The sequence below is a fragment of the Hippocampus bargibanti genome, linkage group LG10, assembly GCF_051943395.1.
Source record: "Hippocampus bargibanti isolate YZ-2025 linkage group LG10, ASM5194339v1, whole genome shotgun sequence".
NCBI classification, from domain to species: domain Eukaryota; kingdom Metazoa; phylum Chordata; class Actinopteri; order Syngnathiformes; family Syngnathidae; genus Hippocampus; species Hippocampus bargibanti.
The window spans coordinates 14,024,286-14,130,495 of NC_142743.1; the positions used below are offsets into that span (position 1 = coordinate 14,024,286).

Genomic DNA, 106,210 nt, shown 5'->3' on the forward strand with positions numbered 1-106,210 from the left:
CCTTTATTGCACGCCATGATTGGCAATTTTCCATTTTAGCTAGTAGTTTGAATTAATCCATGAGCAAGCGGCTAATTAGGACATGGGCATAGAGGAAAATAAACACACTAGCAAATGATTACATTGTGAAAACAAGTTATTAGATGTGTGAAATGTAGAGGTGGTAAAAGCACCTACTCTGTACTTCAATTAGAAAAGTGCGAGCCATTATTTACAAGAATCGCATTTGCCTTTAAAACATTGTAACATATTATTTTTTTTGAGCCAGCCTTTAAATGCGACCTGAACTGTACCGCATGATCATCAGTCAGACAGCCGCCTGTCAAAAAATGTAAAAACATGTTGCAAAAAGCAGCCAGGTGATGGTGAAAAGTGTCCAATATGAGACTGCACAGTGAGAAACAGAGTACAGTTAACTAAAAACACCAACCTTATTAAAGTGGTTAGATAAAGTAGCATCCAAAAAAAAAATTCAGATGAAAGACCCCCCCACTGATGAGGTCTGTCAAATTGTCTTTGCCCAGTCACCCTCCAACATCGCCATGGCAATGAAGATGAGGTTGCGGGCGAGACAAATGAAGCAATCAACGACATCCTTGGCCCCGATTGAAATCGCTAGGCCTTAATCAGGACTAATTGAACGTATCGACAGGCTCAAGAAGTGTCGAACGGACTTAATGGCAACGTTTTTGCACTTTTTGATGACACGTTGACAATCCGGGTTTATGTTTCACATAGAAACAATTAATTTCACTTTCTTACATTTCTTGACTGAAAACCTGAAAATTTGAACCTGTAATTGTATCACAATGGCTTGATGATGATGAGGCCGAGGGAAAGCATGACTCCAGGGTGTCTGGTGTATAAACTCCAATTTTGCGGAAAGACTTTTGACCCATGAAAGGTGTAAATTAAGGATTAAAAATGTGGACGATAATTACAGATTAAAGCGATTTTAGCGTTACATTTAGAATTATATTTAGTATTAGTGGTTCAGGATGTGAGGTGGGTTTGTTCAATTAAAATCTTGCTGTTCAAATTGTTGTTAGCTTTTTACTCAATCTGTCCATTGGTTAGATTAGATTAGATTAGATTAACCTTTATTTGTCTCATAGTGGAGAAATTCACAATTTACCGCAGCAAAGTGATGAAAAGAAGTGGAAAGGAAAAAGAAGAAATAGGAGAACAAAATATAGGAGCTGCTGTAAAGGCAGCCACTTTTCCGGCGCCATCTTGAAGTCAAAACAACATCAAACAAAATAAATAATATGACACAACACTAAAGACACAATTTTAATCACTATAAACTCAACATGTAGAAACTTCTATTAGACAAAATGTAAATAAAATAACTATACAAAAAGCCATTTGGACTCTGAAGAATCAGGGAACTAATTAGATAGATGACACAGTTGACTGTAGTCTTTATAATATCATTTGCTATCTCAGCGCGTTACTGTCAATAAGACACAGGCGCTGAATCCAAAAAGATTGAAAAGATATTGTGGAAGGGGTGAAAATAATGACATTGAATCATTCATTCTCGTTAGTGGGGGGCCTTTAAGGCATCACAAGCGAGTGATCAATAGCGCAATAGTGGACAAGGACACAAACAAGCGCCAAAGCTCTTGGTCTGCTCGCGGCGGGAATAGATTAGCAGCATAATCAGAGGCTAAACCTGTCACACTGCACCGGATTAGCCGTAAATCACGCTAATCGCTACGTCGGCGATACCTCTCGCTTAGCTTTTACAGCGCTGTGTATTCAAAAAAGTGCACCGTCTGCTGAAGAACCTTAAAAAGAGGTGCTCAGGGGGGGGGCTATATCCGCACCGGAGTGTCAGAGCCCTGCGATAAAACCACAGATTAGCATCGGAGAAAACCAGAATGATGGACATTCTATTAGCACTCCCAATGTCTCGGTCCGGCCGGCCACACGTGGAGCCGTATCTTCGGTTACGTGATAAATTGAATTTGTGACAGAAAAAGACAGGAAGTGGAAAATGTATGAAGTTGCTTTGGCTACGTTTGGTAGCTGTGCATCTACAAATCCGTAGCTCTCATTTGACAATGACCATGACCATTTCATGGTATCATGGGATCCAGATTGGGGTTTCCGGCTTTAGACGCTATATACAGTAAAGTCTCGTTATATCGATATTCAAGGGAGTCCGAAAAAATATCGATATAACCGGGACTATCGATATATCCGACCCTGTTTGCATGTAATTTTCTCCGCGCGTGCATAGAAATAGTATCGATATAACCGGGACTATTGATATATCCGATATCGATATAACGAGACTTTACTGTAAATCAATATGGATTGGATTGTATAGAAACTAGTGTTTCAGTTGGACTATTTACTTTTCTGGTCCTTTGATTAGATTTTTTCTTTGATTTATTTATTTTTTGCTAAGGTTTGGGGCTACTTTAGTTTTGTGTTAACTCATTCACTGCCAGACATGTGCAAAAATGTGTCCACTGCCGTGTTTTAGTAATTTTCACTCAAATTGCAGGGCCCACAGAATAATAGTACATTACATTTTAAGCGCCTTTCAAAGCTCTCAAGGACACTTTACAGTCACAGACAAGCATAGGTACTATAATAAATAAAATACAATCACAAGTAGAATCCAATAAAAAAATACAATTATAAATAGAAACAAGAGAGAGAGCTACGCAGAAAAAGCAATTTTAAATGCATAAACATTCAATTCAGCGTAAGAGACTTTAGACTTTCTTTTTTCATCAGAATAAACGAGTTAATTCTTAAGTTATATGGGTCTGAAGCTATCTGAGCTTGAAATAGGGGCGGATGTACAAAATACAATACATACATTGATTTAGCGCTTTAACAACAGCTGAAGCTGTAACAAAGCGCTAAATGGACAAAAGGCAAATGCTGCTCCCTTGTGCAAGTGAAAGAACATTGCCAGAGGTCTGACCAGCGCAAACAAAACGCGAATAAATTCAGTTATGGCAGCGAATGAGTTCATGTGAGTGTTAGGGTGTGAGTTAGAATTTGATTTTTAGGTCCAGTAATGCGTCTACTTAGGAAATGAACATGTTCTGGAAGAAATATCTTAACTTGAAAATGTGAGTCGAGACGCGTTTTTCATGTCAACATTCTAATTCGTTCCAAGCTCCTCAAAATTCTCAAAATTCTATTTCATAAAAATGCGCCAACATATGCAACATGACAAATAAATTACTGCACAATAAGTGAAAGCTGTGCATAATGTAAAAATCAAAGAATAAAAATGCATCCTCATGTTTTTTCCGCCTTTTTTGTAATGACATTGCACGTAACAATCATTAAAAACAAGGGCGTATTATCAAGCCCGAACGTCCACTCCTTCCCAGCCTCACCCGCAGTGTTTGACAAATGACCAATTAGCATCGTTTGAGACATAATTGCCTTTGCTTGCGCGCCGTGATGATGACTCAGGGACATTAAAGACAACCAAGGCTTTAATCTAATTTCCCTGACAAATGCTCGGGGGTTTTATTTTACGATGAATTAAATGGCGACGCGGTGCTGAGCTACAGCCGGCGTAAGGCAGCGCACCATCAAAGTGCAATTTCACCCCGGATTAAGCGTTGCTACGCTCGTGGAACGGGACGAAGTAATGAAATGGCGTAATCGCGACACTTCATGAGCGGACGCATAAATTATAAGCGGATGCAAAGTTTTCAAAAATATCAAGTTTCTTTGACAGCGCTACTGCGCTCATATTCTGGAGTGGTCGACTAGTGGCCACCGCCATAGTAGCTGGTGTGCTGCTGTTAGCATTTTGAAATCACTCCAGCGACCAGTCTCCTCTCGGAGGCACCATCTTAGGTCAACACTTCGCCATGTATACGGACGCTCCCCACCTTACAAACGATACGTTCCGAGTGGTCGTTCGTAAGGTGAATTTGTTCGTGAGTTGCTTCAGTCCTCTATTTTGTATGGAACGTATGTTTAAGTCAAACACTGAATGGGGAAATATAAAACACAGACGACCTTGACAGTCGTAAAATAAATTCACACCGACTGTAGTACCACGGCATATATCCTTGGGTCTCCAGTTAGCCATTACTGGCACGGAATTACTGAATTACGTGCCGGCAGCCATTACTTTTTGTTATGCATTGCGTCATCCTGGAACGTCCACTGGGAAGAGGATTTTTTTCCCCGCCCACATACTCTACGCAGCCAATCGCAAGCGAGCTCGGCCGGAAAAAGGCGCGCAATAAAAAAATCTAATTTACAGCATCTCTGTCCAAAAATTTTTCGACATACTGTACCGGTAAAATGTTCGTATGTACCGTTATTCATAACTGGAATGTCCGTAAATTAGGGAGCGTCTGTACACGAACAATCTTGAATCTAGTTGTATTAAGTTCATCCTGTCTATTTGATATCTCATTTAAAACAGATTCTTATCCTACAGACAGTGTATTGTCGGTGTTCAAATACCTTACATGTTTCAGTGTCTACTTCCGCCTTCGTCAGAGTAGCAATTTAAATTAGATCTTGAATCTAGTTTGTCTTGCATCAAAGGATAAACACTGCTTTTTCTTTGCTGCATGCATGACACAATATGCCACAGAATAATGTCAATGTCTGGAAAACAACCTAAAAAAATACAAATATACCTCGGGCGTTGATTCTGGCCCAAATAAAGTTTTCGAAATATTCTTCATCGGAATGTTTGCATTTCAGTTCTCAAGAAAGACTTTTAGGCAGCGCTCCCCTTTAATAAATCCTCACGGGGATGCGATTTCAGAGTTATATTTGGACGGCAACCCTCGACCGGAGCATCTGCTCCTTCGATGCCCCATCGCGAACCTACTTCCACGCCTTGTCGGCAAATGAAGAGTTGCCAGGAAGCTTTTGGGGCCACACGCGTGCCCGTCCGTCTTTGCGACCGTCCCGCTGTGTTACCTTCACGCTCCGTGGCATACGGTGCTGTTTTTGTTTCTGACAAGTATCCGCCTGCGGTCAACGTGTGGTTGGCTTTGAGCTACAGTGGGGAAAAAAATGGCAACGGCCATACTGTTCGAGGGTGGTGTGGAGGGGTTAAATAAAAGTCATAGAAATTGGGAGAATTTTGGGTTTCTTTTGACCTTTCCTCCTCACAAAATCTAAATACGAACATTTTTCGCCATTGCTATTATGTAATGCGGTGAGGGGAAAAAGAAAAGAATGTTCAGCAGAACGCAAGGTCGCTTGGAGGGGAGACAAAAGGCAGTTGAGAGATTTCCAACAAAAAAAAGCCACTCGGGAGGAACACGAGAAACTTGAAGGTGGCGTGACTGAGTTGAAAGAAAGTTTTCCAAAGAACATACAAAAAAAAATGGGAGAAATTGGACATGGAGAGAAACACACTCTAGTGAAGAGGAACTAAAATAAATACATCAAAAAAGATGGTCAAAAGCTCGCTCAGAGTCGAGCCGCAGATGTACTGGCTGGAACATCTGATTAGGATACCTCCTGGACGCCTCCCTGCTAAGGTGTTCTGGGCATGCCCCACTGGCAGAGGACAACCCAGGACACGCTGCAGAAACTATATGTCCCAGCTGACCCGGGAACACCTCGGGATCCGCTAGTACGAGCTGGAAGAAGTGGCTGGGGAGAGGGAAGTTTGGGCTTCCTTACTGAAGCTGCTGCCCCTGTGTCCTGACCCCTGATAAGCTGCAGAAGATGGATCGATGGATACATAAAAAAAGCGCTTTCAGCACTAATTGTCCCTTGTTTTGTCCCCCCTCCACCAAAAAAGTAACATTCTGTCATCAAACGTTACAAAGTTGCCACGCCATTAGCAACCTTCCGCATTGGAGCGTTAGCTTGGGAATTTTTCGATCGGATTTCCCCCCCCCAAAACGCTGCGAAGGGACGTCACGTTTAATTGAATATGCTAATAATGTTGCCGAAACATAATGAGAAAAGGGGAGGTGGGGGGTACGAGCGCAGCCCTAACGCGTGTCAAGTGGGTGAAGGGAATGATTCTTCCTCCTTCGTTTGGATTATCGCTGTATTTCATTAGCACGCAAATGGCGTATTGATCGGCGTCGACAAAGAGCTCGGTTAACGGCGGAATGCAAATGGAGGGCGAGGTGGGGGGGGGGCACAATAGTTGCCTCGCCGAGTTAATCAGCCTCCGTTTCAAAACCACGCCGGTTGGAAAACTGATTTTTTTTAATCGCTTGTTTACAAATACAGTGAGACCTCAACTTACAAACACCTCAACTTACAAACTTTTTGTCTTACAAACGTCAAATTTATGAAAATTAAACCTTATAATAAGCACTATTTTCATAATACACACTCACCACGGCTGGCGGAGTGATCTTCGGCGGAAGCACACGACCGAACAGCACCAGAGGTTAAGTTACCAATAGTCCCTATGGAAGGTGACTCTCCTTCCATAAGCCATCAATGACCATCAAAAAGGTAAATAAAACTTTATTTTACAGCACAGTTTATTTCTTTAATTATAGTCCTCGTGTACTGCACCTCTTTCCAAACAGCAATTCCCTTTGACCTTTGACCTCCAACGCCATTCCATCAAGCCATAAATGACCATCACAAATTTAAATAAAGTGACTATGATACAATGCAGTGTATTTCTTTCATTACAATACAATAGCACATTTATTATACATAGAATAAGGTATGCTGTGTGTAGTTTTAAGGCTTATTTAGTTGAAAAGTATATTTTATGGAAACCCGGGAACGGATTTTTCCCATTTTAATGGTTTCCTATGGGAATTTTTTTTTGAGATACACACTTACACACTCTGTCTGGGAACCAATTAAGTTCGTAAATTGAGGTCTCACTGTAGTTGGCCGGGTAATGTGCTTTCCCGCCTATCAAGTTGGGAAGGGATGAAAGGCGGGTATGGGGCGTTGCAAATCTCCAAAAGCATATTTTAAATCGATTAGATTATATGAGATTATTAGATTAGATTAGATTAGATTAGATTAGATTAGATTAGATTAGATTAGATCATTCACTACCATTCAAAAATCTGAAAACCTTTAATCGTCACACAATGGGGAAATTTGCAGTCCCCAGCAGCAATTTGAAAGGGGGAATGGATAAAAAAAACCAAGATATTCGAAGCATAGTAAAAATGTCAGAAGACTGAGATGTATACTGTAAATATGTTTCGTAAAAATGTATGTAATGTAAAAAATGTATTCGTGAATTGGAAATACAGTGATACCATGTCTTATGAACTTAATTGGTTCCCAGACAGAGTGTGTCAGGTGAAAAGTGTGTATCCCAAAAATTAATTTCCCATAGGAAACCATTAAAATGAGAATAATCCGTTCCCAGGTACCCATAAAACATACTTTTCTACTTTCTAAGTTTCTAAACCTTAAAACTACACGAAATATAACTTATTTTATGTATAATAAATGTGCTAAGGTATTATAATTAAAGAAATAAACTGTACTGTATAATAAAGTCGTTTTATTTACCTTTGTGATGGTCGTTGATGGCTTGATGGAATGGAGTGGCTGGTTTCATCAGCATTAAACACATGATGAGTAAGCTTCTTTCACCATCTTGAGGAATGATCCCTTGTAGGTGCTTTCTCTGTGATAATTGTATCGAGTTCCTCATAAATTGTGTTCTGTTTTGGGTAGATAGCTTTTTGCATGAAGTGTACAGATGGCTTGTGTGGGTTGTTTGTGGAGCCTGATTGATGGGATATTTTAACCTTGCAGTCTACACGCTGCCGAAGACTGGGGGCCAGGAATAGAGGACAAAAACAGTTGGCCGCCATTTTGTTGTTAGAAGAACGGGCTTGATCGCGAATGACACATCACTCATTGAGGCAGCTCCGTTTACGAAAAAGGATCATATGCCAAGGTAAAATTGACAGTAATGTAACATTCGTAAACCGAAAAGTTCGTAAGCCAAGAGGTTCGTAAACCAAGGTATCACTGTACATCAACCAAAATGTATGTATTGCATTGTATTTTGGACAGCCACCCCTATTTCAAGCTTGTACAACTCCAGACCCATATGACTGAAGTATTAGCTCTTTTTTCTGATGAAAGAAGAGACTGTAAGGGTTCTAATGCTGTATTGAATGTGTATGTAGTCCTAAAATGCAATATTCTGGCTGTGGCTCCAGATAAATTTTCGCGAGCTCAGTTGCTGCACTCGATGCATTTTCAAGCGTAAAATTGTCAAAATGTGTGAAAAAAATCTAAACTGGAGCGGTGACCTAACTTGATGACAGTCGCATTAGGTCAAGGTCGGGTCCGTGTAAAGCGCTTGATCCATTTGGAGGCGGTCGTCCCGCCTGACCCTTCCCTAATTCCGTTCAATTGGAGCCGCTACGTTTTCCGGGCGGCCGGACCGATAAAGTGGACGGAATACTTTTATTAGCGACAGCCACGGTGAGAGAGAGGGAGTACCGAATAGAAGCGACGACTTTGGTGGCGGCGGCGTTTTGATTGGATACACTTGCTTTGCGCTCTGTGGTATCTCTTCAACGCAGCGCTCGGATGGATGGAAATGAGCGGCGGGACTGCTCGCCGATGCGATTACATTTTCACCAGCTTCTTAAGATATTGTCGCTATTCTGTTATGCTCACCCGTCGCTCAAATAACAAAATTGGAACTATTGACTGGGGCTAAATTTTTAGTCTCCCAACATCATCACGTTAAATAAGAACTTTTCTCGTGAAATATTATTTCTGCGAAAATTAATTACAAAATATTTTTAGGGGTGAAATGACAAAAAACTGCAAAAAATTGAAACAATTGTTGCCGCAAAACAATATTTTGGAATGATTGACTTTTTTGAACTCCAAACTTGTTTTGTTTTTTGTTTTTGACTTCAAGATGGCGCCGCGGGAATGGCTGTCTTTACAGCAGCTTCTGTATTTTGTTTGTACTGCTGTGAAATGTAAATGTCTCCACTGTGAGCCAAATAACGGCTCATCTTGTCTCATTTGACTCATCGATTCTCGTAAACATTTCTTGTCATATTTCAACTAGTGAGTGTATTACACAAGTGTTGTATTACAAACTACAATGGTTTATTTATTGTAAAATTGGCAATTTAATCATGTTTAATTGCAACATATCAATTTGTGGTATTTTTATAAAATAGCAATATATTATATATATATATATATATATATATATATATATATATATATATATATATATATATATATATATATATATATATATATATATAGGGCCAGAGCTACCAGCAAAAAAATTAGTTAGCTGACGAAGCCGCATGTACAGTAAAGTCTCGTTATATCGATAGTCCCGGTTATATCGATACTATTTCTATGCACGCACGGAGAAAATTACATGCAAACAGGGTCGGATATATCGATAGTCCCGGTTATATCGATATTTTTTCGGACTCCCTTGAATATCGATATAACGAGACTTTACTGTATATATGTGTATATATATATATATATATATATATATATATATATATATATATATATATATATATATATATATATATACACACACACACATATATACAGTAAAGTCTCGTTATATCGATATTCTCGGGAGTCGGAAAAAATATCGATATAACCGGACTATCGATATATCCGATCCTGCGGCATGTAAATTTTCTCCTTGCGTTCATAGAAATAGTATCGTAATAAGCAGTACTATCGATATAACCGATATCGATATAACGAGACTGTATATATATATATATATATATATATATATATATATATATGGCCAGAGCTACCAGCAAAAAAAATTAGTTAGCTGACGAAGCCTCTTGAATGAGAAGCGAAACGTCCAGCACCTTCAAGGAAGTACAGATGACGGCTGAAGAAAGAAAAAAGAAATATCAAAAACCGAAAACTGGAAAGTTGTAAATTGCAAATTCATGGCCACAGTAGCATGACTTTATTTTCATTTTTTTTAAAGTTTTCTCTTTGTCACATGACAAAAGATGCACGCAATTGGCTACTTCTGTCTGGCGACCCATACCGAGGAAATTCTTCCAAAAAGAGACTTTGATGGTCGAAAACGTGGACAGACAGTAAAATTGCTTCTTCTATCCTAAAATGCGTCCCGGGATCCGCGTCGCTTTGAGCTTTCCGTTGATGTTTTTAGCTAATTGTCGACTGGATGGCTCAATTAACGCTGTAATCAATTGACTTTGGATGCTCTCCCTCGGCAGGACAGTAAGAAAAATGACAATGGGCAGGAAGAAAATCTACAAGCTTTGATTGAACACGTTTGGCCACCGCTTTCTAAATCATTGCTTCTGCGAGTGATGTGATGGAGGCGTTGAGTTGTGGAAATCGTACAGTGGCTGGAATGCAAATGCTTGCTCTCCATCTTACCCCGCCAACCCCCACTGCCCTCTCTGACCAATCAATTCTCATTCCACAGCGCCGGGGAAAGAGATTAGGGCGCTTAAAATAATCACAGTCTTGTTGTGGATCAATAAAATTGTGAGAGCCAATTTTGTGTGACTGCTCAGTCGTCCAAACCCGTGTTGAAGGGGCCGAAAAGTCCCTCAAAAATGAAAAAACAGCAACATTCAAATGTCAATGGACCGTCGATAACCGTGATGACACAGTTTGCAAATACTGATTTTATTTTGGGCAATCAATTGATGTCAATTTTTAATTGATTTCCCTTTTGTCTTTCTACATGAAGTATCAAATAAAAGCTCATACTATTGTTCGTTCATAGCGAACCCCCACCCCACCCCGTGCGCAGCTGCCTCTACAGCAGCTCCTAAGTCCCTTTCCGTCTTCCTGTTTTGTTTATGTATTTGTCCAATCGTGTTTTGTGTCATATAATTTGTTTTATCTTTGACCTCCCCACCCCTCTGAATTTTGCTGCTGTAAATTGCTAATTTTCCCATTGTGGGACTGTTCAAGGCTTTCCGTTTCGAATTCTGGAATAAAAATTAACTCATTCACTGCCATTCCCAAATGTATTCGGAAATTGAAAATATGCCGTAGAGTGCCATTCGCGAATTAATTCGGGTTTTTGTTTTCCTTGCACAGGATGCCGATAAAGCGCTGGCCAGGCCTCTGGCAATGTTTTTTTTTCCATTCCACGAAGGGGGCAGCATTTACCTTTTTTTCCATGCTAATGCTTTGTTACAGCTTCAGCTGTTGTTAAAGCGCTATATAAACCAATATGTATGTATTGCATTTTATGTTGGATAGCTGCCCTGATTTCAAGCTCATATAATTCCATATAATTTATCGATGAGAAGGTTTCTTCAGCCGTCATCTGTACAAAAGTGAAGGTTTCGGACGTTTCGCCTCCTATCCAAGAGGCTTCGTCAGCGAACTAAAGTCTGACTGGTCGTATCGGCCCCATTTATATATCCCTAATGTCCAGACCTGGTGGCGCCGGACACAGCTATGATAGGTCCCTACTCTCAGGTTGGGGGGGTCCCGCGCGTCCGAAACCTTCACTTTTGTACAGATGACGGCTGAAGAAACCTTCTCATCGATGGACCACTCCTGTACGACTGAAAGCTTACACAGATCCATATAATTTAGGAATTAACATTTTTTTCTGATGTAAGTAGAGAGTATAAAGTTTCTTACGCTGCATTGAATGTTTATGTAGTCCTAAAACTCAATATTCTGTGGGTCCTGGAGTTCGAGTGACAATGACAAAAACCCTGGCACTGGCATGGACACATTTTTCCACGTCTGGCAGTGAATGAGTTAATTTAAGACCACCAAAAGACAACCTTGTGGCTTGGTAACTTAGTTCGTTGATTTTCTTTGTTGCATTACGTAAGTACATCGCTTTAGCTCCACATCACCTTGGCCCCGGGTTACTTGCGATTTCTGACGGATTGACACGGACTATGGAGCCGTGACGTTACCTGGATGCTTGCATTCACGCAGGTTAGCTTTTGCGTTTCGGCTGAAAAAACAGGCAAACGATGGAGGGCGGGTGCTAACAATGCTATTGTCATGAATGAAATGTGTGCAGCACAGTCGGCTGAGTTTTAACACAACACGAGACACGTGACAGATGATCCCTGCATTTGACGGCCGCGCGGCTTTGAGCAGCGGCCCGAGTCACATTTCACGGACGCCCGCCTTTTTCGCAGATTAGCACGTTTGCTAAACTACGCGCTCGTGACTCAAACGCCGTCCGTCTGTTCCACCGCTGAATCTTGTCAGCAAGCTTTTTTGTCAATTTGACAATTAAAAGTAATCATAAAAAAGGAACCCCCCCCCCCTTACCCACTCCCCTCACGGATTAATGAAATGTTTTATTTTTTACAAAGCTTTGTAGTTGATAAAAGTCCAACAAGAGCGACGTTAATTGAATTGCTATGATTAAAATATCATATCCCAAGTTTATTTCATACCGCAGTTTAAATTTTCATTAAAAGTGCTTGTTCCGCCCATGTTTTTTTTTTTTTTTTTTTTTTTTTTTTTTTTTTTTTGCTATTGAGTCAAAACTGCAGTCATGTATTATCAATTTATTAACAATTTTTTTAACAAAAGGGCTGAAGAAGCAACAACGATGCGATTGACTTCTAAAGTGTTATTAAACAGTTTCCAAGGCTCTTTGTTTATTGAAGAATTGTTCAATATTTACAGAAGGACATTTTATTGTGAAGTGAGTTTACCGTATCTCGAAAACTTTGTAAGTCAGGTCACTTGTATCTCAAAGCAACACTACTTTTCAAGGAAAAATGAAAACAGATCGTAATCAATACTCTGACTCTGACTCTGACGAAGGCGGAAGTAGTCGCCGAAACATGTCAGCTAATTGAACACCTACACTGTCTGTAAGTAAAGAATCTGCTTAATATTACATAATCAATACAATTTATCTTTGCGCTAAATGCAATTGTGGTGAGTGGTAGCCTCGTGACAACACAAATGCATACGGATGAAGCATTTTTGACAAACAGACATGGTAGTGTGTCACGGCATAATAATATCGCGATACCAGTGATATTTTTTCAGAATCTAAACATGGCAATTGTTTTTCAACTTGTATTAGGATACTGAAATAATTTACCGTGGCAATCGTTTGACATTTTTTTTTCCCAATGCAGCAATATCTTTACAATATGGTCATTGCACTGCGATAATTTGAGATATCATTGATATCTGTACATGGTAATGTTTTTCTAATTCTATCAAGATATGGTGATTATTTGATAAATGTACGACAGCCAAAATTGTGTTGGGTCATATCACAATATGGCAATACAGTATGTAATTTCACAAAACGGCGACAGTTTTATAAAGACTAGAATTGAATCAAGATACCGAGATCGTATCATAATACGAAAAAGGGAGTAACATTATACTGGCTGTCATATTGCAAATGGATAGATGGATGGCTGCAATGACCCCCCCCCCACCCCATAATTTAACATTCCAACTTTTTTTGTCATCTTGTTGAGTGTACAGACATTCCCCTACTTACGGTCATTCGAGTTACGAAAACAATACATACTAACATTTTTGTATTTTCTCCAGTGGGACATGTATATATATTTATCGAGCATATATTTTATGAGATGTTTATTTTTCAGTATAAACCAATACAGGTTACTTATACAAGCCTTAAAGGACAACCAACACCATTTTTTTGTTTCCTAACTGACATCAGAAAACCGTTTTATAGCATCTAAAATACACAAAACACACAGTTTTTATTCAAATGCAAAACACCAATAAAATTAGTTAAAGTGTCTCAAAACTACAGTAAAGTCTCGTTATATCGATATTCAAGGGAGTCCGAAAAAATATCGATATAACCGGGACTATCGATATATCCGACCCTGTTTGCATGTAATTTTCTCCGTGCGTGCATAGAAATAGTATCGATATAACCGGGACTATCGATATCGATAGAAGTCATTTGAAGTGATTTTACAAATTATGGACACAACTTGTCCGGAGGCATCAGTTGTCCTTTAAACATACTTAAACAAGTCTTAAACACACATTCCATCCAAAACATAGCACGGAAGCAACTCATGAATGAATTCACCTTACAAATGACTGTTCGGAACGTATCTCGTTCATAAGTTGGGGAGCGTCTGTATCCTCAAAAACACGAGGCTGCATGCAGGTCAGTAAAAACTGCCATTGCCAACACAATAGCCACTTTTTTTTAAGTCTGTCTTCCAGTACGAGCCGTACTTTGTGATTTATGGTCCCTTTGTGCGGTTCGCATATACACGTACACACACACATTGGAGAGGAGAAAATGACATCATTTGGGAAACATGCCGGCCAGCCACCATGATGATGGATTTCCACCGGGGATTATCCTCTTAGGCTTCATTGGACTCGTTTAAGGCAATAAGCGTATTGACCCCAGTTTCTTTGCTCGCTCGCGCTTTCTCCCGACTTTGATCCATTTCCATGTGCTGCGCCGAGTCTGTCGTTGTGCATTGAATGCAAAAATAAAACATATGCCCGAGACCTGTTTCAACTGACCGATGATAGAAGGACAACATGGCACTGGGTGATAAAAGCTCTTACATTTGTTTTGCCAAGAAATGAGAAATTTAAATAAACAAAATCAATCAATCAATAAATAGGTAAATAAACTAATGAATAAATAAATGAATAGACAAATAAATAAAGGTGTGAAGGAATAAATAAACAAAAAAATGAATGAATAAATAAATAAATGACCCAACGCCGAATGGTCGTGCCGGGAGTGCTTTTGACTGCCACTGATTGCAACGACCAGCACCTGCAAGGCTGCAGGCAGGGCTGACAGCACTACCCGTTGGTCGCCAATCCGAACGTGGCAGTCTGCCACTGATCGGGATGACCAGCACCTGTGCAAGGTGCAGGCGGGGCCGACAGTGCCACCCGTTGGTCACCAACCAGATCATGCCAGAATGAATGAATCAATCAATCAATCAATCAATCAATCAATCAATATGCTGGAAACCCAGAAGTCAGAAATTTATATTTAGTCACACACTTTTATTTCCCCCCAGGTAAAGACAGTTTCACTGAATCACAAGAAAAGAGTCTCGAGTTGCCTCACCCGCAAAAGCAACAGGAAGTGTGGAATTTGCGCGTTAACTGACCTGGTCGTGCCCTCCAGAATTTAAGATATACTTCTCAGTAGAGCGGTAGTATTCACTGTTCTTTGCAGGTGATAAAGACAATATGCACGAGTATTGTGTTTTCTGTCGACATGTTACATAATTTGTGTTCAGATATCCATTGGTTAAGGCACCACGACAACACCCTATCGATACAAATTGTTAGCCTGCATGCCATTGGATGTTGGCAGAGTCGACGTTTTGTATGTGGATGGCGCCGTCGCAGATGACAAGTGCGACATCATTGTCTGGCACAAACACGTGCATTAGCGACATGGTCGCTCGGTTGTCATGCGGTGAGGGGATTATTCGCGGATGAATGGAAATGTTGAAGGATACATGCCATTTCCCAGATTAAGATTGACCCGCTTTGGAGTATAATGCTGATTTGTCTTCATCCCATCAAAGCTGCCACATGACCCACATTGTTTTGACTTCCTTCCCATTAATTGTTGCAAGAGTTAAAAGAAACAACACAGTGGAATAATCACATGGAGACCTTTGGTTATACTACCGTAAATTGTACAGTATTATCAATTGGAACGGAAAATGGAATGACAACTCAATTACACGAGACAAAGTCGTAATTTGAGTTGAAGTCAATTGCAAAATTACAAATTACGGGAAAAAATGCAAAAGACGCATTTTGTCACGGTTTGCGAGGTGGTGATGGTTGTGGATCCCAAATAAGCAGGCAGGATTGTATTTGACAAATTGTATTAAAATGAAGTCAGCAGGAACAAAATCTAAAACATCAAAGTCATTGGAAGAGAAAAGTACGACGTATCAAAGAAAACCATGAAACAAACCTGACAGGGGGAAGCAAACACGTTCACAGTACAATGACCCGACACGGAATGGTCGTGCCGGGAGTCCTTTTAACTGCCACTGATGAGGACGACCAACACCTGTGCAACTGAGGGCGGGGCTGTCAGCGCTATCCGTTGGTCGCCAACCAGAATGTGACAGTCTGTCACGGATTGGAACGACCAACACCTGTGCAGGTGCCTGCGCAGCCAACAGCGCCACCCGTTGGTCAGCAACCAGATCGTGACAGATTTTTACTGGAAAATAATTTATGGCATGAGAAAATAAGTGACAATAAATTAGAATTGTAATTGAATTGTAGAAAAAGAATTGTAAGGAGCGGGAGGGGAGGTCAACCAACACATTATTCAAGATAACCAGGACTCAAATAGTCATTCTTTAAAAAAAAATCTACAGCCAATCTTAAAAAATAGTCGTAATATCACAATAATTTTGCCAAACTAAAATTCCCAAAAATCAGGATTAAAATAAAGTAGTTGTGAAAATTGGAAGAAAAAGTTGCTCACAATGGAATGCGACCACTAAAGTTTTTTTTTTTTGCCCACCCTGTGGATGAGCCACGTCACCCATTTTGTCAGTCTCCCCTTCAAATTGCATCTGAAATCTCCAATCTGTTGCTTTGTGATTAGCTTCTTCTGAGCGCTGGTGTGGGATCATCCCTTCATCTCTCCTTGCTTATTTTGAGAGGCTTATACTGAATGTGTTTTCATATTGTGACCAAACCAACCCCCCCCCCCCCCACACACACACACACACACTTTTTTTTTGCATTTGTCTTAATCTCACCGCCTCTGCATCTGTTCCTTCCTTCACAAGCACACGCAACCTCCTCACCGTTCATATAACGCATGCCTTCGCTGCTTAACATCTTCCTGTTCTTGTGTGGCTGGGATATTCCAAATTATTTGAATAAATGTTAAAATGTGACTGAATTTGATTTAAATAGTGTATGTGACTTTGGTCATGTTTATTGGTCGTGAATTTCTTTTCAACTTGCGCCGCAGTGAATAATGTTACAATTATTCCAGGCGCTACTGAACCGCACGCTGCAAAACCAGCAGACGTTCAAACGGATTCTTTCCCCTCGCCATTAAATCCCAAAATAGTAACTTAACTCAAAAGTGTTCAGACATAATTGGCCAATGTTTTGTTTCGAAGCAAATAATTAATTGATGCATTAGTAAAATGAACAGGGAGTCGCTTAATTAATTTATTTCTGGACTCATTTGTGTTGTTTTGGAGAAATGAAGTGGTTTTACTCTTTCGCGCTTTGTCCTCAACTGGCAGTTGAAAGACGACTTCACAAGCAGCGCATGACACCTTTGACCCTGGAGGATTCACATGCCCTCACTTGACATGACCTCCCGTTGCAACATTTATTTTGAAAGGACAACATGTACGCGGCGTCTCATAAATAAGAAAGTGCGGTCTCACGGAGGCTGATTGTGGTAAAATGTGCGCGGCCCGTCTTCTAATTTAGCAGAAAAGTGACGCACGCGGACGGCAAAGTGACGCACGTGGGCTGGTATAAATTGCGATTAAACACGGACAGATTTTCTTGCTTCGTTTGCCTTTTCCGTGTCACCATCCGATCGACCAATCAATGCGCTGCACGGCCGCATTGATTCTTTGGCGTTCGCACAAAGTAAACAGCCAAATGGATTCCGGCCCGTTGATGGAACACACTCGGCGAATAATAATGCTCCGTTATAGCCGTTATCGACGAGGAAATGACTAATAAAAAAAAATATGGCTTGTGTTGCTCGACTCAGCGTGCGATAATCGAAGCGATTTAGTTTATATAGCAATGAAACAAAAAAAAGCAGTAATAGGGCCACACTACAAGGAGAACAAAAAAAAACAAAAGCAATATATACATTTTAACCCCAAAAAATGTTAGAATAGAAAAAAGTTGTGAAATTGCCAGAAGCATGTCGAAAATGTTCTGGTCATGTTTAATCCTGCGTCAAAATGACGCCATACTTGGCTTGGCTTGTATGTGTGTATAATATGTTTATATAATCTATGTGTGTACAGAAAATAGATAGCTACATCGATACATAGCTGGCTAGCTAGATGGATAGCTAGATAGCTCGATAGGTAGGTAGGTAGGTAGGTAGGTAGGTAGGTAGGTAGGTAGGTAGGTAGGTAGGTAGGTAGGTAGGTAGATAGATAGATAGATAGATAGATAGATGGATAGCTAGATAGCTCGATAGATAGCAAGCTCGCTGGATAGCTAGATAGATAGCTAGATAGATAGATAGATAGATAGATAGATAGACAGACAGACAGACAGACATATACAATATTTATTTTTCTCCATCGATTAATTGTGCTGCTTTACTTGAAGTTTGTCCTATGCTTGAGTACCTGGAGTAGCGTCTTAATATTTGTACCTGGGATAGAAGATAAATCCATGTTCGGGGTGGGGGGCAAATGAATAACATATGTCCGTGAATAAGTGGCGCTGGAAATTCACAGAGAAAAAGGTGCATCTCCTCCCGACGGTTGGAAAAGTCCGATTATTATCCATGAAATAGCAAAGATGTCTGTTTCGTTTGGAAGTCACATGGCCACAAGTCATGATTGATAGCTAGACAAAACATTCAAACCGACGACGTTTCGCACTACGTCGACTTTTATTTTTCTTGAAAAAAAGAAACACTTGAGAGGGATTTTTTTGTGTCTTCCACTTTTTCCGCACCTTTTCTTTCTCCTTTGCTCCGCATGTGCCACCCACATCGCCAGGCCATAATACGGGATGTGGACTTCCCGGGAAAGGAAATGTGGTCTGTACTCGTCTTGGCTAATAAACTTTGACTTGGTTTATTTTCCCTGCATATTTTATGTGGTCTTGAAATGATGATGTCATCCCCCTTCTTTTGGGGTGGGTTCTTCCACACCAAAACTTCTTCTGACACAAAAAAAGGAGAACTTCTGCAGGACAGTCGCATGCAGTCCAGTCATGACAATCATACATTTCTTTAGTCTGAATGATAAATTTGACCAACGAGCCACATGCTGCTTCACCAGGTGGCACCACCGCTGACATACAAAGGCGAGACATGGAGAATCACAGACCTACAATGTTTTTACGATCGCCTGTCACGTTGCGTGCAATAATCTAGGTTATTGTAGTTTATGACAACTCGATAAATAACTCAAACAATAGTTTCAATTTTTTTTTTGTAGATATTGGTTTTTCAGAAATTTGCGTTGCTTTTCAACACACTTTTTTTTGGACCGAATATCTTGCGCAGGATATCCTGGATGTCGATAAGCGCTAGCCAGTTAGCTTAGCGAGAGTCTTATGGCATGTAAGTAATTATTTCTGCCATGAGCTGTAATCAGCAGCCTGTAATCATGCAACCCCTTTTTTTCCGCTATGCGCTCAAAATGCTTTTGAAATGAGCAACAACTCGATTGTGATGACTTGGAAAAAGTGATGAATGTGTCGCACACTTCCAAGGAGAACTTTTTGGATCTTAATAGGAAGGAAGAATGAGGAATCAAAATAATATGGGATTCTATTTGGAGCTAAGATCCACCATGAAAAAAAATGGTGTTCACTGTGAGGTTAAGTCAGATTGCTTTGACTTTTGAAGTAGCTTTCTCTACACACACACACACACACACACACACACACACACACACACACACACACACACACATATTTTAAGTGGATGTAATTTGACTGGATAATTTTTTCCCCGGCAGCTTCCCGATAAGGAATTGCGCTATCATCAATAGGAATGAAAGTCGACGGAGCGGGAATTTAGTGCTTTGGGGATGGAGTCCATCAGTGGAGCTTTTTTACAGAAGCCCTTCTCATAATTTCTCTATTGTGATTCCGGTGTAGGGACTCCCTGTCCTGAGTTCTCCCCGGGCCTGCGTGGGTTGTCTCTTCCGGTTTCCTCCCACATTCCCAAAACATGCGTGGCAGGCTGATTGAACACTCAGAAATTGTCCCTAGGTCTGAGTGTGAGCGCAAATGGTTGTTTGTCTCGGTGTGCCCTGCGATTGGCTGGTAACCAGTTCAGGGTGTCCCCTGCCCAGTGCCCGAAGCCGCCAGGGATAGGCTCCAGCACCCAAGACCCCAATGAGGACACAGTGGTCTGTAAAATGGATGCATGGATGGATTCCGGTGTGGACTTTGTTTTCCTCTGTGGCCACGTGGCTTTTCTCCGGGCATTCTGTTTTCCTCCCACATTCTAAAAAACATGCATTCCATGCTAACGGAGGACTGCAAATTGTACGACTGTGAACGTGAATGATTCTCCGTTTATGTGTTTCATGCAATTGACTGGCGAGTGGTTCAGGGTGTACCCCTCATACTACTTAGATTCATTAAGAAAGTGAATGATAAAAAATGAATGATGTGGATGAGAAATTTGTCGTTGGAATTTGACCACGAAACTACCAAGTTTCGCTTAGCCACATGAAATTTGGTCAAAACGTATCTCATCAATAGGCGCACAAAAAACAATTGATCCCTTTTCAGGGTCCGTCCAAGTAAAACACGTTGCACCAATTTTGTCGCCCTACTAAGATCTGAACCGTCGGTTTTGTTTTGGTCATTCGTTTTCCTTTTTCTCCAAACTCCTACGGAAGGGAGTGTGTTGATGGAGTCGGCAAACCCGAAGAACCCGAGTGAAATTGCAGCTTATCTTGCCCCCCTCGCCCCCTTCCCCTACAGATAAACCGTGTGTCTCGAGACCACCTGGAGTCTGCCATCGTGTCTCTCATCATTTCATTCTTATATTCGGCTTCCATCCTTTCGCTTCTTCTTCTTGTTGTTCTTCTACTTGACTCCTGATGAACTAATAAAACATTCAGAGCACTTGAAAATGCTTGACGCTCACTGTAACAGTCCCCGATGACCCTACTTTCCCCGGCACCCTACTTTTTATTTTTTTTAACTCCCATTGACGTGGATGAAACTCCCAAGATTCACTTGGCATGTCCAATCGGTTCTATTCGCCATTGAGGCAGCAGGTTTTCAATTGATTGCTTCTTTCAAAGTTCCAAACTTGTTTACCCCCCCCAAAGACCCCATACCCCAGTATCTACATTCATATCTCTCAGGCTCGGAGATGAAATCAGTTTTAGCTGCAACAATGCAGACGGATTATTTCCCAAACATTCCGGAATCGTTTTAATTTCAAACGTGAGATCAGTCGGAAAGATATGGCGACACAATATCTCAAAAACATGTGACTCAACATACTGTATACACCACTTCCAAATATTCCGGCCACGTCTCCCCAACTTCAAAAGAACAACCTTTTCGGGCTTTACAGCATATTGAAGCCAAAATACGGATTGAAAACAAGATGATACATTGTGATTGTTTTCCAAAACAAAGTGCTTTGTTTCACTGAAGTCATGTAAAATAATCTTTAGAACGCACTTTTCCCAACAGTATTCCGATAAAGCAAGAGAAAAGTATCTCTTAACATTAGAGACGTTACACTGCAGTGGCCCACGAGTGGAATACAAACCATCCCAGTTAAATGTCAAGTTCCTGGTCCTGAATGTCGGAGGCCGGGGTGGTTGCAGGTGGGTGCGGTAGTATGTTCACCGCAATAATATACAATACAAAGAGTAACCTCCAAGTGGTGATTACCTGGAGGAATAATGGGCTCAAATTTCACGGATCTCTCAGGGAGCCGGTTATAATTCATCAGTGGGGGCATTCCACTATCATCCCGGTGGGATCAGTCAAGTAGCATCACGGTTGAGAGTAAGATAATAGCCACGAAAGCTAATTATGTATGACTTTAAAATGGTGGCGGTGGGCATTACTGTTACGCTCTGGCCCTGTAGGTGGTGGTATTTTATTGTCAACTTAGTAGGCAGTTCAGTCTGATATAGGTCGCGTCCGGAAGTTGCCACCGGACCTCCAGGAGTTGCTAACAGGGGGCTCGTGGAGTTGCTGATTGACTACTAAATTATGCTAGCGGACCACCGGGAGTTGCTAGCGGATCTAAAAGACATTTTAGTGGACCATTGCAAGTTGTGTTTGGATATTTTTTTTTTATTCTGGATGTACAAGGGGCCCTTCAGGACACAGATGAAGTCACGTTTTATAAAAGCTTACAGTTGATAACGTACCTGCAAGAGTTACTCGCACAATATTGGAGGTGCTCTCAGACTATGCCGGTTGCTTGTGGACCCATAGAAGTTGCTAGTAGGACTCGGTGACGGACGATGAGGATTACTAGCAAACTATCAAAAATTGCAAGCGGAAGATCGAGAGTTTCGAGAGGACGACTAAAAATCGCGAGCAGGCTAACAGGAGTTGCTAGCGGACCTAAAAAACTCGCAAGCAGACAACAAGCAATTGTTGCAATTATGGATATATAGAATAGTTAGTAGCAAACCAACCGCCGGTGGCCCGCCAAGAGTTGCTAGCAGACTCTTCGAGTCGCTAGCGACAACAAGCATTTGATTGTGTAATAGTTAGCAGACAATTGGAGTTGCGAACCAACCACTGGTGACCTGCCAAGAGCTCCTAGCAGACTCTTCGAGTTGCTAGTGACAACAAGAAATTGATTATGGAATAGTTTGTTGCAAACAAACCACCAGTGGGCCACCAAGTGCTGCAAGCAGACTCTTCCGAGTCGCTAGCGACAACAAGCAGTTGATTGTGGAATAATTAGCAAACAATTAGAGTTGCGAACCAACCACCTTTGGCCCGCCAAGAACTGCTATCAGACTGTTTGAGTCGCTAGTAACAACAAGCAGTTGATTATGGAATAGTTAGTTGCAAACAAACCACAAGTGGACTGCCAAGAACTGCTAGCAGACTCTTCGAGTATATACCGACGACAAGCAGTTGATTTATGGAATAATTAGCAGATAATTAGAGTTGCGAACCAACCACCGGTGGCCTGCCAAGAGCTGCTAGCAGATCATTTGAGTCACTGCGTGATCAAAGTCTCCTCCCTGTGCCCTTTGCCTCCTGGGTGCTGTACTGCTCGGGCAGAGCCGCCCAAGACATGATGTTCAAGGTTCAGGCCGAAGAGGAGCCAGACCTGCGAGTGCTCAATTACGCTCCAGGTCCTCTGGACACAGACATGCAGACGTTGCATGGCCACAATGGAAACAGGGGAAGCGTGCTTGAAGAAAGACTTCTCCGAGATCTTTGACCAAGCCCCTGCTTCTCACGTGCGAGGCCTCATGCGCCAAGATGGTGAAGTTCCTCCTGGAAGACAAATACAAATCGGGAGATCACATTGACTTCTACGACGTTTAGAACCGGTAGCCGAGCACCCGTTCGTTCCTTCGTTTTGGGTGTTTGACTTTTCACATGTCTTAAAAGATGCGTTTTATTTGGTATTATCTATTAGTTATCTATTAGCTAGCTAACTTGATCTATTTGAGTTATTCCCGGTTGAGTGAACGCTGGCGCATGTGGCTGCCGCTGCTCATCCACAGAAAAACTGATCCTGAAAAGTTGCTAGCTGGTCCTCTAGTTTCTACTCCACTCTTGTATGATCAGTATGATCAGATTGGACCCGATTTTGATTTGTGCCACTTTCTCGTTTATTTTATAATCGGCACTTAAGGCTTTAATCTTGTTTTTATCCCCGGTGAGACGTTCTTTAAGACGGTGAGTGTTTATTTTCTATCCAAGCTTCGCTAGTCTCTGAATATCACCACGCGTCTGCTGCATTTGCCTTATTTTTTTTTATTTTTTTTTTAGTTTTCCTGTGAAACTGCCATGAAATAGACAAGTGGTCTCTGTCCAGAAAAGGTGGAAGCACGACTGCGGGAAAATGATGGAAAGTGTCAAGTGTGAAATGATTTTATTTTATTTGATTTTATTTCCTGTTATGGTACTCGTCATCAACGTTGATGTTCTTGCTGACATTTTAAGCCATCGTAAAATGCCAGGGCGTTTCAGGGAGCGCCGCTTACATTACTTCATTTCAATTGTTTTCTTAATAACTAAATCAAAAAGGTATAGATTTTTTTTACCACCCCGCCCCCTCGCACAACCCCCCTCCAACCCGTTTTTTTATACATGCAGCTCTTGCAGTCCGAGCCGACAAATCATTTAAGAGCCACGATAGCAAGTAAACAATTTGTCATCAGGACGTTGGGTATTCTGAGTGCACGGAGCAGCTTGGTGAAGCAGCATCTGGCTCGACATCGTCCATTCTATGAAACGTCCTATACAGCTGATAGAGATTAGACAGAATAAGAAGTTATCATATTTAAAAGTTTCTTGCTGTTATATGCTTGGTCAACATGCGTGGCTCGAATACACAATTGAAGCACAGACAACCTGGGGTCAATCAGGTCAACAGACACAGCATATTAAACTGTCAGCTTCATCTAGGAAATCTGGTCTTGCACAGAATTTAGGACTTGGGATACTCCTTTATCACCGAAGTTATTTACGACTTGAACATCCTGCACAGGAAGAGCTCATTAGCCAGGTTACAAATTTATCAGCTCATGGAAAAGACAATGTTTTATTGCTTACAGCTGTTGGGGCTCAGAACGTTCCAGGGGCGTGGTATTCTAATCAAGAAAACTATGTTTTACTAATGTATCACTTAAATTTGCATATACTCTGAATAAATAGCTTGGCAGAGGGCTGCAGAATTTAGACATCTGTCATGAATGGCTGTGTCTCCTGCCGGCAGTAAAAGACAATCTTTCTGGGTACGAACTTTTGTCCACAGTGTCCAAATGAACATCTCCGACAACAGCATGAAATATAGTGATGGCCACAACTGTTTGTGTTTTGTTGCCGTCCCTCGCCTGTTGGTTTAGGTCACCAACTACACTAACTAACAAAGCTACTTTTTTCCACGTTTCTTTTTTTTCTTTTCTTTTTTTTTTTTTTACTGGTTCAGCCCTTGCGAGGTCGGCACGCTACTTAATGACAATCCAGCTCAGCCGGCGTCTTTTGCCACACGTGAATAGTTTCTAATTGGATTGGATTGGATTGGATATGCCTTTATTAGTCCCACAGTGGAGAAATTTACATTTCACAGCAGCAAAGTGATGAAAGGAATGAAAGTAGAAAAACGAAATACATGAGCTGCTGGAAAGGCAGCCACTCTCGCGGCGCCGTCTTGAAGTCAAAAGAACAAAAAAAAACTAAATAACAAATAATATGACAGCATAGAGACAATATGACAAAACAAAGACACAGAGAGACATTCATTCTTCAGGACTTGCTGTACCCTCTTTGTGATGACATGAAGCAGTTATAGATGAAAGAGGAGAGGATCAAAGCGTCTTTCCACCAGTGGATCAGGGACATCAGAATCAGAATCAGAATCATCTTTATTGCCAAGTATGTAGAACACACAAGGAATTTGTTTCCGGTAGAACACGCTGCACTAAATCATGTGCATGTCAACTACAAGCTAAATGTTGAAAGCAAACACGCAGCTGTAGCATCCATTGACGAAAAGAGATTGTCTCACATCTCCTGTTCCACATAAATCTGCTTCAATTCCAAGCCGCAACAGTTCCACATACGCATCGGCGCTCTGCGCTGACGCTCCTTTCTTCTTATTGCGAATGATAATAATGAAGCCTGGTTTCTTCTCGATTGTTCCTTGAGTCAAACTGAGGGCAAAGGCAAAAAAAAAATATTTGAGAAAATGTAGTTCTGCCGCTGCTAATTGGCCATATAGTCTTTAAACGCCGCCACGCAGCGCTTTGTTCTTTTGACACTTGATTTTCATCGTCTCTTTCCCGCCGGGTTGTTCGCAAATTCCGTCTAAAAAGTCGAGTGCATAAGCTTTAATTAGCGAGGCAACGAGGTGAGATGCCACTTGTCACACTCCAAATGGCGAGGTCCTCCGGAGGATGCGGCAAAGCAATTTTTTTGTCACTGTTAGCAGATGAAAAACTGAACGGGGATCTTTTTGTGCTTCCTGGTCTGTATGTGTGTGGGACGTGTGTGTGGTATGTCATGCTGTGGGCTGTTTGGAATAAACAGATGCCACCGCCATGTTTGTCTTTCACCTTGCAAATGGCAAGAATATGTGTCAAGCTCACACTGCTAGAATGGCGCAAGGGAAGTAGTAACACCCTTGTGTGTGTGTGTGTGTGCGTGTGTCTGTGTGTCTTGTGTTTAGGAGGGGGTGTGTTTAATTCCTGACTTTTTGGCCTTGATGGGGACCTCAATGACTTTTTCCCATTTGTGATAAACGGACCCAAGTACATTTTGCGAAGTCGCTAAATCCAATCAGTGAAGCGAGACAACAGAATCATTCCAAGTCTGCTCCAGTCAGAGAACCGCTACAATGAAATCAACTGAGTTTAGGATGAATCCACAAACGTGAGTCAATGAATCGGGCAAACTAATCCAAACAGTTTGTACAAGGTTTGAATCGTATGTTTTCAAAGAGGCCGTTAGCCATCCCTCCATCTGTTTCCTGAACATGCAAACCCCACACAAATGAGGTCGAAGCTGAATTGAACCCGTTACCTGTGCACTGTAAGGTTCAGGGTGTCCCTAGATAGCTTGGATGGGCTCCCTGCGACCCCAATGAGGATAAAGCGGGTCGCAAAATGGATCCCTATAAACTTTTGTTTTTGCGACCAGTCTTCGATTCAGTCCAATCCACTCACCGAAGCCTGTCAATCGTCTTTCCATTGAATGATCAAAGTCTACTCAATTTGCATCAATAAACCAGGACAATGGAATCAGGTCGAGGTCAGTGACCCCGTCCATCCAGTCAACCTATGCGACCAGTCCCAATTGCCAAAGAGTCAATTGCTCATCCGAGTCGGCGGCATTTCCAGTAACTTCACTAATTGGAGTCGGTGAAGTAGTAAGGCCAAATTATCAGTCCCTGCTTCCATTTTTCCTTAGTGTTATATTAAATACTTGAATCTAGTGTTCAATAAAGCGGCGCTCCCTCGCTGAGCCCAAGAATGAACAGCCCCCTCCCTTGCGGTGGCTCTCAAGGTCAAATGGGTCGCAGGCGGCTCTTGGAAAGATGGCAATCGAGCTTGCGGAAAAGGCGCTTATATAAAAAAAATACCCAGTTTTTGAAAAATCTGTTGAAGGTGTCTCGCCTGAGAGAAGAAGCTTAAAATGAAGATGGAATATCATAGCCGTGGGAGACCCCAATCTGCTTTAGTCATTCCATGACCCACATTTGCACACCGGGATTGGTTTTATTTTTAGCTTAAAAAAAGCTATGCGTGTGTTTGAGCAAAAAGTTGAGGTGTACTCGTCAATCCAAAAAAATTTTGATTTCCGCTCTAGGAAACATTTATGTCAGTTTTTTTGGCGTTCTTTGGAACGGATTAGTGCGTTAACATGGAAATTGCGTTTATATTTGTTTTTATTCTAGTCATCTATTAGCTAGCTAGCTAACTTGATCTATTCCCGGTCGAACGGGGTCACCGTTACTGGCTACCTAGCTAGCTATCTATTAGCTGTCTAACTAGCTAGCTACCTAGCTAGCTATTAGTTATCTATTAGCTAGCTAACTTGATCTATTTGAGTTATAGCATGCTTGCATGCTAGGTCCGAGTGAAACAAAATTAGCATCAAAATAAAGGCTGCGTTTTAGAAAGAATTGGACAGCATCTTTCTCTCCACTGGCTTTACTGGTAAAAACTGTAATTTCATCTGTGCTGTATGTCATGCATATTAGGATATTTGACAATAAAGCTGACTTTGACTTATACCCGGTTGAGTGAACACTCAACTATGTGAACGCTGGCACATGTGGCTGCCGCTGCTCACCCACAGAAAAACTGATCCTGTGATTGTAAAGTGACCGTGAGAGTTTTGAAAGGCGCGATAAATGAAATGTATGATTATGATGATTATGATCATTATTATTATTATTATTATTATTATTATTTATACTTACAAACATTTCTCCTTTTTTCATAAGTGGTTCATTTTGGTTGCTATTTTGGCTTTGCATGCATACCGACAAGGCAGGAAAGCATTTTTTTTGGGAGCGCCGCTAAGGTTTTCAGGAGCTTTTGTATGCGTAATCAGCAGCCGGCTAATGTTGATGACCAAAGAGAACCGGGGAGATAAACATCTGGCTCCTTTTAACTGTTTGTTCATGCTGGCGTTTTATTATCAAGGCCTATTATAGTGACGAGACTGATTTGCTGTTATATCCCGCCGTTGCTGATTATGAACGGGTACTTAGCAAAATTAGCATCAAAATAAAGGCTGCGTTTTAGAAAGAATTGGACGCCATCTTTCTCTCCACTGGCTTTACTGGTAAAAACTCATAGAAATCAGTGCACACTCATGTAATCACAAAAAAAGGAATAAATGCGTCATTTGCAGTATTTTAGCCCAAAAGTAATTGCTGTAACTTTTCTGTGTGACCAAAAAAAAGTACACTTGTCTGTATCTGAAGAAAAAATGTTTTCAAGATGCCGTTTCAATTTAAAAGAGAATAAAACATGACACGGATGCTTCTTTAAATCTTAAAATATAGCTCGGCAAACAAACCGAAGACACACACGGAGGGAGAGACCTAAAATACACAGCAAATAAATAAATGAATAAACAAAAACAACCCACACAAAGGCAGCATTGTGTTGCTTGACGTGCAGCAAAAAGACGACTTCCTTGGGAGCTTCATGGAGTCCCGGGTGAGACTGTCAAGACGCAAATACAAACGGCCAAAACCGAGACGCTGCCTTGTTACGTCGGCGCTACGTACACGCGAGTAACAACGAATTTGTCAGCAGGCAGCAACGCTCTCTCCCGAGGAAGAGCACAATCAGCTCAGAAATCTTTCCGGCGCATCAGAGGAGCCTCGTTTTGGAGCTTGCTAAACTTTCTTTGAGGGAGAAGGTTACCAGAAAGTACCCTAGCCGAGCGTAGCCTAGCCTAGCTAAGACCAAAGAAGCCGATCTATAATGTATGTGTGTTTATCATAAAACGGACACAAGAGGGCTATCGGTTGCCCTCCCGTGGCTGTTTTACGATACGGAGGTGAAGGCGCACATGCCTGAGAGACACCTATTATGATGCAATTTCTGAAAGTAGACTGGATGGAATAGAAATGGAAAGGGATCATGATACCTTCGCCGTTCATTTCACGCAATTTTTGAGAGAAACCACATTGGGATACAGTATGTAGGTCTTTAAATTTGTCAGGTTTTTTTGGGGGGCGGGGGACATTTTTTTAATCAAGGTTAGGAGTGGTATCGGTACTTGATATCTGTGACCACGTTGGTTTGAAAAAAAATATACAGAGATACCTCGGTTTACGGACCCCTTGTTGTACAAACTTTTCGGTTTAATTTATGAAAATTTTACCTTGGCATACGAACTATTTTTCGGGATACATACGGAGCTGCCACAATGAGTGATGTGTTGTTCGCGAACGAGCCCGTTCTCCTAAAAGAAAATGGCAGCCGGCTTGTTGTGGTCCTCTATTCCCCGCCCATAGTCATCGGTTAAAGCCACGTGATTGGTCAAAAACGCAGCATTGAGGTGGGGGGTGGTTCACAGACAGAGAGTGAAGCCATTCTTCAAAAAATAAAATGGCTGCCGACATTTTTTTGTCCTCTATTCCACGCCCCCAATCTTCGGTTAAAGCCATGTGATTGGTCAAGAACGCAGGAGTGAGGGGAGGTGGTTTAAACATTAAAGAGACAGGCAGTCGACAGAGAGAGAGTGAGAAAATGGATTTTAACTTTGATAGTTCAAAGGCAGAGTGTAGACTACAAGGTTAAAATATCCCGTCAATCAGGCTCCACTAACAACCCGCACAAGCCATCTGTACACTTGATGCAAAAAGCTATCAACCCAGCTAAACAGAACACAATTGATGAGGAACTAGATACAGTTATCACAGAGAAAGCACCTACAAGGGATCATTCCTCAAGATGGTGAAAGAAGAAGGCTACATTCCTCATCAAGTGTTTAATGCTGATGAAACCGGCCACTCCATTCCATCAAACCATCAACGACCATCACAAAGGTAAATAAAACGACTTTATTATACTGTACAGTTTATTTCTTTAATTATAATACCATAGCACTTTTATTATACATAAAATAAGGTATATTTTGTGTAGTTTTAAGGCTTAGACAATTAGAAAGTAGAAAATTGTGTTTTATGGGGACCTGGGAACGGATTATTCTCATTTTAATGGTTTCCTATGGGAAATAAAGTTTTGGGATACACACTTTTCGCCTTACACACTCTGTCTGGGAACCAATTAAGTTCATCAGCTAAGGTTTCACTGTAAATATGTATGTGTGTGTATATATATATATATATATATATATATATATATATATATATATATATATATATATATATATATATATATATATATATATATGTATATATATATATATATATATATATATATATATATATATATATATATATATATATATATATATATACACACACACACACACAGTAAAGTCTCGTTATATCAATATCGGTTATATCGATAGTACTGCTTATTATGATACTACAGTAAAGTCTCGTTATATCGATATCGGATATATCGATAGTCCCGGTTATATCGATATTATTTCTATGCACGCACGGAGAAAATTAAATGCAAACAGGGTCGGATATATCGACAGTCCCGGTTATATCGATATTTTTTCGGACTCCCTTGAATATCGATATAACGAGACTTTACTGTATTTCTATGAACGCAAGGAAAAAATTTACATGCCGCAGGATTGGATATATCGATAGTCCGGTTATATCGATATTTTTTCCGACTCCCGAGAATATCGATATAACGAGACTTTACTGTGTATATATATATTTGCTTGCGAAGTTTCTTGGATAAGAAGCAAAACATCCGACACCTTCAAAGAAGTACAGATGACGGCTGAAGAAACCTTTTCATCTACTAATTTGTGCTTGGTTTTGACTTGAGTGGAGATGGTCAGCAAGCACTGAAGAAATTAACAAACGAAAAAAAAAAAAAAGAAGAAACTTGCCATTTCCCCCGCGTTTGTGTACGTGGCGTCGTCCTTTCAGAGTTCGGTGAATCAGCATTTCCCAAAACTGTCAAGGAGGATCAACCCTCTTGAAGGCTGTTGCAGGTATGAAGTGAGGATTTCTACACACAATTGACGTTTTTCATCCCTTTTCTGAGCTCAGCGCGGAAGCAGGCGGCACATCGTGATTAAAAAAATACCAAAAACAATTTCGTCCTGTGACGGCGGCACAACACGTGTTCTGCTTTGTGGATTTGTGTACTGCTTGTTTTATATCTATTTTTTCTCTCCATACTGAGGTATCATAGCAAACAGAATGTCATTTTCTTTCCGTCGTTTGCTCTTATGCCGACAGATTTTGTCTGTTTTTTTTTTTTCAAGGAAAAAAACAGCGACATACCTCTGTCGTTGTGTGTTTTGATTTTTTCTTCAGGATGTGCCCGATGTGAGAACTCAAAGTCTGTTGTCATGTGTTGTGCCTCTGCGGAAATTCTGCGGGTGTCGTCGGCGGTGACAAGCGCGTGAGTCTTTTGTGTCTCCACAAAGCAGTCGTGCGAGGCCGGCGAGCGGCGGAGCACGTCGCGTTTGTCAAGTCTTGCCTTTTGCGCTATTGTTCTTTACCAGGATGCAGCCGAACGTATCCGATGGGCTCCCTTTTGTGTGTGTGTGGGGGGGGGCAACAGAATCTCATCAAATCAATAATTTGGGAAGGGGGTGGCATGAAGAGGAACACCATGATCCCCTTTTACACAAATAAATTGAATTTATTGTGACTTTTCTCAGCAGGGTGATGAAAAAGGAAACGAGATTTATTTCCCGGTGCTGTCAAAAGCTCAGCTGTGCAAATACGAGTGAAAGACGCCAAAAGTCAAATTATTTTGACGGATCGGACGTAGATGAGCGGAATAAAATGAATCCGAGATCTCAAAATATCAAGTGTAAGTCCAAAAAAAAACCCCAAAACCTGAAATTGATTCACGTGACTTTTGTTTTGCTTCTTGCAAATTGATTCAGGCTCATTACACGACACCATAAATCCTTCCAAACATTTTAATTGTGGCTTTTATGCTAATTTTTGTCTCATTACTTTTATTCACAGCCTCCATTAGAGTTGTTTCCTGTGATTACTTTCACCGCCCACCCACCTCCGCCCCACTCCATCCTCATGCAGCCCTTTCTGCTCTCAATTTGCCCCCCCCGCCCCCTTCCAACAAAAAATTATTTAGTGCTTTAAAGGGCCAGCTTTCATCTGGGCAGGATTAAGGAGCTTTTAGGACAATTTAGAAGGGGAGAGTTGAAAAGTTGAAGCATCAAAGTATCAAAAACAAAAGACAGACTGTCCGCGATAATGCTCATTTGGCGACCGCACGTTTTAATCTTTGGGCAGGATGTGATTTCTGTCATTTCTGGACATTGCTTTATTTATTTATTTAGTTGTTTTTTTAGGCGGGTGAAATTACATGAAAGGCAACCATGCTCACTAAAAACAAACAGGATAAATTGCTCCCTTTTTGAACGTGATGTCTATATTATATGTCAGAAAAATTAACTCATTCACTTCCATTCACAAATGTATTCGAGAATTAAAAATATGACGTAGGGCGCCATTGCTGAATTTGTTCAATTTTGTTTTTTTTCTTGCTTGGGTGCCGATAAAGCGCTGGCCATGACCTCTGGCAATGTTTTTTCCCTTTCACAAGGAGGCCAACATTTCACTTTTTTCCATGTTAACGATTTGTTATAGTTTCAGCTGTTGTTAAAGCGCTCTATAAAATATGTATGGATTGCATTGTATTTTGGACAGCCACCCTCATTTGCAGCTCAAATAAGTCCAGATTCATATCATTTAGGAATTAACTTTTTTTTGGATAAAAGTAAAGAGTCTGAGGTTTCTTAGGCTGCATTCAATATTTATGTCGTCCAAAAATTAAATATTTTGTGGGTCCTAGAATTAGAGTGACAATGACAATAACCCTGGCACTGGAGTGGACACACTTTTGCACATTGTCTGGCAGTGAATGAGTTAATTGCATATCAGACTTAATAAACAAATAAATAAACAAACAGTCGGCCCGGTCGAGTGCTAAGCATGTCAGCTTCACAGTTCAGAAGTCATAAATAAATAAATGCATAAAAATACATAAATAAATAATGGAAATATTTGTTGACCAGAATAATGTTAATTCGAGTCAAAACTTATTCATTGAATCCTCAAAATTGTCTTTGATGTCGATTGGAGTTATATTTTTTGCATCTAAAAAAACATCTATTTGTCCAAATTGTCCTCTGAAAATAGGAGTGCTATCTCCTGTTTTAAATTGGTCATGGGGATTATTTTGCCACAAATAAAAGGCCAATTTTCCGTTAATGAATGAGATTCTTTTTTTGTTTGTTTGCAATCTCGTTGCCGCTAAATGTTTTGGCACCCCTCCCAAAAAAATATAGTTACAGCAGTTTTTTTCCACCTGAGTATAAATTGAGTTTTTGTTTTTAGCGTGATGATGAATGAGTGATTTCTCACCGGGGTTTGTTCTTTGTTTTCTTCTCACTTTTGTCCAAATATGGCACACCTGCAGACAATGTTGAATATCCTCATTTTCCAGCAATAAATCTAAAAAACACAACATTTGTTGCTTTCAAAAACACATTTTTTGTTTGACTTCAAACTGTGCCACTCAGCGATACGATAATAATGAGTGTGTGTGATAAAACAACATACCATTTGTTAGCTTAATGCTCACATAAACTGAGAAACACCATAGTCACATGAGCTAACAGCTAGCACCTACGAGGCGGTTTTGTTAACCTTGAAGCGATGGTTAGCCGAACACCAACGGTGAGCAACACATATAGACAAATCATCTCACACTCTTCTCATATTGTCTTTATCCACTGCATAGTATCTGTGTCTAAAAAATCAATGCCGTACTGAGAAGCTGGGAGAGGAGCTTAAAGGACAACCGACACCATTTTTTTGTTTCCTAACTGACATCAGAAAAATGTTTTATAGCATATAAAATACCCAAAACATGCAGGCTGATATTTTTAGTCAAATGCAAAACACCAATAAAAATGAGTTAAAGTGTCCCAAAACTACTTCAAAATGACCCCGGAGATTACGAGTTTCAGAAGGCCCCGCCCCCTTGTTGGTGACATCACGCCAGGACGTCTTCGCCTTGCTCTAGAATCAAAACAATGGCTTCAGATTTGGAGAAGATGTTACTCATCCAGTTATGAATATGATTCAAAGAGTTCTGAAGAGGAAAGCATAAATGTTTGCAATCGATTAAAGAAGTCCTTCTGTATCAATTCGAGCCGTCAAGACTCCAATGTAGCGTGCCAGAAAATGCACAAGATGGCGCCCAAGTTCTGTAGCAAATGGCTTGATTTGTCTGCTAGGAATTTGTGTCAACTAGTATCAAATAGTAGTCTTGGTGCAACACACAACGATTCACCATTGCCTTATTTATGTTTTCCTTCTAATTTCGCCATCAACACGGATCAGCACGATGTTTTCAGACCAAAAAAAGTACCCAAAATGTGTCGCTTTCTCGGTCAGGGGCGTTCCAGACGTGACGTGAGGGTCAGGCATCGTCATCAACTCGAAAACAAGACTTCCTGAATATTCAGCGTGAATCTTAAAACGTAAATTATAGCTATATGCGGGGGAATCTTTGTAAAATACGCTCAGTAGAAGTCATTTCAAGTGATTTTACAAATTATGGACACAACTTGTCCGGAGGCGTCGGTTGTCCTTTCAGTGGCTCTTGGCCAGTCTGGTCGTTTGTTGCGTCTTCTAAACATTTTTGCTGACGTCCTCATTAGGCAGTTAGGATTGCACTTCTCGTTTATATCACGGTTATGAAATTGGTCGACGTAATGACAGGTTGTCATCCAGTTCTGAAACTGATCGGACATGCCACATCCTCCACGTGGTTAAAATTGGTCTGGCAAAATAGGTCATGCCGAGCGCCGATAGAACGGTGCAATTTGCCCTGTTTCAAAATGCAAAGAAATATGCAGATGAGAAGAACCATCATTGGAAATCACGGGAGGCAATAACACTGCTCACGCTCTTTCTTCTTTAATCAAAATAAAATGTAGAATTTCCAAGAAATGGGGATAAGTGATGTCATACAGCGTTTGGGAGCAACAATCACACAGCGTGCGTTCCCAATGGCTACAAATGGCAAAATCCAATTTCGATATGTCTGTCTGTCGATCAGAGGCCACATTTTTCAATCAGTGAATCGACAACGTCTGGGATACCTTCTGGCAAACACAGCTAGCGGCGTTGATAGGAGGATTTCTTTTTCTTAAGATTACACAAAAGGTAAGATCAAATATTTTTTGGGGGGATTAAGAGATTTTTTTCTTTGGATGTGTGTATTTTTCCAAGGCCAACATGAATGATAAGTGATAAGGTTCAAGCTAGCCTCTAGCGCTAACCATATCTTGTAAGCTCGGCCTGTATTCCTACAACCGAAAATCAAGGACACCTGTAACAAACCCCTTTCCTTTTACAATCCTGCGGTATCAAACTACAAGTTGAGGAGTTGGGAGCTAGCAGCTAACAAACAACGCGGCAAATTGCTGAATCCCTGTCTTGTTGTTTGCCCCATTTTTTTTCTCCTGCCGAGTCATCCTAGCATCAGTTAGCCAAAGGTTATCTTTCTGCCTCATTCCACTGAGCCTCTAGTGATGTCTGACAAATGGAAAGCAGTAGAGAAGGCCCCAAAGATGCCTCAAACGTTTTCCCTGCTTGCGAGAAAATCAATCTTGTCAAAAAAAAAAAAAAAAAAAAAGACGGGATTGTTTGGCCGAATTAACAGCCGCACTACTGGGTGAACATTGACACCGTAGTTATTACACGTGTGGCAGTATCGAACGTGCGACCTCCCATCCGGCCTGCCGGACCACACTGTCACTTACTGTGCTCAAATAACAGTATGTGTCGTTCCGGGGGAAAGAGCTTCGACGGGAGATGTCGCCGTGTTGTTCTCTTCGCCCTACCTTCGTTTCTTTTTCTCCTGAAACAGGTAGCTTGTTACGGTATCCAATTTTGCTTTTCTTTTTCTTTTCTTCACGGTTGAAAATCTTAGCTAGGTAGGTCTGTGTAAGCTCTCAGTCGTACAGGAGTGGTCCATCGATGAGAAGGTTTCTTCAGCCGTCATCTGTACAAAAGTGAAGGTTTCGGACGTTTCGCCTCCTATCCAAGAGGCTTCGTCAGCGAACTAAAGTCTGACTGGTCGTATCGGCCCCATATATATAACCCTAATGTCCAGACCTGGTGGCGCCGGACACAGCTATGATAGGTCCCTACTCTCAGGTTGGGGGGGGCGCGAGACCCCCCCCCTGTGGCCCCACTGATTAGCTAGGTAGCTAAGTAGCTAGGTAGGTAGCTAGATAGAGAGATAGCTAGATAGAGAGCTAACTAGATAGCTAGATAGAGAGCGAACTAGATAGAGAGATAGATAGATGTAAAAAAGTAATAAATATATAATTCATTAAATTAAAATAAATAATATTAATTAATGGAAATGTCGGTCATTTGAGTCTTACCACTCAAGTCAATGAACTCTCAGATCACTAACAAGCTTCCCATCTTATCATCAAATTCTTAAATCAAAAATAACTAATAAATATTGGGAATTATAGTTACAAGTCTTACAGACCAACTCGCTGTTCGATCAAAACAAAGAAAATAATAAATTTGCATTGCTGTTAGCATAGAAAGTCAATTTGGTAACCCACAAGTGGCTAATTAGCAAGCTTCCAGTTCCCTTAATTTAAGGTTTTCTGAATTTGAACGTAACCTTTTCCGATCCTGTGAAGTCTTCCTTCAAGGCAAAGAAATAACATCTTTTATCTTCCTGTCAGACTCCCTTTTCATGATATCAAATTTTGGCATTGAATTATTACACTAACCTGCTGCATACCTTCATTGGAGGGAAGAAAAGACAACGTTACTTCTAACGAAACCCGTTCAAACGTCATCCCGTCCTACGCTGTCACTTCCACTTTTCTGCACTGTCACAGTCCCTTTTTCAACATTCCGACATCATTACATCTGTCTTATTATCCTTGCTCGAGCAAATCAGCCACCGTAAAACTTCAAGTTCATCTGACACGTTTCCATTGCAACTTTGGTCGAGCGGATTCATATTTTAATCATGTCTCGGTGCCCAACCCTCCTCCCAAATGTCGGAGCTGAGATGTCAGCTTCACCGTTCGAGGAGCTGGCAGATGTCAACTTGCGAGCGACTGGTTGCTGCCAAATAAACCGCATGCTTAAGGCATCCGCTCAAGACCAAACAATCCCTGGCGATGCTCCCCTCAGTGACTTGTCTCCAGCCACATCCACCATCCACGTCTCTCTGCAGACATGCCAAGGACTCTCAGAATTCCACGGACACTTGCCCGTGACCTTCAGCAGACACCTGACAGGAGGTCCCTGGAAACCTCATTTGTGTGTGCTCCCAGGAAACAACCCACAAAGTAGCAGGAAGATAGAATGAGAGGGTATTAAAACCTTGAAGGAAGATGTCAAGTGATTTCCCATAGTAGGTAGCAAGCCAGGCCGTTGTCTGGTTAGCAAGGGACTTTAAACAACAACATGAATTGGTCTCCCGTAATTAAAAAATGAGTTAATTAATATGAAAACTGATGTGCCTTTAATCTGGAAGGTAGATGAGAGCCAATTCACAGGGTAGGTTTGCTAATCTATCAAGATAGCTATTAGCGAGAGAGAGAGAGAGAGAGAGAGAGAGAGAGAGAGAGAGAGAGAGAGAGAGAGAGAGAGAGAGAGAGAGAGATGGATTGATATCCAGATAGATAGATAGCTAGATAGCTATCCAGATGGATAGCTAGCTAGATAGATAAAAAGAGAGAGAGAGACCGACAGGCAGACAGACCGACAGACAGACAGACAGACAAATATTAGCTAAATTAATGTCTAATGGGAAGACACAAATATGTGTACTTTCACTACAAAGAAATAAATGGTACAGTAGTTAGCTTGTTCGTTAGCCATTCACTGGTTAGCAGAGCAACCTTTCTTTGAGGACTAACAACTGGAATGAAGAATGTGTATTGCCTTTTTTCCTAGATAGATGTGAGTCAAAAAATTAGATACCAGGATTTGTGTGATTTTGCTTTTGAACTATGACTGGATTAGCATTTTTGAGTACTTCTAACTCATGTGTTTAGAAAGTTGTAGGATCCGTAATCTTTGGTGTCAGACTTTGTACAGGAATGAACATGTTCTTTTTTACGGAAAAAATAAACATATTTTCAGTATTAATTCACTAAGTCCAAGTTGATGCGCATTTATAATTTAAGGATATATTAACTCCACGCAAGGCATTTGCCATTTCTCTGCATTGAACTGCTGAACAGTTGGACGTTTCACCAGTCGAGTGCATTTTTAGTTACATCTTGAAATGTGACTTGAAAGCCCAGTGTTGCGAAGTTTTTGTGACTAATGTACGTAGTAGGCAGCAAGACGGTAAAGTCAAACCACCACGAGTGACTTCATCCACCATTCGTCAAATCCGTGGAGAAATGTGACTAGACTGGTCCCTCGCGTTAATGACAGTCATGGCTGACAAATTCACATCGTGCTCCCCCTCGGCATCTGCGGCTTCTTCCTTTTAGGGCAGCAAATTTGTCACGGTTGATTGCTTTGGTAGTGCCATTTAGCAGCTATCTCTAGCCTCCCTGCCCCTTTTACACACAAATCCATTTCCAGACCCTTTACCGACACATCATCGAAAATTGCGAGGGTTTCCCAGGAGAGGCTTCGAGAGGAAGGGTCTCGTTTGACTTTTTTTTCCCCTCTTCCGGCAAGATTCATGATGTTTTTGTACTGTGTGTTACTCACTGTGCACCCATCACAGTGGGAGGTGTGATATGTGAGAGAGAGTGAGAAAATGCTTCAGCAAACCTTGTAATCCTAAATCCTTTTGGAAGAGAAAAATAGTCTCTCAAAGGCGACAGCCGCTGTCTGCTTAATAAAATAAATAAATAAATAAATAGGAAGATATGGTACAGGGAGAAAAAAAATCACGTTGGCACGTCTAAGAAAGTGTGACGCTTGCTAAGAGGAAAAAAAAACAAAGGTGGGAATGGGCTTTGGATGTCGAGAGACGGAAGCGTCGTGATCGCGACAGCCGTTGATTGTTTTCGCCGTTGAAAATCATGACAAGAGCTGACACAGAAATGTCATCACGCATTTGAAACCGCTGACAATCTATAAGCGACACTGTGACGATTTCAGTACCACGGGAAAAGCCTTGGGAGACAAATATATCCAAATGGTCTAACTCAGACCTAATTGCGTGTTCCAGATCATGCGAAGACACGATGCGAACTGTGACGGCAACTGTTCTAGTCTTGAAGCGACTCAGGGACGGAGCCGTAGCTTATTCAGAGGCCAGCGACCAAACGGAGTGCCATATCGTGACGGCCAAGTAACAACAAGAAAATAATATCAAGAGGTTTTGTAGAGAGTGCCGGTTAGCTTAGTTGAACAGGCTACAATAGTAGTATAATGTTAGCCTTCGGTGAATGACCTCACAATAGCACCGTGAAACGCTGCGATTTGCCTTGTGGCTCAGTCTTTCAAACTGTACAATCTCAAAAAGACGGTGCAGTTTACCGCTAACGGAAAAAAGAAAATGGTGGCACAAAGTAGTCTGCTATTTTTCTGTATGCAAGAGGCTATAGCTAGCCCTGTTAGCTCACCATCGGTAATAACTTGACCTTAGCAACAAAATGTTAGCATTTAGCGATGTGTGTTAACGAATGAGCATTATTTTATTGAACTCATTACATCATTGAAATATTTTACGGCTACGGCATCTTGAACTGTGAAACGTTGCACTTTGCCTTGTGACTCAGTCTATCAAACTGTACAGTCTCGAAAAGACGGCGTAGCTTTCGGAAAAATAAAATGGTGGCAACAAAGTAACCTGTTATTTTTCTGAATGCAAGATGCTATACCTAGCCCTGTTAGCTCACCATGGGTAATAACTTGATGTTAGCTACAAAATGTTAGCCTTTAGCACTATGTGCTAACGAATGAGCATTATTTTATTTTGACCCTGGAAGAGAAAAAGCTCTGGCTGGTTTCTGGATGTGGAAGATTTGCTTTGACGGTTCTGGCTGATAGAAAACGCTCTCCCACCCTTTTTAATGTATTTTCTTACACATCACAGTGCTTGCAACCTCGTCCTTATCAATGAGATGCAGCTTCAGTAAACAGTGTGTATAATTCCGTGGCAATCCGCGTCGGGGCTGCGACGGCGATAAGCGGATGTTTGTGGCTAACTTTGTAGGATTCACTTTCGCCGGAAGACGGCTAACTCGATACGTCTCAGTGAGTGGCTTTCCAAACGCGTTTGGAAGCGCATAAATTAACCGCTCACTTATCCTCGCGTCTCTCATTTGCATACGCCGTTGTAAATACTGCCTGACTGCCATTAGCTTTCGCGTTTCAGGGGCCAGGTGGAGACGCTAATGCACCATTAAAAACGTAAGCGATCTCGCCCGCGCCGATTTTCATTCTGATTGAAAAGCTGGTGAGACTCTTTTAGGATGCACTGCCACCCCACCCCCACCTCTCATCACCACCACCAGACATTTCTGTTCAAAATGATTGACGACGCAAAGCATCCAAGCTACTATTTGCCGGGCTGACGGATTGAGGCCCAGCGAAACGCTCGACAGCTTGTTTGTGTTTGTGTTTTGCTCATTTTTCTTCATGAACGCCCGCCACTCCGTATTTTTGTTTTGAAAACACACAATTCATTTCAAACTTTTTCCATATACAGTGATACCTTGGCTTACGAACATAATTGGTTCCCAGACAGGGTGTGAAAGGCGAAGTGTGTATCCCAAAAATTAATTTCCCATAGGAAACCATTAAAATGAGAATAATCCGTTCCCAAGTCCCCATAAAGCATACATACAAAACATAATTTTCTACTTTCTAATTTTCTAAGCCTTAAAACTACACAAAATATACCTTATTTTATGTATAATAAATGTGATATGGTATTATAATTAAAGAAATAAACTGTACTGTACAATAAAGTTGTTTTATTTACCTTTATGATGGTCGTTGATGGCTTGATGGAATGGAGTGGCCGGTTTCATCAGCATTCAACACTTGATGAGGAACGTAGCCTTCTTCTTTCATCATCTTGAGGAATGATCCCTTGGAGGTGCTTTCTCTGTGATAACTGTATCTAGTTATCTAGTTCCTCATCAATTGTGTTCTGTTTAGCTGGGTTGATAGCTTTTTGCATCAAGTGTACAGATGGCTTGTGCGGGTTGTTAGTGGAGCCTGATTGATGGGATATTTTAACCTTGCAGTCTGCACTGCCTTTGAACTATCTAAGTTCAAACTCTCACTGTCGTCTGCCTGCTGTCTCTTTAATGTTTACCCCCCCCCCCCCTCACTGCTGCGTTCTTGACCAAACACGTGGCTTTAACCAAAGACTGGGGGCGGGGGATAGAGGACAAAAACAGCCGGCTGCCATTTTGTTGTCAGAAGAACGGGCTCATTCGCGAACGACACATCACTCATTCAGGCAGCTCCGTGTACGAAAAAAGTTTGTATGCCAAGGTAAAGTTCGTATGCCAAGGTAAATTTTTCATAAATGTAACGTTCGTAAACTGAAAAGTTCGGAAGCCAAGGGGTTCGTAAACCGAGGTATCACTGTAAATATCAGTCATTCTTTTGTTTCACCCTGTTAGGTTTCTTTCATCTTATCATATTTTACTCGTGGGTTTTGTTTGCTACTTTGGGCCTTTTTGTTCTGAACACTTTGTTGCTTGAGATTTAGTTCCTGCCGACTTTATTTAATGCAATTTGTCAAATACACACTGCTCCTCCCTCCTGCCTGCTTTTTTTGGGTCCACCACCACCACCATCTTGCAAATCGCGACAAATATGACTTCACATATAAGGCGCACCTGCGTATAAGGCGTAGGGTCATGTTTTGAAGAAAAGCACGGTTTTTAGGTGCACCTCGGACACCGGAAAGAACAGTGCACCACTCATTGGGGATGCGCCTTATACTACGGTGCGCCTTATACACCGGAAAATACGGTACTCGGGATGATGTTTCACTCAACTCTGCATGATTTAAATTTTAAGATTACAATATCAATTTATTTTGAAAAGGAAAGAAATTTAGGTTGAACTGTCTGTCAGATTCATTTCGACAGTTGTATCGCAAGGCACCACTGGGAGGTGTTGGCTACGTTTCCATTCATTCCCATTTGCATTATTGCCACTATTATTCATGCCCCATTATTCCTCCACATCCATTATGCATTATTTCATTTGAGCCGTTTTTGTGGTCGTGGGGCATCAAGCTCTATTGTGGGAGAAAGGAGGGGGGGGGCAGTCACCATTGTGTACGTGTGAGCAATGATTCCAAAATGAAACATTCAAGCTTACGAACGCGTCTCGGCAGTCCAGGAGCAGAAACAGGGCCTCGTCCGCGCCTGTCGTCCAAACCGCACCGTCGTGTAAATGAAGTCTGCGCTGAGGTCGCCCGCTATTTCGGGAGCAGACAGGCTGTCTCCGAAGGAAATGACAGACTAGCGCTTGGGAGACGGAGCGCTGTTTTTTTCCTTCTTTTCAGGCGTCTCCGTGGCGATCCATGTGTGGACGGGACCGGGGAGGTAGGGGGGGGGGGGGGGGTTTGCGGAGTTTACCAGGAGTTCAAATCTCAAAACAATGTCACCGACTCCCAACATAGAACTCAGGGGGGAGGGTGGGGGTCAACTAACAACAAGCATTTCTATGACCAATGTCACAAAAAATGCAAAATTCATGCTCCTAAAATCTTACATTTTTTACATTACATTTTTCACCACATATAGAAAATATCCATAATACAAACACAAGCCAATACATAAAACCAAAAATAATAATAACCCTTTGCTGTAATTAGTTCTATCCATTGCAAACGACAGAGGGCTGTGTTGCATAAATCAACACTTCCAAAGACAAGCACAAACCAAACTTAAAACTTAACATCACAGTGAAATCGGTTAAAATCAAATATGTTAAAACTTAACATAACAGTCAAATCGGAATTTTTGTGGTTGCAGCGTTTTCCAATTATAACGTTGAACATTATGATAACATAACATAACATAACATAACATAACATAACATAACATAACATAACATAACATACTACATCCTATATCAGAATCAGAAAACCTTTATTTGTGTTACAATGGGGAAATTTGCAGTCCACAGCAGCAATTTGAAAGGGGGTTGGGGTGGGGGTGAAAGGATAGAAAACAACATATTCTAAGCATAACTATACTATACTATACTATACTATACTATACTACAATAAAATAAAATACAATACAATACAATTATTAGTGCTCACAGTCATACAGTAGACCACATTCTTCATCCTCTGCATAGAATAACGAAAAGAATCCATTTTGGGCCCTGGGACGGGAAAATGATGTATCCCATCGCCGGCGTTCATTGATCATGGCACTCTCGGGGCGATGCGCTCGATTCATTTTGAAAGCTCTCACCGGTAAACAGTCACCGACATGCTCAATTGGCAATTTGAGGTCTGACTAAACCGGTTACAAGTTGAATTCTTTTCAATTCTCTTCAGCCTTTAACACCGATTGTCATTTGTGTGGTGGGATGTGCGGGAGAGATTTCCTGAAGGTGGTTTGAAGTCAAACACACACACTTCCATCTCACGACATAGAATTCCAGTGACGCTCTGCTCGCCGTAAATGCTGACAAGTCAACCCTGCGCGGGTAAAAAAAAGCTGATAAAAGAGGAAGCAATTCCATGGAGGGTGTTATAGATAGAATTATTTGCATAAAAAATGTTTTGCAATTTGAATAATGTGTTTGCCGTCTTGTCTTTGAAGGATGTTTTTTTTGCATGCAATGGCGGCCGCCATCTTTTATGCAATATTGACATCCAAACCATTTGTTTCTCAATGACGGCAATTGTGAGAAGAAAAATAATCCAGATGCAAATAATTACCTTTATGTATCGGTAGCTATATCTACCCCGGTCAAGGATGACGCTTCGTACTGATGTCACAAACTTTTATTGTGGAACACTTGGAACATTGTGAAAACTAAAGGGCATTAAAACGACAACATTACAACAAGTTCGACAAGACATACAGTAAATAAGCAAATTAATAACATACTGTGTGCACCTTATTAACCGAAAGTAGATAAACTTTGACGTAGACTGTCGTTCTCTCTCTAGCAGTTACTGTCGTTCTGTCTCTCTCTAGCATTACTCTCGTTCTGTCTCTTGCGATTACTCTGGTCTGGTATATCGAAACACATGACATCGAAGGGGAAGTGATAATGACAAAACATTATAAACAAAGTATTGAAGACGATTTTAAGAAAAACACACATATAAAGGTTCGCATAGAAACGTTAAACACTTTTACAGAACAACAAGACCAAATAAATTATATTTTTGTTGTCATGGCAACCAATGACAATATACCTGCCGGTCACAGTAGCGTTGGAGTGAGAACGACGCTGCCACAGAGATGCTAATTGTTAGCCTGCTGCGTTAACACAAATTGAATGTATTATTATGATTATTAAAATCAGATAGCAATCATAAGAGGAACAAAAAACAATATTGTGAGATCAATATCGGTGCATTACCAGAAATGGCTTGGCCGGAATGGAGTGAATGGAGCTAAATGCACTCGCGCTAGCGCAACGGAAATAAAATGACACTAAAATGTGACTATGATCGACATTTATTGATCTTCAAAGAGGTACTAAGAGGACGATTTGTGCCTGTGATTTAACATCGTACTTATGATGCCGACGTTGCTTGAATATGAAAATAAAGAGAAGCGTTGTAAATAAGACATGCTGGGAAACAGGCCTGAACCTTCCTTCCAAGCCCCCCCTTACCTTCCAGCCTTGTGAGTCAGATAAAACCAGTGAAAGGGCTTTGTATCAAGCTCCATTAATCCACGCCGCTTCTTAAGAGATGCTCGTTAAATCGCAGGCGCACATGTGTGTGTAGAACTAGTTTAATGCTGATGTTGCACCCCATTTTTTAATACATAATCTCACAAGTTTAGCAACCAAAATTCCCTCGGCTGGTCTAAACGATAATGATTTTATTTAGCGCTGGTTGCTTTTTTGAATGGTCACGGTGGGACTTTTTAGGATTGAACATTTTATCTTACACGTACACACAAACATGCACAAGAAACAAACAAATAAATAAATGGATGATAAATAAATAACCCAATAAATAAATAAATAGTTTCATTAACATTAAACACTTGATGAGGAACGTAGCCTTCTTCTTCCACCATCTTGAGGAATGATCCCTTGTAAACTTTGGCGGTTTTATCGTCAGAACTGGCTGCCTCACCATGACGAATGACACTGTGAATCCCTGTATGACGCTTAAAGTTCTCCAACCATCAGAGGCTAGCCTTGAAATCAATAGATGACAAACTTCCAGGTTGCCTCTAGATGATACCTGAGTGAATTTGCCGTGCTGTCTCAGCGGTAATTGCTTCACTAACACTTTCGCCGGCTAGCTGCTTTTCGTTAATCCAAATTAACAGAAGTTTTTCAACCTCTTCTATTGCCTGAGACCATTGCTTAGACAACACGGAAACACCTTCAGCAACACACGCACCTTTAAAAGCTTCTTTGCTCCGAAGGAAGGGAGCAACAGCCAATTTAGCATACTGGTATTCGGCCGCTAAGTCACACAAAGGCACACCTTGTTCGTGTTTCTCAATTATCTCCTTCTTCTGCTCCACCGTAATTTTGTTTTGCGTCCTCTTCGGCTGAACAGTAGCTTGTGGTGGGGTCTTTTTCGGATCCATAATAGCAAATCTATCCTTGATTACAAAGTATGCACTCTCTGAGTATGCACTCAGAGAAGGGGGGTGTGGAAAAGTAGTCCGGCAGCCACAGTGGCGCAGTTTGGCGGTGTGTTTTGGTGTTCTTCCACCGAAAACTAGTCCGCCAGCTACCGTGGCGCTCCGTTTCCCGAAAAGTAGTTTGTATGCCAAGATTATATTCTCGCGAATTTAATGTTCGTAAGGCGAAAAGTTTGTTAGCTAAAGCGTACGTAAACCGAGGTATCACTATACTTCTAATTCTGGCTGTATTTTGTTCAATTTCAGTCTCGGAATATACATTCATCCAAAACAGGCTGCGCCATGCCTCCGGTTTGCTTCCGGATGGAAAATAATGCAGACTTGTTGCTTTTTCCGCAGTCCCGAAACAACGGGAGACCAAACTGGAAGGAGGGAGGAAGCGGCAGCAGGAAGCCCCCAAACAAACCATAATTTGACTTTAATCTGAGCTCTGCAGGTGGATGGCGAACAAGTCAGCAGCAGATTTATTTCCCCTTAAATCTCATGTTATCGCACGCACACCCGCAAACACACCAACACGCGCACAAAGAAGCATCGCCCAGAGAAGTTACAAGGCCGAATGGCACTGATTGGCACAGAGGTCACCCTTGATAAGGAGAAAATTGCTCGGAAATGGTGTTTACGTGCTGCGGGGCGGATGCGAGCCAGCCAGCCGGAGATGGGAATCGCTTGCTCAATGAAAAAGACAAAAGGAAAAGAAAAAAAAGGTAAAGTGGTGCTGGGTTGAAGTCACAGTGTGGGGAAAACTGACGTGAAACACAATGAGCCTGCTGTCATTTGCTTCTTGTTGGAAGGCCTTTTTTCAGTCACTGCCCTTAAAAAAATAATCATAAATAAATGAGTGAATGAATGGATGAACACATTAATGAGTTAATTCATTAATTAGTTGATAAAAAATTGAGTAGTTTAATTTTTCAATGTATTTTCCGAGACTGAAATTGAAAATTTTACTCAAGTTTAATTTTTGATAAATAGGAGAATAAATAAATAAAAACATGAATTAATTAATCGATGAATGGATGGATGGAGTAATTTTCGGTGGAAGAACACCAAACCACACGACCGAACAGCGTCACAGCCAGCCTACCTTACCACACCCCCTTTCTCTGAGTGCACACGTCGTTCGTCTTCAAGGATTTATCACAGATACTTTTGCTGTTATGGGACCGAAAAAGACCCCACCATAGGATCGTGTTCAGCCGAAGAAGACACAAAACAAAATTACAGTCAAGGAGAAGAAGGAGATCATTGAGAAACACGAACGAGGTGTGTGTTTGTCTGACTTCACGGCCCAGTAGCAATAGGCTAAGTCTTCCATTGCTACCATCCTTCGCAACAAAGAAGCTATTAAAGGTGCGTGTGTTGCTAAAGTTGTTTCCGTGCTGTCAAAGCAATGGTCTCGGGCAATAGAAGAGGTTGAAAAACGTCTGTTAATTTGGATTAATGAAAAGCAGCTAGCCGGCGACAGCGTGAAAAAAGTAATTATATCCGAGAAAGCACGGCAAATTCACTCTGATATAGTCATGCGGCAACCTGAGAGAGAAACTGTTAGCTTTGCTCAAGGTGGAATTGTTACCAACGAGGAGAATTTCAGGTTTTTTCACTGTTAAGTTTGAGGAAGTTATGGGTAAACCATATCAGGCCGATTTCAATGGATGGAGTACTCCGAAGGTATACTGATAGCAGCCGGTGGCAATGACTAAACTCATGCGCGTCTTTGATGAGTACATAAGATTGACTTGGTAGGCATGAAATCAAAAAAGCCTGCAAAAATTTTCATTTGCGACGTTCGAAGAAGCGGGGGGCCCATCAAGTTGAATATTTGTGCGGCTATTGCCAATAGGAGTCTGTCCCCTTTTGATGAAAACTTTCCCCTAATGATTGTTTTCATTTTGCTGTTTCTTCGGGGGGAACCGAGCGGCTCGCGCTTGCGCGCCTGCCATTCCCCAAAGAGATTTTCAGCTCCTTTGAGCTCATTGTTTTTCATTTTCCGGGGCCGCGACTTCGCTTCATTCTGCGTGCACTCTCATCAGCATAACGCTTTGGTGCCCGCACGACTCACTGGGATTTCCCAGCGGAGGAGCCAGGGCTCATTTATTTGCTTTTTGCTCCACTGTCAATAAATGCTAGTTGCTCATAACGCGTCCTCCCTCACCCTTTTTTTGATTTTGAACAATACAAGCCCGGGGGCTGCAACAATACAATGGGCCTCTTCTGGCAGAAAAACACACCCAGTTTGGGAGTATTTTTACATTTTCTATGGCACTGACTGGGTTTTATGACGTATATTAATTTAATTTTCACTGACTCGTCATGATGTTTACGTTTGTGTTAACAACAATGTCTTAACAGACGCGACACGCTCGGTGAGCCTTGTCCCTTTACCCTTCACTAATGGCCGTTGTTCAATCAACAGCTGTTGACGCGCTCTCGATGACGCTGCGCCGTGCCACCGCCTTGTCGGACCAGATGAACGATCGACATCATTTGCGCCTCGGGCCCAACCATCCATCACACGTGGCGAGAGAGTGTCGATTGAGTGAAGAGAAGTAGTGAAGTGAACACACACCTTGATGTTTAATCCGCTCAGCGGACACTTCATTACGTGCACGCTACGTGACGCGTGGGCGGACATATTGGCATGCTGTGTTTGTAGATGGATGGACTGTTCAATTGCTTCGTCAGTCCCTTAGCTAGCTAAAAGTTCATTTTCACGTCGTTGGTTAGTTAGCTCATCAATCAAATATGAGCAGTGTTTGAAATAACGTCTGTCCGGGGTCCCGGGGCGTGCAACTTTTACGTCGGGTGAACAACTTTCAAAACATCTCGGCCTGCTTCTTCAAGAACTTCTTCGAGAAAAAAAAAAGATTATTTTCAAATCAAACGTTTGTTTTATTCAATAAAGCAAAAGCTACAAGCAAACCGCTACAAGCCACGTGGAGTCCTCTTCCTAAGCTTTCAAAACTTGCAAGTACACTTTCACTTTTCAGTCACGGTATAGTACGAAGCGCGAAACATACATATATATATATACATGTTATTTCTTGTATTTTTTTTCAATGACTTATTAAGCCAGTTGTGTAGTTACCGTAGTTCAGTTGCCCTTTAGTCGGTGAAGTAGTCTCTTGGTAAATCAGTTGGTTAGTTTGTTAGTCTATATAGTTGGATAGTTTTGTGGCTAGCTTGATAACTAGCTATCTACTGTAGGTCAATGAGTAGCTAGCTAGCTTGTTATATTGTCATGAAGGTCGTCCAGACAGTCAGCCATGAACACAGTTAGGTTAATTTGCCAGTGTTAGTCAGTGAATCAGCTAGTCGGATGTAACGTTATATGATTATTTAGTCAGTAAATCAGCAGAAAATGTTGCGTAGTAAGTCAGTGAGTGAAGTTTCTTTCACTACTGATCTCCAAACACCGCCCGCATAGGAGATTATGTTCCAAGCACAAATATAATGCTGTACCCCTGATTACACCCCCACCAGGGCCGCCGTGAGCCACCACGCTGTTTCTCATGTCGCTTTGAAGTATCCACTTGTCATTTCTGCCACCAGAAGAACGTATCCCTCCATTTGCCGCACACAACTGACACTTCGTTGTGGCTATGCCATCCCAAGGTTGATTCTTCGTCACGCCTTTTCAGGCTTTTCTTATTCCCCGAGCAAGCATCCAACGCCTGCGTGTTCATTAGCCCGTCCCCTTTACTTGAATTTGTCAGCCATGTTTTGCTTTATGTGCCCGAGTGAATTTTCAGCTCAACCCTTCGCTTCCCCTCCTCAAGGGAAATCAACTTCACTGAGCGACAAACTTATCGTTAGACAGGTCTTGTCATTCGAGTCATACAAATGCTCAATGTCGGGTGAGAACTGGAATGACAAAACAAGTGGTCGTTTATTTATTTTATTTTTTTAATATGTGTTATGTAAGGATATGTGAGGAATGCGCAGCATTAGTCGGAGTCGTCTTAACGGCAGCCGGCTTTATGAGTGCTCCATCGAGAGGCTTACTTCACAAAATGTCAGACTTACTTTCCTCCAAACTGCTGATGATCACTTTGCAGCTGAGCCGACGAAGAAAAGAGAAAAAAAGAGAAGAGAAAAATGTGCTTTAAAAGCGGCAAATGCTCAAATTCTTACCCAAAGTTTCACGGCCGCACTCGAGTTGATGAAACCAAACTACTTGCTCTTGCTATAACTCCAATTGCTTAGTTCTCTTGGTCATTAGCTAGCGAGCTAACTAGCTGCTGAATAAATAAATAAATAAATAAACGACTACGTAAACAAATAGACATATATATCGATAAATACATGTATACCAGTGACCTTGAGAGTTTTGAAAGGCGCTTAGAAATGAAATGTATTATTATTATTATTACATAAATGCATATATAAATAAACGTGACATGTGTTTTTATAATATTTTTATAAAGATTTACAGATTAGAAATAATCGTTTTTTTTCTTCCCTCCCTCCCAACGGCAAGGTCCCCACAGGCTGCCGCAGGCCCAGACGTGGTGGGAATATTCACCGTTGACCCTGGCGGCCTTCCACTGATTTGTCCAGGATAAGGCAAATGGTCATCTCAAATGACCGACCATGGGTGTGCTTTCAAAGTCGGCGTTATCAATCTGCCCTTGGTTGAACATGCAAACGACGAGTCCAAGGGGAACAAGCGTGAGTCAAAAGAAGGACAAAAATAAATAAAAAATAGCCAGCGTCTCGGCCAGTTTATTTTTGAAATACGAGCTACGACATCGCAATTTGCGATCATCACAGCTATTGAGTGGATGACCAAGATTGGGGCATGAAACTCGACCTGTCCAATCGTGAGAGTCAGAAAAACCCGTTGAAAGTCCACCTGACGCTTGAATGGAAAATTAAATCACTTTAGCGATCAAGGGGGTGCATAAATCCTACTAGACATGATTAATCGATAAAGGGTAACACATTTGATGGTCACTTCCTTTATTGGTTTGACTAACTTTTAAGCGTGAGCAGAAGTCTCTGCTCTTTCTTGCTTGTTTTCACTCACTCAATCTCTCTCCGATTTGGGAGTAATCGTTTTGTTTACTAACCACCCGGGCCGGATTTCTGTTTGCCCCAATCTTACAAAACTGATGAGGGACAACAAGGAAAAAAATAATTGGCTCGACGTTGGCATTTAATTAGCTTAGCTTTAATTCATTATTTTCCCATTGTCGTTTGTGCCGAGTCAATTAGCAGGCACACTTGGAATCCTCAAAAGGTGATTTTGATTAATTTACTTTATTTCTTTATTATTATTATTTTTTTTTTTACGTGGCGCCGCCAACCGCGTTGAATGTTAAACGCTCTTCTTCTTAGGTATGCCGAGCGTGATGCCGCTTCCTTTTTGGCGTTTGGTTGCCACCAGCGCTGAGAGAGAGAGATTGGAAAATGGTGAGAAGCAAGTTGGCCAAAAAGTCAACATAGGCACGTAGCTTCAAGCTTCAGATTAGCGTAGCTAGCTAGCACGGCGATGCAAAACATTCAAACACACATTGGGTTCATTATTTTGACCCATCAGATTGCGTTGAAATTTAAATATGGGCGGGCTGAAGAGCCGAATATTTTGGGTTACACCTAATGATGTGGACCACCGCGTAGCTTTCTGCAGAATCTGCGTTCATCTGGGCGATTTTCAGTTTTCGATTGATGGCTTTGATGCTGATGGTGAGCAGCAGTGTCAGTGTCACTGGAAGTGTGTGAATTATGAATGTAAAAAAAGCAGTTTAAAAATACACTGAAGCCTTTTTCAATGATTCACACACACACCCCACCGCATCCCCAGGCAACCACTGAGGCTTTTTTGACACCAGCTTGTAAATAAAACCACCTTGTTTTGGTCGGGTATCAGATCTGATGCTAATTGATGCTAACACAGCAGCCCTGCTAACCTTTAGGCTTTGTGCAGTTATTTAAATAAAGAAAAACAAAGTACGTCGTTTTCTTCATTGCTCTGAGAAAAGCCACATTGGCAAATGAGTCAGCGTGTGTGCACTGCCATCTACTGACGTCACGCGCAACGACTAGCCGTTCAGGCGTCGTTGAACGCATCCAAGCGTAATCGTGGTCGGCACATCCGCCTCGTGCACAAGAGTTTGATTCCTCACCGGCCAAAATCATGCATCATACACGATTTACGAAAGACTTTAAGTCATTATTTTTTGGGAATGTGTATTTTCCTGTATGTGCACGTTAGCTTCAACATATTGAAAACAAATATATTGCATGAGAAAATAATTGAATAGTATGGCAAATTATTCCGTTAAAAAATACATTATTGATTTAGGATCACACACGCTGGACAATACAGTTCGTATACATTTCAGCATATCAAAATTATGCCGTAAAAATCAAACTTTCAAAACAGTACCTCTACGGCCGCCGTAGTCGTTTATCCCACTTCCGCTTCCTTTGCGTGGCCGCGTAAAAACAATGGCTGAATATTCCAGAGTTAAATCCACCAAATTGGTGCTGAAGGGACAGAATAAAGGGTAAGACAAAATATGTCATGCGGATGTGTATAGTGTATGGCTTTTTAAAGCTTGTAGGTGCTTTAGCGATTCGAGCTAAATGCTAACAGACGAAAGTTGTGTTTGAGTTCATCAACAATAAAAAATAATTCAAATGACTATAAAAAATATTTGTGTGACTGGCAAAAACGTGCAACTTCATATTCAAGACAATTAACAACTCGAATCGATGTAATCTTAATTTGGTCAGTTAATTTTTTTTATCTCACGACACGTTGTCTTTAAATTGTAATTTTTTAGCATATTTATATCCGTGATTAAGAACCAAAATGTTCTTTGGTGAAAAAGAAAACGAGTGTTCAAATGTCCACATTCTCCACGTCCTTCTCTTATTGACAGGAAAAAGAAGAAAGACAAAAACAAGAAGAAAAAGGCATCAGACGATGAATCCAAATTAGATGTTGTCGGTATGTCTGCCTCATCATCACCTCCAAGCCTTCATGTTTTGCACACAGTGATTTAATAAATGGAAGTTCTTCTTTTTTTCATCCCCAGGCGGTTGGTGGTCCGTCCGACGTTTTGGCGAGATTATGGGCACGGTTGCTATCGAGATGCACAACAATTCGTACATCCACGCCTTGGACACGGGGCTTTTCACGGTTGGTGCGCCCCACCAAGGTGAGGCGGCGGCCATGTTTGATTTCCCAAGTGGATAACGCACCACTCGACACACCAAGAAAGGGACCTCGTCCATCTGAGGAAATGTGCTGCTTATCAGTGTACCCTAGAATGTAAATGCGCCGTTTTCTGTGCTCTAACTTAAAAAAAACTCAGCTTTGCAACTCAAAACACAGACGTCAGACAGAGCGTCCAAAGCGGGGTCAAGTCCGGGGCAAGGACGAGAGTGGGGTGGGCGTAGCAAACAGGGAATTTGCCGTGAGGCACACTGTGTTGGGTATTTTTTTTCTCTCCCAGCCCCAAAGATGAATTCAGCGCACGTTTAATCAAAGGCGCTGGGAAACCTCAGAGAAGCTGCAACCCCATTCCCCAAGTGTCTCCTTTCTCACATCCTCCCCCATCGGCAGGAGATCAAGGAGGACATCAACTGGAATTTACAAGGAAAAACGAGGACCCCCCCACCCCACCCCCCAAAAAAGACTTTGTAACTCCTGCACACAGACGACATCTAATGCTGAATTGAATGTTTATGTCGTCCTAAAAGTCAATATTCTGCGGGTCCTGCAATTTGAGTGAAAAAGACAAAAAAAAAAACCCTGGCACTGGAGTGGACATATTTTTGCACAAGGGTGTTAGGTTTTAAAGGACAACCGCCACCGCCAGACAAGTTGTGTCCATAATTTGTCAAATCACTTTAAATGACTTCTACTGAGCGTATTTCACAAAGATTCCACCGCATTTAGCTATATTTTACGTTTTAAGACTCACGCTGAATAGGAAGTTTTGTTTTCGAGTTGGTGACGATTCCTGACGTGACATCATGTCAGGAACGCCCCTGACTGAGAAAGCGACACACAATGCATTTTGGGTACTTTGTTTGGTCTGAAAACTTCGTGTTGATCTGTATATTGTAAAACGTACAATATAGCTATATGCGGTGGAATCTTTGTAAAATACGCTCAGTAGAAGTCATTTGAAGTGATTTTACAAATTATGGACACAACTTGTCCGGCGGTGGCGGTTGTCCTTTAAGCATTCCCCTTGCACAATTTCATTAATTATTAACTGGACCGAAATATTTATCTATATTTGCGTGTGTGTATGTGTGTGTCTCTTTCAGAGGATGAAGGACCGGACCCCCCTGAGCAGTTCACTGCAGTGAAGCTCTCTGATAGCAGGTGATGACAAACTCACTCACAGTCTCTTTCCTAAAAAGTAGAAAGTTAGAAAATATTTGGAAGTGAGCACTTTGAAAATATTAAAGGCCGGAATTCTGTAGCCCCGAATCAAATCCGGACTCATTTTCCACAGAATAGCCTTGAAGTCCGGCTACGGCAAGTACCTGGGCCTCAACGCAGACAACCTGGTGGTGGGCCGCTCCGACGCCATTGGATCCAGAGAACAGTGGGAGCCCGTTTTTCAAGAGGTGATCACAGAAAGTGTTATAGAATAACCTGACGGGATGAAACAATGGCTTTGCCTGGCGAACCAGGGGAAGATGGCGCTCCTGGCCGCCAACAGTTGCTTCATCTCGTACAGCGAGAGTGGCGACATTGAGGCCACGAGCAAGACGGCGGGCGACGGCGAGATGGTGAAGGTGAGGTTGCACTTTGTCGTGCTTTCCGTCGCGACACCCCCGCCGCGTCCCTCCGGCCGGCTTTTAACGGCACGGGCGACTGCGCAATCGGCAGATCCGCTCGTGCGCCGAACGGGAAGAGAAGGCGAAAGACGACATCGCAGACGAGGACAGGGGCAACGTCAAGTCCTGTGAGCTCAATTACGTGTAAGTGATACATTTGATCACTTTTATAGTTCATTCTTAACTCATTCACTGCCATTTTCAAATTTATTCAGGAATTGAAAATGATGTAGAGCGCCATTCCCGAATTTGTTCCGGTTTTGGTTTTTCTTGTGGGGTTTGTTTGGGTGCTGATAAAGCGCTGGCCATACCTCTGTTTTTTTTTCCCTTCCACAAGGGGGCAACATTTGCCTTTTTTCATATGTGTGCGCTTTGTTACAGGTTCAGCTGTTGTTAAAGTGCTATATAAACCAACATGCATGTATTGCATTGGATTTTGGACAGCTGCCCACATTTCAAGCTCATATAACTCCAGACCCGTACAATTTAGGAATTAAGTCATTTTTTTTTCATCAAGATTTTTTTTTATTGTGACTTGCACAGGAAGAAGTTTCAAAGTTTCCAGGACCGTCGCCTGAGGGTGAACGAAGAGGAGCCATCGACGCTGAAGAAAGCTCGACTCGATGGAAAATTTCACGAGGCTTTGCTCGACAGGTACTGCCCAAACCAAGCTTGGTTTTGTCACGCATGTCATGATGATGTCCTGTTTTTTATCATTACAGGAGGAGCAAAATGAAGGCAGATCGATATTGCAAGTGAACTGTTATTTTTTTATTTTATTTTTTTTTTTGGGGGGGGGTTAAGAAAGTTGTTGTGCCCATTTGTGTATTATGGATCATTTTTATGATTAAATGACATGATTACAAAATATGTGCAATAATCATGCTCAGTAAAACAACATAGGTGACATCTATCAACACTGCACGTTTGTAACAATGCCATATCTTGGCATGGGGTTGTGCACTTGTCACTCAATGCATTGAGGAGATTGTAAAAGGAAATGAAAAATGATTGCGGAGCAAAAGCCAAGTCACGTGCTCCACTTGGTAGGTGCTCCTCGAATGAGTGTTTCATTTCCCATGTCTGTTGTCTTCAAATGCAAGTAGTACAAATTCAGACTATTTTTAATAGTCTGTATTCATATAAAAAATGTCATACCTTTATGTATTTCATACATCTTAAGTCTCACGATTTGGTGGGGAGACTCCCGATTTTGACCACAATACTCACATTATAAAGCGACTATTGACATTTATACTAATTGAATATATAAATAAGCAATGAATCTTTTTTTGTGTTTTATTTACTTCTAATTTACACTTAATTTTCACGCTCACGTTATTTTAACACGCACCGCGAGTCGCGAGTACTCGTCTCCCGTTTTACGATTTCTGAAACTTAACATGTATTATTGATATTATTTTTTTCATTCAATGAATACTGGACTTTTACTTCTGCGTGGAAAGAAACACAGATGCTTGACCTTAGAGGGGTGTTGCGTTACTAAAAAGGTATGGCCAAGGTGCTTCTGAGCGATTCGGTCTCTGATGTGAACCACTTCCGCAAAGGAAAGAACCAATGACTTTCAGAGGTGTGCCTGATTTTCAAAGCAATGTTATCCTGACGTACCCGCGCCTGTGGCCGAAATATAACTTAGGCTTTTTGTTCCCCACCTAAAGAAAAAATAAAACTATTTCCGTGCAACTAATTTCGGGGTGTTTTATTGAAATAGTTTTTCTAATGGGTGTCGTAACCACAAAATAAACCAAAAGCAACTCCTGACACGCTTCCGCGTGGAAGAAACCATTGAAGGGTGCGTTATGTCACGCTCAAAATATATATTTTTACAAAAATGACAGTGTAATATCTAAATAGATGGATTTAACGTGTTTGTCAAATTATTAAATGCAAACGCACTCGTCATTTTTCAGTCACATTGTACAAGAAAACGTTAATTCACATTTACTGACATCTGTGCACCCCCCCCCCCCCAGTTGGTGGAACGTACGTCGGCTTTCCTTGTCACGATAAACAGAAGCAGCCCCGCTCTGTAGTCATATTAAAACATTTGTCTTCAGTTGTCTGCTTTCTAAAGGATGGCCCGCTTTCTTCTCATTTTAGCTGCTTTGTGCGCGGGTGCGTCGTCACAGTTTGTACCGCCGGTAGGTCATATTCGTGTTTTGGTCCCTGTCTCGTTCAAAAATTGTGAAGAGACAGTGTCACTTGAAACTTAGTTTTAGGAATAATTAGATTTTCCCTGCAATGTATTTATTTACAGTATACAGAAGATTGCCGAACGGGGATGTATCCACCGAGCGGGCCCACGTAAGTCACATTGCCGTGCATGAAAAGACGCTCTGGTTGTGTTTTGTGATGGTTGGGCTGTCGCGCGTTCACGTACACCTCGTTTCGACCAGGCCGCGATAATTGCCCTCATTTTTGCGCAAAGTAGACACAGGAAACGCCGCTAAAATACGATATATATCTGACCGAATCTTTTTAAATTAGCATATTCCAAGTTTGTAAAAATTCTACGTTCTTGTGTCGACACGACGAAGAAAAAGAATCGCAAAGATTAGGGTGCATGTTATTTCCAGAATTCACTTGAAGGCATTTTGGGAACACTACCTCGTTTTTCGCGTCCAATGGGGACCAGGATCACCCGAGATAGAAGAAAATCCGCGAAGTAGTTATATAATAATAACACTTTTATAAATAAAAGAAGCTACATCTAAGACAAATATTTGTAGTTGAACTACAGTGTTAGAATTTCATGCCTGAAGTGTATCTGATGGTGAGCATTGCGCATCCATCGATTCTGAATGTGCGATATGACGGTTTACCATGTTGACGCCATGATATATTTCCAATGTTGATTGCCGTTGTTCCAAATGTCACATGAAAGCCCAATTGAAATGCAGGTTTAAAGGCCCCGTGAGCTGGTACACCGTGAACCTGGACTTACCACCCAAGGACAGATGGACAGCCATCATCAAGGACAAAAGGACGGAGGTGCATTGTTTTTCTCGACAATCAAATATTTTGACGCCATGTTGTCCTCCCTGCGTCTCAATGTGAACTTTGCCCCCAAGTTGGTGAGCATGATCCAGGCCGTGCGAGATTTGGCTAACGCTTTTGTTCCCGGTGGGAAGCTCATCATGCTGGTGGATTTCACCCTGGTGAGGACCCCCCGCCCATAAACAAATGAACCCTGTGTCTGTCGTTTTTAAATCTTAATCTATTTTTTTATGCTTGCGCCGGCAGCCGCTGATGGTCAACTCACTCCCGTACCCGTTCGGTGACGAAATGAAAGGAATAGCAGCCGCTTCAGGAGTTCCTCTTGGTAAGGGGGTCACGTTTATTGTTTACAAATGACTTTTTTTTTTACAACTTTTGGAGAATTTGTGCATTTTTCCCCTTCATCATATAATTGGGCCATTTTTTCTAAAAGCTTTTTCTTGCACTTTTATTTAATGTACGGATTTTTCCCCATAGGATAAATAAATGGCATATGCGCTTTGCTGTTCATTTTCTTAGGCGAGGTGGTCCTCTTCAATATCTTCTACGAGGTGTTCACTGTGTGCACCTCGGTGATTGCAGAGGATGCCAAAGGTCAGTCAACTCCCTTCTAAAATGACCGTTATTACGACCTGAATGGGGAAACCTTTTTTTTAAATTCATATGTCAATCAATTCTCACCAAAAACAAGCCAAATACTTTTTTTTTTATGTTAACAGGCAACCTCCTGCATGGTCGCAACCTCGATTTTGGTTTGTTCATGGGGTAAGAGCAGATAAAATCTGCCTAGCAACATGTGGCTGTTAAAAAAAATAATAAAAAAAGATGATTTGACGTTTAGACTGAGTCAAGTGTGTGTGTGTGTGTGTGTGTGTGTGTGTGTGTGTGTGTGTGTGTGTGTGTGTGTGTGTGTGTGTGCACATGTGCGCGTGCGTTTCAGATGGGATGTCAAGAACAAGTCTTGGGTCATGAGTGAGCAGCTGAGGTCTTTAGTGATCAACGTGAACTTCAAGAGGGGCGACCGCACCGTCTTCAAGTCCACCAACTTTGCCGGTTACGTCGGCATGCTGACCGGCCTCAAGCCCGTAAGCACGCACAAAAAAAGGAGGCGGGGGTGTGCAGACTTTTCCAATCTTCTGTAAATGATGTTATGTGTCCTTTCTCAGAACAGGTTCACCCTCACTATGAACGAACGCTTCAGTCTGGATGGAGGATATATCGGTCAGTCACTTTTTGGGGGAGGATTCCGACTTGTTATTTTCAGTTCATTTTTTTTTCTCCTCAAATTTGGAAATGCAAATTGTTGCTTTTTGACTCTGAAATGCATTCTCTTGTCCTTACGTAGGCATCTTGGAATGGATCGTTGGAAAGCGAGATGGTGTCTGGATGAGCTTCCTCACCCGCTCTGTACTGGAAAATGCAACCAGGTATTTACTTTTTTTGTCTGCAAGATTGATTGATTAATTGATTTTTGAAGCCACTGAAGGTAGTTACTCATCTACTTGAAATTTGGCTGTCATGTCAACAATGAGTCTCCCCAAGCCCCCCAAAAAATAAAATATGACAATTTCGTCCCCAAGGTGTCACCTAAAATGTACACACTCTTCCTGGGAACCAATTAAGTTTGTAAGTACAGTAAAGTCTCGTTATATCGATATCGGATATATCGATAGTCCCGGTTATATCGATACTATTTCTATGCACGCACGGAGAAAATTACATGCAAACAGGGTCGGATATATCGATAGTCCCGGTTATATCGATATTTTTTTGGACTCCCTTGAATATCGATATAACGAGACTTTACTGTATATCTAAACTTTTTTTTCCATTTGTGATTTGTTGCGTGTTGTTGTCTCCGACTTGCGACGTAGCTACGATGAGGCCAAGTTTCGTTTGGCTCAGACGAAGCTCCTGGCGCCGGCCTACTTCATCCTGGGAGGAAACAGCACGGGGCAAGGTTGCATCATCACCAGATCCAGACTCGCCAGTCTTGATATCCTGGAGTAAGTCAAACACACACCCCACCCACCCCCCTGCCCTCCACTTCTCGTTTTCAAAATGACTTGCTGACTCGCATTTAAAGGACAACCGACACCATTTTTTTTGTTTCCTAACTGACATCAGAAAAACGTTTTCTAGCATCTAAAATACCCAAAACACGCAGGCTGATATTTTTAGTCAAATGCAAAACACCAATAAAAACGAGTTAGTGTCCCAAAACTACTTCAAAATGACCTCAGAGATGCAGAGTTTCAGAAGGTCCCGCCCCCTTGTTCGTGACATCACACCAGGACGTCTTGCCTTGCTCGAGAATCAAAACAATGGCTTCAGATTCGGAGAAGATGCTTTCTTGTTATTCATCCAGTTATGAATATGATTCAAATAGTTCTGAAGAGGAAAGCATAAATGTTTTCAATCGATTAAGAAGTCCCGGATCAATTCGAGCCGTCAGGACTTCAATGTAGCCTCCCAGAAAATGCACAAGATGGCGCCCAAGCTCCATTGGAAATGGGCTGATTTGTCTGCTGGGAATTTGTGTCAACTAGTATCAAATAGTAGTCTTGATGCAACACACAACGATTCACCATCGCGTTATTTGTGTTTTCCTTCTAATTTCACCATCAACACGAAGTTTTCAGACCAAACAAAGTACCCAAAATGCATTGTGTGTCGCTTTCTCGGTCAGGGGCGGTCCCTCCGTGACGTCACGTCAGGAATCGTCACCAACTCAAAAACAAGACTTCCTGAATATTCTGTGCAGGTCTTAAAAAGTAAAATATAACTATATGCAGTGGAATCTTTGTAAAATACGCTCAGTAGAAGTCATTTGAAGTGATGTTACAAATTATGGACACAACTTGTCCGGAGGCGTCGGTTGTCCTTTAAACATAGACACTTTCCATACACAATATAGCATAGAAGCAACTTCTGAACAAATTCAGCTTACGAACGACCTTTCGGAAGGTATCTTGTTCGCAAGATGGGGAGCGTCTATACTTCATTTTTAATTTTGAATGCAATTTTGTTTGATTCTCGATTGTTTTTTTTTCTCCTTCATTTTATTATTATTATTATTTTTTGTTTGTTCCACAATGCAGCTTGTCGATTGTGCGCGGTGGGGGTCAATGAACAGCTCGAAGCCGAAAGGAGAAGCTAAATTGCTCTTTGGTTGCTTGTGAAATGTTTCATTGCTCAACGCATGACTGAATGACAGAGCACATGACTGAACATTTGCGTTTGTCACCTGATCAACTCGCAAAACAAATCGCAAGTGTGTCATGCTTTTTTTTTTCTTTTTCTGTGACCTCCCCCTCCCCCACCCTTATCGCTTTGCTTCTGGAGGATCGATCTGAAGCTGGGCCGCTGGTTTGTTCTGGAGACAAACTACGACCACTGGAAGGAACCGCTCTTCTTGGACGACCGCCGCACGCCCGCCGTCAAGTGCATGAACCGAACGTCGCGCACAGTGAGAGCAAAAACCGTCACGCAGTTTTAGTTTTGCTTTACACCATGAAGAATATGGAATTTAACTCATTCACTGCCATTCCCAAATTTGTTCGGGTTTGGTTTTTTTCTTGTTTGGGTGCCGATCAAGCGCTGGCCATGGTCTTTGTCAATGTTTATTTTTCCTTCCATGTTAGCGCTTTGTTCCAGCTTCAGCTGTTGGTAAAACGCCATATAAACCAATATGTATGAATTGCATTGTATTTTGGACAGCAACCCTCATTTCAAGCTCAGATAACTCCAGACTCATATAATTTAGGAATTAACCTTTTTTTTCTGATGAAAGAAGGGAGTCTAAGATTTCTTACACTGCAACTTAGTTTTCTTCTGGGTCCTGGAATTCGAGTGACAATGACAAAAACCCTGGCAAGGGAGTGGACACATTTTTTTCACAATGCCTGGCAGTGAATGAGTTAAAAAACACTACACTACTCAACTTTTTGACAATGTATTACTTGTCCTGGCGAGGTGACAAGTCATGTGACTCTTCCCGTTTGACAGAACATGTCGGTGAAGACGCTATACGACGTGCTGTCCACAAAGCCCGTTCTCAACAAGGTAAGCTTTTTTCATTTGATGCGTGGTTCACTCATAGCTCTCCTAACCGCCACCCGATTATTTTTTTGACGTAACAACAGTTGACGACATACACTACGCTGATGCAAGTGTCGTCGGGCACGCTGGAGTCGTACATCCGCGACTGCCCCAACCCCTGCATGCCCTGGTGACACCACTGACAGTGGAAATGGGTATTTCATCAATTTAAAAAAAAAAAATAATTTCACAACAATGGCCGTGTTCGGAAGTCACTCTCACGCTCGGAGAGGCCACTGCCATTCATTTCCAAACGCAGCCGATTTTCTCAACCAATCAGCAGCTCGTACGTTCGACGCCGCCAAATGTGACGAGGCGCATGGCATCTCCCAAATCGGGGGCTACCGGGACTTTGAATAACCCAAATTCTGGAGTTTCTAAACGTTTTTCTTTTCCTCCATGGTTTTATTTCATATGGAGCAGTGAACGTTCTGAATTAACCTCAACGTACGCGGCCACAGTCTCGATTTTCGTGTGCATATATTGTGTCATTTCGTGCTCATCAAATGTTTGTAACAGTTCAGGTGGCGCAGGAAAGTTCGACTGACAATTTAGCCCAAGTGCAACAATTGTCAAATGTACGTTTTGGTTTCTTTTGAAGCCTGTCGGGATTTCAAATTCATTGGGCCTTTTATTACATATTTTTTTGTAATTTTATTTTTAAACTCATCTACTCTTATGTGGTTTATACTGACAATTTTAAATCAAACACTTCAAGCAATGATGACTCTTACATTGTTTTCTCTCCGTTTTGAACTGAACACCAGAATGTAACTGATTTCAATTCTTGGACTAGCAAGGAAATGCTTGAAGTCAATTTTGCTGCAATTTGCAACTTTCCAAGCTTTTAATGTGTAGATTTTTTTAGGTGTAATAAAAAGTAAATATGCTCTGAAAAATCCCAAAATCGTTTCAAGGACTTGGTTGCACTTTATTCCAACATGTTTTCACCCACAGGAAACCGTAAAGTAACCTTGAGAGTTTTGAAAGACCCTTATAAATGAAATGTATTATCATATATCTCACACAATTTTTTCTTCATTGTAAAAGTTTTTATTCTCCTGTAATTTTTAATCAAGTAAAAAGCTCCCAATATACCAGGAAAAAAATGTGCATATTATACTTCACAAATGCATGGAAAATAAGAAAAGGTTAGCTTCTTTTGTTAAAAAGCTAACAGCCCCGACACGAACGTGAACAAGCAAAATCCATTTACAGAAGGACAAAAAAAAGCCAATCAAGTGTTGGTGAGTTGCGGGAACTTTTGGAAATCACGGTACAAACAAATGTCTGAAAAAAAATGTTCAAATGTGTTTTGAATTTGTCAGTAACGTCGACATTAAACTACAAACTACAGCCAACGCACAATGAAAGAAGGAAAAAAAACTATGTGTGTGTGTGTGTGTGTGCAATACAATTTAAAACTACAACTTAACAGTATCGCTAGAAGATGGCACAAAACCAACACGGGCTCGTTGGGAGATTGTTGGCGGCATGGCTCATTCGGAAGATTCGGAAGATTCTGAAACAAGAAAAAGAACAACAACAAAAATCTGAGATTTTACAGGGACAAAAAAATAGATTACTTTGAATTTTCTTGTTCAAAACGTGGCGAATGGAACGCATCAAGGGCATTTCCATTTATTTCAATGGGGAAAGGTGATTTGAGTTAAATTTGAATTTCGATTGCGGGTTATGTGCGAATGGGAAAGGAAGCCGGGCGGGGGAGGGGGGGATTGGAAAACGCCAACCTGGCTCCTTCAGGTGTCCGCCGTTTCCCACCAGGCCCGGCGGCGTTTCCGCGTCACCGCCGAGAATTTCCACACGCAGGTCGTTGGTCTGCTGCTCGTCCACGATCCTCTTCTGCAGCGCCTCCTGTCGGTCCAGCCCCACCCGATTAAATGGTTCCACTTCTGACGTGGCGTCATGTAGCCGCTTTTACCTGGCTGGTGACAGGCAGCTGCAAGGGGACGTCATCCACCCGGACAAAATCGTCCTCATCCGACGTCCTCTGGCTACTGTTGGCCGAGGCGGCTTCCTGCAATAAATTCATATTCATAAATTCAAATTGATGTCACGTCAGGAACACCCCTGACCGAGAAAGCGACACACAATGCATTTTGGATACTTTGTTTGGTCTGAAAGCATCGTGTTGATAGCCAAATTAGAAGGAAAACACATAAATAATGCGATGGTGAATCGTTGTGCGTTGCACCGACTACTATTTGATACTAGTTGACACAAATTCCCAGCAGACAAATCAGCCCATTTCCAATGGAGCTTGGGCGCCATCTTGAATTAGATGATGATCAAAAGATTGTGTGAGTGGAGAATGTAAATTTCTCCACTGCGAGACTAATAAAGGCAAATCAAAAAAAGCATAGTCTCCGAATCAGAAGCCATTGATTTGATTCTAGAGCAAGGCAAGACGTCCTGGCGTGACGTCACGAACAAGAGGGCGGGACCTTCTGAAACTCCCCATTTTTCCGGGGTCATTTTGAAGTAGTTTTGGGACACTTTCACTCATTTTTATTGGTGTTTTGCATTTGACTTAACTATCAGCCAGTTTTGGGTATTTTAGATGCTATAAAACGTTTTTCTGATGTCAGTTAGGAAACGTGTACTTACGTCGACGCTAATCATGACGGGGGATTCAGTGTCGGGGGTGGGGTGTTGGAGTCTTTAAGGGTCGTGTGAGTGCTTTTGATGGTCTCCTCTGGAGCGGCAGCGCTGACCGTGTCGGAGTGGTGATTTGCTGTCTCGGCGGGATGGTTGTCACTCAACGCCTCAAGTGGAGACTTGCCGCTCTCGACTGCTTTGGGTGAGGGAGATGAGATGGGGAATGAAAAAAAAAAAAAAGGGGGGGGGGTCAAATGCTTGGGGGTGAATAAAAATTTGCCAAGGGCCAAATCTGGCCTGCCACATCATTTTATTGAGCCCGCGAAAGCAAGTCAAACTTGTGAAATTCGATGCTCATCTATCATGCTAGCCAGCTAGCGAGCTCCCTTTCTATTTGACTATCTGGCTAATTCCTTACATCACAGGTGTCAATGTCAAGGCCACATTATTTTATTTGGCCCACAAAAGCAAATCAAACTTTCCATGATGGTTGTTAAAGACTGAACCAAAATTTCAAATTGTCCCCTGTAAACCAGTCATTATTTTTGACTTCAGATTTGAAAATCATGTTATTGATAATTTACGCTCTGTGTAATATGTGGAGCGGATTAAACATTGTAATCATTACAATTGTTCTGAATTGAGGGTAGCCATTACAATTTAATGGCTTCCCTATATTCAGAACGGCCCCACCCTGAGAGGAACCAGCAACGACAATGTGGCCCGCGGCTAAAGAAAAAAAAAAAGACTTTACACCCTTGCGCTAATGACTGCGTGACACATAAACGTTGGTGACACGAGCAGCATAGTGAGAAGAAAAAGACAAGGGTATTATTTTTTTGGGGGGGCGAATATTAGTCCGCTGCAAGAGTAGTCCGCCGCAAGAGTTGGTCGGTTATAAAAGAAAAAAAAAAATTTTTAATGTTTTAAAACAGAAATACAATGCGTAATATTATTAGAAGAAAGTCAGAGGGAAATTCTACAAAATATGTATTATTTTTTAATTAATTTATTTTTAATGTCTTCTTCTTTTCCTTTCGGCTTTCTTCAAGAGGTCGCCACAGCGAATCAGTACCTCCATCAGAGGTACATACGCATGTACCGTATTGTTTGCACTATAAGGCACCTAAAAGAAAAGATTTTATAAAGTCGGAGGGAAATTAAAGCTTTATTTTTGGGGAGGAAAAAAAAACATCTCGAAAATTAACAGAGCGTTGAAAAATGTACAAAATGTGGTGCGAAAATATGTGGTGCTAAAAAAATCTACATTTTTGAAACAGTGTCTGTCTGTCAGATTCTATCTATCTATCTATCTATCTATCTAGTTTTCCAGCTATCCACCCGTCCCCCCATCTAGCTAGTTAACAAGCTGGCTATCTATTTGCTATCTAATACATTAATTTATTTTTAATGTGGCATTTTTTTTTGCACTACAAGGTGCACCTAAAAGATTTTTTTTTAAAGCCGACCATGCGCCTATGGAAACGTTTAATATATCATTCATTGAAGGTTCCCCTTATAATGCCCCTTCTGTATGGAAACGGTTTTTAAATATGATATTCGTTGATAGTGTGCCTTATATTCCAGAAAATACGGTAATTTTTGATTCAAACAAACTGCTGTGGGTAAAGTTGCGTTTAACCGACGGAGGACGACCCACCGCCGTCGCCATCGTCGTCATTGACAGGCTCCAAGTCACTTTCTCGGGTTTGGTCAGCCGATTGGCCCTGCAGAAGGAAGTGAGCACGGGTTACATGTCACCTTCATAGGAAAGGGGTCTGGGAGGGCGGGGGGGGGTGTCGTAAAGCCACCTGCGGCTCAGCCGCTGCGACCTGCGGGCACGTCTGGACGTCCGCGGGGGCCGCCTCAAAATCTTCGTGATCACACTCGTCGTCGTCGTTGTCGTTTAGCGGTTGACTCTCGGCTTTGGAAAGCCCTACGGTGAAAAGACACGGGTTGGCGGAATGAGATTGACGTCCGTCCCCCCGAAAGAGGTGACCGCTCATCCTGGTATTTCGCTTACTGATGGACGGCGTTAGTTGCACATCAGCCTCTTCGCCATCTTCCTCGTCTTTCGTCTCAGTGGGCAGGACAGAAGGAACCTCCATTTCGGTTTCGTCTCGATCCTGCGAGACGGGTTCCAATTTGACACTCAGTTGCAGATGAAAAATAAAAACGGCGACACAAACAAAAGAACAGACCTGGTCTTCGTCGGGAGGGGCTGAGGCGTTCACTTCAAGTGCTGCGTTGGCCTAATTTGGAGTCCACAATGATACCGTAACAACTGCAGTCACATTTCTTTTTTGTGGGGAGGGGCAATAAAATGTAAAAATTGACCTTCAAGGTGTGATCGGCATCAGGAGAATGCTCGGTCATCCCCGTGATGGGTCGGTCTTCTGGGGAGGCGGCGATGCCGTGGTCCAAGTCCTGCATGAGTCGGAAAAAGGCCAGCTCGTTGAAGAGGATGTCCGAGACCTCCACCAGCAGGTCCTCGCCGCACTCCTTCAGCGTTTGGCCCATGAAGCGACCCAGGGAATCCTAGCCACGGCCACAGCAGAGAAAACAAAAGTCAAGATTCTGAAATCACATAGAGATAAATACTATATAATAAGTATGCAAATACATGAATACATTAACAACTAAATAAATAACCAAACAGACAAAAAAAATGAACAAAAGTGAAAAATAAACAAATGAATAAATATATAAAAAGATGGATATATAGCTAAATAAATAAGTAGAAAATACAAATAATAAAAAATATAAATACAAATACACGAATAAATTAACAACTAAAGAAATAACCAAACAGACAAATAAAGGAACAAATAAACTAAATTAATACATGAATAAATAACAAATTAATTAATTAATGAAAAATAAACAGATAAATATATAAATAGATGGTTATAAATATCGCTAAATAAATGTCGAAAATAAATACAAATACATGAATTAAGAACTAAATAAATAACCAAACAGACAAACAAACATACATGAACGAATAAATTACAATAAATGGATAAATACATAACAAATAAATAAATGAAAAACAAATAAATATAAATAAATAAATGAATAGATATAGGGACAGCTAAATAAATAAGTAGAAAATAAATACACAAATAATAATACATTTAATTTATAAGCGCCTTTCAAAACTCTCAAGGACACTTTACAGTCAGAATATTTTTTCTACGGGTGTGCAGCGGCAGCCACACGCGCCAGCGAATAACCCAACACAAAAAATTAAAGTAAATTAATAAATGAATAAACAAATAAATAAATGAACCAATAAATGAAAAACAAATAAACAGATAAATACATAAATAGATGGATATAGATGAAGCTAAATAAATAGAAGATAAATACACAAATGCACGAATAAATAAACTAATAAATAACCAAACAGACAAATACATGAACTAAATTAATCAATGAATAAATAACAAATAAATAAATAAGTAAATACATGAATAGATGGATATAGATACCGCTAAATACATGGAAAATAAACACAAAAATACATGAATACAGTAACTGAATAAATAACAAAATAAATAAAAATGCACAAAAATAAATAAATAAACAAATACACAAACACAAAAAAAGGATAATAAATAGACAACTAACTAAAAAAAATACATTAATACATTAATAAGTAAATAAAAACATACACTAAAATATAATACGTAAAGCCAGAGGGCAGAAAAGACTTGTTTTTTTTAATATTTTGTATATATATTTATATTTTTATTCAAAACAAACCTTTGTGAGTAAAGTCCTATTTAACGGACAGCGTCGGTCAAAAATTGAAAAAAAAAAAAAATAATAATAATAATAATAAATAAATAAATAAATAAATAATCACGTTGCTAAATGGGTCTCCGGGCATACCTGCAAGATACCCCCCAGCTGCCGGTGGAAGAAGCGCACAAACTCTTTGCTGTCGTCATTCTGCTGGGTGAGCGCCAGGACTTGGCGGCGCAAAGTGGTCAGCAGCTGCAGCGTGCACGCCTCGTGCATGTTCTCCTACGCAAAAAAACAGACACAAAGGGATGGGATTCGCGGGCGGGCGTCGTTTACAAGACAAATTCAGAGCGGCGGCGCTACCTTGAGGAAGGGAATGACTTGGCTCATGATCTCCTTGATTTGCCGGTTGAGCTGCGTGGTGTTGATCTGGGGGGCGTGCACGTCACCCGAGGAGCCGCCTGCGCAGGCCCGAGGATGGTTAAGGAAAGGAAATCCTGACACGGACCACGTGGTTTGCATACCGTCCGCGGCTTCTGGGGGGGCAACGGAGGACTCTGCGGTGGCGGAGGCTTCCCAGGTGAGGAGGTCCGAGTCCCCGGTGGTGCTGTCGTCCGCTTTGTGCTTCATGCGCTCGTATTGGCGCATTCGGGACAAAGCTTTGTCCAGGTGGATCACCGTGTTGCCTTGCCCGTCAAATAACACACATTCAGCATTGTCATTCACATCTAAAGTGCCCGCCTTTCAGATATTTATTTATTTATTTATTTATTTTTTATTTTTTTTTTTGGGGGGGGGGGGGGTCGTGAAACGCATTTGTATTGTACAGTGATACCTCGGTTTATGAACCGCTTGGCTTACGAACTTTTCGGTTGACGAACGTTACATTTATGAACATTTTACCTTGGCATACAAACTATTTTTCGGGAGACACACAGAGCGCCACAATGAGTGATGTGACGAGCCCGTTCTCCTAACAAGAAAATGGCAGCAGACTGTTTTTGTCCTCTATTCCCCGCCCCCAGGCTTCGGTTAAAGCCACATGGTTGGTCAAGAACGCAGCAGTACGAGGGGTGTTAAACATTAAAGAGACAGGCAGACGACAGAGAGTGATAAAATGGATAGAAAGCAGTGAAATTTGCACTTGTTTCAACTTTGTTCAAAAGCAGAGTGTAGACTGCAAGGTTAAAATATCCCATCAATCAGGCTCCACAAATAACCCGCACAAGACAGCTGTACACTTAATGCTAGAAGCTATCAACCCAGCTAAACAGAACACAATTGATAAGGAACAAGGTAAAATTAACACAGAGAAAGCACCTACAAGGGATCATTCCTCAAGATGGTGAAAGAAGGCTACGTTCCTCATTAAGTGTTTAATGCTAATGAAACCGGTCACTATATTCCATAAAGCCCTCAACGACCATCACAAAGGTAAATAAAACGACTTTATTATACCGTACAGTTTATTTCTTTAATTAGAATACCATAGCACATTTATTATACATAAAATAAGGTATATTTTGTGTAGTTTTAAGGTTTATAAAATTAGAAAGTAGAAAATTATGTTTTATGGCGACCTGGGAACCGATTATTCTCATTTTAATGGTTTCCTATGGAAAATTAATTTTTGGTATACACCCTTTTCACCTTATACACTGTCTGGGAACCAATTAAGTTCGTAAGCCAAGGTATCACTGTATGTATGTTTAAATGCATGGTTTTTTAATACAGAATTTTTTTTCAAGGGCGTGCATGGGTAAAAACAGTTTCGGTTTCCTGCGTGCGTTGGGGAAAGCCATCCCCTCGACATACCCAGATCGTCCTTGGAAAACGGATTCAGGGTGGTGGAAGACAAGGTGCTGTCATTCTCCATGGATTCCAGGTCATCTTTTTTCTTTAGGTTGTCCTCCAAGACTTCCTAAAAAAAAAAAAGACTTGAGATGACAGAAAAACTTAGACGGGACCTCCCGCGGAGACGTTGGGCACCCCATGGTAAAGACGCCTTTTACCACATCGCTGACGGTGGTGGTGCTTTCACTGGGCGTCAGATCAGATTGAGAGCCCCCGGCCCAGGTGGCAGCGCCCGGCGGGGGCATTTCCTGTGAGGCGCTCTTCTCCGCCAGGTGGCCACTCACCAAGTCCTGCAGGGGGGGGGGGGGCGCAGGGTAACGTTTACTCGCCGGTACGTTTGCTCTGGTCGCTTGGTCGGATATAAACCTGCAGGGAATAGAGCGCCCGCTGCCTCAGGTAGTCCGTGTTGAGCAGCTGCAGCTCGTGGAAAAGCTCGATGAGAAAGTGAGGCCGCGACTCGTTCTGGGAGATCAGCGTGGCCACCTCCGAATAGATGGTCTCCCTGAGCGCCTCGAACAAGGAGAAGTCGCTGCTCGCATCTGTTTGTTTGGGTTTTTTTTTTTGTTTGTTTTTTTGGAGTGAGAACAGAGTGGGGTGGGGGCATTTGACACCTTTGCGTTTCAGCCGAGAACATCAACGCAGCAAGAGTGCAGATGCCAAGTACGCGTGCGTGCGGGTGGTTTTTGGGTGAAGTGAGGATGGCAGCAAGCAAAAAAAAAAAAAAGCACTTTCCACACTACTGAAAGGCGCACCGGATTGTGAAGAGCACTCTGAATGAACTGCTTATTTTATAATTTTTTGTCATATCAGAAGACGCATTGGAATTATCAGATGCCATCTACAATGCCTGCACCAGAGGAGCTATGCTACTTCTATTCAGCCCCCTCAAAAAAACGGAAATTAACCCATTACTTAACTGTAACTACGGAAATTGACAATAGAGCGAGGAATTCACTAAACATGTTATACCCGTTTTAAGCATGAGGGAGCATTTTTGGGGGTCGACACATTGCCGTAATGACCATACACAAGGCGCAGCGGATTTTATGGCGCGTTGTGAGCTTTTGAGAAAATGGAAGGGTTTTCCGTGCGCCTTATTGTGCAGAAAGTACGGTATATAAAAGATATGATGCGTGGACTTGCGTGGTGAGTTTACCTGCTGCTTCTGTGCATGCAATTCTGTTAGAGAGGAAGGGTGTTCTCCAAGCATAGGCTGTCAGTAGGATAGATGAATCAAAAATCAAAAAGGTGGCATGACAAAAAGAAAACGGAAGCCGTTCAAGGTTGTGATGAACAAAAGCAGAGGAGGTGCAGAAGTGGTGTTTTTTTTTTTTGGCGGGTGGGGAAGGGCGTACCAGAAGAGATGTCATCCGGTCTGTTGCAGAGTTTGGTTTTGCTGTCCAGTTTCTCCTGTGTGAGTTTGTCCAGCAGGTGCTGGTCCTGGTGACGAGACGACGGTGCTCTCTCTTGGTCAAAGTCCGCCGTGCTGCTCAGGCTGTCACTTTCCAGACCTGATGAAGTGAGGGTGGATAAGTATGGCCGCATGACTGCACCTGGGGTGAATTGTCTGCTACCTTTTGTCACGTCTGGCGATATGTGAATATAAAACAATACAAAAATAAAAACGGGACGCTCCCGTGGTATACCTTGGATGTTCTTGTTGTGCCCTTTGCCCCGCTTGCGTCGGCTTTTGCTGCGAGAGGCCAGGTTGGCCTGGGCGCAGGCCTTTCGACCTGTTTTGAAGGTCTTGGTGACGGTGGTGGCATCGGCGTGGTCGGACAAGCTGCTAAAACTGGCCTCCGACGCGCGCTCACATTCGTTCCGGGGGCTGCTGCGCCGCTCGGGAGTGGTGAACGAGCGAGGTGGGAAGGCGCGGCAGCGCTCCTCCATCTGAGGCGGATGGTGCGCCGCATCATTGTTTGGGAAGTTGTTGGGCCGGCCAGCGGGTCTTAAAAGGGAGTCAGGCGAAATAATGAATGGCCGATGTGGCCAGGCCGGGAAAAAAATGAGGGACCTACCGTCCATCAGCCGTGACGATAAGGGGTGAGTGCTGGAGCGGAGGTGGGAAAGTCATGGACTCCATTTTGATGGAAGTGTTGGGGTTCTGCTGCTTCGGACTAGTGTGATGAACGCTCGCCCCACCCTGAGGGAAGTTACTTGTGTCGGCAGGGAAGAGAGGGAACAGGCTAAATCCTAAAATGTGGTCAGAGACAAACACCCCAAATATTTCAGTCAATACTTTTTTTAAAACTAAGTGACACATTTCCTCAAATTTAAGGAGAACCACCCCCAAAAAAGTTTCAATTCCATGGCAGCAGACATTTGGAAATACAATGGCTACTAACTAGCCGACCAAGCGTGCCTTGTTGGACGTCGCAACAAGCTACTTGATTGTGCGTCAAATCTAATCTGTTCCAAGCCCCCCAAAATTTCTTGCACAATAAACTAGTTGTGCATCATGTAAAAAAATATGACGACGATGCTGCATAGACACATTTAGATTGATTTTTTCGATTTACACACATTGGGTAGATGTCACTCTTAACCAATGTGACGCGAGGATGATGCTAAGTAATAGCCAAAGGCAGCGCAGCTAAAATATGTTGTGTTCAGGAAAATCAGAGCTGGGAGTAGCAGCCCATGCTGTATTTTATATATATATTTTTTACCTTTTGTATCTTGAAATTTCTTTTGTAACATATTTTCCTGCTGGCCAACAAGTGAAGAAAAAGCAACACTGGCTATCATTTTCAAGATGGAGGAACATTGATTTGCATATGCTGACTTGGAGCTGAGGGCGAAGCCTGATGGGGGTGTTGCGGCTTTTCCGGCTGCTGCTGCTGCAGAAGCTCATTCAGGACCTGCTTCAGTCTAGAACAGCGCAACAGTGTACAAAATAAATAAAAATAAAGACCCTACCCCCCACCCCCCATCCTAGAATGCTTCTCACCTCTGCATGTTGGTTTGCTGCCACGCCAGCTGCGTGTGACACTGGTTGAGCTGGTGCATGACCAGGTGGACCTGCGGGGACGTCAGGTGGTTGGGCAAGGCGCCGTACGAGCCCGCCATCACGCTTTGCAGCATGTATGAGAGCATCTGGGGGGGTCCGGGGGGTTCGAAGTGAATCATGGTTTTATTTTATTTTGCGTACGAGTATCATCCAACGAGCCCACCTGTTGATCCTGTAGCAGAGTCTGACACATGTTGGTGCTGAAGTCCAGCTGCCTCTGCAACTGGATGATCTGCTCCTGCCAGTGGGTGGAGCCCTCGGCCACCGAGAGCTCAGAGGCCCAGCAGAGGTTCTCCTGACGTCTGGCGTTGGCTGGGTGACTGGCGGACGACGGCTTCCAACTTGTCGGGAATGGCGGCTGTTGCCGCTTGGTCTTGGGTTTGACAATGGGGGACTCGTGTACGCAGGAAAAGGCTGCTGGAGGCTTGGGGCTACTGATGACCAAGACGGAAGACAGAGAACATGATGTGGAAAAATATGCTGTTTAAAAAAATGTGCTTATCGCATCACTTAAAAGTGGTACAAAATTAATCAAAACGAATTTTTGGATATACGAAGAACTCATGCTGGAGTGTGCCGCACGGTATCGTTTTGGCCTTCTCCCAACTTGCCATAATCAATAATAATAATAATATAAAAAACTGGGATGGACTGCAGACTGACTGACCATTCTTGGTTCTGGTTGTTGTAGACGGGCTGAGTCATCCCGACGCGGAAGACGTGTCCGTTGTCCGCAGAGCCGCTCTCTGAGCGATCCTCTTCCTCCTCGGAGCGATCGTCGCCATTCTCGTCCAGGTTGCAGGGGGTGGAGCCCCAGGTGGCCATTGTCCTAATGACATCATTAATAGGCAAATTTAAAAGTGGGAAATTGCAATTAAAAAAATATTTTACTATTTTTTTTTAATCGATGAGAAGGTTTCTTCAGCCGTCATCTGTACAAAAGTCAAGGTTTCGGACGTTTCGCCTCCTATCCAAGAGGCTTCGTCAGCGAACTAAAGTCTGACTGGTCGTATTTAGTTCGCTGACGAAGCCTCTTGGATAGGAGGCGAAACGTCCGAAACCTTCACTTTTGTACAGATGACGGCTGAAGAAACCTTCTCATCGATGGACCACTCCTGTACGACTGAGAGCTTACACAGACGTATTTTTTTTTAAACAAACAAAATGCGCAAACGTTGAACAATGCAACTTAAGCTGGTGACAACCTTCCGAAGATGGCCGACACCACCGCCTCTCTTTTAAAAGTCATTCCATCTTCTTCATACCTTTCGTCCCGACGAGTGGCGAGTTGGGGGGCAACCCCGCCGCGGCGCCTCTGATGTTCGGCCATGAGGGATTCCAGGTGCTTGCGGCGTTGCCGCAGCTCCTCCCGCGCCACCTGATGGCGACGCATCTCCAACCACAGCTGCTGGCGACGACAAAAGCGACTCGGGTTGGAAAACTCGCATCTTCTCACCTCGTGAAGGGGAAGGGGGGGGGGGGGTTGTGTACGTGGGGCCACCTCATTGTCAGGGACCGAAGTCGCGGCAGCTTCCGGAGCGGTGGGATTGAGCACGGTTGGACCCCCTTTGGCCACCGACGAGGTGGAGGGAGGCTGCGCGGCAGCCGGCGTGGAAGCCGCTGCCGGAACCTTCCAAATTAAACCGTGATCGCTCGCTTGGCTAGACATTGAGGACTGCAGCAAAGGAAAAAGAACAATTCTGTAATGTTTAGGCTAAAAATATGTTTATTTTTTAAATCCAGCGTACCTGCAGGTCAGGACAGGTCAACTGGAGGTCGTGGATCTTGCCCTGGATCTCGCCGAGCATTTGCCGCTCTTCGTGGAGCTGCTTGAGCGCTTGCTTCTGCTGACGAAGCTTCTCTTTGTATATCTTTTCCCTGTCGTGGCGTCGCGTCAAGAGAAACGACTTGGATGACGTTCCCGGCGCGCTTCAGATTGGACTTCAAAACGCATACCTGGACTTGCCGTAGAGAACGGCGTCCGATCCGCGGGGATCCTGGTGGGGTGCGGGTGCGGGGGCCGGCGGCGGTGCCCCCGTAGTTGGGCGAGTGTTATTCTGCTGTTGGTGCAACGTTTCCTCCTCGTTGGTTGTGGTGTCCGTGTCGTCGCTCTGGAGACAAGGGGGACACATAAAACACCATTGCCGTAAAATCAATGAGTCGCTTGGATTCTTGGATATTTGTGTCTGCTGCATGCACCACAACAAGGTACACCCTTGACCCCCCCCCCCCACCTCCCCCCAAGTCAGCTGGAAAGTGGAAGACGGGGTTTTGGCAATGTGTCCGTTGCATACACCACATGTACTAATTGGCTGGTTTTGAAACTGATTGTTTTGTTTTTCTTTTTTTGCCTTTTCTGCATCCCGCGACCAGGCACATCCTCACCCCCCCCCCCCCCCCCCCAAAAAAAAAAAACTAGCTATCAGGAAGAAGACAGGGTTTTAGCAATGTGTCTGCTGCATGCACCACGTGCACGAATCGGCTGTTTTTGGAACAGACTTTCATGGCTGTCGTTTTTTTTTCTCTCCCTTTTTCTTCGTCCCATGAGAAGCCGTACCCTCCTCGCTTCGGTCACACCAAAGTCAGCAGTTTGTAATCTATCTCACCTGGACCATGGAAACCAGGTCATGCAGCCGGCGCAGCTTCTGCTCGGCTCTCTTCTGGCAAAGCTCCTGCGACAAGCCGGCTTCACTTGCCATGCTGCTTCCCGACTCGGAGCAAGACGCCTCATCATCCGTACAGCCGCGGTGGGCACCGGCGCCGCCGCCACCCCCTGCGGCGTTATTATTGATCCCGTCGACATCCTTCGCCCAATTGTAGGCCGCGTCCCTGTTGTACTGGCCCTCTGCGGAGGTGGACGAGCAGGAAACGGGTCAAGTGAGGCGTCGACTCTCCAAGGCGGCTGTGAGTTGGTGGGTACGCCTACCAATGGCCGAGGGGATGTGAAAGCTGCGAAGGTTGCCCGCTGACCCATTGTTGATCTCGCTGTTGAGTCGACCGTCGCGATTGTTGACGTCGGCTGAGACATTGCAGCGGTTCGCCAGGGTGTTCAAGTCGCCCCAGTTGCCACGGCGCCGCTGGTTCCTGAGCATGCAAACCAAACGACGGATGCACGTGTCAATTCACGTTCTGCCGTGTGACATTCGGCGGTGCGGCGAGTACAACAATGTCTCGTGACACACATAGTAGGAAAGCGGCGAACACACCGAATGTTGGTGGGTGGTCGGCGATTCTCTTGCTCATAGTCAAACATGCCGTCCAGCATGGAGCTGTCCTCCGTTGCTGCCTCCTCTTCCTCAGAATCCTCCTGCTCGTCCTCTTTCACATTTTCATTCACAGAGTCCACCATCATGTCTGACGTCTGCTGAAAGTACTGCACCAATTCCCGAAGCTCGTTCAGGCGCTTGTGGACCTCCTTCAGCTTTCTATAGTGGGGGAAAAAAATATTATTATTTTTTTTACTATTGTCCATTTTCTTAGGGGGGTGTATTAACACCTCATGACAGTTTTTTTAAGATCAAAACTTCCCAATGTTTTTTTGAGCTATTGTCCAATTTTGGGGGGGACCTTACAGCAATTTATTTTTGGAATATTAAAGCTTCCCGACTTTTTTTTAGCCATTTTCCTTTTTTTATGGGGGGGGGGTTATGAACACCTTTTTATAACATGGCATTCGTGCCAAAATTAAGCCATCAGATATTGTAAAAACATATATATCACTGAGAATGAACTAAAAAGTAACGTAATCTGAAATAAATTGAGTACATTTAATAACAAATTTAATTTGATTTATCAAGAGATCAAATTTCACAGTGTACATTTCATTATATGGTGCTTAACAGACAAAAAAATGCTTTTGGTTTATTTTTAGCCAAAGAAAATCAAAAAAACATCTTTTTTTTTAATATGTATGTTTTTTTGTGTGTGACGTGATCGAAAAGCCTCAAGACAAAAAGTATATTTCGTGTGCATTTGCCTAAGTTTGTCTGTGGAGTTGTCGGCGTCTGCGTGCTGCAGCAGCGAAGTACGAAAGGATGCGGCAGCCGCTGTGGCTCCAGTTGAGCAGCTTGCAGAAGGACAATCCGAAGAACCGCCCGTGCTCAAAGTGCGCTGCGTTGCCAATGCGCCACCTAAAAAAAAGAGAGAGAAGCGGCTTAAGTCTGAACTTATTTTCTTGTTTTCGTATTATATTTTGTTTTGTTTTTGCAATGCTCACAGTAGTTGTTGTTGAGCGTCTGGTCTCGGAGCGAATGCAGTTCGTGTAAGATCTTGTCCATGGTTTCCTTCTTGTCTTGGAGCTCCTGCAGCTTGGTGAGCTTGGCGCTAGCAGCCGTCGCCCCCCCGCCGTTGTCCACGCCGCTGTGGGGCCCGGAGGCCGAGTGCAGTACAGGCCTGTGCTGAGGCGGGCCGAGCGCCACTGGCCCGTGGGACCGGCTCACTTCTCTGGAGAGGGAGAGGCTCTCCGCTTGACGACGGTTGTCCGGCACGGACTTAGTCTACGGTGGGACATGTTTGGGGGGGGGGGGGGGGGGGGTTGGTCAATGTGATTCAAAGATATTTGCCGAGAAATTCCGTCCTCTGCGGTTGAACGCTGAAACGTCTTTGACCCTGAGCATAATCATTCTGCAGTGATGTGATATAAGAGTGATTTTTTTTCTCTCCTTTCCCCACAAATCCACGGCCAACAACATTAAACGCTAAAGCTAATCCACGCGTGTCGTTTCGATACCACACTGGACTGAGATCTTGATGCCGCAATTTTTTTTTTACGTTTATGTTCCAATGTCACAAGACCAGTATAGCTTTGTATGTCATCCTGATTCAACTTTTTGTTTTCAAACCATTTATTCTTTCAGCTACTTTCAGGAATCTTATATATTACTTTACTGTTTGGATTCACTTTTTATTCATTTATTGATTTAAATATTTATTTAGTTTTCTATTTATTCATCTGTTTATTTCTTTATTTATTCACTTATTTTATTAATCTATTTATTTGTGTTTATTTATTTGTTAATTTTGTTTATTACATTTATCTATTTATCTGTGTGTTTATTTATCTATTGACTTATGTATTTGCTCATGTCTTTCTATTTATTTGTCTATTATTAATTATTAATTTGTCTATTAGTTTTGTCGATGTATTTATTGCTGAATTCATTTATTGATGGATTGGTATATTTGTTTTTTTTAATATTCTTCAAACTCTGACATACCTGCGAGTCCCGCAGTTGGTTGTGGAAAAGCAGTTCGTTGTGGAAGCGCTGGATCAAATCGTTGAGTTCATCATTGAGCTCCGATGTGATGCTCAGCCCGGATACGCTGCCCGTGGTTTCTGTGACAACTGGAATACACAACCAAAATCCAAATGTTCTGCAATTAAAAATATTTTTCCAAATGGCGTTTGCGTTTCATTGGTCTCACCCGCAGCATCCTCAATGACGGCGAGGGCTTGTTCGGCGCTCTGCTGCATGGCCAGCAGTGCCTCTTGGCGACCCTGCAGGGCCCGAAGTTGATCCTGCTGCTCCAGCATCTTCTTCAGCAGCAGGTGCTGCTTCCGGAAGTTCTCCAGTTCTTCATTCTGGTCTCGCGCGGATGCATTTGGCCAGTCGCTCTGCACGCACACACATTGTGTTTTCTAACAATTCAAACATTTTGATCTTTAGAATAGTGACGGGGACTTTCTCTGAGGCATACCGGCAGATTTGATCCATCTGAAGGTCTGGCGTCGACATTCAGCGAGATGCTCTCGACCAAGGAGCCAGAACACACAGCGGAATCTTGCGTCCTGCCGTCGTCCTCCTCGTTCTTCCGAGCCTGTCCCATCGGCACAGGCCACAAATTAATAATGGCTGGAATTGTCGTGGAAGCATAGGGACGGCAGGAAAAAAAAAGACCCACCAGCATTTTCTGCAGGAAACGCAGGTAGGACTTCTCCTGATCTTTGAGGTGCTCGATGAGATGCGAGAGGCGCTCCACATTGGCCGGAACATCGTTCTTCGCTAGCAGGTCGTCGCGCATGGAGCTGGCCTTGGCGATGTACTCGCGGATCTGCACCAGCTTGCTGACCAACTGAAAAAAAATAGTAGGAAAGGGATGTTGGAGCGGATGGGGGTGGGGAATTGTCACAAGAAGAGCAAAGTATTTATAAGTTGCCCTAAATACAGCCGTGCCGCCTTGCCTCACTTTCACTTTCTCCTCTCTCTCTCTGAGGTCAAGAATAAAGCGATAATTAGCAGGGCCAGGGTTAGTGTCATTTTCACTCAAATTGCAGGACCCACCGAATGTTGAGTTTTAGGACTACGTAAACATTCAATGCAGTGTAAGAAACCTTACTCTCTTCTTTCATCAGAAAAAAAGAGTTAATTCTGAAGTTATATGGCCCTGGAGTTATATGAGTTTGAAATGGGGGTGGTTGTCCAAAATACAATGCAATACATACATATTGGTTTATATTGCACTTTAACAACAGCCGAAGCTGGAACAAATCACTAATGTGGAAAAAAGGGAAATGCTGGCCCTGGCCCTTGTGGAAGAGAAAAATATTGCCATAGGTCTGACCAGCGCTTTCTCTGCACCCTACCCTGTAAAAAAATAAATAAATAAAAAAACCTCAACAAATTCGGGAACGGCGCTCCACGTCATATTTTCATGGCAGCGAAACAATGCTTTAGTTGCCATTCTTTTGAAAAAAAGATAAAAAAACAGGACCTCGTTTCAAATTACAAGTGGGGTGGGGGGGGGGGAATGTACAAGCAAAAATTAGCATTTAGTCACTGTTTTTTGTCTGTCACACGTCCAAAGGTTATTTGCATCGCTGATTAGTCAATAAACAAATACATGGATGGATAAAGAAATTAATTAATGGGTAAATAACAACATGAATAAATAAAAATATGAATAATTGAGTAAATAAACAAATAGATAAATAAAATACCATAAAGAATTACAATAAAAACTTTGAACCAATCAAACTTGTTGATCGAATGAATTCATCATGCATCCCAACCATTGACCGCTTGAATGAATACAGTGAGACCACCAATGTCCAAAGCATTTGCGCAGCTTATCATCAGACCACAATATTCAAGATGCACGCCACTCCTCTCCAAAAATGTCACACGTGTACCGGCGTGACTGACAAGTGCCTCCGATTAAATTAAACATTCCAACATCAAAGGGCGCAGATGTTGGGACAAACGTGGGTGAAATTCAACAACAGTCTTACCAGGCTGCTGACAACGCTGTCTTGGCCATCCTCATAGTCCGAGCTTGCCGCCGCCGTCGCCCCTCTTTCGGCGCCAATGCGTATCAGCCTTGTGGCGGGAGAGATGGGAGTGAAGGCCTCCCTCGCTGCCGGGCTCTGCTTCTTGGTTTCTTTGACGGCGGCGGGCGCGGAAGGGGCCGAGGCGGTGGCCGTGGAAGGAGCGGAAGCGGCGGCTGGGAGGAGCAGCAGCTCCTTGCTCTTGTTGGTGTTGATGTGGAGCGGGACAAAATTGTGTGGTTTCTTGTTCTCAGTCGCGAGCTGTCGCTGGTTGTTGGCGGCCGTGACGCGGCCCTGGGAGTCACTACCGATGCTCTGTGAGAAAGTGGAATCAAATATGAGGTCATGTTTGAAGTTTGTTCTCAAACTGCAGGTTGCCGTAAATAATGTCATTTGCAACTGTGGAGAAATTCCATTCATGCCTCGAAACAAGAATTTCACGCTCACCTCATCCAAATCAGAGAAGTGGATCCTCTGCTGGATCTTATCCAGCTCCGCCTGATCGGGAACTGAACGCTGGCTGCTGTATTTGATGTGCCCTGGCCTGCGACGGCCGCTCCAGGGGGTGGAACTGGGCGAAATGTCGTTGGTCAGCCGACCCTCCGCCATCAAAGCAGCCGACGGTTTTTTTTTTGTTTTTGTCCGACGAGCGGTTTGCCTTCTGCTGCGCGCCACCCCAGTCCTGAGTCATCATAAAGCGTGATGAGAGATCTCCATTAACTTTTTTTCCTGGGGACGTTACACTTAGTTCTTCAGCCAAGTTACGCTTTGTTCTTCAAACCACCCAAAATATGTCAATGGATGGGAGGGGCATGGCCCGGTGACAATTAAGGAATTAAAACTCTTACACTCATCGCATATGTAACTATGTTATCGTTTAGATGATGAAAATGCACTTTGGACACCACAATATCCCGCTACTGTGCTGCTCGTGCAAATTTGTGGCTACATCTCAACTTCAAAGTCAAAACAGGTTAATTGCTGTATTTTCTCTCATGAATGTAATGCACCAATTTTGCGAACTCTATTTAACTAAGTACAGGTTAATCCTCCTCTCTGGATAAATACAAATCTACATTTTCCCTCAATTGCCCAAGACTCGTCTACCACAAAGCAAGCTACTCACCATTTTATTGGCTTTAATGTTAAGGCAATTGGATATCATTATTACACACCTAAAATATCTGTTGCTTTTCAACTGCGACATGAACCAGAAATTCAGCCATCAACTTCTTTGTTGTTATTTCAGGAAAATATTTGGTGTCGTTTACCATGTTGTTGAGCCTGTCCTCCAGGCTGGCGTTGGTGACGCTCCAGTTGTGCAGCTCGTCCGCGCTGTCGTCGAAAGGAGCGCCTCCAGTTGCCATGTTACCAGCTTAGCTGAAAGCCCAAAGCAACAAACATATTCAGAATAGACATTTGTCATCCGGGCACCTTTTTGTTCTTAGCTAGCTATGGGCTACATAGAAATATTGAGTGTCGTAAATACTAGCCCTCGGAAACGATTCCACGCGGGCCGAGCTCCAAGCTCCAAATTGGCCTCATGAAAGTGGGGGTCGTTGGAAAACGTTCTGAAGGGCGTCACTTGCGCGTCACAGACAGACACGCGAAAAGATCGCACCTTAAAAGCAAGGGCTGTTCAAAGCGAGCGGCGACGATCGTTAAAAGCCCGTAAAAAATACAAGTGCAAATGCGGACATTTGTGGCCCCGGGAATCACCATGGAAACCTTCGAACCGCTCCGCCATATTCCAGTGCTTGGTGTTAAGTAGCTTCACAGCGGCTATCGTCTTCCTCACACTTGAAAATGTTTAATCAAACCAAATACGCGATCTTCTGCGTATGTATTAGGTAACGCGTTTGATGCTAGCTATTACCCCCCACACATTCCACAGACACACAAACGCAAAGTCAAGCTAAAAGCGATCAGAACGTGCCCTATTTAAACAACCAAAGTTTGCAAATTAGCTAGCCTTGCTTATAAGTACTTAACGTCGAAGTACAGCGGTTGCCACCCATCTTGGTTCACAGTCATCGAAAACTTGAATGTAAAATTTAATTATAATCACCTTATATTTACAAGTTGTGGTGGAGAATATTTTAATTCGTTTCTCCGTCGTGAGAAACTTCCTATCCAGTCAATTTCACCGATTCTTGTTCGCTGGTGTTTATTTGGTAAAAAGAAAGTCAATAGTTTTTGGTTAAATCCACAAGCATCGCTAAGCCAAACTTGACCGGCAGGTGTCCGGAACTCAATGTGTCGTCATCAAACCGTGACAAGGACCGCGGGACGGGCTTTAAAGTGACAGTCCCGAAACTGTTAAAAACAACAACAAAAAACTTCGAGCTTTAAACTTACAGTGCAGCGTTGGTTAAATGAAAAAAGATCTACGAAACAAAGAAGCAACACATTACATTGGCTAATTTTGGCTTTCAGGTTTTCATTTCATCTAATTGCAAAGAAATCAACGTCAAATCGCCAACGTGTAACAAATTGCTTCGCAACACTAATTGGAAAATCGTTCTCGTTTTCAAGCATATAACTAAAGATCCGTTTTCTGAATTAATATGATTATTGAGAGCTAAATATTTAGTCGTAAATATACTTTGTAAATATGCCAATTATAAATCCACATTTACACTATTTAATAATGATAGCGTTTCCTAGCCCAGACTTATAAATAACTCGCAACAAAAAGGCTCCATCTTTTTCACTTTTTTATATTCAATGTTTTTTGACGCACGAATCATCCTACCCTGTAGATGGCAGTCACATAATTTTAAACAACCGGAAATGACTTCTCCAACGTAGTTGTGTCGTCTGCTTTTCATCGCCAGAGTGGTCGGAGCTATAACGAAAACGCTAAATTGACCATTAGCGCATTTGTCTTGACGTAGGTTGGCGAAGTGTTAACCAAAGGGACGGCGATTTCTATTTACCCGATCCTGGGTGAGTCAAAGTCTTTAATTTGAACGAATCGTCTATGCTAGCGCGTTAGCAATTCGAAGCTAACACATCTTTGCTATCGCTCGCTCATAGCCGAGCGGGCGAATATTTGCTCTTAACTTGCCACCGCAGAAGAAAACAACCATGGGATCTTCCAAGAAACACAAGGAAAAGACTCGTGACAGGGAATCCGAGGACCGCCGTCGCGAGCACAAGAAACACCGTCGCAAGGAGCGCGAGAGGGACGTACCGGACCGAGATGGTACTCGGGAGAAGGAGAGGCGAAAGCGGTCCCCGTCCAGAGACAGAAGCGGGCGGGAGAGCCGCAGCAAAGCCGAGAGGAGCTCCGGAGGAGAGCCGCGCGTCAAGAAGGAGAAACTCGATAAGGGTTACGAGGAGGGAAACGGTGAGGTGCAAGCTCAGTCTGCTAGTGGAGATGCATCGCTCAGCATCGAGGAGACCAACAAGCTCCGAGCCAAGCTGGGTCTAAAACCGCTCGAGTTAAATGACAACAAGAAGGAACTTGGCACCAAGGAAGAGCCGCTGGTGGCGGAGACCATTAACCCTGCTCTCATGCAGAAGCAGAAAGACATGAAAGAGAAGCTGGCTGCCATGAAGGAAAAGCGGCTGCTGAATCAAAAGCTTGGCAAAGTCAAGACACTGGCTGATGATGACTGGCTGGAGGACACGGCCGCTTGGGTGGAAAAGAGCCGGAAGGCGGCGAAGGAGAAAGAGATGGCGGAGAAGAGAGCCAAACTCCTGGAAGAGATGGACCAGGAGTTTGGCATCAGCACCCTGGTGGAAGAGGAATTCGGGCAGGGACGGAAAAACAGCGCATACACTGCGCGCGACCTGAAGGGTCTTAAAGTGCAGCACAAAGTGGACTCCTTCGGCGAGGGCCAGACGGTCATCCTCACGCTGCAGGACAAAGGCGTGCTGGAGGAAGAGGAGGACGTGCTGGAGAATGTGGGCCTGGTGGACAAGGAAAAGGCGGACAAGAATGTGGAGCTGAAGAAAAAGAAGCCCGACTACAAGCCGTACGAGGAGGACGAAAGCGTTGACGACATGGTGACGTTCAAGTCGCACTCGGTGCTGTCCAAGTATGACGAGGAAATTGAGGGGGAAAAAAAGAAAAGCTTCCGCTTGAAGACGGGCGGCGTGGTGGATGGCGAGCGCGAACGGGAGCTTCGGGTCATGCGCGAGACGCTGCGCAGCCAGGCGCAATCCTTGGAGATGCCCTCCCTCATGATTGCGTCCGAGTACTACTCGCCTCAGGAGATGGTGGGCTTCAAAAAGACCAAACGCCGCGTCAAGAAAATCCGCAAGAAGGACAAGACCACAGTGGCCGACTTGCTGCTCCTGGACGACTCGCGCAAGACGGATTTCGGCTCCAGGACGCGCGGGCGGGGACGTACGGGCGAATACGTCGACGACGATGGCGACGACGCCAGGTGGTCTCACGAAACGGCGCCCGTTACAGCGGGGGCGCAAATGTCTGACGACATCCGCACGGCGAATATGGAAATGAGCGACGACGAGGACTTCACGCCACCCGAGCCCGCCGTCATTGAGGAGGACGAGGCCGAGCAGGAGCTTCAGAAACAGCTGGAGAAGCAAAGGAAGCTGCGTCAGAAGCGGCTCCTCAAAGATTCCGGCGAAAAGATTGCAGAGCGAGTAAAGCGAATAGCCAAAGACCACGCCGACAACGACGCGGAGAAGCGCAACAACATCGTCTTCAACGCCACCTCTGAATTTTGCCGGACGCTGGGCGACATTCCCACTTACGGCCTGTCGGGCAACCGCGAGGACCAGGAGGACATGATGGACTTTGAGCAGGAGGAGGAACGGGCCGGCCAAGACGACTCCAACTCTGACGGTGAGGACAAAATGGGCTGGAGCAGCGTCAACCTGGACGAGGAGCAGAAGCCTCCGGACTTCGCCACGGCTTCCGCCACCATCTTGGACGAGGAGCCCATCGTCAACTCGGGCCTGGCCGCCGCCTTGCACCTGTGCAAGAACAAAGGACTGCTAGAGACGGAGGTCCAAAAAGTGGCGCGAGTCAAAGCCACCAAAGGCGCCCTCCCCAACGACAACTACTGCATCGAGGACAAGATGGGCTTTGACGACAAATACAGCCGCCGCGAGGAGTACCGTGGCTTCACGCAGGACTTTAAGGACAAAGACGGCTACAAGCCCGAAGTCAAAATCGAGTATGTGGACGAATCGGGACGCAGGCTGACCCCCAAGGAAGCCTTCCGGCAGCTGTCACACCGATTCCACGGCAAAGGTTCGGGCAAGATGAAAACGGAGCGGCGGATGAAGAAGTTGGAGGAGGAGGCGCTGCTGAAGAAGATGAGCAGCAGTGACACCCCTCTGGGCACGGTGGCGCTGCTTCAGGAGAAGCAAAAGTCGCAGAAAACGCCCTACATCGTGCTCAGCGGAAGTGGCAAGAGCATGAATGCCAACACTATCACCAAATAAAAACTTTGGCACAACAATTACATATAGCGCATTTGTGTTTTATAGTGTGATCTTGACCAATCCAAAATGTAGTCGTGACAAATGAGCCAATAAAATGCAAACAAACATTTGTTTTTCTTTATTTTGAGGATTTGAGCGCACGCTCGTTTGTGTATTAGCACTTACTCAATGATGTTCAATTGTTGAAAATCAATAACTTTTGTATTTGCTCACAGAAATTTGCTCTTGCCATTAGTATAATTTACCTCATTTCCATTAAACTAGGCCAAACTCTGAAATCAAGGCGGGTGCTTTCAAAATGCTGTCCTCAAGTGGCAACAGTTTGACGGTCGACGAAAAGTTTCGGTGAGACGAGCTCAGAATATCGTGTAGATTTTGAAATTTGGGGACGGGTTTAATGACACGAAAAAATAAGTAAATAAAAATAGTTTCTTATAAATTGGATAATTATGAATTTGTCGACAGCAAGTGTCATACTTCCAAAGGGTCCGACCAAAATGGATGACAACTTCCGGTCTAGCTAGCAAGTTTCATGGCGGCTTGAGGAACGGGGATTTTCGTGTCTTGAATTGACGGTCAACGAGAACTCAGTGAGAGTAGCGCATAATATCAAAGTGTAGATGTGGGCTTTTATTTGGGGGGACTAATGACAGAAATAAAAATGTAAGTTTCATATAAGGTGGATGGTGACGAATTTGTCGACAGCAAGTGTCACACCTTCGAAGTCTCCGGCCAAAATGGATGACAACTTCCGGTATAGCTAGCAAGCTTAGTGGCGGCCAGAGTTTAAGGAGATTTTCATGTCTTGAATTGGCTTCCTTCTCCTTCCAGGTAACCCGTTCAATTATTTGCACCACACTACCATAATAGCATAAAAGCGACTGCGTCACAATATGTGATTGTACTGCCATCTGGGGGTTGTTTTTATTCAAAAACGTTATTAAAAGTTTCCAGGAAGAAGACGTTGGCTCACCACCGGCAATTCGTTGTCATCACTTGACAGCTGACAAGCCTCGCTACGTGTTATGAATTAAATACTTAACTTTTTCAACAAGTGTGAAAACAACATTAAATATGATTAATTTGGCTTTGAATGACAGATCGTCCAGCCTTTTTTATGTCATCATCAATCAGAGATCAGGTAACACCTCTTCACCTGTAGTTTTTTAGCATTTTGTCACAATGATAATTAATTCTCTGCTTCAGAAAGAGTCACCATTTTTTTCATTTATTTGAAATTCAATTTAACATGTAGAACGTGCGAGCGGTGTTGGTTATCAGTATTGATGTATACTCAAAGAGGTAATTTCCCATATGTGTATTCGTCCCCAAAAAAGTGGTACTATACATGGTACCAATTTTTGGCCCACCGTGTATATTCAATGTCAATCAGATATCCCATTACGCCCTACCAGTCTGCTGTGATGTCATCAGAGTCCAAGCCTCCCACTCCCACTCCAGGAGACACATACAAGGGTTGGCTCTTCAAGTGGACCAACTACATTAAAGGTTACCAGAGACGCTGGTTTGTCCTCAGCAATGGGCTGCTTTCGTATTACCGGTATGAATCCAAGCGTACTCTGCGAGAGAATGACAGGAATAAATTGATGTGAAAAGATGTTGCGTTACGAAAATGTGTCAAAAAAACGTTTGTGTTTTTTTTAACTGATAATGATGTCACAGCACCCAGGCTGAGATGGGCCACACATGCCGCGGCACCATCAACCTGGCCACGGCCAGCATCGTGGTGGAGGACTCATGCAACTTTGTCATCTCCAACGGCGGCGCACAGACGTATCACCTGAAGGCCAACTGCGAGGTGGAGCGCCAGCGTTGGATCACTGCCTTGGAGCTCGCCAAGGCAAAGGCTTTCCACATGCAAGATCTGTCGGGTGAGTCGGGAAACTTCCCCTTTTTTGTGTTCCACTTCTGTAATGTCAGAGATGTTCGCTCGGACACTGTGAACAAAGACTCAAACACAGGAAGATTGTCTTTTACTGCCGACAGGGGACGCAGCCATTCATGACCGACGGCCAACCTCTGCAGCCCTCTGCCAAGCTATTTATTGAGAGTATATGCAAATTGAAGTGATACATTAGTAAAACATAGTCTTCTTGATTTGAATACCACACCACTGGATGTCCCAATCACCAACATCCATAAACCAACAGAACATCGCCGTTTTAATGGGTGGTATTTCCTTGAACCAGTAGATTTGTAACCTGGCTAATGACCTCTTCCTGTGAAGGAGTTTACCAAGTCCTAAATTCCACCCAAGGCTAGATCTCCTACCTGAGGATGGCAGTTAAACAGGCTGTGTCTGTTCACATCAGATTGACCCCAGATTTGCTGTGCCTCCATTGTGGGCCTTGTGTTCGGCCAACTAAGCATACAACACAATGCAACTTTAAAATATGATACCTTCTATTCTGTCTATTCTCTATCACTCACTCATCTTCCATCGCCGTCCTGCGCAGATGAGTCGTCGGACGAGGCGTCGGAAGCGCCCAGCGCCACAGCACAGGGGGGAGGGCACAACATGGAAATACAGTCTACTCTGCGCATGCTCAGCGGCAAAGTGGAGGACCTCGGCACTTGCAACGATCTTATTGTCAAGCATGGATCAGCCCTGCAAAGGTACGAACAGACCCAAAGGTCCCCCAACTAGGGAGTAAACATCTTCTGAGTGATGATTGGACATGATTTTATTCCCCAAACAGATCTTTGTCTGAACTCGAGGGCATTCACGAGGCGGCGGACATGGGCGAAAAGATCAGACAAGTCACCGAGAGGGCCACGCTCTTCCGAATCACCTCCAACGCAATGATCAACGTAAGTCCACGCCCGCCGGTGTTCAACCCGTGACGTCAGTAACCTCTTGGCTGCGCTCAGGCATGCAGAGACTTCCTGTCCATAGCTGAAAACCACAGCAAGCGCTGGCAGAAGGCCTTGCAGCTGGAACGGGCGCAAAGGATCCGTCTGGAGGAGACGCTGGAGCAACTGGCCAAGCAGCACAACCATCTGGAGAGAGCTTTCAGGGGGGCCACCGTACTCCCGCCGTCGCACAGCCACATGGATTTAGCTAGCAAAGGTACGCTACCCTTGCGCCGTTCATTGACATATTTGACATGATTGGACCGAAATACTTTACATTTTTTTACTACACTCACAAAATGTATCCAAATAAGGGACTGTCGTGAGTCGTTGATCCTGGCTCGGCGCTTTGTTGCAGGCAGAATGTCGGGAAAGGGAGACGCCAGCGACGAGGATGACGACAACGAGTTCTTTGACGCAATGGAGGACCCGGCGGAGTTCATCACGATTCCCGCCGACCCAAAATATCACAGGTCGCTCGTACACGGGCAGAGATCTTCGCCGAAACATCAGCGCTGATTCATGTTGGTGAACAAAATGGATGATCTCCCCTTTTTTTTGTTTTTTCTCTTCTAGGAGATCGAGCAGCAATGTAAGCAGACAGAGCAACGAGACCGGCATGGACGATCTGTCGGTAAATGTGTGTTTGTTGATTTTGTGTTGAAAGGAAACAATGTGTATTTTTGTCACAGTTTGAGAGTTTTCGGGTTTAAATAAAAAAAATGCTATTGACAATATTAGATGGATATACGCGACAGAAATATTGATCATCTCTATGTCACGTTCTTGTTACCATGACGTAAAGGAAAGATTTAGGACGTTGCGACTAGGCCAGTGGCTCCTTGTGGGGAGACGAAGGCAACATTAATAAATTAAAATTAATACATTAAATGTATTATTATCATTATTAAGATTCGATTAGATGAGCCTTTATTTGCCTCAGCGTGGAGAAGTTTACATTTCACAGCAGCAAAAGCAAAATACAGAAACTGCTGTAAAGGCTGGCACTCTCGCGGCGCCATCTTGGAAGTCAAAAACAAAACAAAAAACAAAATACCGTATTTTCTGGCGCACCTTCAAGGAATGACATATTTAAAAACCTTTTCCATACATAAGGTGCACCACATGATGAGGTGCATGGTCAGCTTATGAAAAAATCTTTTCCCTTTAGGTGCGCCTTATAGTGCAGAAAATAATGTGACACAACACAAAAGACACAGACAGTCATTCAATCTTAAGTACTTTCTGCACCCTCTTTGTTTCATGAAGCAGTTCTAGATTAAAGAGGAGAGGATCAAAGTGTCCTTTTCACCAGTGGATCAGCGACATCATGGTGGAATGTGCACGTCTGTGACAAGCTAAATGTTGAAAACAAACATGAAGCTAAAGCATCCATTGACAGAAAGAGATTGTCTCACATCACCTGTCCCCCGCTTCAATTCCAAGCCGCGACAGTTCGGTGCTCTGCAGATGTGGGCCTTTTTATTGACAACACATCTTCTCCCGCTTCAGTTGGACGAGCTGTCGCTGGCATCCGGCCCGGAATCGCCGCAGCACTTGGAACCAGAACCCGTCAGGCAACGACGGACGCGCATCCCGGAAAAGCCCAACTACTACCTCAACCTGTGGAGCATCATGAAGAACTGCATCGGCAAGGAACTCTCCAAGATACCGATGCCTGTGCGTACGCTCAGCGCAAAAGCGCCATGAGCCACCCACGGGAAGCAGTAAACCCCCCTGACCACCCTCCCCTACCCCTCCCCCATCTAGGTGAACTTTAACGAGCCTCTGTCCATGCTGCAACGGCTGTCGGAGGATCTGGAGTACTACGATCTGCTGGACAAAGCGGCCCGGTGTCCCAACTCCCTGGAGCAGATGTGCTACGTGGCCGCCTTCACCGTGTCGTCCTACTCCACCACGGTGCATCGTAACGGCAAGCCCTTCAACCCTCTGCTGGGGGAAACCTTCGAGCTGGATCGCCTGCGAGAGTGCGGCTACCGCTCTCTTTGCGAACAGGTACCGAGCCAAGGGCAAAAAAATATATTTATAAACAACATATTGTGTACAAATAATGTTATCTTTTTTTTTGCTGCAGTGACTTGTGAGAAAAATAAGGGTTATCTTATTTTGTAAAAAAATGTTTGTATATATATATATATATATATATATATATATATATATATATATATATATATATATATCCTGAGTTAATCATTCACTGCTAGACATGCATAAATATGTGTCGACTCCAGTGCCAGGGTTTTGGTCATTTTCACTTGAATTCCAGGACCCACAGAATATGGTCTTATAAGTCTACATAAACATTCAATACAGCATTAGAAATCTGAGACTCTCTTCTTTCATCAGACAAAAAACATGAATTCCTAAGTTATATAGGTCTGGAGTTATATGAGCTTGAAATGTGGACTGCTGTCCAGAATACAATGTAATACATACATATTGGTTTATATAGCGCTTTAACAACAGCTGAAGCTGGAAGAAAGCGCTAACATGGGGGAGAAAAGGAAATGCTGGCCCCTTGTGGAAGGGAAAAAAACATTACCAGAGGTCTGGCCAGCACTTTATCGGCACACAAGGAAGAAAAAAGAAAACACGAACTCATTCGGGAATGGCGCACCATGTCATGCTTTTCAATTCCTGAATAAATTTTGCAATGGCAGTGAATGAGTTAAACACATGTTGATGGCACAAAATATCGGAAAGAGTTTCTTCCCTCACCGATTGATGTCTTAGGTGAGCCACCACCCACCCGCAGCAGCCCACCACGCCATCTCTGAAAAAGGCTGGACGCTCAGACAGGAAATCACCTTAGCCAGCAAGTTCCGAGGGAAATATTTATCCGTCCTCCCTTTGGGTGAGTTGGCCCTTTTTCGGATGCCGCTCCGCCATTGACGTTCCTGATCGGGCCCCCTTTTTGTCTTGCTCAGGTTCCATCCATTGCATATTTGACAAGAGCGCCAATCATTACTCTTGGAAGAAAGTCACCACCACTGTGCACAATATTATCGTGGGCAAATTATGGATTGATCAGGTTAGGGCAACGATGACCCCACCCACTGCGTTTGTGTGTTGTCATTGTGACTTTTTGAATATTAACGTTTTTGGGTTTTCTTCCAGTCGGGCGACATCGACGTGGTCAACCACAAGACAGGCGATCGTTGCCACCTCAAGTTCACTCCTTACAGTTACTTCTCCAGAGATGTGCCTAGAAAGGTAACTTTTTATCCTCGGCCCGAGAAATGCTTGTAAAAAATGCTAACATTTTTAACAATCTGGTGAAATTTTATTGTGATGTCATTTTTGAAAAATGATATCCAATCTGAAGAGGCGGTAAATTGAATTAATCGTCAAATGCAAAGGAAGAATGGTTTGGGGAATCTAAATCACAAATTCAGTTTCAAATACAAATCGATTTTATTTGAAATTTAACAAATGTTGAATTTCGTGAAACATGAAAATCCTTTTAAATTATGATGTCACGGTGTAAATTCAACTGATTTGAATTTAAAATTCGATCAAATGTATTCAAATTAATAAAATGTTTAATACATTACAAGTTTATTGACGTAATTTCACTTTTACATTAAAACATAGTTTTTTTAAACCCCATGATTTATAATGAGATAAAGCGATAAGTAAAAATAAATAGAGACGCTCCCCAACTTACGAACAAGGTATGTTCGTAAGGTGAATTTGTTCATATGTTGATTCAGTGCTATCTTTTGTATGGATTTTTTGTTTAAGGCTTTTATAAGTATGTTTAAGGCTTGTATAAGTAACCCGTATTGGTTTGTACTGAAAAATAAACATTGAATAAAATATTTGCTCTATAAAGATATGCACATGTACAACTGGAGAGAATACCACATATGTTCCTACAAAAATGTTCATATGTACCGTCGTTCGTAACTTGAATGTTTGTAAGTAGGGGAACATCTGTATTCAGATGCTAAAATGGAACATTTGCGATTCATTCGCAGTTACAGATGCTTTTCTAATTGAATTCCGATTTCAATTACAAATGTTTTCATGAGCTGAGAAATTCCCAGTGCAACCTTTTAGGCCCATGCTCGTTTTCAGTGACGCTATTGTTCCCCTCCCCGAAAGGTGACGGGCGTCGTGACGGACAAAGATGGAAAGGCGCATTACGTGCTGTCAGGCACGTGGGATGACAAGATGGAATTCTCCAGGATCATGCAAAGCAGCAAAAGCGAAAATGGCGCCGAAGGCAAACAAAAGATCGTCTACCAGACTCTCAAAGCTAAAGAAATATGGCGGAAGAACCCCTTGCCGTACGTTCCCACCGCAAAGAATTCCGAGGCGACGTGAATCCCAACCCAAGTTCTTCTCTTTCCTCAGCGAGGGAGCGGAAAGCATGTACTTCTTCTCCACGCTAGCGTTGACCCTCAACGAACCCGAGGAGGGCGTGGCGCCCACGGACAGTCGGCGGCGGCCCGACCAGCGCCTCATGGAGAAAGGTCACTGGGACGAGGCCAACGCAGAGAAGCAGAGGTTGGAGGAAAAGCAACGGACGGCTCGTCGGGAAAGGGAATGGGAGATGGTCAAAGCGGCTGAAGCGCCCGACGATGGTAAGAAACGGGCATTGGCCCTAATCCAAGCCACCTTTGATTCCAAAAGGAAGACGATGTAGCGTCCTGCATGTGTCTGCGTCGACTATTTCCAACCTCTTTTCTGTTTCCCAACAACTTAGCATGCTCCCAGGATCTAAACAGTGACTCCCCTTTAAAAAGCAAGTACCGGTTCTTCTTTTCGGCCAGCAATTCTCTTAATTATGGTACACGGGCTCCCTCTAGTGGTACTCGCTGTGCCATTCGTCGTTCCACATATTGCTGCAATCAAAATGGACACTTATCCCTCCGCATGTCGACAGCTATCATGTCTAATCTTAAAGGACAACCGACATCTCCGGACAAGTTGTGTCCATAATTTGTAAAATGGCTTCAAATGACTTCTACTGAGCGTATTTTAATAAGATTCCACCGCATATAGCTATATTTTACGTTTTAAGACTTGCACTGATTATTCAGGAAGTCTTGTTTTTGAATTGGCGACGAGTCCGTACGTGACGTCACTAAAGGAACGCCCCTGACCGAAAAAAAAAAACATTGTAGCAGTCCTTCCATCACGTCAATGTATTTTGCTGTGCTTGTTTGGTCTGAAAACCGTGTTGCACCCAAAAGCTGCCAGAAGAGGGCGTCCAAGCTCCATATAATGAATTTATCAGCCTGTGGAAACGGAGGCAGCCACAGGAGGTCGCCATTTTGTGCCTCTTTTTTTGGGTGAGAGATTTCCCCCCAATGTTGCCTCAAAATGGCACAAATAAATTCTTTAATCGATTGCAAACATGTATGCTTTCCTCTTCAGAACTATTTGAATCATATTCATAACTGGATGTGTTACAAGAAGGCATATTCTCCGAATCTGAAGCCATTGTTTGGATTCGCCAGCAATTCAAGACGTCTTGGCGTGACGTCACGAACTGGGGGTGGGACTTTCTGAAAATGGCCAATTCGCAGCTCAATTTTTTGCAGATTTTGGACACTTTAAGTCATTTTTATTGGTGTTTTGCATTTGAATAAAAATATCATACTGCGTGTTTTGGGTATTTTAGATGCTATAAAACGTTTTTCTGATGTCAATTAAAAAACAAAAAAGTGATGTCGGTTGTCCTTTCGGTGCGCACTAGTTGGCTGTCAATGTCCAATATTGATGCAAGGAAGTAGCACTCTTTGTAACAATAATAATAATACATTTAATTTACGAGCCCCTGTAAGTGTGTTGTAAGTATTGTGGCAGCTCAAATATCCAGTTAGCTCATAATGTTGCTAGCGAGTTAGCTGATTTTTAAAATAGCCTCAGTTCAAGCTATCTACATTAACTCATTCACTGCCACTCACGAAATTTATTCGGGAACTAAAAAGCATAATAACATGGAGCGCCATTCCCAAATTAGTTCGGGTTGTGATTTTTCTTGCAAGGATTGCCAATAAAGCACTGGTCAGATCTCTGGCAATGTTTTTCCCTTACATGGAGGGGGGGGCATTTGCCTTTTCACAACTCCTGGCTGGAATAAAGCGCTAACATGGAAAAGGGGGAAATGCTGCCCCTTGTGGAAAAGGAAAAAAAACATTGGCCATGGCCAACATTGGCCATGGCCAGCGCTTTATCAGCACCCAAGTATGAAAAAAACAAAACCAGAACAAATTCGAGAATGGCGCTCTATGTCATATTTTCAATTGCCAAATGAGTTAACAAATACAGTATATCTTTCCCAGTCACTATTTTGCTGGCTAATTAAGATAATTTGACTGAATAATAAATTGAGCTAGCTCTGCGTCCTACGTATACTTCCATAAAGTTTTCTAGTTTGATGGTGACTGCTTGTTACGGAATGTTAGCTTTTTAGGTGTTATGCTAAACGTGTTCTGCTGGGCCATGATGCTGGAAATGTTGACTTTGTTTAAAATATTTGACAACCGCCGCTCTAGGGGGAAAAAACATATTTGTGTGCATGTGTGTCATATCATCTATTTGCATTTTAGCCGACGCAGATGAGATTGGAACAGAAGCCAGTGAGATTTCAAATGAAAGCAAGTATCATCACCACATAGCCTCGTAGTTTCGAGTCATTCGTTCGTATTAGTCGGGCTGTGTTGTTTTAACATTTTAGAACAACATCTTATGTAGATTTCCCACTTGTGATGTTTTGTGACAGTTGATGGCCTTTAAATCTAGGAGAAGGGCATTGGAGGTAGGTTAAATTGAGTGAGAGCTGATGATGTGACAAAAGCTGTTTGTGTGCACTGACATTCAGCTGACACAGAGGACTCTCCTCACTTTCACGCCACATCTACTCCTCCTTTTCCGCCTCCTATCGCCTGCAAGTAGCCTCCCATCGTTCTTGTTCTACTCCTTACACCTTAGTGCTCCTCATTTTTTGTTTTTTTTAACACTCTCAGCCCGAGACAACGAAGGTTCATGTGGAGCTACAGCCAAAAGCAAGTAACTAGATGAGATAGTTTACTAAAATTACTTAGAACAACCATGTTGATTCATCGGAAACCTATCTTGATGCTAATATAGAATTCAAAATGGCGGACAGGTGAACAAAACAAGTCCACTTGCCTCTATTCAAGCAACGTGAAATGACATGACACACACATATATATATATATATATATATATATATATATATATATATATATATATATATATATATATATATATATATATATATATATATATATAAAACTATGTTACAATTCCAATTGATTTTGTATTATTTTTGTTTATTAAAAAAACCGACATTCGCTTATGTAGTGTTTTGATGTTGAATGTCTATTGCATTTGTTTTTTTCTCTCTGTCTTCCAGCTGTCCATCCAGACAACTACCAGGCGCTGTGGTTTGAGAAGATAAACGAACCCACGTCGGGAGAGAGCGTGCACGTCTACAAGGGAGGCTACTGGGAGACCAAGGACAGCGGTGGCGGATGGGACCTTTGCCCCAATATATTCTGACCACAGAAAGCCATTGGTGGAAAGGATACCACACAAAAAAAAGTTGCTCCACAAGAATGAAGAAACATATTGAAAAATGCTGTTGTCCTCTTTTTATGAAAATGTCTTGTTTGGGAGAATTTGCAAAATATGGATGTTACAAGTGGGAGAAAATCAATTTTTCGGAGGGGATTTTAAAAAATTAGTTATAATTTTCTAAGTAAAATTGGTAAGCTTCCAAAAAAAGTAATATGAGAAATATAGCAAGAAAAGTTTGTAATATGGAAAGAGGTTTTCAATTTTTTAAGTAAAATATTTAATATTTTTACAAAGTGATGAGAATAAAATTAAATAGTGACAAGAAAAATGCCGTTTTGCGAGAATTAAGTTACTCTTTTACAAGTCATGTTCAACTTAAAGGAAAATGTCATGTAAATAAAATTGTAATTTTAACAAGAAAAACAGGTGCCATAAACGCAGTTAAAATCCTCACCTCCACTTCAATTTCAACCAATCGCAGGACTATACCATCAAATTAAAATAAATATGAATTAGGAACGCTAACTATTTAATGTCAAGTTTTGTAAAATGGACTATGCAGGAAATGAGGTTCCTTCCTTGTTTTTTTTCTCACTTATTTAAGTGTACTTACTTTCTGTTGTCAAATCTTGGTTGACATTTTTACATGCTGTAGTATATCTCTGTGTATTTTTACCCCAGAAACAGTGGTGCCTATGTGATTTTAATATATTCAAGAATAACACTATACAGTCATGTGGACAACTTACTACTGTAAGATATTGTAATATGTCATTTTTCATACAGGATAAAAAATAATATATGCTCAATGTGTGTTCTGTTACCTGCCTAGATGTGTTGCTTCACTGGTTTTGTTCAATTAACTGCCAGATTAAAAACCGTGACTTTTGATCCTAACAGTTAGCATGTCAATGAAATTTTCCAGTATCAATTCCTATGAGGCTCAGTGGACATGATGAAATGAGTGGAATTTCATTTGCACTGCGTCATTTTCTTAGTTTTATGTTTAATTTGACATTATAATTTAAAGGGTGGGCTGGCATTAAAAAATGTTAAATATTTGCTTGACGATTTTGTTTATGACTTGCCCAATGGCTGCTCTCTGTGAAGTGAATTGAGTCACTCGCCATCATGCACTCCTCGAAACCTAAAATCGGGTTCATTCGCGTGAAAATGTTTCATGAAAGTTTTCATTTTCATTGATAACTTCAACCCATAACATTTTAGATATTTTTAAATTTGTATTTGGTGACTGTTTTGTGGATATTTTTTGTCATGCATTAACTTGTGATTTTTTTTCCCGATAAATATCCAGTTTTTCAGACACCGCCAGTACGGCACACTCCTTGCTCTAAAACGAACGCTGTAAATAGAGTGACGTCACTGCTTTTGTTTACGAGCAAGGGCCTAGGCGTTGCTCTCTAGGCAAGTACAGCAGCTACTCACTTGCTCCCTCCCGGTCGACCACCCCGGAATGAACATAACAAATAATTAATTAGGTTCGATTGTGTAATCTCTAAAAGCGGAGTAGTTGTTAATATCAAACGTGTCGTAAGGATGTCGGCTAACGGGCCCGCTGGAGTTGATTGCACGGACGCGAGAAAAGGCGACGGACAAGCGTGAGTTGAATTATTTTATGAGTCAATGAGCTCGCTCATGGTTGCCGCTGACGAAGAAACGAAAGACGCTGTGCTATGAGCATGTCGTTATTATTATTATTTTTTGCAAAAGTAGTATTGATTTTAAAATTCTTGTGTGTGCCCGGTACCAGGTCCGAGAGCTCCATGGACGTGGATGCCCGCAAGGCTGCGGCACACAGCTACAGATACAGCTTGCAGTTCCCCTCCATTGGAAAATGTATCATTATCAACAACAAGAATTTCGACAGGAGGACAGGTTTAAACCTATCTCTCTTTAGTAGTACACTACAACTTTAGTTCATAACATTTCATGAGCCTCTCCTACACTGTAACTGTTTTTAATGATTGTATTACAATTATAGTTTGTTTTTGGAAAATATGAAGCACAATGCATTTGCTGCAAACTGAAACTGAGTTACGTAAAACACGTGCGATGTAAAAGCACGCGATCTGAGGAAGTCACTAGAAAATCAGAAAATGCGTTTCTTAATTTTGTTTTCAAAGCCCCAGCCCGGAATCTCATTATGGATGTTTTCTTTCAAAAGAACTTTCATTCTTACACTATTCTATCAATTGGTCAACATAAATATGATAAAACACGTTGCGCCTTCAATTAATATATGTGTCATTGTTACTGTGAAGGGACAATAAAAAATGAACCGCTGTTATATATTTTTTTTGAATTGGGAATTGGCAACAGCGCCAAAATAATCTGTATTGTTCAAATGGTAGTACTATTCCTACATTCACACTGAGTTTGCTGTTCCCTTTTGTAATCTATCATGTCAGATGTCGGTGATGAACGTACAAAGGTTGGTTTGACATGCTTCAAATCACTAAGAGCCAGGTTTCTCTTTTGGTTTCTATTCCACTTTTGGATCTAGAATGAAATGAAAACTGACGATTTTTTAAATATTGTTTTTGTTTCCACAGGCATGAATCCACGCAACGGTACAGACGTGGACGCGGCCAACGCCATGAGAGTGTTCGGCAAGTTGGGTTACCGGTGCAAAATTTACAATGACCAGACAGTGACGCAAATGAAACAGGTTTTAACGACAGGTGAGTGCATATAACCACTCCTATGCTCATAATCCCGGATTGCAATTCACACACACACACCGTGTTAAGAAACATTCGCTACGCGGAAGCAGTCAAATGACAGCTGTCACCTCATTTGAAATCATCACTTAACAAGGCGTTAAAACATTTAAGGTGCCACCTTGTTTTACAGTCACCGCGGGCAAACAAGTCATTACGTTGTGTGGAAAATATGTCATGTTGTATATGATAAATATTATAAATTCATGATAAATATTATACATTCATTTGGTATCATAATGCAATTTTATTCACCAGTATCATTCTGCTTCTGTAAGTATCACGCCACCACATTCAATATCAATTCACAGCGTTTGGTATCATGGAGTATCATCCTGCTTCATTCAGTATCATGCTACCACATTCAGTATCTATTCACATCGTTTGGTATCATGCAATGGAATGCCATTGCATTCAATATCAATTCGTATCGGTTGGTATCATGCCGCTATTTTTCACCATAATCAATCCACGTTATTAAAGTGTCCTTGAGAGTTTTGAAAGGCGCTTATAAATGAAATGTATTATTATTTATTATTATTATCTTGGCTTGGGCGTCAGGCTAAAAATAGTAATAATAATAAAAAAAAATACCCATACCTGTCAACCTTGGCTAATAGCTGCCATTATAAATGATTACAATTCCCGTATAAAAGTTTTCGTACGCCGCACATAATTTGAAATGATTAAAAAAAAACGCTACCACGAGCGGAAATGCGCACAATTTACCACATTATGCTTTTATCAATCTGACCGTGCCAAGCGATAAAAAAATATATTTTTAATTGAGGATTACTTTTGCTGGTTTGCTGTGATAATTGTGGCGATCGGCGCAGTTGAGATCAACGGGGTTTGAGCCAAAATGGACTTTGTAAGATTGGTTCATCATTTTTTTCCCGTATAAAAGTTGTGGTACGCCGTACATTATTTGAAATGATGAAAAAACGTATAAAATACGGGGAAAACGTATACATTGACAGGTATGCTTTCTTCTGTTTTTCCTAAGTCTCTGAGGAGGATCACGCCGGCTGCGCCTCGCTGGTGTGCGTGTTGCTAAGTCATGGCGACGAAGGTGTCTTCTTCGGTACCGACGGCTCAATTGAGCTCAAATACCTCACCTCGCTTTTCCGCGGGGACCGCTGCAAGACGCTGGTGGGGAAGCCCAAACTCTTCTTCATTCAGGTACCGCCATTTCTTTCATTTCTTTGCCACAAAATTGAGAATGTTCAGCGCTTTTGAAGACGAAATTGGACAAGGAACAGAAAGTGTGCTTTTTACAGAGTGACACTGTCACCTTGTGGCGCTTTTTGGTATTGCAAAAACATTTCCTCACTTTTCTTATTGTCTTTTTAATCTTTTGTTTTGCATTTTTGGGAAAGATGAAAAATTACGAGAACAAGCCATCATTTACTAAGATAAAAAATGAGAAAAATAATCGTGATATTAATATTAAAGGCGTTCAATTATATTATTTGTAAAACATCACACATGCCCTTTTTCATAGAGAATGCAAGTAATGCTTTTTTCATACATTTCCTGTGAAATTGTGATATTTTTTCTCTCCCTTCATGTTCTGACCAATTTCTGATTTGGCAAAAGAAAACATGATTCCCTTTACTGAGCATTAGTAGGACACATGGAGAAAAACAAAGCTGTCATATCAACTAACGGAACAAATAAATGTCATTTTGTCTCTCTTTTCAAAGGCATGCAGAGGAACTGAGCTGGATGCGGGCATAGAAACGGACAGCGCAGACGACGGCAACGCCAGGATCCCCGTCGAGGCAGACTTTCTCTACGCCTATTCCACCGCACCAGGTCGCTCCATCTCACATACTCTGCTTGACCATTGATCTAAATCAGGATTATTAAAACAATAATAAGAACAAAAATAGGTAGGTGGATGGATACCATTCATGATAGCCAATATTTAGGGAATATTATTTTTTCATTACAAAAAGGAGAGAAAAACATTAAAAACATTTTTACCGAATACATTTGAAGTCTTTGCCTATTTTTGGATATTGATTATCCGTGCAGGCTACTATTCATGGAGGAACACCATGACGGGGTCGTGGTTTATCCAGTCGCTCTGCGAGATGCTGAACGTGCACGGCCACGCGCTGGAGCTGCAACACATTCTCACCCGCGTCAACCACAAGGTGGCGGTAGAGTTTGAGTCGATCTCCACCGCGCCGGGCTTCGATGCTAAGAAGCAGATCCCGTGCATCGTGTCCATGCTGACCAAGGAAATGTACTTTGTACCTTGACCCACACAAGCTGTTGGTTCGATCTTCTCAGTTTACGTGCATTTCGCTGGAATTTGTAGGCATTATTTAGTTGTTTTTGTTTGTTTGGTGTGTGTGTGTGTGTGCGCGTCTGTGTTAAGCATTTCATGATAAATGCTCAATTCAATGGGAATTTTGTTGGATGTTTGCTGTTTCGACAATTCAGGGAGGTATAAAGCCACTAGTGTATGACAAAAGTAGGAATACCGTACATTAAAAAAGCAAAACTTTTTTTTACATAGACTATTACTATTACATTTCCTCAATGTTTAATCTGGGAAATTTTTGAGTTTCCAAATCAGAAAAAAATATTCGCCACCCCTCACTGCTTTCCTTTCTCCCTTCCTTAAAGGACAACCGACGTCTCCGGACAAGTTGTGTCCATAATTTTTAAAATGGCTTCAAATGACTTCTACTGAGCGTATTTTACAAAGATTCCACCGCATATAGCGATATTTTAAGACTCGCGCTGAATATTCCGGAAGTCTTGTTTTTGAGTTGGTGACGAGTCCTCACCCGATGTCACTGAAGGAACACCCCAAACTGAGAAAGGACATACCTTGCATCACCTCAATGCATTTTGGGGTATTTTGTTTGGTCTGAAACCTTCGTGTGGATCCGTGTTGATGGCGAAATTAGAAGGAAAACACAGAAATAACGCAATGGTGAATCGTTGTATGTTACACCGAGACAACTCTTTGATATTCGTTGACAAAAATTCCAAGCTGAAAAACAAACTATTTCCAACGGAGCTCTGCCGCCATCTTCTGCATTTTCTGTGACACTACACATCAGTCTTGATCACTCAAAATGACGCAGAAGACTTTCTTTAATCGATTGCAAACATGTATACTTTCCTCTTCAGAACTATTTGAATCATATTCATAACTGGATGTGTAATAAGAAATATTCTCCGAATCTGAAGCCATTGTTTTGATTCTCGGGCAAGGGAAGACGTCTTGGCGTGACATCAGGAACTGGGGACGGTGCCGTGACTTTCTGAAAATGTCCAATTCGCAGCTCAATTTTTATGCAGATTTTGGACACTTTTTAACTCATTTTTATTGGTGTTTTGCATTTGACTAAAAATATCAGCCTGCGTGTTTTGGGTATTTTAGATGCTATAAAACGTTTTTCTGATGTCAGTTAGGAAACAAAAAAGTGATGTCGGTTGTCCTTTAAATGTATACAAGGTGTATTAAAAAAAGAAGACATAATTGATTATGTGGCAATAAAATGTGAGTTTGTCAAAGCAAAGCCGAAATTGAAAATATTTTCACAAAAGGTGCTTTAACTTTCGATACAAATATTACAACTGTTTATATTTTTATTTTTTTCAGTATTACATGGCATTGGACTCGATTGACAACCAGATACAATTCGGGGTGTCTTTTTTTTTTACCACTGACGTAACGTGACCTATGTTTCAAAATAAAATCGACATCAACAAAAACTTTGGCTTTGGTGTCATTCTGATAGGAAAGAACTGGACAATTTTGAGGATGATTTCGTAAAAAAAATGGGTAAAGGTGTCAATTGATAGTTTGTCGTGAAAACATTGAGTCGCCGTTCCATTTTTACTTTGAAAGTTACTACAGTAGTACTTGAGTAATGAGACGTTTACCTCTTGGCGCAGATGACTTTTCTTTAGGTGTAGGTCCTTAATTAAACATTGCTCTTAAAGGGCAACTGATGTCACTTTTTTGTTTTTTAATTGACATCAGAAAAACGTTTTATCGCGTCTAAAATACCCAAAACAAGCAGTTTTTTATTGAAATGCAAAACACCAATAAAAATGACTTAGTGTCCAAAATCTGCAAAAAATTGAGCTGCGAATTGGGCATTTTCAGAAAGTCCCGCCCCCAGTTCGTGACGTCACGCCAAGACGTCTTGAATTGCTGGAGAATCCAAGCAATGGCTTCTGATTCGGAGAATATGCTTTCTTGTTACACATCCAGTTATGAATATGATTCAAATAGTTCTGATGAGGAAAGCATACATGTTTGCAATCGTTTAAAGAATTATATTTGCCATTTTGAGGCAAAATTGGGGCAACCCAAATAAAAAAGGCACAAAATGGCGACCTCCTGTGGCCACCTCCGTTTCCACAGGCTGATAAATTCCTTATATGGCGCTTGGACGCCCTCTTCTGGCCTTCTGGCGGCTTTTGGGTGCAACACGAGGTCCCCTGACAACACAAGTACAGCAAAATACATTGACGTGATGGAAGGACTGCTACAAAGCGTCTTTTTTACGGTCAAGGGCGGTCCTTTAGTGACGTCACGTACAGACTCGTCACCAATTCAAAAACGACTTCCTGAATATTCAGCGTGAGTCTTAAAATGTAAAATATCGCTCAATGCGGTGGAATCTTTGTAAAATACGCTCAGTAGAAGTCATTTGAAGCCATTTTACAAATCATGGACACAACTTGTCCAGAGACGTCGGTTGTCCTTTAAAGTACAGTACCAGTATGTTGTTTTTATTTTTAAATGATCAGTATATGTAGAAGACGTGACCACAGAATGCTCAAAGTTCAATGCCCAATGAAGAGTTGCCTGGCACTGTGCCGGCCTCTCACACTGTGTATATACACCTGCCTTATCTCAGGATTCTGTCTTGTACACTGAAATGCTTGAAAGCATGCTTGACGGCTCCCTTCTTGCGTTGTGCAGAGTCCATTTCTATGGCTACTGTTGCCAGCACTGTTGCATAGCATTGGACGCAACACAATCCAAAGGCAGCCATGTAACCATGGTGATAAACTGCGGCATTGACAAATCAAAGAATCGTCGGTATTGTCACAACGCAACAGGTCGTTTTCTTCGTTTTGTCAAAAGTTGGATTCTTGCAGAATATAAATGTATCTGTTGTCGATATTGGGTGAATTCTGCAACATAAAAGTAATAAACATCTAAATTGTATGCCTAATTGCTGTGTTCCATCTTGAAGTGAGTCCATGTCAACCAATGTATTTACACAATAAATGAATGAGTTCTACATTGGTTATTGGAATTTAAGTTCTCTGTCCCATCCCTCCCAAAAAACAGATTAAATTAAGAACCACTTTTCTTCAGTTAAAAGGTCAATTTATTTTGGTTCAAGCCACCATGTACTGCTTAAAATGTCAAAGTAAATGAATCCCAAACAGGATTTAATGTTTTTTACGTGATTGCTTCTCATTTGGTGTAAGAGGAGCAAAAGCCTGAGTGACACTGGACACCTGCAGGGGGTAATGTGATTACCCAGAAACCTGTGGCGATTGAAGAAATGGTTCGAAACAAGGGATTGAGTTGAACTGGCTTGATTTGGTACATTTATTTTAGTTTGCAAGGCCCTTTAATTCCAGAATGAGCAATTCTTATGGTATTTTTTCCCCATCTGAAAATAATTCACATCATCCCCCGAACCATATTACATCATTGTTTTTGACAAACAATCTGGCACATTGAAATCATATTTGGATAAGGACTAAACAATTTAGACAAAGACTGGTGTGATTATAAATCCAGAGCTGTGATTGCATGCACATTGGTGTGAAAAAAAAAAAAACAATAGGATTTGCAATATTTAAAAAATATTGCCATTTTGAACACATCAAGTCTGTTTGAGACAATTTACCGCAGCTATGGAATTATTCTGCTGTAACCATCCCAGACTGTAATGAACAAGATTGGTCATCAAATTTGAAACTGAATTATTGTCATCTCACTATCTATGAGTAGAGTAAGCGTTTTTGTCACCGGCCACATCATAATCGTGGTTTCCTTATTAATGTATGATCGGCTAATCTACATACATAAAACAAATAAGTAGTTTTTAAGTGATTTTTAAGAAAATAAATATGGGAAACACCTCTTAGTGAAATGCATTTATTAAACACATAACTAGTATAACCACTGTTATAAACGTGCATCTGAAAGTGCCATTTAAAGGACAACCGACACCATTTTTTTGTTTCCTAACTGACATCAGAAAAATGTTTTATAGCATCTAAAATACCCAAAACATGCAGGCTGATATTTTTAGTCAAATGCAAAACACCAATAAAAATGAGTTAAAGTGTCCCAAAACTACTTCAAAATGACCTCAGAGATGGCGAGTTTCAGAAGGTCCCGCCCCCTTGTTCGTGACGTCACATCAGGACGTCTTGCCTTGCCCTAGAATCAAAACAATGGCTTCAAATTCGGAGAAGATGCGTTCTTGTTTCTGATCCAGTCATGAATATGATTCAAATAGTTCTGAAGAGGAAAGCATAAATGTTTGCAATCGACTAAAGAAGCCCTTCCGGATAAATTCGAGCCGTCAGGACTCCAATGTAGCGTCCCAGAAAATACACAAGATGGCACCCAAGCTCCGTTGGAAATGGGCTGATTTGTCTGCTGGGAATTTGTTTCAACTAGTATCAAATAGTAGTCTTAGTGCAACACACAACGATTCACCATCGCGTTATTTATTTCCTTCTAATTTCGCCATCAACACTGATCAACACGAAGTTTTCAGACGAAAGTACCCAAAATGCATTGTGTGTCGCTTTCTCAGTCAGGGGCGTTCCTGACGTGACTTCACGTCAGGAATTGTCACCAACTCAAAAACAAGACTTCCTGAATTCCTGAGCTCGAGTCTTAAAACGTACAATATAGCTATATGCGGTGGAATCACATCTACGGTCAGTAGAAGTCATTTGAAGTGATTTTACTAATTATGGACACAACTTGTCCTTTAAAGAACATTTTTACATTTGAAAAAAGCCCATTACTAAATTCCACAGGTGTGCTTAATGTGGCTATTGGCAAATGTAACTACAGTTTACGGCACCTATGAATTAAGGTGTTGCTGATTAAACAGCATTAAGTGGAGGGGATTATCAGACAGCTTCCATCTGCCTTATTGGACACTGAGCCGAAATCATGATGGATTGTACAGATACTGAGTAACGAATCATGGCAAGTATCCTGAACAAGTTACATCATACCGTATTTTTAGACCCATTTCTACTCCCAATTGTGGAGTTCAGAATGTTTTTTTGTATATAATTGATCCCAACAGTCTTCTGTTAAAT

At 42.3% G+C, this 106,210-nt stretch overlaps 6 protein-coding genes and 1 long non-coding RNA gene across 12 annotated transcripts; 5 read left to right on the forward strand and 2 right to left on the reverse strand.

Annotated features, from left to right (window-relative positions):
• Positions 1-21,062: 21,062 nt before the first annotated feature.
• Positions 21,063-42,507, reverse strand: LOC148892550 (uncharacterized). Its single transcript, XR_016116233.1, has 3 exons — positions 42,329-42,507; positions 33,380-33,469; positions 21,063-23,121 (listed from the first exon to the last, which is right to left on the reverse strand). It is a non-coding gene; the product is annotated as an uncharacterized LOC148892550 (long non-coding RNA).
• Positions 42,508-52,238: 9,731 nt separating this feature from the next.
• frg1 (FSHD region gene 1) lies at positions 52,239-56,319 on the forward strand. Its single transcript, XM_089006105.1, has 10 exons — positions 52,239-52,328; positions 52,707-52,774; positions 52,863-52,985; positions 54,106-54,163; positions 54,297-54,411; positions 54,478-54,582; positions 54,677-54,768; positions 55,168-55,278; positions 55,347-55,386; positions 55,423-56,319. The coding sequence occupies exons 1-9, from the start codon at positions 52,270-52,272 to the stop codon at positions 55,381-55,383; spliced, it is 768 nt and encodes a 255-aa protein (XP_088862231.1). The 5' UTR covers positions 52,239-52,269; the 3' UTR covers positions 55,384-55,386; positions 55,423-56,319.
• Positions 56,320-56,638: 319 nt separating this feature from the next.
• On the forward strand, positions 56,639-62,655 carry asah1b (N-acylsphingosine amidohydrolase 1b). The gene is made up of 14 exons (XM_089007300.1): positions 56,639-56,786; positions 56,903-56,949; positions 57,546-57,636; positions 57,717-57,803; positions 57,889-57,967; positions 58,162-58,236; positions 58,362-58,407; positions 58,583-58,727; positions 58,809-58,863; positions 58,988-59,069; positions 59,517-59,648; positions 60,988-61,111; positions 61,651-61,707; positions 61,788-62,655. Exons 1-14 carry the CDS (start codon positions 56,721-56,723, stop codon positions 61,875-61,877), a joined length of 1,176 nt encoding a protein of 391 aa, XP_088863426.1. The 5' UTR covers positions 56,639-56,720; the 3' UTR covers positions 61,878-62,655.
• Positions 62,656-62,713: 58 nt separating this feature from the next.
• On the reverse strand, positions 62,714-82,487 carry pcm1 (pericentriolar material 1). The gene is given in 42 exon segments (XM_089007301.1): positions 62,714-63,265; positions 63,495-63,618; positions 63,686-63,781; positions 64,372-64,412; positions 64,415-64,558; positions 66,023-66,089; positions 66,174-66,298; positions 66,386-66,488; positions 66,564-66,614; positions 66,700-66,900; positions 68,260-68,394; positions 68,476-68,573; positions 68,637-68,798; positions 69,928-70,033; positions 70,125-70,256; positions 70,333-70,505; positions 71,123-71,179; positions 71,322-71,477; positions 71,613-71,914; positions 71,985-72,159; positions 72,752-72,837; positions 72,917-73,062; positions 73,140-73,410; positions 73,644-73,805; positions 74,242-74,384; positions 74,478-74,651; positions 74,725-74,854; positions 74,933-75,087; positions 75,583-75,821; positions 75,903-76,060; positions 76,183-76,401; positions 76,953-77,106; positions 77,193-77,472; positions 78,193-78,320; positions 78,401-78,590; positions 78,674-78,793; positions 78,878-79,048; positions 80,205-80,555; positions 80,688-80,861; positions 80,863-80,922; positions 81,512-81,620; positions 82,309-82,487. Coding segments are annotated over 41 exon segments (6,078 nt in total). The 5' UTR covers positions 81,608-81,620; positions 82,309-82,487; the 3' UTR covers positions 62,714-63,242.
• Positions 82,488-83,028: 541 nt separating this feature from the next.
• sart1 (spliceosome associated factor 1, recruiter of U4/U6.U5 tri-snRNP) lies at positions 83,029-85,687 on the forward strand. The gene is made up of 2 exons (XM_089007299.1): positions 83,029-83,189; positions 83,280-85,687. Exon 2 carries the CDS (start codon positions 83,331-83,333, stop codon positions 85,665-85,667), a length of 2,337 nt encoding a protein of 778 aa, XP_088863425.1. The 5' UTR covers positions 83,029-83,189; positions 83,280-83,330; the 3' UTR covers positions 85,668-85,687.
• A 67-nt stretch (positions 85,688-85,754) lies between these two features.
• Positions 85,755-97,016, forward strand: LOC148892555 (oxysterol-binding protein 1-like). 6 transcript variants are annotated; one of them, XM_089007294.1, is made up of 16 exons: positions 85,755-86,498; positions 87,083-87,228; positions 87,351-87,559; positions 88,145-88,304; positions 88,388-88,499; positions 88,560-88,758; positions 88,900-89,014; positions 89,118-89,175; positions 90,054-90,221; positions 90,312-90,557; positions 91,296-91,416; positions 91,490-91,593; positions 91,680-91,775; positions 92,670-92,854; positions 92,922-93,151; positions 93,274-93,965. In XM_089007294.1, exons 1-16 carry the CDS (start codon positions 86,409-86,411, stop codon positions 93,507-93,509), a joined length of 2,475 nt encoding a protein of 824 aa, XP_088863420.1. In that variant the 5' UTR covers positions 85,755-86,408; the 3' UTR covers positions 93,510-93,965. The 6 variants fall into 6 exon arrangements, with proteins under 6 accessions (XP_088863420.1, XP_088863422.1, XP_088863418.1 ...); XM_089007296.1 differs by having other exon boundaries at positions 85,756-86,498; positions 87,061-87,228; positions 88,900-89,017; positions 93,274-93,785; XM_089007292.1 differs by having other exon boundaries at positions 85,756-86,498; positions 88,900-89,017; positions 93,274-93,784.
• Positions 97,017-97,516: 500 nt separating this feature from the next.
• Positions 97,517-102,606, forward strand: casp3a (caspase 3, apoptosis-related cysteine peptidase a). The gene is made up of 6 exons (XM_089006038.1): positions 97,517-97,738; positions 97,891-98,015; positions 98,693-98,821; positions 99,867-100,042; positions 100,567-100,678; positions 100,901-102,606. Exons 1-6 carry the CDS (start codon positions 97,677-97,679, stop codon positions 101,128-101,130), a joined length of 834 nt encoding a protein of 277 aa, XP_088862164.1. The 5' UTR covers positions 97,517-97,676; the 3' UTR covers positions 101,131-102,606.
• The last annotated feature ends 3,604 nt before the right edge of the window (positions 102,607-106,210 follow it).

Coding starts and splice junctions, on each gene's coding strand:
- frg1 (XM_089006105.1), top strand. CDS start 52,270: ATGGCTGAATATTCCAGAGTTAAATCCACCAAATTGGTGCTGAAGGGA. Junction 52,329..52,706: donor CTGAAGGGACAGAATAAAGG/GTAAGACAAAAT, acceptor TCTTATTGACAG/GAAAAAGAAGAAAGACAAAA. Junction 54,583..54,676: donor GCGACGGCGAGATGGTGAAG/GTGAGGTTGCAC, acceptor CGCAATCGGCAG/ATCCGCTCGTGCGCCGAACG.
- casp3a (XM_089006038.1), top strand. CDS start 97,677: ATGTCGGCTAACGGGCCCGCTGGAGTTGATTGCACGGACGCGAGAAAA. Junction 98,822..99,866: donor GAAACAGGTTTTAACGACAG/GTGAGTGCATAT, acceptor GTTTTTCCTAAG/TCTCTGAGGAGGATCACGCC. Junction 100,679..100,900: donor CGCCTATTCCACCGCACCAG/GTCGCTCCATCT, acceptor TTATCCGTGCAG/GCTACTATTCATGGAGGAAC.
- asah1b (XM_089007300.1), top strand. CDS start 56,721: ATGGCCCGCTTTCTTCTCATTTTAGCTGCTTTGTGCGCGGGTGCGTCG. Junction 58,408..58,582: donor GATTTTGGTTTGTTCATGGG/GTAAGAGCAGAT, acceptor CGTGCGTTTCAG/ATGGGATGTCAAGAACAAGT. Junction 61,708..61,787: donor CAAAGCCCGTTCTCAACAAG/GTAAGCTTTTTT, acceptor ACGTAACAACAG/TTGACGACATACACTACGCT.
- sart1 (XM_089007299.1), top strand. CDS start 83,331: ATGGGATCTTCCAAGAAACACAAGGAAAAGACTCGTGACAGGGAATCC.
- LOC148892555 (XM_089007292.1), top strand. CDS start 86,409: ATGACAACTTCCGGTATAGCTAGCAAGCTTAGTGGCGGCCAGAGTTTA. Junction 91,776..92,669: donor CCAGAGATGTGCCTAGAAAG/GTAACTTTTTAT, acceptor CCTCCCCGAAAG/GTGACGGGCGTCGTGACGGA. Junction 93,152..93,273: donor GGCTGAAGCGCCCGACGATG/GTAAGAAACGGG, acceptor CCAACAACTTAG/CATGCTCCCAGGATCTAAAC.